The sequence below is a fragment of the Aotus nancymaae genome, unplaced genomic scaffold, assembly GCF_030222135.1.
Source record: "Aotus nancymaae isolate 86718 unplaced genomic scaffold, 86718_ANA_hifiasm-v0.15.2.pri h1tg000028l, whole genome shotgun sequence".
NCBI classification, from domain to species: Eukaryota; Metazoa; Chordata; class Mammalia; order Primates; family Aotidae; genus Aotus; species Aotus nancymaae.
This window is the reverse complement of record NW_026988441.1, coordinates 40480788-40618764: the sequence shown is the minus strand read 5'-3', so window position 1 is coordinate 40618764 and position 137977 is coordinate 40480788. Positions and strand designations below refer to the sequence as shown.

Below are 137977 nucleotides of genomic sequence, written 5' to 3'. Positions count from 1 at the left end.
TCTCTTCCGGGTTCTTTCTCCCAGCTAGGCCCCGCCCCTAGCCCAGCCCATACAGCATTAGGCCCCGCCCATGCCCCTCTGAGCCCCGCCCCAGGCCTCCAGGCCCCCTTCCCAACGACGCAGCCCGGTTCTGCAGCCGGTGAAGAAACGCGGCTGGCCCAAGGGTAAGAAGCGGAAGAAGATTCTGCCGAATGGGCCCAAGGCACCGGTCACGGGCTACGTGCGCTTCCTGAACGAGCGGCGCGAGCAGATCCGCACGCGCCACCCGGACCTGCCCTTTCCTGAGATCACCAAGATGCTGGGCGCCGAGTGGAGCAAGCTGCAGCCAACAGAGAAGCAGGTGGGGGGGGCGAGTCCCTGAACAGTGCCGACGGGTCCACGGACCACCCCTCAGTAGCCCTGACCCCCAAAGGATTCCACATGCAGAGTTTTTCCTTCTGGCCGGAGAAATGTCCACCCATGACCAGTTTTTTTTGGTGGGTTTTCTTTGTTGTTTTTTGAGATGGAGTCTCGCTCTGTTGCCCAGGCTGGAGTGCAGTGGTGAGATACTTGTTCACTGCAATCTCCGACTCCCAGGTTTAAGCAATTGTCCTGTCTCAGCCTCCCAAGTAGCGGGGATTACAGGCAACCGCCACCATGCCCGGCTAATTTTTGTATTTTTAGTAGAAACAGGGTTTCTCCATGTTGGCCAAGCTGGTCTCGAACTTCTGACCTCCAATGATCCAACAGCCTCCGCCTCCCAGAGTGCTGGGATTACAGGCGTGAGCCACCATGCCCGGCCGGCAACCAGCTTTTGAGGGTGGGGCTAGCAAAAGGCCAGACAGATTGAAAACTGGAGGACCAACAAGGATATGTCTAAGAAGTCGGGTGTGGCCTGGAGTTTTTGTGATACCTGATTTTCATATCCTGTTAGTTTAAAAATTGCAAAAACATTAAGAAAATGTACCAAAGCCACCACCGATATGCATGCACCCTTGTAAGTGAGATTTCAAAAAGAGAAACGGGTGTAGGAGGTAGTCCAGGCATTCGCATATCCTGGAGGTGGGTGCCTGCCCATGACTGGCATCTGGGAGTGGCTTATCACAGCCTGACAAGTCAGGGGCATGGGAAATGATGTGGGAGCTCGGGGGTCCTTGAGCAACAGGCTGAGGAGCTGGTTGTCTGTCTGAAGGGAATAGGGAGCTATCGAAGGTTCAGGAGAGGGGAGGGTGCAGTGAAAGCTGAGTGATGGAGACTGGGTCCTACTTTGGAGGCATCCCTGCCTCTGGGTGGGTTAAGTCTTCTGGTGCTGCCCTCCAGCGGTACCTGGACGAGGCGGAGAGAGAGAAGCAGCAGTACATGAAGGAACTGCGGGCATACCAGCAGTCCGAAGCCTACAAGATGTGCACGGAGAAGATGCAGGAGAAGAAGATCAAGAAAGGTGGGAGGGGCCAGGCGCAGCGGCTCACGCCTGTAATCCCAGCACTTTGGGAGGTCGAGGCAGGTGGATCACCTGAGGTCAAGAGATCGAGACGAGTCTCGCCAACATGGTGAAACCGCCGCTCTACTAAAAATACGAAAATTAGCTGGGCATGGTGGCATGTGCCTGTAGTCCCAGCTACTCGGGAGGCTGAGGCAGGAGAATCGCTTTAACCCAGGAGGCGGAGGTTGCGGTTAGCCAAGATTGCACCACTGCACTCCAGCGTGGGTGACAGGGCGAGACTCGGTCTCAAAAAAAAAAAAAAAAGAAAGAAAAATGGTGGGAGGGGCCAGCGGGAGCAGTTGGGGTCCTGTTCTGTGGGGTGCGACCGCAGCCCAGGTAAGGCCTCCACTACATGAGGTACAGTCCAATGGGGTGGGCAGGGGAGAGATACATGGCCGGACAGAAGTGAAGGGAGCTCACTCAGTACAGTAGGGGATTCCCGGACGCGGAGGGACGCAGGTGCGTTGTTGCGGCCCATGAGCAGGGCTGACCTTGGGTGCAGGGCGTGGTCCCTGGAGACCTGGGAGGCTGACCCTTCCCTTCCCCTCCCCCACCAGAAGACTCGGGCCCGGGGCTCATGAACACCCTCCTGAATGGACACAAGGTAAGCGACCCTCCTCCTAGCAAAGCACCTGAGGTAGAAAGGTCTGGAGTTTTCTAAAACCGGCGCTTAAGCCATCGCCTTTCGCCCAGATGTATGCAAGCGGGGGTGGTGCCACCGCACTGGGGGGACGCTGTTGATTGCACTCGCACCCAGGGTGCCCCAGGAGACCCTCCTAGGTTTGGGCACACCCAGGAGGAACGTGGCTGCCCACTACCACCAGCAAATTTCCACCTTGTCCCTTCGTCTTAGGGTGGGGACTGCGACGGCTTCTCCACCTTCGATGTTCCTATCTTCACTGAAGAGTTCTTGGACCAAAACAAAGGTGACTGTCAACTGCGGTCCTGATGCGAACTCCGTGGAAGTGGGTGGTGGAAGGGAGCGTGGGCCAGGAGGGCCCCAAGGCGGGAGGGGGCGGATCGGGAGGTTCCCTCTGAGCGCCCAGGAACTGATGTGGAGCGGGAGGCAGAGGGCGCAGTGACGGAAACCCGGGCAGGGACACGTCCCGGGCTAAAGCCGAGCGATGGGGGGAGTAGGGCGGCGCGGGCTCTGACCCTGCTCACCCCGGCCCAGCCCGCGAGGCAGAGCTGCGGCGCTTGCGGAAGATGAACGTGGCCTTCGAGGAGCAGAACGCGGTGCTGCAGAGGCACACGCAGAGCATGAGCAGCGCGCGCGAGCGTCTGGAGCAGGAGCTGGCGCTGGAGGAGCGGCGGACGCTGGCGTTGCAGCAGCAGCTGCAGGCTGTGCGTCAGGCGCTCACGGCCAGCTTCGCCTCGCTGCCGGTGCCGGGTGCGGACCCCGCCCATGGCCCCGCCCCGGTCACCCGGCCCCGCCCATCGCCCCGGTCACCCGGACCCACCTCCCGTCCCCTTCCCCAGTCACCCGGCCCTGCCTGTCGTCCTGCCTTCCCCACACACCGCCGAGCTCCGCCCCCTCCCGAACCCCACATCCCCACCCCAATGCTCCGCACCGCGCCCCATTGCTCGCCTCCGTCCCTGGCCTCGCCCCCACGGACCGCGCTTTCCGGCCACGACTTCTCCCGCCTGGTCCCCGCTCACCCCTCTTCCTCCCGCGAGCCCCTTCGTGCCCCCACCTCGGACGCTCCAGGCACTGCTCCCTACAGGCCCCACCCTCGCTGGCCTCTCCCTCGCCAGCCCCCGACCGGTCTTGAGCACTGACCCCACCTCCCCACGCCCCGTCACCCACTCCTCTCCCCGCCCTGCCCCTCCAGTCACACCCCACCCGACCCCAGCTCCCCGATGTCATCCCGCCGCCTCCCCGACCCCGCTCCCTCGGTCTGTGACGGTCCTCAGCTGACCCAGGACCCCCGCCGCTCCAGACCTGCGGTCCCCACCCCGCCCCGTCCTCGCCAGCCGCCTCCTGCCTCGGCTGACGCTAACCCACCGTGCGCCCCGAGCGCCCGGGGAACCCCACCGACTCCCGTCCCTGCGCCCTCCGCGAGACCCGCCCTGACAGTACACCCCCCACCTCTGCCCCTTGCCCTGGAACCCTCGCCTGACTCACCTTACGTGTCCCCCAGGCACGGGCGAGACGCCCACGCTAGGCACCCTGGACTTCTACATGGCCAGGCTGCACGGCGCCATCGAGCGCGACCCCGCACAGCACGAGAAGCTCATCATCCGCATCAAGGAAATCCTGGCCCAGGTCGCCAGGTGTGTGCCCGGCGGGGCAGGGGGCGGGGCGGGGCCGGGCTCACTCGGCGGGGAGCGCCAGGAGTTCCTCCAAGCTTCTCAGGGCGGATCCCGGTGCCTGGATTAGGTGGGATCCACGCCGGCCCCCCATCCCTGGCATCTGTCGGAGTAGCTGATGCATGGCCTCTGGGGTTCCTCTGGGTCTGGTGGGGGCCAGAGATGATGCGGTCCTCATCCCGGGCCCTCCTGTCTCTTGTTTCAGCGAGCACCTGTGAGGAGTGGGCGGGCCCACGATGCGGAGGAGAAGCTGCGGGCGCGGCCCTGCCCCACCCTGCCCCGTGGACGAGAGGCTGAGGCTCCACCCTTTGGGGCCTGGTCCCATCCTGCACCTTGGGGGCTCCAGCCCCCCTAAAATTAAATTTCTGCAGCATCCCTTTAGCTTTCAATCACCCCAGCTCCCTGAACCCAGAAGAAACACTCGCTGCCACCGCACAACCGCGGGTACCCTCCTCGGAGGACAGCCATGCACCGCGCGGCTCTCCCCGTTATCCCCGGGACCAGGACAGGCAGCCACCCCCAGCACACGGCAGGATCCCCCAGATTACCCAGGTGTGTGCCCTGGCCCACACAGGCAGCTGCCCTGTGGGGACTTACCTGGGATGGGTCCCCAAATGCCTGCCCCCAGATGTGGGGGTGGTCTTGCCCATCCTGCTGTCCTCCAGCCGAGGGACCCTCCTGGGTGCGGCCCCTTCCCACTGCTGGATCCGGACTTTTTAAATAAATAGAAACGGAATTTGTGTTTTCAGCTGGTGAGTGTGTAAGTTGTTTGGGGTGGTGTGGAGGGCTCAGGAGGTGGAGCCATGGCCCCCCATGACATCCCTGGTGGGGGTGCCAGGCCTGCTCTCTTACCTCCAGCAGCGCCTCAGAGTTTCTGAGGGAGGCTGGGGCCCAAACTTGCCGGGGCTCACAGAGCCAGCCAGCGGCAGGGCAGGCGTCTCCATCCTGCCTTCTACCTGAACTTGTGTGTTGTGGGCTCAGCACACGTGGGGGGCTTGGGGCTTGGGACAGTCACGGCTGCTCAGTTCATCCTTCAACTTGGGTGCACATAGGGGTTCAAGTCCTTCCCCAGCAGACTGACTTTGGTTTTGTTTATTGTGTGAAATCGGCAGCATAAAGCTTGCCATGCCAGCCATTTTGTGTACGAGAGACCAGGGCTCAGTCTGCCACCCAGGCCGCAGTGCAGTGGCCCAGTCATAGCTCACTGCAGCCTTGAACTTCTGGGCTCGAGACCCTCCTGCCTCAGCCTCCCAAAGCCCCGGGATTGCAGGCATGAGCCACCTCGCCTGGCCATTTCAGCCATTTCAAAATGCACAATTCAGTGGCACTTAGTTTATTCACAGTGGTATGCGAACATCACCTCTATCTAATCTCTGCTCATTCTGATCGCCCCCATCAACAGTCACTCTCATCCCCTCCCCAGCTCCTGGCACCCACAAATCCCCTTCCTGCCTCTGTGGCTTGGCCTGTCCCAGATATTTCATAGAAATGGGATCACACGTTGTGTGGCCTTTTTGGGACGGGAGTCTTGTTCTGTCACCAGGCTGGAGTGCAGTGGTGCAGTCTCAGCTCACTGCAATCTCCGCCTCTCGGGTTCAAGCAATTCTCCTGCCTCAGCCTCCCAAGTAGCTGGGACTACAGGCGTGTGCCACCATATCCAGCTAATTTTTGTATTTTTAGTAGAGATTGGGTTTTGCCATGTTGGCCAGGCTGGTCTCGAACTCCCGACCTCAGGTGATCCTCCTCCCTCAGCCTCCCAAAGTGCTGGGATTACAGGCGTGAGCCACCATGCCCGGCTTGTGTGTCCTTTTGCGTCTGGCTTCTCTCACTGAGCGTGATGTCCTCCAGGTTCATCCACGCTGTGGCCTGTATCAGAGCCCTGTTCCTTTTAGTGGCTGAGTCCAGCTGTGGTGTGGATGAACCCGCTCTGTACTGACCCATCTATCTGTCCAAGGACACTTAGCTGTTTCTAACATTTACTTGTGAGTAATGCTGCTGTGCACATTCATGTACACGATTTTGTTAGAGTGCCCATTTTCCATTAGATTACTCGGAGCTCTGTGTTTTGCTGTGTGTGTGTGTGTGTGTGTGCGCGCGCGTGTGTGTGTGTATGCTGCTTACTGATAAGCCTTCCCAGAGACTTCTGCATTGAATGGCATAGACAAGACATCCTAAAAAATTCAGCAAATCATCTGAACCCCAGAACCTCTGAATGTGACCGTATTTGGAAATAGGGTCGTTGCAGATATAATTAGTTAAGATGAAGTCATCCTGAAGTAGGGTGAGCCTTAAATCCAATGACTGCTTTCCTTATAAGAAGATAAAATCTGGACACAGACACAGGGAAGAGACAGCCAAGTGACAACAGAGGCCAAGATTGGAGTGATGTGTCTACAAGCCAAGGGACGTCAAGGAAGGCCACCCACAGCCGGAAACTGTGCACGCCAGGAACGGTTCCACCCAGGGGCTCTGAGGAAGTCAGGCTCTGCCCGCACCTTGTGGAATTCTGGCCTTTGGAGCTGTGAAAGAATCCATTTCTGTCACTTTTTAATTAAAAAAAAAATTTTTTTTTAAAGACGGGGTTTCTCCATGTTGGTCAGGGTGGTTTCGAAGTCCCAACCTCATGTGATCCGCCCACCTCAGCCTCCCAAAGTGCTGGGATTACAGGCGTGAGCCACCGCGCCCAGCTGTTTTTTATTTTTTAGAGGTTCAAGCAATTCACCTGGTTCCCTATGCTGCCCAAGCTGGTCTTCAACTCCTGGGCTCAAGAGTCCTCGTGTCTTGACCTCCCAAAGTGCTGGGATTACAGGTGTGAGTCATTGTGCCTACCCCCATCCCATGCTTTTTTTTTTTAAACAGTTTCGCTCTTGTTGCCCAGGCTGGAGTGCAATGGAGTGACCCCGACTCACTGCAACCTCCGCCATCCAGCCTCAAGCGATTCTCCTGCCTCAGCCTTCCGAGTAGCTGGGATTACAGGTGCCCGCCACCACGCCTGGCTAATTTTTTGTATTTTTAGTAGCAATGGGATTTTGCCATGTTGACTAGGATGGTCTCGAACTCCTGATCTCAGGTGATCCACTCCCTTCAGCCTCCCAAAGTGCTGGGATTCCAGGTGTGAGTCACCACGCTCGGTCACTTTGTTTTTGAGACAGGGTCTCGGTATGTTGCCCAGGCTGCAATGCAGTGTTACAATCATAGCTCACTGAAGCCTTGACCTCCCTGGGCTCAGGTGATCCTCCTACCTGGTTCCCGTGAGTAGCTGAGACCACAAGTGCCTGCCATCACTACTGACTTTTTTTTTTTTTTTTTTTTTTTTTGAGACAAACTCTCCCTCTGTTGCCCAGGCTGGAGTGCAGCGGTGCAATCTCAGCTCATTGCAACCTCTACCTCCCAGGTTCAAGTGATTCTCCCACCTCAGCCTCTCAAGTAGGTAGGATTACAGGCACCTGCCATCACACCCAGCTAATGTTCGTATTTTGAGTACAGACCGGGTTTTACCATGTTGGCCAGGCTAGTCTCGAACTCCTGACCTTAGGTGATCCACCTGCCTCAGCCTCCCAAAGTGCTGGGATTTCAGGCATGAGCCACCGTGCCTGGCCAATTTGCTTGTATTTTTTTTAGAGATGGGGTCTCACTATGTTGCCCAGACTGGTCTTTAACTACTAGATTCAAGTGATCCGTCCGGTCAGCCTCTCAAAGTGCTAAGATTACAGGCATAAGTCACTGTGCCCAGCTGTATCTTTGCAGTTGTGACAGGATCTTGCTCTGTCGCCCAGGCTGGAGTTCAGAGACGGGAACACAGCTCACTGCAGCCTGCACCTCCTGGGCTCAACCCATCTTCCCACCACAGCGTCCCAAGTAGCTGGGACTACAGGTGGGTGCCACCACGCCCAGCTAATTTTGTATTTTTTGTACAGATGGGGGTGTCACCTTGTTCCCCAGGCTGGTCTCAAACTTCTGGGCTCAAATGATCCTCCCGCCTCAGCCTCCCAAAGTGCTGGGATCACAGGCGAGAGCCACCTCACCCCACCCGCTTTGTGGTGCTTTGTTACGGCTGCCCTGGGATCAAACAAACTGATACTGCCAACCCCCAACCCCGCCAGACCGTTTCACCCTTTCCTGGCACAGAAGATGTGCCAGGAAATTTAGAGCTTCTCATTTCTAGGCAGGCCTGGAAAATACCATTTTGTAGTAGATTTTTTACTTTAAAAAAATTCCAGGGCCGGGCGCGGTGACTCAAGCCTGTAATCCCAGCACTTTGGGAGGCCGAGGCGGGTGGATCACGAGGTCAAGAGATCGAGACCATCCTGGTCAACATGGTGAAACCCCGTCTCTACTAAAAAATACAAAAATGAGCTGGGCATGGTGGCGCGTGCCTGTAATCCCAGCTACTCAGGAGGCTGAGGCAGGAGAATTGCCTGAACCCAGAAGGCGGAGGTTGCAGTGAGCCGAGATCGTGCCATTGCACTCCAGCCTGGGTAACAAGAGCGAAACTCTGTCTCAAAAAAAAAAAAATTCCAGTATACAATTCGGTACGATTTACTACATTCAAAAAGCTGTGTGGGCTGGGCAGGGTGGCTCACGCCTGTAATTCCAGCACTTAAGGAAGCCAAGGCAGGCGGATGACTTGAGACCAAGAGATCGAGACCATCCTGGCCAACACGGTGAAACCCCGTCTCTGCTAAAAATACAAAAATAGCTGGGCGTGATGGCTCCTCCTGGGCGGAGGCTGTGTCTGGCTCTGCTGTAGGGCTCACCCCTGCAGGCAGGACGGCTGTTTACTGAGCCAACATTCCTGGGTAGGAATCTGATGGATGCATAGGTGTTTCTGGCATTGCATTCCAGCGGAGTTTTACCAGTGCCTCCCGGTGTCTGGGGTCTCCTTCTCCACCTATGACCTGGACATCCATTCATTCCTCACCAAAGATCACTGAGCACCCACTGTGTGCCAGGCACTGGGCACTGGGCATGGGGACACATCAGGGGAACCACCCCCGGAGCTCCTCCTAGAGCTGACATTCCTCCGGTCCTGGAGACAAACAGGACACAAAATGCAATAAAGTGTCAGCCGGGCACAGTGGCTCACACCTGTAATCCCAGCGTTTGGGAGGCTGAGGCGGGAGGATCCCTTGAGGTCAGGAGTTCGAGACCACCCTGGCCAACATGGTGAAACCCCCGTGTCTACTAAAAATACAAAAATTAGCTGGGGGTGGTGGCAGGTGCCTGTAATCCCAGCTAATTGGGAGGCCAAGGAAGGAGAATGGCTTGAACCAGGAAGGCAGAGGTTGCAGTGAGCCGAGATCGTGCCACTGCACTCCAGCCTGGGTGGGAGAGAGAGACCCCATCTCAAAAAAGAAAATATCTCATACATCAGACGATAGCTTTAAATGCTGGGGAGAGGCTGGGCACAGTGGTTCACATCTCTAATCCTCACACTTTGGGAGGCCAAGGCTGGAGGATGGCTTGAGCCTTCCGGTTTTGAGTTTGAGACCAGCTTGGGCAACATAGTGATATCCCAGCTGTACAAAAAATTAATCATGTTTCTTATTTATTTATGTAGAGACAGAGTGTTGCTCTGTGGTCCAGGCTGGAGTGCAGTGGCGCCATCTCGGCTCACTTTAACCTCTGCCTCCCAGCTACAGGCAATTCTCCTGCCTCAGCCTCCTGATTAGCTGGGATTACAGGCGCCCGCCACCACGCCCAGCTAAATCTTGTATTTTTTAGTAGAGACCGGGTTTCACCATGTTGTCCAGGCTGGTCTCGAACTCCTGACCTCAGGTGATCCACCCGCCCCGACCTCCCAAAGTGCTGGGATTACAGGCCTGAGCCACCACGCCGGCCTGTCCGTGTCCTTATTTGAGGTCCCTGTTCTTCCAGGGTCCTAAGCTGAGGCGCGCCCCCACCCCACCCCCACCGCCAGACTGCCGGTATCCCCGGGGAGGGCGCAGCTGGCCCTGGCAGGGCCCGGACACCTGGGGCCCGACTCACCCCTGTGCACCCGGCGGTGTCTCCTTCCCGGGCGGCTCGGGTTCCCGGATCCCCTTACCAGGGCGTCTCGGCTGTCGCGCCCTGGGCCGGGGGAGGGGAGGCTGCAGGAAGCCGCGGATCCGGCGGCGGCGGCGAGGGCCCGGTGGGTGGCCGAGCTTCTCCCGCAATGGAGAGCGCAGCGGCCCGCGAGGCCCGGGGGGCCGAGACCCCGCGCGCGCCCGCGCCCCCGCCCTCGCCCTCGGAGCCCCCGGCCGCGCCCCGCGCCCGCCCGCGCCTGGTCTTCCGCACGCAGCTGGCGCACGGGAGCCCCACGGGCAAGATCGAGGGCTTCACCAACGTCCGCGAGCTGTACGCCAAGATCGCCGAGGCCTTCGGGATCGCGCCCACCGAGGTAAGGCTCCCGGACACCTGCTCCAGAGGCCACCCGCGTGATGGGTGAGGGGTGGGGAGAGCTTGGACCCTGGACGGGAGACCCAGATCCCACACGTCGGGGTGGCCGCCTAATCGCCGGATCTCAGAGACACAGCCCTCAGGTCCCGGGGTGCCACACCCCCAGGGCCCCCTATGCACGCTCTGCGCAAAAGATGGGCAGGTCTTCGGGCTAGGGGACCCCTAGATATTCCAGAAAATCCGCTGCGCAGACCTGGCTTGGAGCGGATCCCAGCAGCCCACGGAAAAGCGCCTCTGTGCTTCCTGGACATAGCTGGGGTCTGGGGTTCCAGGTGCCCCCCCTTTAAGGTGGGAAGTCTGAGGCCGCGGTGGGGTCGGGGTTGGAGGGGTCCTGGGCGTTTTTCCAATCCAGGTTCGTTGGGTTTGCAGCCCCCAGGGGGCGCTAGCAGATTAAACCTGGAGATCTGGGGGCTGGAGGGCCGGGGGTCTGGACAGGGGTCTCGACCTGCCCGAAGCCTCTTTCCATTCTGGAGATCCCATGCCCTGCCCTTTCCCATGGGCTGGGCTCCTGGTTGCTGGAGGCAGGGAGGGGCCTGTGTAGACAGGGCACTGCGTGGGGGACGTGTGTCCTAACTCCAGGCTCCCTCTCCCCCGGGAAAGATCTTATTCTGCACCCTCAACAGCCACAAAGTAGACATGCAGAAGCTGCTAGGGGGTCAGATAGGCCTGGAGGACTTCATCTTCGCCCACGTGCGAGGCGAGACCAAGGAGGTGGAGGTCACTAAAACAGAGGATGCTCTGGGGCTGACCATCACGGACAACGGGGCCGGCTACGCCTTCATCAAGGTGCCCGGGGGAGGCGGTGGATGGGTGGCTTCCTGGGGTCCAGCCACTGCCCCTCCTCTCCCCTCTGGGTCTACGTGGGTTCTGGGGATCCGAGGCGGGTGGCTGGGGTTGCCCCGCCAGTAGCTCTGGGTCCCCGCAGAGAATCAAGGAGGGCAGTATCGTCCACCGGATCGAGGCGGTGTGCGTGGGAGACAGCATCGAAGCCATCAACGACCACTCCATCGTGGGCTGCCGCCACTACGAGGTGGCCAAGATGCTCCGGGAGCTTCCCAAGGCCCAGCCCTTCACCCTGAGGCTGGTGCAGCCCAAGAGGGCCTTCGGTGAGGCGGGCGGGAGCTCTTCCCAGACGGGTTCTATGGGTGCGTGGGGTGGAGGTGGGTCAGGGATGGGACGCGCTGGAAGGTTCTAGGTGCATCCGGTGCATGCCGAGGAGTTCTGGCAGGGCATCAGAGACAGCAGGTCATTTCTATTAATAGACTGTCATGGAGTCAGTCTGTGGGGGAGGGGAGAAGACTGGGTAAAGAGATTCCCCAGCCTGGGAGGAGGGGGCGTCCAGAACCACTTTGCAGCCCGGCTGGGAGCTTTTAAAGTAGCACTTCGAGGTCATGCTGCGTTCTAGAGAATGAGAATATGGGAATGGTTTCCTTTCTTTTCTTTTCTTTCTTTCTTTCTTTTTTTTTTTTTTTTTTGAGATGCAGTCTTGCTCTGTTACCCAGGCTGGAGTGCAGTGGTGTGATCTCAGCTCACCACAAACTCTGCCTCCCGGGTTCAAGCGGTTCTTTTGCCTCAGCCTCCCGAGTAGCTGGGATTACAGGCGCGCACCACCACTCCTGGCTAATTTTTGTATTTTTTGTAGAGGGTCTCACTGTGTTGCCCAGGTTGGTCTCAAACTCCTGGGCTCAAGCGGTCCCTTTGCCTAGGTCTCCCAAGTGGAGTGGAGGCTGGAGTGCAGTGGTGCGATCTCGGATCACTCCAACTTCTGCTTCCTGGGCTCAAGCAATTCTCCTGCCTCAGCCTCCCGAGTAGCTGGGATTACAGGCGCCTGCCACCACTCCCAGCTAAGTTTTATATTTTTAGTAGAGACAGGGTTTCACCATGTTGGCCAGGCTGGTCTTGAACTCCTGACTTCAGGCGATCCACCCGTCTCAGCCTCCCACAGTGCTGGGATCACAGGCGTGAGCCGCCGAGCCTGGCCTGGGGTCAGTTCTACACCTGCTCCGTTACAACAGCTCATCCTGGACTTGTGGTTCAGTTTGCTGGGGATGGGAAGAGACGAATCTCGAATGGGTCTCTGGAGATTCGCCGCACAGACGTAAAGAGGACTTTGAAGGGGAGGAAGATTCTAGAAAGGCTCGACCGGTGGCCTCCCAGGGTTTACAAAGATGTGGATCCACCCAGAACTCATGGCCATCCGCTCACTGTTTCCTCAAGATATGATTGGCCAGAGAAGTCGGTCCAGCAAATGTCCCGTAGAGGTGAAAGTGACCAGCGGGAGGGAGACCCTGCGGCTTCGTTCTGGGGGGGCTGCCACGGTGGAGGAAGCGGTGAGTGAGGGGGGGGTTCTTCCAAGGCTTCTGCCCCCACAGCTCTGCCGCCGAGTCAGTGCGGCCTTAGACAAGACCTTGGAGCCTCGGTTTCTCTGCCTGCAAAATGGGTCCTCGTTGAAAGACGGGGCAGTGATGTTGGTACCAGCACCACTGACTCGTGTGAGGGTCCAGTCCGCTCTTCCCTCAGGGGTGGGGGTCGGGAGGGGGCTGGGCTGGGGGGATCCAAGGGTTTTCACCCTGACTTCCCTCCCTGGTGCCTCCAGCCCAGTGAGTTTGAGGAGGAGGCGTCTCGGAAGGTTGATGACCTGCTGGAAAGCTACATGGGCATTCGGGACCCCGAGCTGGGTAAGGGGCCAGGGTAAGCCAGGGGGCCCTGGGGGGAGGGCGGTCCATGGGAGGAGGCAGGGTCACAGCGGGAAGCGCCCTCGCTGACCACCCTTCCGGCACGGCCCGCAGCGTCCACCATGGTGGAGACGTCCAAGAACACAGAGAGTGCCCAGGAGTTTGCACGCTGTTTGGACTCCGTCTTGGGCGAGTTCGCCTTCCCCGACGAGTTCGTGGTGGAGGTGTGGGCCGCCATTGGAGAGGCCAGGGAGGCCTGCGGCTAGTCTGCCCCGGGGGGGCCCCGCACAGCCCCAGCCTGGAGCCCAGCCCCCTGCCCCGGCCCTGCTCCAGAACCCCGCCCAGCTCGGAGGCCAAGTTCCTCTCTAGAACCCAATCCAGGTCGGAGCCCCACCCCAGCTCCAGAACCCTGCCCTTCTCTAGAATCCAGCCTAGATCTGAGGCCAAGCTATGTGCTAGCGCCCAGGCCAGCTCTGAGACGCAGCCCAGCATCGAGACCAAGCCCTATTCTAGAGCCCAGGCCACCCCTGAGACAAAGATCAGCTCTAGAACCCAGACGAGTTCTGAGACCAAGCCCTGTTCTAAAACTCAGTTCACCTCTGAGACCAAGCCCAGCACTGACACCAACCCCTGTTCTAGAACCCAGATGAGCTCTGAGATCACACCCAGCTCTAGAACCCAGATGAGCTCTGAGATCACACCCAGCTCCAGAACCCAGATGAGCTCTGAGGTCACACCCAGCTCCAGAACCCAGATGAGCTCTGAGGCCCAGCCCAGCTCCAGAACCCAGATGAGCTCTGAGGTCACACCCAGCTCTAGAACCCAGATGAGCTCTGAGGTCACACCCAGCTCTAGAACCCAGATGAGCTCTGAGATCACACCCAGCTCTAGAACCCAGATGAGCTCTGAGATCACACCCAGCTCCAGAACCCAGATGAGCTCTGAGGTCACACCCAGCTCCAGAACCCAGATGAGCTCTGAGGCCCAGCCCAGCTCCAGAACCCAGATGAGCTCTGAGGTCACACCCAGCTCTAGAACCCAGATGAGCTCTGAGGTCACACCCAGCTCTAGAACCCAGATGAGCTCTGAGGTCACACCCAGTTCTAGAACCCAGATGAGCTCTGAGGTCACACCCAGCTCCAGAACCCAGATGAGCTCTGAGGTCACACCCAGCTCTAGAACCCAGATGAGCTCTGAGGTCACACCCAGCTCTAGAACCCAGATGAGCTCTGAGGTCACACCCAGCTCTAGAACCCAGATGAGCTCTGAGGTCACACCCAGCTCCAGAACCCAGATGAGCTCTGAGGTCACACCCAGCTCTAGAACCCAGATGAGCTCTGAGGTCACACCCAGCTCTAGAACCCAGATGAGCTCTGAGGTCACACCCAGCTCTAGAACCCAGATGAGCTCTGAGGTCACACCCAGCTCCAGAACCCAGATGAGCTCTGAGGCCCAGCCCAGCTCCAGAACCCAGATGAGCTCTGAGGTCACACCCAGCTCTAGAACCCAGATGAGCTCTGAGGTCACACCCAGCTCTAGAACCCAGATGAGCTCTGAGGTCACACCCAGTTCTAGAACCCAGATGAGCTCTGAGGTCACACCCAGCTCCAGAACCCAGATGAGCTCTGAGGTCACACCCAGCTCTAGAACCCAGATGAGCTCTGAGGTCACACCCAGTTCTAGAACCCAGATGAGCTCTGAGGTCACACCCAGCTCTAGAACCCAGATGAGCTCTGAGGTCACACCCAGCTCCAGAACCCAGATGAGCTCTGAGGTCACACCCAGCTCTAGAACCCAGATGAACTCTGAGGTCACACCCAGCTCTAGAACCCAGATGAGCTCTGAGGTCACACCCCGTTCTAGAACCCAGATGAGCTCTGAGGTCATACCCAGCTCTAGAATTCAGATGAGCTCTGAGACCCAGCCCAGTTCTAGAATCCAGATGAGCTCTGAGACCACACCCAGCTCTAGAACTCAGAGGAGCTCTAAGACCAAGCCCAGCATTGAGACCAAGCCCTGTTCTAGAACTCAGGCCACCTCTGAGGCCAAGCTCAGCTCTAGAACTCAGGCCAGCCCTGAGACCAAGCCCAGTTCTAGAACCCAGAAGAACTCTGAGACCAAGCCCAGCTCTGAGATCAAGCCCTGTTCTAGAACTCAGACCGATTCCGAGACCAAGCCCAGCTCCAAGACGAAGCTAAGCTCTGAAACCAAACCCAGCTCCGAGCACAAGCCCAGAACCCAGGCCCGCTCTGAGATGAAGCTCATCTCTAGAATCCAGCTGAGCCCTGACATCAAGCCTGGCTCTGGAATGCAGACAAATTTTAAGACCCAGGCCAGCTTGGAGACGAATCCCGGTTCCAGAATCCAGGCTAGCTCGGAGGCCAAGGCCTGCTGGAACACTGGAGCGGACTCTGGAACTCTGGACTCTCGGTCTAGCTCCAGAACCCCAGTTAATTTTGGAACCCATGTGAGATTCATGAAGCAGCCCAGCTCTGGAACCCCAGCCAGTTCAGGATTCAGAGACATCTCCCAAATCGAACCGTATTCAAGAATTTATACCAGCTCAGAAACCCAGACCCATGCAGCTGCCCAGTCCAGATTCCAACCCCAGCCTTGCCCTAAACCCCAGCTGCATGCAAGTACCCATCCCTATCCTGCAGCCCGGTCCAGCTCCAGTGATGATTCCAGCTCTGAGACTGAGCCCAGCTCTAGAACCTCACCTAGTGCTACAGCCAGGTCCAACTCCAGGATTCAGACCAGCTCTGGAACGCTGTCCATCTCGGAAGCAGGGCCCAGCTCCAGCACACAGCCTGGTCCTGAGCCCCACTCTCCCGGCAGAACGCAGATCAGCTCTAGAATGCAGTTTGCTGCCGGGACGCAGACTAATTTCAAGGCCTGGCCAAGCTCCAGAGCTCAACCCAGCCCAGGCACAGCAGCCAACTCTAGAACTCACCTCAGTTCTGAAATCCCAGCCAGCTCCAAAACACAGACAGTGGCTGAGACCCAACCAACTTCCAGAATCCAGCTAAACTCTGGAGTCCAATCTAGTCCTGGGACCCAGGTCATTGCAGCGACCGAGTTAAGCTCCGCGGCCCCGTCTAGTTCCGACAGCAGGCCTGGCTCCAGGATCCAGCGCTGCCCAGGAGCTCAACCAACCTCCGGGACTCAGCTCACCCCTAGAACCCCGCCAGGTTCTAGATACCAGCTCCAGACCACAACCCCAGACAGCTCTGGTACTCAACTGAACTTTAGGAAGCAGACCAGCTCTCGAACTCAGCCCAGCTCTGGGACCCAGTTCAGTTCAAGAATTCAAGCCAGCTCTGGAACCCACGTCAGTCCTGGGACTCAGTTCAGCTCTGAAACCCAGACCAGCTCGAGAATGCAGCCCGATCCTGGAGCCCATCTTAGCTCCAGAACCCAGTCCAGTGCTGAGGCCCGGCTCAGCTCAGGAACCCAGACCAGCTCCAGAATTCAGCCCAGGCCTGGAGCTCACCTTAGCTCCGGAACCCAGTCCAGCCCCAGCACTCATACCAGTTCAAGAATCTGGCTGAGCCCTAGAAATGGGCTCTGCTCACAGACCCCTGGCCTTGACCCTAGAATTCAGCTTGAGGCCCCTGCCCCAGCCCGACCTCAGCCCCCAGGCCCACCCCCCAGAGCCCCCACCACAACCCCTAGCAGAGACCCCCTGCCTCTGCCTCAGCCCCATGATCAGGTCCATGGCACCCAGGTCAGCCCTGGCCCCGTTCCAGGCTCACCCCCAGCCTGCTACCTGGCCCCTCAGCCACAGGCCTCCTCAACCCCCCAGAAGCCAGCCCTCCCCCCAAAGCCTGAGCTGGGACCCCAGAAGTCCACCCCACCCACCATATCTGTCTCTCTTAGCCCCACCCCCAGGGCAGCCCTCCTGAGTTCTCACCCTTCTGAGTCCCCAGCTCTGGCTCCTGCCCCTTCCCCGACTCTGGGGGAACCAGGACCCCTCCATTACTGCAGAGGGCTGTAGACTGAGGGTGACTTAGCCCTGGTTCCTGTGGTTCCCATCCTCTCCTGTCCCTCTCAGCTGGTTCCCCCAGAAGCAGCAAGTGATCTTATATCCCCAGCAGGTAGCGGCGGGGTGGGGGCGGGGTACGCTGGTAGAATCAGGGGCTTCGGTTTCACCGGGCCTGGCTCACATCCAGGTCCTGGGAGGGAAAAGGAGGGCAGGAGGCAGTCCGCACCACATGTACCCCAAGGCTCGTGGTGAATAAAGGCGCCTCCCATCTCTGCAGCCTGGTGTGTCACTTTGCGGGGAATTAGGGGGAATGCGGGGCTGTGGGGCTGGGGCTGCTGGCTGAAACTACGCTCAGCACCTCCTGACCACGTACTATGTACCAAGCACTTCATTAAGCACCACGCAGGCATGAGCTTTCGTGCCTGCACACGACGGGTGCTCCATGAAGACCTAGACGTTGGTCCTTTCTTTTTCCGAGACGGACTCTCACTCCATCTCCCAGGCTGGAGCGCAGTGGCACAGTCTCAGCTCACTGCAACCTCCACCTCCCGGGTTCAAGCGATTCTCCAGTCTAGGCCTCCCAAGTAGCTGGGACTACAGGCGTCCACCACCACGCTTGGCTAATTTTTTTATTCTTAGTAGAGGTGGGGTTTTACCATGTTGGCCAGACTGGTCTCAATCTCTTGACCTCGTGATCCACCTGCCTCGGCCTCCCAAAGTGCTGGGATTACAGGCATGAGCTTTCACACCCGGCCCACTTATACTCACTTTTCTTTTTAAGCAGAGTCTTGCTCTGTCACCCAGGCTGGAGTGCGTGGCAAGATCTCGGCTCACTGCAACCTCCACCTCCCAGGTTCATGCCATTCTCCTGCCTCAGCCTCCCGAGTAGCTGAGACTACAGGCATCCACCAATACGCCCGGCTAATTTTTAGTAGAGACGGGGTTTCATCATGTTGGCCAGGCTGGTCTCGATCTCTTGACCTTGTGATCCGCTGGCCTTGGCCTCCCAACTTGCTGGGATTACAGGTGTGCATCACTGCGCCCGGCCCACCCACTTTTAATAACATGTAGATTCCTGGCCGGGCGCAGTGGCTTACGCCTGTAATCCCAGCACTTTGGGAGGCCAAGGCGGGCGGATCACGAGGTCGGGAGATCGAGACCATTCTGGCCAACATGATGAAGCCCCCATCTCTACTAAAAACACAAAAATTAGCCAGACCTGTAGTCCCAGCTACTTGGGAGGCTGAGGCAGGAGAATCGCTTGAACCGGGGAGGTGGCAGTTGCAGTGAGCCGAGATTGCGCCACTGCACTCCAGCCTGGAGACAGAGCAAGACTCTGTCTCAAACTAACTAACTAAATAAAATATGTAGTTTCAAGGGTGGTTTGAATGCAGATTCCAGGACTAACCTGTAGCTCTCCCGCTACAGGATCCTGGGAGAATTCCAGGCAGTGCCGCCCGTCCGGTGATTAGGGAACACGCAATCTACAAGGGGAGGAGCAGCCACTTCCCCTCTGTCCCTCCGCAGCCTCCCCAGCCCCGCCCTCCTCTGCCCCGGGGGAGGTCCAGTGCACAAAACCCCAGAGACCGATGGCTTTTGGACCCAAAGGAAAATAAAACCAAAGACAGAGATATATTTTGGCGAGAGAAGGGGGGTGCCCCGTTCACATGCAATCCTTTCTGGATACAGGCTTCCCGGTGGGGGGTTCAAATTCAGGGTCACAGAGCAACGCGAGGCCGGGTGCGGTGGCGCACACCTGTGGTCCCAGCTGCTCGGGAGGCTGAGGCACAAGAATCGCTTGAACCCAGGAGGCGGAGGTTGCAGTGAGTTGAGATCGTGCCACTGCACTCCAGCCTGGGCCACAGAGCGAGAGTCTATCTCCTAAAGGAAAAAAAAAAAGGCTGGGTGCGACGGCTCACGCCTGTAATCCCAGCACTTTGGGAGGCCGAAGTCAGAGGATCACTTGAGGTCAGGAGATCGAGACCAGCCTGGCCAACACGGTGAAACCCCGTCTCTACTAAAAATACAAAAATTAGCCCACTGTGGTGGCAGGTGCCTGTAATCCCAGGTACTCGGGAGGCTGAGGAAGGAGAATTGCCTGAACCCAGGAGGCGGAGGTTGCGGTGAGCCGAGATCGCGCCATTGCACTCCAGCCTGGGTAACAAGAGCGAAACTCCGTCTCAAAAAAAAAAAAAAAAAAAAAAAGGATCAGGGAGGAGGAGTTGCGGGTCCCCAGTTTGGACTGGGGTCAGCCTCAAACCCTGCTGCTGATGCCCACTGTCCATCCAGCACCCCCAGCTCTGAGACCCTCAGAACAGGCAGATGGGTCGTCGGAGGAGACCCAGGGCTCCTCGGGGACGCGCGGGAGGGGCGCTCCTTCCCGTTCCTACTGCAGCCCGGAGCCCTGCGTCAGCTGGGGCTGGAGGGATAGCGACCTGGGCCGGGTGCTGAGGCGAGGCTGGAGGCGCCGGATCACGGCGCGGCGGAACAGGATGTACACCCAGGGGTCCAGGATCTGGTTCCAGGTGGCCACTCGCAGGTAGATGAGCAGCTCCCGCTCTGCGGCGCGGGACAGCTGCCCCGCAGGGCTCATGGCAGGCGGGCTCCGCAGCACCGTCTGGGCGATGAAGACCTGCAGAGGGCAAAGCTGTCAGTCACGACCCAGCCTGCAGCCACGCTGGCCCCGTTCCTGCCCAGCACCTTCTATCCCCTGAGTTCCAAGGTGCACTCCGTTTTTTATTTTATTTTTTATTTTTATTTTTTGTTTTTTTTTGTTTGTTTGTTTGTTTCTTTTTCTTCTTTTTCTACACTCCGTTTTTTAATTTAATTTTTTTTCTTTTTTTTTTTTAAGACGGTGTTTCACCATGTTGGTCGGGCTGGTCTTGAACTCCTGACCTCAGGTGATCCACCCGCCTTGGCCTCCAAAGTGCTTGGATTACAGGTGTAAGCCACCACACTCAGCCTTTTTAATTTAATTTAATTTAATTTAATTTTTAGACAGAGTCTGGCTCTGTCGCCCCGGCTGGAGTGCAGTGGTGTGATCTCAGCTCACTGTAACCTCTGCCTCCCAGGTTCAAGCGATTCTCCTGCCTCAGCCTCCTGAGTAGCTGGGATGACAGTGCTTGCCAGCACACCTGGCTCATGTTTGTATTTTTAGTAGAGACTGGGTTTCACCACGTTGGCCAGGCTGGTCTTGAACTCCTGACCTCAAGTGATCTGCCCACCTCGGCCTTCCAGAGCGCTGGGATTACAAGCATGAGCCACCGTGCCTGACCGGTGTGTACTCTGTTACTGTATTGCTGGGTGACCTCAGGCAAGTTGCCTAACCTCTCTGAGCTCCTTTTGATGGGATCATAAATTAGCACACTCTCAGCCAGGCAGTGGGTCGAAGCTGGTCAATGCAGGTCAATGAGGAGGATCACTCGAGCCCAGGAGTTCAAGACCAGCTTGGGCAATATAGATCCCATGCCTACAAAAGGTAGAAATAAATAAAAAAGTTACCCAGGAATGGTGACACTCCAGCCTGGGTGACAGAGAAAGATCCTGTCTCAAAATAAATAAATAACATTTTCATTTTTATTTTATTTATTTATTTATTTTTGAGATGGAGTCTCGCTCTGTCGCCCAGGCTGAACTGCAGTGGCACAATCTCGGCTCACTGCAACCTCCACCTCCCGGGTTCAAGCGATTCTCCTGCCTCAGCCTCCCGAGTAGCTGGGATGACAGGTACCCGCCACCATGCCCAGATAATTTTTTTTGTATTTTTAGTAGAGATGGGGTTTCTCTATGTTGGCCAGGCTGGTCTCAAACTCCCAACCTCAGGTGATCTGCCCACCTTGGCCTCCCAGAGTGCTGAGATTACAGCTGTGAGCCACTGCACCCAGCCTCAAATTTTTAAATGACAAAAATTATATTTACGTATAGGTCAGGATCGATGGGAAAATTTTTTAAGTTATATTTTAAAATAAATATTAAATATTAAATATTTAAAATAAGAATGCCATTTACAAATTAGTATACAATATATAAAATTATTGTTCATAATTATGTTGCCTGTTATGGATATATATATCATACAATTATATAATTAACATTTACATTATATTAAAATAATTTGTTCAAGACCAGCCTGACCAACATGGTGAAACACCATGTCTACTAAAACATACAAACATTAGCTGGGTGTGGTGGCAGGCGCCTGTAATCCTAGCTACTTGGGAGGCTGAGGCAAAATACATCTCAGAATAAAATAACACAAAATAAATTCATACATACACATTTTTTTTTTAAGATGGAGTCTAGCTCTGTCACCCAGGCTGCAGTGCAGTGGTGTGATCTCAGCTGACTGCAACCTCTGCCTCCCAGGTTCAAGTGATCCTCCCACCTGAGTCTCCCAAGTAGCTGGGATTACAGGTGCCCACCACCACACCCAGCTAATTTTTTGCATTTTTAATAGAGACAGGGTTTCACCATTTTGGCCAAGCTGGTCTCGAACTCCTGGCCTCAAGTGATCCACCTGCCTCTGCCTCCCAAAGTGTTGGGATTACAGGAGTGAGCCACCACACCCAGCCAAAATAATTTATATTACATTGGAATGCATTACTACATTAAAATCATTTCCTGGGCCAGGCCTGGTGGCTCACACCTGTAATCCCAACACTTTGGGATTACAGGACAATCACTTGAACCTGGGAGGCGAGGTTTCAGTGAGCCAAGATGGCGCCACTTCATTTCAGCCCGGGCCACAGTCTGACACGGTCTCAAAAAAAAAAAAAAAAAAAAATAGGGCTGGTCACTGTGGCTCACCCCTGTAATCCCAGCACTTTGGGAGGCCAAGGCAGGCAGATCACGAGGTCAGGAGTTTGAGACCAGCGTGGACAACATGCTAAAACCCCGTCTCTACTAAAAATACAAAAATTCCCTGGGCGTGGTGGTGCTCACCTGTAGTCCCAGCTACTCGGGAGGCTGAGGCAGGAGAATCGCTTGAACCCGGGAGGTGGAGGTTGCGGTGGGCTGAGATCGCGCCACTGCACTCCAGCCTGGGGAACAAGAGTGAAACTCCGTCTCAAAAAGATGAAATAAATTAAATAAATAAATAAAATCATTTCCTGAGCACCTACTGTATGCTGCGTGAAGCGGAGGACAGAGCAGTGGCGAAGAGAGTCCCAGGACACACCCTCATAGGCTCACAGTCCGGTCAGGAGATGGACACCCGGCCCAGGGGTTACAGCACGGGGTGGGCAAAGCTGTGACGGGACAGCGGCGTCAGAGCCCCGAGGAGGTTCCTGACCCGGCCCGTGGAAGTCACTGAAGGGCAAATCGGAGCGGGCCAGGTTTGTCTGCAGGAAGTGCCTGTGAGAACGTTCTTCATAGGGCAATAGGGAGCCATGGGCGGGTTTAGAGGAAGGGTTGACCCATGGGCCAAATCCAGCCTGACACTTGCTTTGGGTTTTTGCTTTTCTTGTTTTGTTTTGTTTTTTCTTTTTCTTTCTTTCTTTTTTCTTTTTTCTGAGATGGAGTCTTGCTCTCGCCTGGGCTGGAGTGCAGTGGCACAATCTCAGCCCGCCGCAACCTCCACGTCCTGGGCTCAAGCAATTCTCCTGCCTCAGTCTCCCCAGTAGCTGGGACTACAGGCGCCCGCCACCACACCCACAAAAGAAAAGATACAAAATTTTTGTATTTTTTTACCATGCTGGCCAGGCTGGTCTTGAACTCCTGACCTCAGGTGATCTGCCTGCCTCAGCCTCTCAAAGTGCTGGGATTACAAGTGTGAGCCACTGTCCCTGGCCTGTTTTGTTTTTTCTAAGAATGTCTTTCCATGTTTAAATGTTTAGAGGGAAAAAAAATAGAGGCAAAAATTGAGTGACATAAAAACGACATGAAATTCAAATGTCAGCATCCAATCAGTAAAGTGTAATCAGCTGCAGCCACGCCCACTCATTACGTGTTTCCTGTGGCGGCTTTCAATTGTGTGTGTGTGTGTGTGTGTGTGTGTGTGTGTGTGTGTGACAGTTTTGCTCTTGTTGTCCAGGCTGGAGTGCAATGGCACAGTCTCAGCTCACTGCAACCTCTGCCTCCCAGGTTCAAGTGATTCTCCTGTCTCAGCCTCCTGAGTAGCTGGAATAAAGGTGGCCACCACACCCGGCTAATTTTTGTATTTTTAGTAGAGACGGGGTTTCACCATGTTGGCCAGGCTGGTCTCGAACTCCTGACCTCAGGTGATCCACCCGCCTCAGCCTCCCACAGTGCTGGGAATACAGGCTTGAGCCACCATGCCCAGCTATTTTTTTTTTCTTTTGAGACAGGGTCTCACTCTGTCGCCTGGGCTGGAATACAGTGGTGAGATCACAGCTCACTGCAGCCTCGACCTCCAGACTCCAGCGATCCTCCTGCCTTGACCTCTCAAGGTGCTGGGATTACAGGCACCTGCCACCGTGTCTGGCTAATTTTTGTCTTTTTAGTAGAAGACGGGGTTTCACCACGTTGGCCAGGCTGGTCTCAGACTCCTGGCGTCAAGCGATCCTCCCTCCTCGGCCTCCCAAAGTGCTGGGATGACAGGCGTGAGCCACCGCGCCCGGCCCATCGCCAGGATTTGTGTCCACCCTGGGTGACCGGAGGCCCGGTCAGGAGGGTAGCAGGACCCCACAGAGCCCCGCCACTCACCAGCAGGGGCAGCCAGCACACGCTGGCCACCACCATGATCCCCAGGAGCTGGGCCATCATCTCCACCTCGCTGTCCCGGGGGCGCTGCTGGGCCGCCTCCTGCCCGTGGTAGACGTGGCACAGGGTGGCCACGCTGACCGTGTTCAACACGAAAGACAGTCCGACCGAGAGGCCGCCCAGCATGGCGAAGAGCAGCCCGAACGCCACGTCCCCGGGCTCGGCGCCCAGCGTCAGGAAGCACCAAGAGCCCGGGTACTGCACGGTGTAGCGGCCTACGCCCAGCAGGGGCAGCAGGCCCAGCGCCAGCGCGGCCGCCCACACCAGCCCCACGGTGGCCCAGGCGCGGCGCTGCGAGGTGACCGCCGGGCGCGAGAAGGGCCGGGTGATGCCCAGGTAGCGCTCCGAGGCCATGGTGGCCCCCAGCAGCAGCGGGCACAGGCCGAAGAAGACCATGACGACGCCCATGAAGCGGCAGAGGCGGCAGCTGGGGTCCACGGCGTGCCACTCCAGGAGGGCGGCGTGCTGGGACACCACAATGATGCCTGTCACCAGCAGCCCCAGGAAGTCGGTGAGGACCAGGCCGCAGAGGAAGGTGAGGAAGGAGGAGCGCGGGTGTGAGCCCCCCTGCCGGGCACCCGCCAGCACGCTCAGGGCCAGCAGGTTGGAGGCCAGGCCCACCACGCAGAAGGAGGCGGCGAACCAGGGCGAGGCGATCAGCCGCCGCTCCTCCAGGGTGATGTTTGTGGGCCGGAAACAGGGCCCCAGGGAACTGCCATTGGGCCACATGGCTCCGGAGCCCTGCGGGATCAGTCACCACCCCATCAGGCCAAGGCTGCAGACGGGGCTAGCTGGCACCGGTTCAGGCACGCCACACCTGAGAGGCAAGAGAAAGATTTGCTTGTAATTCTGCATTTCAGTGTAAGTAGCGCTGGTGAACTCCTATACAACCTTCAATGCCCCAACTCAAATATCCCTTCCTTGTTTTTTGTTTTGTTTTGTTTTTGAGACAGAGTCTTGCTCTGTCACCCAGGCTGGAGTGCCATGGTGCCATCAAGGCTCACCGTAGCCTCAACCTCTGGACCCACATGATCCTTCCATCTCAGCCTCCCAAACAGCTGGGACTGCAGGCATGTACCACTCTACCTGGCTGATTTCTTATTTTCATTTTTTGGTAGAAACGGAGCGGGGTGGTGTCTCCCTGTGTTGCCCAGGCTGGTCTTGAACTCCTGAGCTCAAGCGATCCTCCTGCCTCGACCTCCCAAAGTGCTGGGATTACAGGTGGGCTGCACCACCATGCTTAGCTAAATTTTTATTTTTAGTTTTTGTAAAAACAGGGTCTCACTATGTTGCCCAGGCTGGCCTTGAACTCCTGGCCCCAGATATTGCCTCCTTGAGGAAGCCTTTCCCGACTTAGCTCCGTCTCCACCCAGAGGGTATTCCCACTGTTCCTGCGATGAGGTCCAGCCTTGCGCTCTTACTACCTCTGGACTTGTCAAGGGTAAAGACTTGTCAAGGGTAAAGACCAAGGCCATGTTTTCCGGGGTCCCTGGAGGACACCAGGAAGTATTTGTGGGTCCCAGAGATGGACTGAGGAGCCCTAGATTTGAACTCTAGCCCTGGTGCTCATTATGTGACCTCAGGCAAGTGATTGCTACTCTCTGTGCCTCAGTTTCCCCATTGGTCACCTATCCAAGCCCTGGGCAGATCACAGACACCAGAACACATTTCAGCCATTGTGAAACAGAAATTCTGACACTGGCTGGGTGTGGTGGCTCAGCCCTGTATCCCCAGCACTTTGGGAGGCTAAGGCAGGAGGATCGCCTGAGCCTAGGAGTTCAAGACCAGCCTGGGCAATGTAGCAAGACCCCGTCTCTACAAATAATACAAAAATTAGACTGGCGTGGTGTGTGTCTGTAGTCCTAGCTATTCGGGAGGCTGAGGTGGGAGGATCACTTGAGCCCGGGAGGTTGAGGCTGCAGTGAGCCGTGATCGCGCCACTGCACTCCAGCCTGGGAGATAGAGCGAGACCCTGTCCAGTGTCAGGAGGGACGGTGGGGGGCCAGCAGCTGGCCAAGAGTCTCTGGTTCTCACCCGGGCTCTGAGGTCAACTTTGAGTCACAATGTGTTGTGAATGTGAGGTGTGAGTGGCCCAAGCTTGTTGGTATTTTAGGGGGAACCAGGGGATCTTGTGTCCCCACACGTGAGAATTGTGTGCATTCCTTTTTCTCCATTTTTTTTTTTTTTTTTTTTTTTTTTTAGACAGAGTCTTGCTCTGTCGCCAGGTGCCAGACTGGGGTGCAATGGCGCGATCTCGGCTCACTGCAACCTCCGCCTCCCGGGTTCAAGCAATTCTCCTGCCTCAGCCTCCCGAGTAGCTGGGACTACAGGTGTGCGCCACCACACCCGGCTAATTTTTGTATTTTTTTAGTAGAGACGGGGTTTCACCATGTTGGCCAGGATGGTCTCGATCTCTTGACCTCGTGATCCGCCCACCTCAGCCTCCCAAAGTGCTGGGATTCCAGGCGTGAGCCACCGCGCCCGGCTCTTTTTTTTTTTTAATTTGAGACAGAGTGTCGCTCTTGTTGCCCAGGCTGGAGTGCAGTGGTTCGCTCTCGGTTCACTGCAACCTCCATCTCCTGGGTTCAAGCAATTCTCCTGCCTCAGCCTCCTGAGTAGCTGGGATTACAGGCAGGCACCACCACACCTGGCTAATTTTTGTATTTTTTTTCTTTTTTTTTTTAAGATGGGGTTTCACCGTGATAGCCAGGCTGGTCTTGAACTCCCAACCTCAGGTGATCCACCGGCCTTGGCCTCCCAAAGTGCTGGGATTACAGGCATGAGCTATCTATCACACGTAGCCTTTTTTTCTCCATTTTTGTGGTATCGCTTTTATAATAAGAAATAGACCCTGAAATCCAGTTCTATTTTGGGAACAAAAAACACAGCTTCTTTGGAGTGAGGTTCCCAGGGACAGGCTGTAGACAGCGGTGGGAGGAGACCCGTTCCCCCGTGTGGGGCTAACGCCCAGCCACCCACACAACAAAATCAAACCCAATCCTGGTGCGGTGGCTCACGCTCTCATCCCGGCACTTTGGGAGGCCAAAGTGGGCAGATCACTTGAGGTGAGGAGTTTGAGACCAGCCTGGCCAACACAGTGAGATCCTATCTCTAAAAAAAAAAATATCTGGCTGTAGTGGCATTTGCCTGTAATCCCAGGTACTTGGGAGGCTGAGGTTGGAGGATCGCTTGAGCCCCGATGTCAAGGCCGTGGTGAGCTATGATTGTGCCACTGCACTCCTGTCTCAGAAAAAAAAAAAAAAACCCAAAAAACAAAAAATGGGGCCAGATGTGATGAGTAAAGTAAAAATAAAATAAGATGTTCCAAATCCAGCTCCAGCCAAGTGCAGCGGCTCACACCTGTAATCCCAGCACTTTGGGAGGTCAAGGTGGGAGGATCATCTGAGGTCAGGCGTTCGAAACCAGTCGGGGCAACATGCTGAAACCTCATCTTTTTTTTTTTTTTTTTTTTTTTTTGAGGCGGAGTTTCGCTCTTGTTACCCAGGCTGGAGTGCAATGGCGCGATCTCGGCTCACCGCAACCTCCGCCTCCTGGGTTCAGGCAATTCTCCTGCCTCAGCCTCCTGAGTAGATGGGATTACAGGCACGCGCCACCACGCCCAGCTAATTTTTTGTATTTTTAGTAGAGACGGGGTTTCACCATGTTGACCAGGATGGTCTCGATCTCTTGACCTCGTGATCCACCCACCTCAGCCTCCCAAAGTGCTGGGATTACAGGCGTGAGCCACCGCGCCCGGCTTGAAACCTCATCTTGACTAAAAATACAAAAAGTAGCTGGGCATGATGGCGGGTGCCTGTAATCCCAGCATTTTGGGAGGCCAAGGAGGGTGGATCACCTGAGGTCAGGAGTTCGAGACCAGCCTGGCTAATAGGGTGAAACGCCATCTCTACTAAAAATACAAAAAATTAGCTGAGTGTGGTGACAGGCACCTGTAATCCCAGCTACTCGGGAGACTGAGGCAGGAAAATCGCTTGAACCCAGGAGGCAGAGGTTGCAGTGAGCCAAGATTGCGCCACTGCACTCCAGCCTGGTCAACAAGAGTGAAACTCCATCTAAAAAATAAAAATAAAAATAAAAAACAGGGCCGGGCGCGGTGTCTCACACCTGTAATCCCAGCACTTTGGGAGGCTGAGGTGGGTGGATCACCTGAGGTCGGGGGTTTGAGATCAGCCTGACCAACATGGAGAAACCCCGTTTCTACTAAAAATACAAAATTAGCTGGATGTGGTGGTGTACGCCTGTAATCTCAGCTACTCGGGAGGCTGATGCAGGAGAATTGTTTGAACCCGGAGGCTGAGGCAGAATTGCTTGAACCTGGGAGGCAGAGGTTGTGGTGAGCTGTGATTTCGCCACCGCACTCCAGATTGGGTGACGAGAGCCAAACTCAAAAACAACAAAGAAAAGAGTACTGGTGATGGGACTGAAGTGACCCACTCGAAGTGCTCAGCACCCACAGTCATGCTCAGTGCACGCTGGCCCGGAGGCCCCCGGCTTGTGCGGCCGCACGGTTCACGCGTCCGGAGCGGCCAGATGGGTGTCTGCGGCCCAGATGCTGGGCTTGGCTATGCTTTATCCAGACTCATAAATTATCCAGCTTCTGACAGCGGCACTGAGCTCCCTTCCGGGGTGGACAGCTAAGGCCACTGCCGCCTTGGTGGTGGGAGGCGGGGCTTCCAGAGGGGAAACTGAGGCCTGGAGCGCCGATGAGGCGGTCGGCGGGGTGGTGCTCCTCGAGGCCTCTGGCGATCATCGCCCTCCACCCCGTGCTGCTTTGCTGCCTGGGATTTGGATTCCTGCGCTTGGATTTCCCCTGGACAGGCGCTCCTCCCTTGAGAGCTGGTACGTGTTTCTGAACATTCCTGGGACGTCGGCTGTCCCTGCGGCCACCGCCCCGGCCGCAGCCTCTGCCTGGAGTAGCCTCCAGTCCCTGCTGGGTCTCATGGCCTCCTTGACCACACTGCACTCTACTCACCAGGGGTCACACACCTCCCTCTGCTGGGAGCAAAGGCTCTTGGCCCCGGGGAGTCTGGAAACCGGCACTGAGTCCTTCTGGCCAGAGATGGCGGTTTCCAGTCCCCCCGCCTCCACTCTCCACGCTGGGTTCAGGTGAGAGCAACCGTCTCAGGTTCTCCAGGCAAGGAGGCCAATAGGGGACCTGGCAGGGCCTCCCTTCCCTCCCACATTGGCCAGGAGGGGTGGCAGGGCCCCCACGCAGCTGGGAACTACAGCAGCACTGTGGGACTTTTGGGAAAATGACTGTCCCTGTGTCTGCGGGGAGGAGTCTGGGGGGAGGTAAGTCCAGAATTTTGCAGCCTGAGAACTGAGGTTTGCCCTTAGCGGGTCCAGGGTTCTGGACTTCTAACGAGCTTCCAGTCCTGGAATCCAGGAGGCCTCACTATTCTAGAATCCCAAGAGGCTGATGTTCTGTAACTCTTATGGGAGTTTGGCTGAGTCCCGGGTTCCAGAAATGTCTGCTCTAGCTCCTGGCTGCTTTCTGGAGGGTGGACGGTGAGTTCTCTGTCCCCGGATGCCGCCCCTGCCAGGGGACCCGCCGTGCCTGCGGGGAGTGGAACGGGGAGGGCTCTATCTGCCACTGCTTCCCGAGGCCTGGGTGCTGGGCTGGGCATGGGCACCCGGCCTGGCTCACCCATGCGTGACTGCCAGTGGAATGTGAGCCTGGGTTCCCAAGTAGCAGCCTGTCCTCCATCCACGCAGCCCCGCCCTCCTCCTCCCCGCTGGAGCCCGTCACCTCCCCATCCATCCATTTCTCAGCAAGTCCCCTCTCCTCACCCCCTACCCTGCCGGCGGGTGCTGCCTACCTGTCCCATGGCCTGGCCCGTTCCAACCCCCACTACACAAGCTTGGAGGCTCTAGTCCCCGATCTGCCACTGCCAGGCTGGGGCTCCACCTTGCCGGGCCTCAGTTTCCCCGCTCTGTGCAATGGGGGTGAGATTCTGATCTCCACGCCGAGAGTGCTTAGCCCAGGCCTCCCTGGCTCTCACCTCTACAGGGCGCCTGCACTGAACTCACAGCTCAGCTCCCTGCAGGGTACCCAGGCAGCCAGATGGGAGCCCTGAGGCTACCTGTCACCAGGTAGGCCTCGGACCTTGGATCCACAGCGTTCTTCTGGGCCTGAAACGTCAGAGACCAGGCCAGACCCTCCCAGGCCTGCTGTGGATGTGAAGGCCCGTGCCCGTGGACCCCGCACCGACGCCGAGGCAGACACACTCCACACCCTGCGGGGCCCACTGCCCTTCACCACAGAGCTCCGTTTCCGGGAACATTTCCTGTTTGTGACACCAACAGGGTCCCCAACCCAGAGGGTGCAGGGCGGGGGCTTCCCAGCCAGCCAGGCTACCCTGTGAGCCTCAGTTTCCCCATCTCTCCAGTGGGCACACCCCCAGGGAGCATGCAGGAAGCCTCCTTCACACAGGGGCCTGCAGGGGGCTGGAGGTGGGACCCAGGCCGGGCAGCTGGTGGATGGTGGACCATGGGTTACAGTGATTCCAATGACATGAACCTCAGGCTGCACATAGACAGCCAGACGCGCACACACACAGACACACACATTCACAGACAGCCACACACAGACACACACACACACAGACACACAGACACACACACACTCACACTCACACAGAGACACACCAGCCAGACACACACACACACACAGACACACACTCACACTCACACTCACACAGAGACACAGACAGACACACAGAGACACACAGCCAGACACACACACAGACACACACAGACACAGACACACACACAGCCAAACACACAGCCAGACACACACAGACACACAGAAACATAACGGACACACACACAGGCAGAAATGTGACAGACACACAGAAACACAGCAGACAGATGCACAGACATGCACAGAAAGACACACAGGAGCACGGCAGATACACGGACACACGCAGACACACATATTCAGACACAGGCAGAAATGACACACAGGCAGAAACAACAGATGCACAGACACACACACACAGAAAGACACACAGATGAACACACAATGGTAAACAGTCACAGACTCTCAGAAACAAAGGAACACACGGTCACACACACACAACCACCAGACACGCAGACACAGACACACAACCAGAGCTACGCATGGTTCCCTCCCCAAAACAAGATGCAGCTGCACAGACGCACTCACTCCCTGCCACACCCAGGGCCTGGCCCCCTCCCCGGCTGCAGGCCCCCCACTCATTCACAGCCAAGTGGCCCCACAGAGACCAGAGAGCCCCCTCTCTCAGGCACCATGCCACCCGCTGGGCCACACAGGGGACACCTGGCACCTGGCCGCTGTCACGGCGGGCTTTCGGACACACCCACAGCGGGGCAGGGCCAGCGCCGGATGCGCCCAGCAGCCCGGCTCACACCAGAGCAGTGCGTCCCGTCCTGAGCCGCGGGGCCACCTCACCTGTGGAGACTCCTCTGCTCTGCGGGGCCCCCACCTGGCTGGATCTTGCGCGCAGGGGGTCCCGGCGCCGTCCGGAGCTGAGCGGGCAGATCTGCGGGCGCCCAGGCTGGGGCCAGGGCTGGGGGTGGGCGGAAGGAGGGGAAGGCCAGGCTCCGGTGGGGACTTCCGGGGAAACTGAGTCACGGCCAGGGGTGGGCCCAGCAGAGGACCCTGGCGCTGGCGCGTCGCCGCGGGACACAGATGGAGGGCGTGGTGGCACAGGACGCCCCGGGGCGCAGCCTGGAGGGGTCCGCGGGGGCTAAGCCGAGCCGGGGCGGGTGGGGGCCGCTGGCAGCCCGCAGCTCTCTCTCTCCGTCCTGTCTCTCTGCGTCCTGTGTCTCTCATCAGCCCCGCCCACCCCACTCTGGCCACGCCCCTCGGGCCCAGGCCTGGCTGACTTGAGGTCAGTGGGTGCCCCCAGCACGCCAGGACACCCCGCGGCCTCCTGGGGAAGGCAGCACCCGTTGGGACCCCTCCAGGCCGCAGGTGGCAGGGATGTGGTGGCCCAAGTCGGGGTGGCAGGGGCACCTCCTTGGGAGCCTCAGCCCGTCCAGCCGCCCAACCGCCCTGCCAGGCCTCTTCCCGGCACTCCCGCTGCCAGACCCGCATTATTCACCATCTGGGCAGCACCCAAGGCCTGAAGGGGGCGGGGCGGGGCAGGTCCAGACGGATGGGCTCCCTGGGGCGCCCAGACCCCAGGACTGCAAGCCAGTTCACTGGGTGTGCTGGAGGCCGGCACAGTGTAGGTGCTTAATACATGCAGGGAATATTTGAGGCCCCTTCCAGGGGTGCAGTGGGAGGACAGAGGGATGAGGGGTGCACCCGACTCCACAGGCAGAATGAGAAAGGGGGTCTCAGAGCAGGTCAGCCAGGAGGGCTGCGGTGATGGCATTTCATGGGAGGGTCTTTGGAGGAGGAAGCGGGGAGGTGGCTTTGGAGCCAGAGGAGGAGGGGTCTGGAGCCAGGAGGCTGCAGTGGGGGATGAGCACTCTTTCCTGCCTGCCCCCCAGCGTGGGCTGGGGAAGGAGGGATGGAGCCCCATAGGAATGGCTGAGAAGGCGCCGGATGCAGGGCCTGGGACCGTGTGTTTGCGGAGGGGGGATCTTGGGCCTCAAGACGGGAACCTGAGTCAGGGCCTGGAGTGGGACTGGACAGCCCGGCCTGGCCCTGACTCCACCCCACCCCATCCCCTGGGCCAGGCTGTGAGTGAAGGGGATGGATTCCGGCCCTGGCCCGGCCCTGACCTGAGCAGAGTCCGGAAGCCCCTTCCCCGGCGACCCCGCCCACCATCCTTCCTCCTCCTGGCCTTTGGCCACACCCAGCCTCCCTCCCTAGGGTCTGTCCCATTGACTCACCAGCCGGTTCACACAGCTTCTCTCTTCCCTGGCCCTTGCCAACTCCTATATATCTGGCAAAACCCTGGCTCCAAGACCACTCCTCCATGAAGCCAACCTGATCTCCAAGTCTTACTCTCTTCAGCCCCTCTCTGTGTCCCAGCTTACACAGTGGGACAGTTCTGAGCTCCAAGTGAGACTGAAACCAGGACAGCCCTTCGGGATGCCCTAGGCTGGAGAAAGAACTGGATACAGCCTGTTCCAGCCCCCCTGGGGTCAGGGCTGGGCCAGAGGAAGTGACAGGGCCTAGGAGAGCCCAGAGGTGAGCTAGAGAGGCATCTCGTGAGGAGAGGGCATACGAAGTGGGGTTTTGTGGGATGAATAGGAGCTCCCCAGGTCTGGGATATGTGGCAGTGACAGGAATTGCATGTATAAAGCCTTGGAGGCAAAAGAGTGTGAGGTCTTTGCTATACTAACTGCAAGGAGGGCAGATGTGGGCGGGGGGAGGAGGATGTGGGGCTGGGGCTCCAGAAGAGGGGGCAGTGAGAGGTGGAGGAAGGCTGTTCTGTCCCCATTTCCTTTGTCCCCGGTCCGGAGATAACAAGGGCAATGTCTCTTCGGGGAAACAGCCTGGTCGGGGTTCAGAGGACACTCGTTACTTAGCTTAAGTCTCACCACATCTCTACAAATCCGGGTAAAGATGCTCATTTTAGAGATGGGGAAACTGAGGCCGAAAGGGGGAATGATGCCTCGCCGTGCGGGATTCAGACATGAGCGCTGGGCTTCCCTGTGGTCTGAGGCTGGTGGCCGGAGGTCTCTGTCTTGGTCCGCCCCTGCCGGCACCTCAGGTTCAGTGGGAGCACAGGAGGCTCTGGTGGGAGGAGTTGGGGGCAGATAGTGGGAACGGAGGCCAGGCTCAGGATGTGCCCCCCACGGCTGTGGTTTCCGGCAGGGGCCGGGCAGCGAGTGTCTATTCTTAGCTCTGGACACGGCCCAAGTCAGGAAGCTGGGGTGGGGGCGGGGGAAGCTTCCAGGACACCGGGTGGACCTGGGGCCAGGATGGGGAGTCCTGGGGTAGCTGTGGGGGTGGTGCGTGCAGAGCGTACCTCTGGCCTCTAGTCTCCCTGCAGGGTGACCCTGACACCCAGCTCGGAGGCCCTCCCCAGCTCAAGTGCCCTCCGTGCCTCCCTGGTGCCCCGCTCCCCCAGGACCCGGATCCTTAGCTTGGCCTGAGCCCTGTGTGCCCCTACCCTGGGACACCTGCTGCCCTGTCCTCTGCAAGGCAGCCATCGCCCTCCTTGGCCAGCAGCTCGTCTTCTCAGGCCTAGTGCCTATGACCCTTCGGGGGTCCCAGGGCCCCAGCTCTGCTCCCTCCAGTTGGGGGACAGCCATCTCCCTTGGGGTCCAAAAGGCATGACAGGAGGGGGAACCAGGATGCTGGGGGTGGGGGGACCTCTGCAGGGGCAGGTGGGGAAACTGAGGCTGGGACGGCATGGTGGTCTGGAAGTGGGATTCTCCAAGGTAGAGAAACCCAGCTTCTGATACTGGCTCTGCCACTTTCTGGGCTGGAAAACGTGGGCTTCTGTGAGCCTGTGTCCCGAGCAGCCAAATGGAAGTAAATGCTGTCACAGAGCTGGTGTGGGGTCCGAGGGGGGTGGGGGGGCTGCGGCAGCCACACAGCACGACCTGGCCCGTGACTACAGAACCGGGCCTTTCCCAAACACCACTCTAGGCTCAGAGGTGCCTTCTGGCGTTGAGGATATGGAAAACCGTGATCACGCCCTGCACTCCACCCTGGGCGAGTGAAACCTCGTCTCAAAAATACAAGAAGTGCCTCCCAGGTCCACCCGGACTCAGCGCTGCCCACAGTGGCTTGTCTTGTACCGATCGGCGGTGAACTGGCCAGGGACCCACGCGAGAGGCTGCCCAGTGGATTCTAAGACGGCTCTGGCCATCTGCTGTCTACTTGTGATGTCTGGTAAAGGCTGGGCCGGGGATGGCGGTGCTGGGTGCTGCACTGCGATTGGGCATTCTGGAGCAGGCTGGTCAGGGTGGGCCCGGATTTGCAATACGGAGAGGGGACTCCTTGATCAGATGCGCCTAGCTGGCCAGCCCCAAACCTGTGCCAGACTCCTGGGATCTTGTTTGAGGTCAGGGCTGGGAGGTGAGCAGTGTCCCCAGGGGGAGTTCAGGACCTGCCTCCCACTCTGCCTGCTGCGGTGAGGACATGTGGGGGGCTCACCCTGCACACTGCTGCACACTGGGTGGCATTCCTGGCCTCCATCCACTCCATGCCAGCAGCAGTTCCAGGCGGGACCACTGAGATTGTCCCCAGGCGTGGCCAAGCACTGTCCTGAGAGCCTGGGCCCAGGCCAGCAGCTGAGTCCACCCTCGTACCCTCCCTCCCGCCGTCTGGGGAACAATGGACCATTGCCCCCGCTGTGGGAGACAAGGCAGAGGGGTGGGGGGCGAAGATGGAGACTCGGCACTGACACAGCTCCCCGAGGGACTGCTGGGCCCCAGCTGGGTGCCGTGTTGTTTCCCAGGCTCTTTCCTTGTGACAAATGTGTCGAGTCACAAATGCCGCCAGCAACTAGGGCAGCGGGTGTGGGGCGCCAGAGACGCTGCGCTCTCCGCACTTCCACAAACCTGAGATTATTCTAAAATAAAACGTTTATTTAAAAAACATGCAATCTTGCCACCAGGCCAATTCCATGAGAATAAAAGATTTTTTCCCCACCTACAAAAGTCTAAAAGAACAAATGAAACTATTTCCAGATGGGGCAGGGCGTCTGGGCGGGGCTGCGGGTGGTCTGGGGCTGGCGGCTGGAGAGGTTGGGTGTGGCCCTCGGGGGGGTCTGGGAGGCACATTCCACTTTGCTTCAGTCGGAGATGCTCCCCGTCAGATGCTGAAGGAACGAACCTGCCTGCTGGGCCACTCCAGGCAGGGCTGTGGCACCCATGCGGCCTCAGCCCTCCTTGACTTAGAAAGGGGAGCAAGGAGCCACTGTTCCGACATGGGCAGGAATCCTGGGTCACTGGTCTCGTGCCCCGAGGCCCTGTGACCAGGCCAGATGGGGGCACCCCCGGGGGAAGCCCCTCACGAACCTCTAACCGGCTGGGTTTTGGGGAGCCTGTCCCCCAGGCCCTGTGCTCCCAGGCAGGGAAGGCCGGCTCAGTGAGCCTTGGTTCCCATAACCTTGAAGGAGATGGGGACCCCAACTCGTCCTCCTTCTCTGCTGCGGGCAAACGGGCCCCACAGCCAGCACAGGGGAGTCGGGGGCCAGTCCCCGCAGAAAGCACGTGTCCACTGACGGTCTCTTCCACAGCGGCGGATTGGGCGCCAGCAGGGTCCCAGCCTCAGTGCCGTCGATGAGGGTGAGGGGGGCCTGTGGGCAGGGGTGGAGCTGCCCCACGCCTCGGGCTCTGCCTTAGGCCTGACGGGCACCCCATGATGTGTTGGGGCTGGCCTCGAGTTTCCTGCCTCTCACAAGCGAGGCACCGCCACGCCCGGGACCCTGTGGCCCATCCCCACGGCACCCCGTGTGGTCTCGACTGGGGCAGACCCTGTGGGCCCCACACCCAGCCTGGCTGAGGTGGCAGAGCGTGTCCGCCTGGACGTCGAGGTCAGCTGGCTCTGAAGACGCCCCCAGTACCCCTCTGATGCATCAGGACCCTGGGCCAGCCTGTCCCTGCGTCCCCTCAGCTCTCCGAGGCAGGCTTGATGGTGACCCCCCTTTTGTATAGGGGGAAACTGAGGCCTGGTGAGGGGAAGATGCAGCCTGAGGTGGGATGTGACCCCGCGGCCCTTCAGCGCAATGACTGCTAGCTTCACAGAGCCCCTTTATTGCGGCCCAGGGAGCCCCGCCGTCCCCGGGCCATCAGCGCCGGTAGCGGTAGCGCTTGAAGTGGAACCACAGCTGGAAGATGCCGTTGGCGAACTGGCAGCGGAAGCCGTGGCGGTGCGAGTACTCCCACTCGCGGTTGACGATCTTGAAGGCGATGTCCTCGTAGGGCGGCCCCGCGTGGAAGCGCAGGATGGCGAAGTCCTTGTTGTCGGAGCAGGCCTCCAGGAAGTACTCGGGCGTGGAGCGCTTGTCGATGAGGTCGGGGTAGAAGATGTTGAACTTGTAGCCCTGCACGATCTTGGGCGGCGGGTTGTCGAAGTCGTAGTGCGTCTGGTTGTACTTGTTCCACTCGAAGCCCGTGTGCACGCGGTTGAAGAAGCGCGGCTTCCGCGGCCGGTACTTGTCGGCCCACAGGTAGGCCTTGCCCGTGAGCGGCATTTCCACGCTGAACTGCGCCTCGTCCTGGCCCATGCCCTCCTTGGCCCGCCGGAAGAAGATGTCCTCGGCGCTCTCGCTGGCGTCTCCTGCGGGCGGGACGTGTTAACGCGGGCCTAGGCCTCACCCTGGGTCCTAGTCTTCCTTCAGCCTCTCCCGCAAGGGCAGCCGTTGGTGCCTCCCGAGAAGGGAAACCGAGGCTGGGGCACACACGAGTGAAGACACACAGCGGGGACAGGGCTGGGGGACCCTGAGACCCACACCACCTGCCCTGGGCCCCGGACCTTGGTCCTCATATCTATCGTACTCCTGGGTAGGGACAGAGTGCGAGCGCCTGGTGGTTAGGGCCTGGCTGCGGGACCCAGCCTCGCGCAAGAACCCCTAGGGGATCCCGGCCTAGGGATTTTCTGAGGCCTGTTTCCTCCTCTGTCCTGGGACCATGGTCTCCAGACGGCTGACAGTGGCCGGTAAAAGCTCCGACCACCCATGTCCCCAGCGGGCCAGCAAGCCCAGGATGAGCGAGTCAATGCCCCAGTGCGCGCAGTTGACTCAATGTACACCCAGAGACCCGGGGGAGAAGAAACAAGCAACTCCCCACCGGCCTCCGCCTGGAAATGAGGCTGGAGCAAGCCCCGCCTCCACCAGGCACCGCCCCATGCACCTGGCCCCACCCCTGGGCCTCAGCCACGCCCAAGCCAGCCTCACAAACCCCGCCCCCAGCTCACACCACTGGCCCCGCCCCCCACCCCTCCAGCCCCGCCCTTACCCGTGACCTGGAGCTGCTGGCGCGAGAGCTGCAGGCGCTGCAGGTCCTCATCCGGCTCCAGCACGTGCGCGTCCAGTGGCAGCTCGTGCGCCGTGAGCAGCCGCGGACTGTACCTGCCGGCGTCATAGTCATCCAGACTCTGCTGGATCAGGTCCTCCTCCATGAGCACTGCCTCGCCCTCGCCGTCACCGTCGCCGTCGCCGTCGCCGTCGCCGTCGCCGTCGCCGTCGCCCTCTGTAGGGGCTGAGCCGTCCACCTCGGCCTCCGTGGGGCCGCCCTCTGAGGAAGGCCCGGGCGGGGTAGGGGCCGCGTCCTCAGACTCCAGGCTGGGGAGGAGAGAGCGAGCGTTGGAGGGCGAAGGCGCGGAGACTGTCCGCGGCTCCTCCATCCTGCCCAGGGTGCGCGCTGGGCCTACCTGCGGCCGGGGGACTGGGGCTCCTGCTTGAGGATGGGGAACAGCGGCTCGCTCTCCACGCCCTGCTCCTGCTTCAGCTTGTACAGCTTCTGCCGCAGCACGTCCTGGTGGCGCTCGCGCAGCCTGGGACACAGGGCCGGGGTTACCCACGTGGAGGGGAAGGGGCTCCGAGCCCCACCCCGCCGACATTCTCACATCCCCTTTTGCTGCAAGGACCCTGAGAAGGTGGCGAGCAGCCAAGGCTCCGGCTGGGACCTTTGCCCAGGCCTTGCCAGTTAAGGGTCAAGGCTTATGGCAGCGAGGACGAGGGGACCCAGGGACCCCAGAGAACTGTTCTGTGGCAGGGAGGGGCGGGTCTCTGTCTCACGTTGGAGTCTCAGTGTCTTGTGGCTGCGGCTGGCCAGGAGAAAGGGCCCAGCAGGACACCAGCCAACGAGCATGATAAATTTAGAGACATTTACAAATTAGCAGAGGAGACACTATTTACACAGCGGTGCCAAACACTCCAGGAATCTGTACACAGCCAGAGGAGGCAGCAGCACAGGGAGGGTGCCGGCCTGGGCAGAAGGCAGCGTGGACAGGCCGCCTCCGGGCTTCCTGTGATGCCAAGGCTGCTGGAGCCAGCCAGGTACTCACTAAAGGGCGGAAGCTGCTGGGGAGTCCTGAGAGGCCCCGCCTGACTACAGGGCTCACAACTCCGGGCGGGGTCCCTGGAGCCTCCTGGGGCCTTCCCACTAGCAGCACGGCCAGCCCTGCCCAGTCAGCACTTCTCCTGCCCGCCCCCTATAAGGTCGAAGGAGGGGGCGAGAGTCACCACACCCCTCCGACAACGACCCCCCGCAAGGTCCCAAGCAGGGGCGAGAGCCACCCCACCCGAACAGCACCGACCCTAGTGCCCGTGCCCAGCGCTCACCGGGCCCGAGCCATGTGGGCGCGCAGCTGCTGCAGGAGGCTCTCCCAGTAGCCCATGTCCAGGTTGGGGCCGCCGGTGCGGATCTTGCCCTCGATGCCCTGGAAGATGACCTGCAGCTGGGTGTAGGTCTTCCCCTTGAACACCGACTGCACGTCGGAGCTGACGGAGGCGTTGACGCCCTCGCGGCGCTCACCTGCAGGGGGTAGGGGCATGGGGAGGCAGTTCCAGATTTCCCAGGCGCTCCTCCGCCCCATCAGTGCCTCTGCCCCCGCCACAGGGGGGTCCCCGACTCTCCCCTCCCTACACAGGGTTCCCATCTGGTCCCCTCCACTCCCCTCCCCAGGGTCCCACCTCCTCCCTGGTCTCAGGTCACCCCCACCCTGGCTAGAGCCAGGAAGGGCTGGGAGCCATGTTAAATGCAGATGCCAAGGCCTTGCCCTGGAGGCTCAGGCCCCCAGGCTGGGGGAGGCTGGGGCTGGCATTCTCAGCCCCTCCCTGGTGAGTCTGAGAACCTTGGTCATGTGCCAGGCCCACCAACCTCGCCCAACTCTGCCCTGACCTTGGGCAGGCCATGGAGGGGGTGGGGGGTGTGCTCGGTAGGCAAGCTCCCTGGAATTCAGATCTGCTTTGCCAGCCCAGGCTGTGTGACCGTGGGTAAGCGGCCTGCCCCGTTGCTGGGCCTTGGTTCCCCTCTGTGAAGTCCAATGAGGGGCTCTGCCCAGGCAAAGGCCACCCTGTGGGCCCTGGGGCTGCCCCAGGACAAATGCCCCGCTGCCCACCCATCCCACATGGAGTCCGTGTGCCATCTATCACTGGCCCTGGGTCCCAAGGCTCAAGTCCCTCCTCGCTAGACGGGGAGGCTGCTGAGGGCAGAAGTGAGATGCCAGGAGGCAGGAGCCCCAGCCCGACCCCACTCAGGGCAGATGCCATGGCATGCTGGCAGCCTAAGGGGGCCACTGCCATCCACCCTGCTGGGTCTGGCCCTGCCCCACGAGCCTGCCCCCTTGCCACTCATGCCTGCCCCCTGCCACCTCTGGGCCTTTTTGCACGTGCTGTGCTTCCTCCCAGCCACCTATCCTTCTCTGTCCCGTTCGCCTCCTGAATTCCTCTCATCCTCCATGCTCAGGGAGAATATCCCTTCCATCAGGAAGTCCTCCCTGACCGTCCAGCGACGGCAGCTTCCCGAGGCAGGCACTGGGGCTCAACTGCTGCTGTTCCCCAAGCCATGCTGGGCCCACAGAGAGCTCCGTGCAGAGCTGCTGGGGACATACCTGGCAGGGGTGACCAGCATGTGTGCCCTGCTGGAAACCTGCCTTCTCCTGCCCCCGGTGGTGGGCAGAGGGTCAAGAGGCCCACACCCAGACCACAGGGAACTGGAGAGTCTAGAGGGACCCAAGCCCCCTCCAGCCAGTCGCCTGGGACCGTGGATTTGGCCCAGAGCTGCAGCCCCTTTGCGGGGCCCTAAGTGGCCCTGGAATCCGTGGCAGCCCCAGCCAAGCAGAGTGCGGCTCTGCTCAGACAGGCGGGGCTGCCACAAACACTGAAACCCAAGCAGAAGAGGCCAGCGGCAGGGCCTGGAAGCCAAGCGCTGAGGCAGCGTTTATAAGAAGCCGGGTCTGGACGCTGCTGCGCGTCTGGACGCCTCCCTAATGTCCACAAGCAGGCCGAGGGGTTGAGTGGGGGCCCCAGCAGCTGCTAGAGGTGGGGGCTGCAGGCCAAGGGCTCCAGGCTTCGTGGGGGAGGCCAGGCCCTATACAGGGTGGGAGCTAACGAGGCTGAGCTGGGATGAGACCCACTTCTTCCTGCACACCCTATGGAAGGGTTAGAATTTCCTAGAGAAAGCTAGGTGATGGGTGCACCAAAGTCTCACAGATCACCACTGAAGAACTCATTCACGCAACCAAACACCACCCGTTCCCCAATAACCCACAGAAATAAAAAAACTTACATAATTTTGTCAAAAAAGAAAAAGCCTGCAGTGGCTCACCCCTTTAATCCTAGCCCTTTTAGAAGAGAGGCAGGAGGACTGCTTGAGGCCAGGAGTTCCAGACTAGCCTGGGCAACACAGCGAGACCCCATCTCTACAAGAAATAAAAAAATAAAAAATTGGCCAGGCATGGGGGCTCTCGCCTGTAATCCCAGCACTGTGGGAGGCTGAGGCGGGTGGATCAGGTGAGGTCAAGGGATTGAGACCAGCCTGGCCAACATGGTGAAACCCCATGTCTAATAAAAATACAAAAATCAGCAGGGCATGGTGGTGCGCCCTCTGTAGTCCCAGCTCCTCGGGAGGCTGAGGCAGGAGAATCGCTTGAACCCAGGAGGCGGAGGTAGCAGTGAGCCGAGATTGCACCACTGCACTCTAGTCTGGCGACAGAGCAACACTCCACCTCAAAAATAAAAATTACAAACCAATTAGCGGGGCGTGGTAGTGAGTGCCTGTAATCCCAACTACTCGAGAGGCTGAGGCCAGAGGATCACCTGAGCCCAGGAAGTTGAGGCTACAGTGAGCCATGGTTGTGCCACTGAACTCTAGCCTGGACGACAGAGCGAGACCTCGTCTGCGAAAAATGACAAGTAAAAGAAAAAGTCTGGTTTAACTGACGGAGACCGAGGCAGGGCTCTGTGGGTCTCTGGGGAGACAGCGAAGTCCAGACCCCAAGGTTCGCTGCTCCTGGAAATCATGCTGAAAGGAGAATCAGAAGAAACTCCCTCAGAGGCCACGGAAGCCACCAGGGGTTCCCAGCTGTAACACATGAGCGGCGGAGGGAGAAGGCCGCAGGAGACTGGGCTGGGGAGTGGCGGGAGAGGCCCAGGGCCCAGGGCAATGGGGCCTGCTGGAAAAGTGTCCCAGGCTTCCTGCTGCCGGTGGGTGGGCTCTGGGGCTTCAGCAGGAAAATAGCCCGCCCCCAGAAGCCTTCCCCCGGCCCTGCTGCTGCCGTCAGCAGGAACACACAAAGACCCCTCTAATGCCTCTCTCTGAGGTTACGGGAGGATCCACCCAGCCGAGGGGACCACGTGAGGGGCGGGATGACTGAGTGACCTCTGGAGAAGACAGCTCCACTGAAAAAGAGGAAAGCCACGGGCTCTTTCCTATGGGGACGGCTCTGCTGCAGACCACGCCGAGGGCTGCAGATGACACGGACCCAGCCTCCCCACAATCCTCAGCCACCATGGGCTGCTGGCAGCCAGGGCCTGAGAGAGACAGCCGGGAGGGGAAGGACCAGGTCTACTGACAGGGATGAGGCCCACGAGAGGCAGGTGCTGTTACAGCCGCCGTGGGGAGTGGGTCTTGGGGAACAGGGGCCAGAGCTGCTGTGGTTGGCTTTTAGACCAGGGGCGTGTCACCTAGGGCGATTCTTTCCAGGGGGTCTCATCTAGGGCAGCTCTGCCCCGAGGGGACCCTGAGCGATGTCTGGGGATGTTTATGGTTGTCGGGACTAGGAGTGGGTGGAGGCCAGGGATGTTGCTCAGCACGCTGCAGTGCCCAGGATGTCCCCGCACTAGGGAACGGCCCAGCCCGAAGGTCCACAGTGCTGGGGGAGACGCCGCAGAGCATTCCCGGTGACCGCGTGTGTGCAACTGCACGTAGGGGAGGGAAACGTGATTTTAGAAGCCCGTCAGGCTGCAGGGGCGTGAACTGACCGATGGGAGGGGGAACCAGGGTTGCAAGGTCAAGAGCCGCCGAGAGCACTGAAACCTGCTGAGTCAGCGTTAACGGGACGACGCTAGGTCTGGCCGCTGCTGGCCCTGCACCCCAGACAGGGCGCCACCCCCTGCAACCCTCCCAGGGCCTGCTGCCCGCTGCTGCCCCCTGGTGGCTTGGCCTGGAGAGCCCAGCTGGGGAAACAGGTCTGCAGAGAGCACTGGGCCCCACAGCAAGTCTGAGGCTTCCGGGTGAACCTCACAGCCCCTGGCAGCTCCCCCGAGCCCAGGCGCCTGGCCACGGTTACCTGGCCCCTTGCCCGAGGCCTCCAGCTTGCGGAGCTTGGAGATCTCATCCTCGGTGATGGTAGTCATGTCGCGCCAAAAGTCAGCATTCTTGCCCTGCTCCAGCTCCATGTAGACCTGGGGGCGGGGGATGGGGGCGGGGTCAGGGCCCGGGCACAGCTGGGCAGCCCGCAGGCCGGCGGAGCCTTGGATGTCCAGTACCTGGATGTCCTCCAGCAGGTCCTCCATGTCTGCCACGGTGAGGCCGTTGAGGAACGTGTAGGGTTCGTGCATCTCCACGGCCAGGTCGTCGTCCTCGGCGCTGATGTATTTGGCCAGCAGGTCGATGGGCTTGGCCCGCCCGTCGCGGATGCGAATCTTGGAGCTGTGGGGGGCAGGGGAGGCGGCATCAGAGCCCCGGCTGTACTCTCCCTGCTGAAGACCCTGCCCTTGGATTGACTGCACCAATGGGAGCTGGGGAGGAGCCTGACTGCTGGGTGGTGGTCAGGGAAGGCTTCCCAGAGGACGACGCATAAGGTAGAGTGAGCTGGGTCAGCCAGAGGACACAGGTCAGTAGGGCAGACAAAGTGCACATGGCGTGGACCTGGAGGCTGTGCCATGTGGGCGGGGCTTCCCAGAGGCCTCTGGGATGGTGCCTGGGAGGGCGGCTTCTCCATGAGCTGTGATGGGGAAGAGTGGAGGAGCTGAAGCAGAGGCAGGTGGGGGGCCAAAGCAGTCACTGCCTTGCAACCACCACCTCCCCCAGGCAGGCCACTGGGGCGGGGAGCCGGGGCTTCTGCTGTTTGCCTGCAGGGGGGTACATGACAGGCGGGCCCTGGGCCAACCCAAGGGAGCCCATCACCAGGCAGGCCCAAGGTGGTTATGTCACCCAGTGTCAAAGCCCCTTGCCGGGCCCGGTGCAGGCTGCCGGGCAAGGCAGGGGCCAGGGCTGGGCTGGGGAGCAGGCACACTTGGGCCTGGGCTCGGATACCCACCATGGGACCCAAAGCAACTCGGAGCCTCAGCTTTCCTGTCTGTAACCCGGGTGGATGGGGGTGCCACCCTCGTGGGCTAAGTGTGGAAGGGACAACCGCAGTTGGTGCAGACCCGGCATCCCGCACACACAGTGGCATGGGATGTGTTCACCTGGGTCCGACTCCTGTGCACCCAGCCCAGTGGGCGAGAGCAGGAGGCAGAAGCCCGGCTGCCTGGGAAGGGATCAGAGCCTCCCCAGGAGGTGGCTTGCGGGACCCTGAAGGGTGGGAGAGTAGTGGCTTCCAGACAGTGACAGCCAGTGCCCGGCCTCGGGCAGGTGCGAGCCTGCCGCGTCTGGGTCGGAGGGAGGTGGGGAAGGCCGCCGCTCACCGCAGCTTGGCCTGCTGGAGGTGGAAGTTGTCCTCCTGCTCCTCCCACGTCTTGAAGTGCTCCGCCTCCTTCTCCCGCTGCAGCATCTCCAGCTCCTGCTCGCGCATGGCCTTCTCCCGCTCCCGCTCCAGCCGAAGCTGCTTCACCTGCGGGCACGGGAGGCTGAGGGTGGCCGCGCCCAACTGTCCTGGGCACAGGGGTTGGTCCGGGGATACCTGGGCTGGGCACGGCCCCGGGAGGGGCACCCACCTTCTGCAGCTCCAGCCGGTTGTCCTCCTGGATCCTCTTGTTCCGCTCCTTCAGCTCCTTCTCCTCCAGATGGCTGATCCCCTTCTTCTCCAGCGCCTGGAAGCACCAGGCACACCTGCCCTGAGCACAGACCACCACCCACACCGCTGCCGCCGATCAGCTCCGCCCCAGCCTGGACACCCTCAAAGCTGGCTTCTTCTGGCAGCTGTCTGCGAGCCTGATGCGGAGCGCCCACTTCCCCACCGCCTTCCCCAAGCTCCCAGCACCCCGTCCCATGAGGGGCTTCCAAGACCCCTCCTGCCTGGAAGAACCTGCCTCCAGGGACACAGGCTGCCTGGCTGGGGACCACCCCCAATGCCCGGGCCACTCTGTGGTCTCTCCAGCCCAGCCTGGGGCCGCTGCCACACACATTAATGGTGACCACACATTCCACGTCCACGGCTGCCCGCACAGGGCCCACGGCCGTGCCCAGCACATTGTGGTAATGAAGGGCCAGGCAGCAGTGGGTGCCTCAATAAGGAGCCCTGGGGGGCCCGGGGAGCACGGGGCCAGGAAGGGGTCTCTCAAGAGGAGACGTCAGCTGAGGCCTGACGGAAGAGGACAGCCGGGGAAGGGGCACAACATGTCTAGGTAGGGCCAGGGCGGTTTGAGAGTCCTGAGCCGGAAGGACCTCGATGTGTTCCCAACACTGAGCAGAAGCCATCTGGGGACCCCACGGCTCCCAAATGCGCAACTAGGGAGCAGGTGGAGTCGGCCCAGCCCACACGCTGCCTGCTTCACCCCCTCCACCAGTGGGCGCCGCTTCGGATGAACTGTGTCCCCCACAGGCACACCCCCATCCGAATCCCTGCAGCTGTAGCTGTGACCCTATTTGAAATGAGGTATTGGCTGGGCACGGTTGCTCACGCCTGTAATCCCAGCACTTTGGGAGGTTGAGGCGGGAGGATCGTGAGGCCAAGAGTTGGAGACCATCCTGGTTACTGTGGCGAAACCCCATCTCTACTAAAAATACAAAAATTATCCGGGCATGGTGGCACAGGCATGTAATCCCAGCTACTCGGGAGGCTGAGGCAGGAGAATCGCTTGAACCCGGGAGGCGGAGGTTGCAGTGAGTCCACATCACACCACTGCACTCCAGCCTGGGTGACAGAGAGAGACTCCGTCTCAGAAAACAGAAATGAGGTCTTGTAAACAGAGGTAAGATGAGGTCATCCTGGAGGTGGCGGGCCGTCATCCAATGCTTGGTGTCCTCATGAGAAGAGGAACACTTAGACACAGGCACATGGAGGAGAACGCCACGTGGAGACAAACACGGGGGAAGAGCCAGCCGTGAAAAACAGGAGGCAGCCGGGCACTGCGGCCGCAAGCCAGGGAGGGCCAAGGAGTGGTCAGCCACGACTCGGAGCTGGGAGACGCAGGAGCGGCCTCCCCTGGGCCCCTGACGGGACTGCGGCCCTGCCCACACCCGCCCACACCTTGATTTTGGACTTCTGCCCTCCAGAAAGAAGAGACGGTAAATTCTCTTGTTTTATGCCACACGCAGCCGATGACTAAATGGCTGGCACAGAACGAACCAACCAGCTCAGAGGACAGCACGCCCGGCACTGTGGAACCCTGTCCTGGGTACGGGACGCCAACAGCTTCTCTCTAGACAGGTTTCAGGTTGGCTGGTGCCTGGGGAAAGAATGACCAAGGCCGTACACTGCAAGAGACAGCTAATGGCAAGAAAGTGACAGTGGGCCGGGCCCAGTGGCGCATGCCTGTAATCCCAGAACTTTGGGAGGCCAAGGTGGGAAAATCACTTGAGTTCGAGACCAGCCTGGCCAACACAGTGAGACCCCATCTCTACAAAAAAATACAAAATGAGCTGGGCGTGGTGGCAGCGCCTCTGGTCCCAGCAAGTGAAAAGGCTGAGGTGGGGGATCACTTGAGGCCGGGAGGTCAAGGCTGCAGCGAGCTACGATCACACCACTGCACTCCAGCCTGGGGGACAGAGCAGGACGCCGTGCCAAAGAAAAAAAAAGCTGACGGTGGCAGAAGCTGGCTTATGCATGCGTGTGTAAGACTAACTCTTTCACGACCGCGCGCAGGCTGGGAGGGGCTCCGGGAACAGCGGAAACGCTGCGGGGACGGAGGCACCCGGCGGGGCCCACCTTGTTCCAGATGAAGGTGCCCAGCAGGTTGTTGTCGCCGAAGGGGTTGTCGGTGTTGGTGTAGCCCATGTACTCCTCACCCCAGCCCATCTTCTCCCGCTTCTTGCGCTCCTTGGCCTCCTTCTTCGCCAGCCGCCGCGCGCGCTTCTCCTCGGGCGTCTCGAAGGCCTTCATCAGCTCCTCCTGCTGCTTCCGTTCCTCTCGCAGCCGGAGGCGCTCCTGCAGGCTTTGCTGCTGGCTCAGCGCGGCCGCGGCTGCCCGGGGGCTCTGGGATCGCCCAGGAGATGCGGAGCTGGACGCCGAGGAGCCCGGGGACCAGGAGCGCGCTCGCCGCCGCCGTCGCCGAGACCACTGGTCCCGTGACGGTTCCTCTCCCGAGTCCGACTGAGAGGACCCATCCCTTGAGCGCCATCGGGACTTTGAGGGGCTCTGGCTTCGCATCCCTGAGCGCTGCCACCGCTCTTCCTCTGAATCTGACCTGCGGAGAGGACCCACAGATGCCTGCTCAGTGCCCGCTGCTGTCATCTGCTCCACACATGCTCACGGGGTGCCCTCGGGGGGCCAGGCCCTGTTCTAGGTTCTGGAGACACACCAGTGACCCAAATATTGATGGCTTCTGCCTTCCTGGGCTCACCCTCTGGTGGGCCCCGACAAGGAAGACATCAACACGTAAACACACTGTGCAACCCTGGGCAGAGGCAGAGGCCCCGGAGAGGAACGACGGTGAGCACAGGGCCTGGGGCTGCAGGGCAGAGGTCAGAGAGGGGCGCTCTCAGGAGCTGACACTGAGCCAAGGCCTGGAGGGAGTGGGGAGGCAGCGATGGGAGGACCTGCAGGGAGAGTGCTCAAGGCAGAGCAGGAGCAAGAGCGACGGCCTAGAGGCCGGCCTTGACCTGGCACGCTACGAACAACGACGGGCTGTGTGGCTGAGACGGTGCACAGGAGAGGGAGGAGGCACGGGCAGGGAGGGCGCTGCGGCTGGTGGCGCAGGAGTTATGAGTATGAGCCAGGGGACCCGACGGCATCTAGGTTGTCAACAGAGAGCTTCTCAGGTGGAAGCGGTATTTGAACTGGTCCCACAGGATGGACAGGAGTTAACAGAGCGAAGGGAATGGAATATGCAAAACTCTAGGGGTGGCTCAACGGCCTTTATTATTATTATTATTATTATTATTATTATTATTTCATTTTATTTTTTTGAGACAGAGTCTCCCTCTGTCGCCCAGGCTGGAGTGCAATGGTGTGATCTCAGCTCACTGCAACCTCCGCCTCTGGGTTCAGGCGATTCTTCTGCCTCAGCCTCCCGAGTAGCTGTGACCACAGGCGCGTGCCACCACGCCCGGCTAATTTTTGTGTGTGTTTTTAGTACAGACGGGGTTTCACCATCTTGGCCAGGTCTTGAACTCTTGACCTCGTGATCTGCCCGCCTCGGCCTTCCAAAGTGCTGGGATTACAGGCGTGAGCCACCGTGCCCAGCTGTTTATTTTTATTTATTATTAGAGACAAAGTCTATATTTTCATTTATTATAGACAGGGTCTCTCTCTGTCACCCAGGCTGGAATGCAGTGGCATGATCAGAGCTCACTGGAGCCTTGACCTCCTGGGCTCAAGCCATCCACTTACCTCAGCTTCCTGAGTAGCTAGGCCTACAGGTGCACACCCCCACACCCAGCTAACTTTTCACATATTTTCGTACAGAGGGAGTCTTGCTATGTTGCCCAGGGTGGTCCTGAACTCAGGGGCTCAGGCAATCCTCCTGTCTCAGCCTCCCCAAGTCTTGGGATTACAGATGTGAGCCACTGCACCCAGCTATGTTTACAGGTCTTTATACACAGAGAACTGCCAAATGTTTTGTTAAATGCTCCATCCACTAAGCTTATGTCAAAAAACCTAAACCATGCTGGCCACGGTGGCTCATGCCTGTAATCTCAGCACTTTGGGAGGCCCACGCAGATGGATCACGACTTCAGGAGTTCAAGACCAGCCTGCCCAAAATGATGAAACCCTGTCTCTATTAAAAAAACAAAAAAATTAGCAGGGCATGGTGGTGGATGCCTGTAATCCCAGCTATGCGGGAGGCTGAGGCAGAGAATTGCTTGAATCCGGGAGGCAGAGGTTGCAGTGAGCTGAAATCACGCCAATGCACTCCAGCCTGGGCGAGAGTGAGGGTCTCAAAAAAAAAAAAAAACCCAAACAATGAAAACCAACTATTTCAGAGCCCTTAAATAGCCACAAATTTGACTGACTTTTCATAAACATTAATTCTAATTACATATCTATTGTGGCAAATTATTGTGAATAATTCCAATACCAGAAAATGGCAGATGAAAAAACACAAAGATGACATTAGCAAGACTTACAACCGAGCGCGGTGGCTCAGGCCTGTAATCCCAGCACTTCGGGAGGCCCAGGTAGGCGGCTCACTTGAGGACAGGGGTTCAATACCTTCCTGGCCAAGATGAAGAAACCCATCTCTACTAAAAATACAAAAATTAGCCGGATGTGGCGACACCCGCCTGTAATCCCAGCTACTCGGGACACTGAGGCTGAAGAATCTCTTGATCTCAGGAGGCAAAGGCTGCAGTGAGCTGAGTTTGTGCCACTGCACCCTAGCCTGACAACAGAGCAACACTTCACCTTAAAAAACGAAAAAGAACCAGGCGCAGCGGCTCACGCCTGTAATCCTAGCACTTCGGGAGGCCGACGTGGGTGGATCACCTGAGGTCAGGAGTTCAAGACCAGCCTGGCCATCATGGTGAAACCCCATCTTGTAAAAAAAAAAAAAAAAAAAAAAAATTAAAAAAAAAAAAGAGAAAAGAAAGAACGAACGAACGAACAGATGAGTGAACTTGGCCCAGTGTGGGGCAAGACTGGCTTGAGTGTCACAGCCACGAAGGGGCTGGGCCAGGACTGGGGCTCTGGTCTGGGAATCAGTCCCTGTCACCATGCTGGTTTCTCTGTACTGGAGCCGGCTCAAAGCAAATCCCAAGTGCTCCATCTCCAGAGCAAAAGGACCGTGGGCCGTGGGAAAGCTGAGATTCAGGTACTAGGAGTCAGCTGTGACTCCTGACACCTGACTCCGAGTCTTCTTCCTTCCCACAGCCCACCTCCATAGCAAATGTCTCCTCTACTTCCAGAATCCCTCTGAAATCTACGCACTTTCTCTGCTGTGGGTGCCTACAGCCTCGCTCTCATCGAGGTTGCCATCATCAACTGTCCGGACAGCTGTGCCGCCCTCCTCTCCTGCCGCTCCTGCCTACCCCTTTCCACCCCTTCTCCACCTCAAAGCCAGAAAGTTTGCAGAGAAGTCAGTCCGCGTCACTCCCCTGCCCAAATTCCTCTCAGGCCTCCCCACTTTCCTCCGACTAATGACCAACATCCAATGTGCCGAGCACGCAGGAGTCGGTATGATCTGGTCTCTCGTTACCTCCCCGCCGCCTCGCTCACCCGGCTTCGGGCTGTCCCTCGAACCACCCGGTCCCCCGTATGAAACGCCTCTCGCCTTCCTTCTGCTGCCTGGTTAATTCCGACTCGCGCTCAGCTGTTCCCTTCTCCAGGAAGCCCTCCCCGAGTACGTCGGAGGCCTCTCAGCTCTCCGGGATCTCCAACCCTCGGCATCTCCAACTCCTCGGTGAAGTAGGAGCCGGATCCCCAGTGCTGCTCCCGCAGCGACCTTACCTGCGCTCCCGGCTCCGCCGCCTCCGTCTGTGCCGTCCCTCGTCCTCCCGGCGCCGCCGGTTTCGCCGCCCATGGCTCCTGCTCCGACTTCGGCTCCCGCTCTGGCTCCGCTGCCTCTGGCCTCGGCGACCCGCGGACCGGGAACGGGAGCGCGTATCCCGACCCATCGGCTGGGCCGGTAGCCGCGGCGCCGACACCAATAGCCTGGGACTGCGTCGGGGGCCTTCCTTGCTCGCGGCGCGTCCCGGGCTGCCCCATCCGTGCCTGAGCCAGGAGACAGGAACTCATCCAGCCGTCCAAGGCCCCTAGGACTCCGACCCCCCAGATTCTCCCCTCTGTCTGCAAATGTGGATCGCGTGATGCACTCCGGTGGGATTGTCACCTCCAGGGTGGGGGAGTCTCCCTTCAGGCAGTTCTGGAGGCAGCCTCAGGCAGGTCCTCGCGCCTCAGGGGGACGGAGGGACTGTGGGCGGGGCAAGAACAAATTAGAAAATTTGTGAGGGGCGGGGCCTGCGGAGGCGGGACCTATAAGAAGGGGGTCTAGGATGGAAGTGGCGTTTCATGGGCGTGGCCAAGGAGAGGCGTGTCCGGGAAGCAAGGTTTCCGAAAAGCAGGAACCAGGAGTGTCTTAGGGTCCAGGCAGCTCCAAAAGAGAGGGGGTGGGCGCAGGGACGGAAACAAAGCCTTCCTATGAGAGTCATCGTTATGCTCCACCACTTGTCAATGAACACCTGTGATTTTGGGGAGTTAAGTTTTTTTTTTTTTTAAGATGTAGTCTTGCTCTGTTGCCCAGGCTTGTGTGCAGTGGCACGATCTCGACTCACTGCAGCCTCCGCCTCCTGAGTTCAAGCAATTCTCCTGCCTCAGCCTCCTGAGTAGCTGGGATTACAGGCGCGCGCCACCACGCTTCACTAACTTTTTGTATTTTTGGTAGAGACGGGGTTTCATCATGTTGGCCATGCTGGTATTGAACTCCTGATCTCAGGTGATCCACCCGCTTTGGCCTCCCAAAGTTCAGGGATTACAGGCGTGAGCCATCGCGCCTGGCCGGGAGTTAAAATTAAAAAAACAAAAAAACAAAAAACTTGGATAAATCCCTGTATTCCCCCATCAACCCATTTTAGAAATGGGGAAGCTGAGGCTCAGAGAAGGAAAGTCACTTTTGACACCTGCCTTCTCAACCCAGGCTACCCAGCTTTGCGGTGTGGGTGCTAGGGACCTGTGGGAGGGTTTTGAGCAGGGTTTGGGGGACTTGCTGCTCAAATACGTTTGGCATGGGGAACAAAGACTTCAGGGGCAAGGCTGGAGGCCAGCGTCCTGGAAGACGCTGATGTCCGGTTCTGAGCTTCTCCAGCCCATGGTTGATGCTACCACCACCCCTTGCAGTTTTAACCGCTCGGGGCTGGGAGGACCTGTTTTTGGGGGATGAAAAAAATTTAAGCTAACCTTTACAATGTTTATCTTGGCCATAGTGGCTCACGCCTGTAATCCCAGCATTTTGGGAGGCTGAGGTGGGCGGATCACGAGGTCAGGAGATCAAGACCAGCCTGGCCAACATGGTGAAACCCTGTCTCTGTTAAAAATACAAAAATTAGCTGGGCATGGTGGCGCATGTCTGTAATCCCAGCTACTTGAGAGGCTGAGGCAGGAGAATCCCTTGACTCTGGGAGGCAGAGGTTGCATTAATTCCAGATACTCGGGAGACTGAGGCAGAAGAATCGGGAGGCGGAGGTTGCAACTGTGAGCCATCGCACCAATGCACTCCAGCCTGAGCGAAACAGCAAGCCTCTCTCTCAAAAAAAAAAAAAATAAATAGGCGAGGTGTTGTGGCTCACACCTGTAATCCCAGCACTTTCGGAGGCCAAGCTGGGTGGATCACCTAAGGTCAGGAGTTCGAGACCAGCCTGGTCAACATGGCAAAACCTCATCTCTACTAAAAATATAAAATTCAGCCAGGTCTTAGTGGTGGGCACCTGTAATCCCAGCTACTCAGAGGCTGAGGCGGGAGAACTGCTTGAACCTGGGAGGCAGAGGTTGCAGTGAGCTGAGATCATACCATTGCATTCCAGCCTGGGCGACAGAGTGAGACTCTCAAAAACAAAACAAAAACACCCCAAAAAATTAGATCACCTCTATGTTCAGTTTATAAAACAGCTGTGCTGAAAACGGTGTTATTCCCAAGGGCTCCCTTACAGATAGGATCTTACTTTTTCTTTTTCTTTTTTTTGAGACAGTCTTGCTCTATTGCCCAGGCTGGAGTGCAGTGGCACGATCTCGGCTCACTGCAGACTCTGCCTCCCAGGTTCAAGCAATTCTCCGGCCTTAGCCTCCTGAGCAGCTGGGATTACGGGCGTGAGCCAGCACGCCTGGCCAGGATCTTACTTTCCATGTAGTTTCTCAATGTGGGAGTCCAAGAGAAATGTTTTCAAGGGGTCCAAACGTGGCTGAATTTGAACCGCTCTAGCAGAGCAAATACAAACTTTGGGGGGCTGCAGTGACGGTGGAAGCGTAAAATGTTTTCTGAGCTGAGCTGGGACCTGAAGGAGGTTCACAGCCGTGAAGGGGTTTGGGTCCTATTACTGGTATTAGCATCAATCTCACAAAGGTTGCTTTCCTCAGATTCAAAGTCAGTCTTCAGGCTGGGTGCGGTGGCTCACGCCTGTAATCCCAGCAGCTGGGAGGCTGAGTTGGGCAGATCCTTTGAGGTCAGGAGTTTGAGACAACATAGTGAAACTCTGTCTCTACTAAAAATACCAAAAACTTAGCCGGGTCCGGTGGCGGGTGCCTGTAATCCCAGCTACTGGGGAGGCTGAGGCAGGAAAATGGCTTGAACTTGGGAGACAGAGGTTGCAGTCAGCTGAGATCTCACCACTACACTCCAGCCTGGGCGACAGAATGAAACTCCATCTGAAAAAAAAAAAAAAAAAAAACCCAGAAAACAAAAAACAACAAACAAAATCAGTCCTCAGACTCCCAACCAGACCTCCAGAACCCACAGAGAGGCAGACAAGTGAGCGGATGCTTATTACCCGATTTATTAGAGAGATCTCTTTGACATAAAAAGAGGGGGTGTGGCAGGGATGGGTGGGCGGGGGACCTGGGCTGCATACCAGTGTTGTCTGGGGCCAGGAGTGGCTGTATGGTTTCAGAGGCGCCCACGGCTCTGGGTTTGAGGGACACAGCACCCTCGTCTCTGCCATGAGGCGCAGCGCTTCAGATTGTCACGCACCAGACCACGGGGTGGAGCAATGGAGTGGAACCCCGGGGCAGTTAAGACACACGAGGTTTGCAGTTTCATTTTGTTTCGGAATCAGTTCGGCCATAAAAATGGGACTGGGGTGGGGACAGGCGGAGCGACTGAGCCGCCAGAGGAGAGGAGGAGGTGGCGGGCGCCTGTCCTGGGGTGGGGACTGAGGGGCTGTGGAGACAGTACCATGGTGAAGGACCCCACGGCCATGGGAGTATTGCACTGAGCCAGGTGTCAGGGGAACGGGGACATGTTGGGATGGCTGAGGGGGATGGAGCCTGGCAGGGGACACGTGGAAGTTTCCACCTTTTAGTCTTTACAGTACAGGAATTCGGACACTGTCCACATTCTCAGTGGACAGCAGCCATTAGAGGTGAGCCAGGAGGGGAAGTGGGCATTGGTCACCAAGATATTTACAGACTTCCATCGTGGGGGGCAGCGGGGTGGGTCCAGGGCCTCCTTCGTGGGGTCTGAGGGAGGCCGAGTTCACTAAATATTATAAATAGGTCTTGCCGTCCTCCCGCCCCGCCCCTCGGCACAGTCAGTGGAGCATGTCAGCCTCGGTTTACAGTTCTCTGGGAAGGAACCAAAAAACGCAACCAACACGAAGTCAATCTCCAAAGGGGTCTTGGAGACAACACGAAAATAGAAATGTCAAGATATCCACAGAGGTTTGCAAATTTCTCCTGCAAGTAAGCGTCGGCCGGGCACTGGTGTCACGTGACTCACTCAGCAGAGGGAGGCCACCCTGGACACAGTGTTGCCTGCCCGGGACCACACCTGCCGCTCGAGTCACCCCCACAGGCTCCTAACATCTCTGGTGCCAGGGCTCTGGGCAGGGGGACTTGAGGACTCCCTGGGAGGCTCAGTGTGGCCTCTGGGGGTGCGGGCCTTTGAGATGATGATGCCCCTGTCCCTCTTGGTCATCCAGGTCCCAGACACCCCTTCTGACCTATGCACCCACCTCCCTAGGGTGCCCACCGGGTGTCCTTTGGAGGCATAAGACGGGGGCTGATTGGTGGGTGGCTGGTACCAGCAGATGGGCACCAGGCTGTGAACTGGGGCCGAGGTCACTTCCCAGGGCTGGACAGACCCTCTGAGCAAGCAGGGAGGACCCCACATGGGCTTGTCCTGATGGGTGCTGGGAGCCACGCGGGTAGCTGGTTCCCGTGAGACTCGAGGGGTGGCTTGCATGGAGTGTGCTCTCACTGGGGGCCTTAGGGAGGGGCCGGCTTCTCTGCAGGTGCAGTGCGTAGGCTGCGAGGGAGGCCGATGGGACGTGAACAGCAGGTGGCACCGTGTCGTACGGAGCTTGCCACAGACAAAACACAGACACCTGCCTGGGAGGTTCTCCGGCCACCTCAGACCCCACACCCGGCTCTGCCGGGGCGGGAGAAGCATTCTTCCTGAAGGTGCAGCTTCTGCTCTGGGCCACCCCAGCTCCTCCCATCCTGGGCATGTCTCAGCAGTGGGGAATTCCCACGCCCATCACCAACAAGCCCCTCTCAAGGGTCCTGGAGAAGGGCAGGGTGGGTGACTGCCCAGCTCTCGGCTCTGACCGGCACCTCTAAGCGCCGTGGGCCCAGGAAGCTGCCCAGAGTTGTCTGGGCTCGGTCCCAACGCTGGGATCGCTGCCCTGCTGGAGAGTGACAAGCCAGAAACAGTCTTCTCTCCTCTCCTCAGAGACATCACATCACTCAAACAAGAAAGGCGAGGGACACCAGCCCGTCCTGAAGGAGACACCTGCGCCGCTAGGCCACGCCTCCAGGTGGAGGGGCCGGGAGCCTGACCTTCTGCCCTGAGCTGGTGTCCTGTGGCCCAAGGCCCGGCCTCCCACTCTGTCCAGCCTGGAAGAAAGTGTCTCTGTCGCCGGACCCTCCATTGCAGTTGCTCAGTAGCCGCCATCAGAAGGGAAGGACAAGTCCCGAGCCCTAAGCTCCGCCAGAGCGGGTGGCGGCTGGGGGGAGAGGAGGCCTGGCCCTCCAGGTGCGGTGCTCTGGATTGGAGGTGCCGGAGGTTTTTGCTCAAGGGGCACCTGGGAGGTGGGCGCCAGGGCCGCACTGTGGCGGGAACACAGATGCTGAGCGGCCACAGTGCTCGGCAGGGTGAGTGCTGTCCCCACAGCTGACGCTCAGGTCAGATGTCCTGCACTGAGGCCCCCAAACCCGAGCTGAGGGTGGGAGGGTCCACTTCCCAGGTGGATGGAGGCGGAATGGCTTGGGACCCCAGCCATACCCTCGGCAGGCCGATGGGGTCCCCGGGGCTCAGGTCCCCAGAGGCCACTGGGAACAGCCTGGCTCCCTCCTCAGGACACATGCAGGCCCAGCAAACAACCAAGGAGTGCAGTGGGTGGGGGTTCTTCTTTGTTTTTTTTATGTGTGTCTTTTTTGTTCTTTTTCTAAAAGCGAACACACGCGCTTCCATCTCTGTGCAGAGTAAGGACTCAAACGCGATTTGCCGCTCGGGAGGGTCGGTCTCACAGGGGCAGGCCGCCGACGGGGGGAGGACGAGGTCCGGTGGGGCGGCGAGGCGGGTGTCTCCCGAGCTCTGGGCCTCAGCAGGGTGGGCAGCGCCTCTGGGGGCGGCCGGAGCGAAAGCGGCGCTCGGCTCTGGGTCGGGGACTGCATAGAAATTACTGCAAGAGCAAGAGGGCGGGTGAGGGTGGGAGGTGGGTGGCTCAAGGACCCCCCGCTACCCGCCAGGCCCCCTGCCAGGGACTGGCTTCCTTGGGCCAACACAGGCCCCGAGACACTGACCCCACGGCCACCCCAGCGCCAGAAAGCACAGGGCAGAGCTCTGGGCGGCCTGTGCCCTCCCGCCCCGGGCCTCAGTCCCTGTCTGTCCCGGAGGCTGGGGACCGCGCTCAGTAGAACCTCGGACCCCGCAGGGCCAGCGGGCGCACGTGGGCCGCACTTACTGTGTCGCTCTCGCCGTCGGAGGCCGGGGGGGCCTGGGTGCTATAGTGGAGCGGGGAGTACACCCAGCTCCTCTCATCGGTGGGCTGGCGGGTGGGCGCGTGCAGGAGGGCGCAGAAGAGCAGGGTGCGAGGAGGCGCAAGAGAGGCAGAGGGAGAAGGAAGAGACAGGAGAACATAAAAGAGGCGAATCCCCCACGGAGGACGAGGGTGGCTCAGCCCGGCTGCCCCTTTGACCTGGTGGACCTGCTCCCAACCTGGATGGGCCTGGGGCCTCGGTTCAGTTTGGTGGGGCGGGGCGGGGTGGGGCGGGCGGCAGAAAGCAGTTAGTTCAGTCGAGGGAGGGCCTGAGACAGCGGGTGACAGAGCCGGTGGAAGCGGGGCGGGGTCGCGACCTGGAACACCGAGTGTTTCCCCTCCTCCTCCTCCTCCAAAGCCCATCCCCACCGCAGCCCTCACTCCTGCCTGCGCCACGGGCACCAGCGCAAGGGCTCCTGGGGGCTCTCTACGGGGGTCCTGGGAGGTCGGGGTGCTGGAGCTACTTCCTGACACAGAAGCCTTTGGGGACTTTGAACACACGGCTGCTCGTGCGTGGGCAGGGCCAGGCCCCTCTGCCGGCACAGGTGTGCTCAGGAGAGACTGAGGCTCGGGCCACTCGCCCTGTAAGAGCCCAGAAGGACACAGGGACAGGCAGATCCAGGGCGAGGGACAGGCAAAACTGTTCCCAGCTGTGCCCGAGGGAGGGGTCCCAAGTCTGGGTGAGATCTGGGTGGGAGGGAAGGTGCATTTCTCCAACACCCCGGCCCTGCCCCCTGGGTCTGCACCCCCTGAGGAGCCCCCGGCCCCTCCAGCTCCTCCTGCTCCGCCTGCCCCAGGCTGCTTCCTCAGGACTCCAGCCTGGCCTCCCTGTCCTGCTCCTTACATCCTCCCCTCTCTCAGTCTCCTGTCACCATCACCGCCCTAGTCCTCAACGGCCCTCCCGGCACAGAAGACCTGTGAATTTCCACCGGGCCCGGCCTCGGCCTCCGTGTGCCAGGCCTGAATACACACCTGCCTGGCCACGTCCACCTGGTGTCCCTCAGCCCCTACACTCGTCACAGCCACAACCCCACAACCCCATCACCCCAGGAGCCACTGCTCGTCCTTCCAATCAGGACAGCGTTTTATCCACCTGCTGCCCAGGCCAACCCACACTGCTTCATCAGACATGTGCCCTGCCTGTGCCAGTTCCCGGCTGCCCAAGCCTCACCTGGGGGGGCACCCCCCTCCTGCCTCGAGCCCCACCTCCACGCTCCCTTCACAGGGCCCAGCTCTGCGCTCACGCCACCCTGCCCGATCCTGCAGCTCCCAGCAGACCCCTGTTCCCGGCCCTTGGGCACCGAGCTCTCACCCCACGAAGCCGCATTGCGGAGGACTGACTCCCGCACCAAGGGGCCGGGACCCAAGCAGAGGCCTCGCCTGTTCCTCCAGGAGGGTTACGTATGCGGCATGGAATCCCTGATGTGAAAATGGCGGGTCCAGCCCACCCCCCATGTCACTCGAGGGCCTGTCATGGGGAGCCGGTGTGGGTGCTTGGTACTGATTTGGTGGCTGACTGACGGCTCCCATGGGGACTTGAAACCATGGGGCCAAAACAGGGTCCCCACCGGAGCCTGAAAGAGCTGGCCCACGGGGAGGAGAGTGACAGCAGCTGCCTCAGAGCTGCTCTCTGGGGTCAGGGGGTGGGGGCATCCTAGGCGGCACTGTGCACGTAGCACCTGGGCAGAGACAATAGTATCCTTCTGTTACTGCGTTACAAATGGGGACACAGGCCAGGTGCAGGGGCTCATGCCTAGAATCCCAGCGCTTTGGGAGGTCGAGGCAAGTGGATCACTTGAAGTCAGGAGTTTGAGACCAGCCTGGCCAACACGGTGAAGCTCTGTCTACTAAAAATACAAAAATTAGCCAGGCGTGGTGGCAGGTGCCTGTAACCCCAGCTACTCAGGAGGCTGAGGCAGGAGAATCCCTTGAATCCAGAAGGCGGAGGTTGCAGTGAGCTGAGATCATGCCATTGCACTCCAGCCTGGGGCACAAGAGAGACTCCGTCTCAAAAAAAGAAAAGGGCAGGACAGCTGACTTCCCTGTCCTGCAGGAGTTGAGGGGACAGAAAGGGACCCCCTCAGCCACCAGCTGGGCAGGCAGGGGAAGTGGGGGGCAGTGGCAGCTGGGACCCAGAACCAGGTGAGCCCAGGAAGACCAGAACCAAGGGCAGAGCCTCCCCAGCACTCAGGCCTTGCGGTGTTCTGAACGGCCGCCCTGCCTCCCCTCCGGCCCCCACACTTCTGCTTCTGCTGTGCCTGCTGCTGAGACCAATGCCAACTTCTGCCCCTTCAAACCTGGTGTTTTTCAAAGTCCAGGCAGCCCGCTCCACTGGCAGCCTGTGCAAACTGCTCCCTGCCTACGGTGGGGTGGCCGGCAGGGCAGTGGCTCTCTCCAGGGCTCCACCCTCCCAGCAGGCCCGATGGGCAGCTCCTTGTCTATCTCTGGGGCATGGCTTTGAGGGTGGCTGGCTTCCTGTTGGCCCCGTGGGATGGAGCTGCCTGGTGTAGCCAGGGAGGTGGCATCCACCTCTGGGGTCACTCCAGAGTGCCTGGCACACGGCGGTGCTCAGAGGTGTTTGCTGATGGGCGGGGAGCTGGGGCGGCCTCCAAGGGGGCTTTGTCTCCAGGAGACGCTCCTGCTTCGGGTCTGCACCCCATGCTGGCTGTGCAGCGCTGGGCAGGTTTCTGGGCCTCTCTGGTCCCTGGCTTTTTGGTCATAATGACAACAGCAGGCCCCGAGGATCCTACAGCTAGCTATGTGGGGCCCATGTGGTGTCCCGGGGGGACTCCTGGAGGGCTCAGGGACCTGGATTTTGACTAAACCATGTGGTCTCCCAGGCTGGAGCCCAGCCCTGTGGCCACTCTGCTGACCTGTGCGACCTCCCCCACGCAGCCAGCAGATGCCGCTTGGGGGCCAGGGCAGCCAGGTCTGTACAAATGAGAAGTGTCCACTCAAGACACCCGGACACGGGAGGGCTGGGTCCAGGGGCAGGCCCTGGGCCTCAGCTGTGCACCTGGCAATGGTGCCGCGCTATGGAGCGCCCAGTTCGACACGAGACCGAGTGACATTCCCGGTGATGCACACAGCTCAGTGCCCGCCCGGACCCGGCGTGGTTGACCTCAACCGCAGCCGTGATTTCCCCAAAGCCCTTCTGGAAAACAGCGGACGCTGGATCCTGTGCTTCCGGCTGGGGACCTGCGGCTCCCTCTGCCCGAGGGGCACCGCCCCTTCTCCCCGGGGTGGCCGGCTGCGGTCACTTACAGTCCCCGAGGCGCTCAGCGTCACGGCCCGCAGTCGGCGATGGCGGGGAGAGTAAATCCAGTACCTCCCATCCGTGAACTGGACGGGGCGGGCCGGGCGGGCGGGAGGAGGAAGGAAAACAGACAGCGGATGAGGCGGCGACCCCGCGGTCGGAAGGGAGAGGTGGTGGGAGCGGGTGGGGAGAGCTGACTGCCAAGCGGAGGTGGGGGTGCAGGGCAGGGGTGGGACTGAGGCCTCCCTTCTCCTTTCTTTGCTGCCTACCCAGCAGGGCGTCAGGACACAGACACACAGCAGGATGTGGCCCCGGGCCCCGTACCATCCGGAGACCAAGACACGCACAAACCAGCCCTGGGGAGAGGGGTGGCGACATGGGGTGGGTGGGGGCAAAGGCACGCAGCCTGCCCCTCCCTTCTCCAGGGCCAGGTCGGGGCATGGGGACCCCACAGGCGCCCCTGGAGACAGCACGGGAGTTAGTTAGGAAGCAGCCAGTGGATGCCCCCAAAACAGGTCCTGAGGCCTGGTGCCCGCACCCCACCCACCGTCCCAGGGGGTGCAGGATGAGGACAGGCCGTGCCGTCTGAGAGTCGGGATGCAGCCTCCAGACCTCCCTGTGACCTGGGGCTGCCTGACCCCTGAGTGGGGCCACTGAGGAGTGCAGATGCTGCCTGAACATCCCAGATCTCGCTGGCTACCCAGCGGCCACCTCATCCAGACCCTGGCAAAGGGCAGGCGGGATCCCAGGTCCCCAGGGCAGGGCAGACCCAACCCCGCCCAGGAGCAGCCCTGGGTCCCCAGCGCGCGGCGTGGGAGCAGGGAGCCCTCCTGTCACTGCCTGTCCCCCGGCCCTCCTCAAGGACAAGCCCACCTGGCCATGCCCACAGCGACAGGAAAAAGGTCCTGTTGCCACAGCCCTGCCTGGACATCTAGGCTGTCAAGGGCGCTGGGCCTTGGCCTATGCCAGGGGCCTCCCAAAGGACGGAGAGTCTGAGGATTCTGGACGACTCCCACGGAGATGGGTGGCACGGAAGGTGCCGTGGGCACGAGGCTGGGGAGCGGACAGGGGCAGCTCTGGGGCCTGGGAAAGGCCTGGTCTGGAGGCGCCTCCCACCTCGTGGAGTTAGACCAGGAAGAGGACGTGGGTGTGAACGTGGCGTGAGAGTGCCGGCTGGTGTGAAAGAGCATGTAGGAGATCAAGAGAGCACTCCTTCATGCCTGTGTGCGGGTGTGCATACAGTGATCTCACGTGCCTGTGTGCGGGTGTGTACACAGTGTTCTCACGTGGCTGTGTGGGTGTGTGCATTCACAGCGTTCTCACATGCCTGTGTGGGTGTGTGCATTCACAGCGTTCTCACGTGCCTGTGTGAGGGTGTGTGTGTACACAGTGTTCTCACATGCCTGTGTGAGGGTGTGTACACAGTGTTCTCACGTGCCTGTGTGGGTGTGTGCATACACAGCATTCTCACATGCCTGTGTGGGTGTGTGCATTCACAGCGTTCTAACGTGCCTGTGTGAGGGTGTGTGTGTACACAGTGTTCTCACGTGCCTGTGTGAGGGTGTGTACACAGTGTTCTCACGTGCCTGTGTGGGTGTGTGCATACACAGCGTTCTCACATGCCTGTGTGGGTGTGTGCATTCACAGCGTTCTCACGTGCCTGTGTGAGGGTGTGTACAGTGTTCTCACGTGCCTGTGTGAGGGTGTGTACACAGTGTTCTCACGTGCCTGTGTGAGGGTGTGTACACAGCGTTCTCACGTGCCTGTGTGAGGGTGTGTACAGTGTTCTCACGTGCCTGTGTGAGGGTGTGTACACAGCGTTCTCACGTGCCTGTGTGAGGGTGTGTACAGTGTTCTCACGTGCCTGTGTGAGGGTGTGTACAGTGTTCTCACGTGCCTGTGTGAGGGTGTGTACACAGTGTTCTCACGTGCCTGTGTGAGGGTGTGTACAGTGTTCTCACGTGCCTGTGTGAGGGTGTGTACAGTGTTCTCACATGCCTGTGTGCGAGTGTGTGTGTACACAGTGTTCTCACGTGCCTGTGTGAGGGTGTGTACAGTGTTCTCACGTGCCTGTGTGCGGGTGTGTGTGTACACAGTGTTCTCACGTGGCTGTGTGGGTGTGTGCATACGCAGCGTTCTCACGTGCCTGTGTGTGGGTGTTTGTGTACACAGTGTTCTCACGTGCCTGTGTGCGGGTGTGTGTGTACACAGTGTTCTCACGTGGCTGTGTGGGTGTGTGCATACGCAGCGTTCTCACGTGCCTGTGTGGGTGTGTGCATTCGCAGCATTCTCACGTGCCTGTGTGAGGGTGTGTGCAGTGTTCTCACGTGCCTGTGTGCGAGTGTGTGTGTACACAGTGTTCTCACGTGCCTGTGTGCGGGTGTGTGTACAGTGTTCTCACGTGCCTGTGTGTGGGTGTGTGCGTACACAGCGTTCTCACGTGCCTGTGTGTGGGTGTGTGTGTACATAGCGTTCTCATGTGGCTGTGTGGGTGTGTGCATACGCAGCGTTCTCACGTGCCTGTGTGGGTGTGTGCATTCACAGCATTCTCACGTGCCTGTGTGCGGGTGTGTGTACAGTGTTCTCACGTGCCTGTGTGTGGGTGTGTGCGTACACAGCGTTCTCACGTGCCTGTGTGCGGGTGTGTGCGTACACAGCGTTCTCACGTGCCTGTGTGAGGGTGTGTGCGTACACAGCGTTCTCACGTGCCTGTGTGCGGGTGTGTGCGTACACAGCGTTCTCACGTGCCTGTGTGAGGGTGTGTGCGTACACAGCGTTCTCACGTGCCTGTGTGTGGGTGTGTGCGTACACAGCGTTCTCACGTGCCTGTGTGAGGGTGTGTGCGTACACAGTGTTCTCACGTGCCTGTGTGAGGGTGTGTGCGTACACAGCGTTCTCACGTGCCTGTGTGTGGGTGTGTGCGTACACAGCGTTCTCACGTGCCTGTGTGAGGGTGTGTGCGTACACAGCGTTCTCACGTGCCTGTGTGCGGGTGTGCGTACACAGCGTTCTCACGTGCCTGTGTGCGAGTGTGTGTACACAGCGTTCTCACGTGCCTGTGTGCGGGTGTGTGCGTACACAGCGTTCTCACGTGCCTGTGTGAGGGTGTGTGCGTACACAGTGTTCTCACGTGCCTGTGTGAGGGTGTGTGTGTACACAGTGTTGTCACGTGCCTGTGTGAGGGTGTGTACACAGTGTTCTCACGTGCCTGTGTGCGGGTGTGTGTACAGTGTTCTCACGTGCCTGTGTGTGGGTGTGTGTGTACACAGCGTTCTCACGTGCCTGTGTGCGGGTGTGTGTACACAGTTTTCTCATGTGCCTGTGTGAGGGTGTCTGTGTACACAGCGTTCTCACGTGCCTGTGTGCGGGTGTGTACACAGTGTTGTCACGTGCCTGCGTGAGGGTGTGTACACAGTGTTCTCACATGCCTGTGTGCGGGTGTGTGCACAGTGTTCTCACGTGCCTGTGTGTGGGTGTGTGCGTACACAGCATTCTCATGTGCCTGTGTGCGGGTATGTGTGTACACAGTGTTCTCACGTGCCTGTGTGCGGGTGTGTGTGTACACAGTGTTCTCACGTGGCTGTGTGGGTGTGTGCATACGCAGCGTTCTCACGTGCCTGTGTGTGGGTGTGTGTGTACACAGTGTTCTCACGTGCCTGTGTGCGGGTGTGTGTGTACACAGTGTTCTCACGTGGCTGTGTGGGTGTGTGCATACGCAGCGTTCTCACGTGCCTGTGTGGGTGTGTGCATTCGCAGCATTCTCACGTGCCTGTGTGAGGGTGTGTGCAGTGTTCTCACGTGCCTGTGTGCGAGTGTGTGTGTACACAGTGTTCTCACGTGCCTGTGTGCGGGTGTGTGTACAGTGTTCTCACGTGCCTGTGTGTGGGTGTGTGCGTACACAGCGTTCTCACGTGCCTGTGTGTGGGTGTGTGTGTACACAGTGTTCTCATGTGCCTGTGTGAGGGTGTGTGTGTACACAGCGTTCTCACAGGCCTGTGTGCGGGTGTGTGTACAGTGTTCTCACGTGCCTGTGTGTGGGTGTGTGCGTACACAGCGTTCTCACGTGCCTGTGTGAGGGTGTGTGTGTACACAGCGTTCTCACGTGCCTGTGTGCGGGTGTGTACACAGTGTTGTCACGTGCCTGTGTGAGGGTGTGTACACAGTGTTCTCACATGCCTGTGTGCAGGTGTGTGTACAGTGTTCTCACGTGCCTGTGTGTGGGTGTGTGCGTACACAGCATTCTCACGTGCCTGTGTGCGGGTGTGTGCGTACACAGTGTTCTCACGTGGCTGTGTGGGTGTGTGCGTACGCAGCGTTCTCACGTGCCTGTGTGGGTGTGTGCATTCGCAGCATTCTCACGTGCCTGTGTGAGGGTGTGTACAGTGTTCTCATGTGCCTGTGTGTGAGTGTGTGTGTACACAGCGTTCTCATGTGGCTGTGTGGGTGTGTGCATACGCAGCGTTCTCACGTGCCTGTGTGGGTGTGTGCATTCACAGCATTCTCACGTGCCTGTGTGCGGGTGTGTGTACAGTGTTCTCACGTGCCTGTGTGTGGATGTGTGCGTACACAGCGTTCTCACGTGCCTGTGTGCGGGTGTGTGCGTACACAGCGTTCTCACGTGCCTGTGTGCGGGTGTGTGCGTACACAGCGTTCTCACGTGCCTGTGTGAGGGTGTGTGCGTACACAGCGTTCTCACGTGCCTGTGTGTGGGTGTGTGCGTACACAGCGTTCTCACGTGCCTGTGTGAGGGTGTGTGCGTACACAGCGTTCTCACGTGCCTGTGTGCGGGTGTGCGTACACAGCGTTCTCACGTGCCTGTGTGCGAGTGTGTGTACACAGCGTTCTCACGTGCCTGTGTGCGGGTGTGTGCGTACACAGCGTTCTCACGTGCCTGTGTGCGGGTGTGTGCGTACACAGTGTTCTCACGTGCCTGTGTGAGGGTGTGCACAGTGTTCTCACGTGCCTGTGTGAGGGTGTGTGCGTACACAGTGTTCTCACGTGCCTGTGTGCGGGTGTGTGCGTACACAGTGTTCTCACGTGCCTGTGTGCGGGTGTGTGCACAGTGTTCTCACGTGCCTGTGTGAGGGTGTGTGCGTACACAGTGTTCTCATGTGCCTGTGTGAGGGTGTGTGCATACAGTGTTCTCACGTGCCTGTGTGCGGGTGTGTGCACAGTGTTCTCACGTGCCTGTGTGCGGGTGTGTGCCTACACAGTGTTCTCACGTGCCTGTGTGCGAGTGTGTGCGTACATAGTGTTCTCACATGCCTTTGTGCGGGTGTGTGCACAGTGTTCTCACGTGCCTGTGTGCGGGTGTGTGCGTACACAGTGTTCTCACGTGCCTGTGTGTGGGTGTGTGCACAGTGTTCTCACGTGCCTGTGTGAGGGTGTGTGCGTACAGTGTTCTCACGTGCCTGTGTGCGGGTGTGTGCGTACACAGTGTTCTCACGTGCCTGTGTGCGGGTGTGTGCACAGTGTTCTCACGTGCCTGTGTGAGGGTGTGCGTACACAGTGTTCTCACGTGCCTGTGTGCGGGTGTGTGCAGTGTTCTCACGTGCCTGTGAGGGTGTGTGCGTACACAGTGTTCTCACGTGCCTGTGTGCGGGTGTGTGCGTACAGTGTTCTCACGTGCCTGTGTGTGGGTGTGTGCGTACACAGTGTTCTCACGTGCCTGTGTGCGAGTGTGTGCGTACACAGTGTTCTCACGTGCCTGTGTGCGGGTGTGTGCACAGTGTTCTCATGTGCCTGTGTGTGGGTGTGTGCGTACACAGCGTTCTCACGTGTCTGTGTGCGGGTGTGTGCACAGTGTTCTCACGTGCCTGTGTGTGGGTGTGTGCGTACACAGCGTTCTCACGTGCCTGTGTGCGGGTGTGTGCAGTGTTCTCACGTGCCTGTGTGAGGGTGTGTGCGTACACAGTGTTCTCACGTGCCTGTGTGCGGGTGTGTGCGTACAGTGTTCTCACGTGCCTGTGTGTGGGTGTGTGCGTACACAGTGTTCTCACGTGCCTGTGTGCGAGTGTGTGCGTACACAGTGTTCTCACGTGCCTGTGTGCGGGTGTGTGCACAGTGTTCTCACGTGCCTGTGTGTGGGTGTGTGCGTACACAGCGTTCTCACGTGCCTGTGTGCGGGTGTGTGTGTACACAGTGTTCTCACGTGCCTGTGTGTGGGTGTGTGTACACAGTGTTCTCATGTGCCTGTGTGCGGGTGTGTGCGTACACAGTGTTCTCACATGCCTGTGTGAGGGTGTGTGCATACATAGTGTTCTCACGTGCCTATGTGTGGGTGTGTGTGCGTGTGCACATGGTGCTCTCACGTGCCTGTGTGGGGGCAGGTGTGCACATGGGGTTTTCAGTTGCCTGTACGTGGGTGTGCACACAGTGCTCTCATGTGCCTCTGTGAGGGTGCGTGTGTGCACACATGGTGCTCACGTGCCTGTGTGTGGGTGCGTGCGTGTGCACACGGTGTTCTCACGTGCTTGTGTGAGGAGTGTGCGTACACAGTGTTCTCAAGTGGCTGTGCCAGTGTGTGCGTACAGTGTTCTCACGTGCCTGTGTGCGGGTGCGTGCGTGTGTACATAGTGTTCTCACATGCCTGTGTGTCAGTGCGTGCGTGTGCACACGGTGTTCTCACGTGCCTGTGTGCAGGAGTGGGCGTACACAGTGTTCTCACGTGGCTATGCGGGTGTGTGCGTACAGTGTTCTCAGTGCCTGTGTGCAGGTGTGTGCATTTGCACACGGTGTTCTCACGTGCCTGTGTGCAGCTGTGTGCATGTGCACAGGGTGTGCACACGGTGGAGCATGTGAGAGAGAGAGAGTTTGGTTGATGAGCTGGAGCCAGGAGGAGCCCAGGGCACTTACAAAGTAGATGTCAGTAGCAGGCGCGTCCTCCTCGTCCGAGGCCTGGCTGGCGGGCGCGCCCTCCTCGTCCGAGGCCTGGCTGGCAGTTTCTGCTTCCACAGCAGCAGAGGCACCGGCCGGGGAAGCCTCCACCCTGGGGACGGAGCAGACAGGGAGACTTGACCCTCAATCCCCACCCAGAGCCTCCCCACTGCCCGGCTCAGGATCCAGGCAGGGGCTTCCCACAGTCATGACTGATATAGAAACCCAGGCAGCTGACCACAGGCTACGCGCTCCTGCTATTTAACGCAAATCAGAACAAACCCCCCAAGAAGCCCCCAAATGCTGACCCCAGGAGTGACCTGCCAGCCCACTGACAGCTTGGCCCTGCCTCCCACACACACACCTGTGGACAGGTGCTGGCTTCACCCTCCCCAGCTGTGCCACCCTGTGAGGGCCTGTTCCTCCTCAGCCTCAGTCGCCTCATCTGTCAAGTGGGGAGAGACGGCACCACTTCACTGGGATCACAGCTTCTTTCTTCTTTTATTGCTTTATTTTTTTGAGATAGGCTCTCATTCCATCAGCCACGCTGGCGTGCAGCGGTGTCACCACGGCTCACTACAGCCTCCACCTCCCAGACTCAAGCGATCCTCCCGTCTTGGCCTCCCAAGTAGCTGAGACTACAGGTGTGCACTGCTATGCCCAACTAATTCTGTGTGTGTGTGGAGACAGGGTCTCACTATGTTGCCCAGGCTGGTCTCCAACTCGTGAGGTCAAGCAATCCTCCCGCCTCAGCCTCCTTTAGGAGGGATCACAGACGGGAGTCCACAAGCCCAGCCTCTCCGTCCTTTTCACTGAGCACTTCCTACAGGCCAAGACCGGCTCCTGTGATTAATTCACTGAGTCTATCATGAAGGATGGAGACAGTACGGCTACCATCCCTGTGTCACTTTTGCAAAAACGGAGGCACAGAGAGGAGGTGAGGAACGGCCTCGGTCTTGGCTATGTAGTTGGTGCAGTGTTTATCCCAGGAGTGCGGTTACACACGCCCTCCCGCTACGTCGGAGGTTCAGTTCTTTTTAGCCAAGCCTGAAATTTTATGGTTCGAGGTTTGGCAACGGCCAGGAGCTGACAGTAGCAGGAATGCCGGGTGGAAGATAAACCCCAGAGCTTTATTTTCGGGTCTATGCTGCTGTGAGCGCTAAAAAAGGTCACTTGGAACAAAAATAAAAAAGCGTCTCAAGCCAAAATCATTAGAAAGGCAGGAAGAATTTGGTAATGACACAAGCACGGGATTACACACATCAGACAGATGACAGAAAGGACAGAGAGAAAGGGGCCGGCGCAGGGCTCGTGCCTGTCATCCTAGCACTGCGGGAGGCCAAAGCGGGAGGAGCACCTGAGCTCAGGAGTTCGAGGCCAGCCTGGCTAACATGGTGAAACCCCGTCTCTACTAAAATCACAAATGCTAGCTGGGTGTGCTGGAGCGCACCTGTAGTCCCAGCTACTTGGGAGGCTGAGGCAGGAGAATCACTTGAACCCAGGAGGTGGAGGCTGCAGTGAGCTGAGATTCACACCACAGCACTCCAGCCTGGGTGACAGAGTGAGACTGTCTCAGAAAACAACAACAAAAAAGAAATAAAGGAACTGAATGACAGTAAAAAGATTCAATATGTTTACACTGTTGGTGGGAGTGTAAATTAGTTCAACCATTGTGGAAGACAGTGTGGCAATTCCTCAAGGACCTAGAAATAGAAATTCCATTTGACCCAGCAATCCCATTACTGGGTATATATATCCAAAGGATTATAAATCGTTCTATTATAAGGACACATGCACACGAATGTTCATTGCAGCACTGTTTACAATAGCAAAGACCTGGAACCAACCCAAATGCCCATCGATGATAGACTGGACAGGGAAAATGTGGCACATATACACCATGGAATAATATGCAGCCATAAAAAATGATGAGTTCATGTCCTTTGTAGGGACATGGAGGAACCTGGAAACCATCATTCTCAACAAACTGACACAAGAACAGAAAATCAAACACCGCATGTTCTCACTCATAGGCGGGTGTTGAACAATGAGAACACATGGACACAGGGAGGGGAGCAACACACATTGGGGTCCGTGGTGGGGAAATAAGCGAGGGACAGCATCGGGTGGGGAGTTAGGGAGAGATAGCAAGGGGAGAAATGCCACATATAGGCGATGGGGAGGAAGACAGCAAACCACACTGCCATGTGTGTACCTATGCAACAATCTTACATGTTCTTCACATGTACCCCAAAACCTAAAATGCAATTAAAAAAAAAAGATTGGACATCACAGGGCTCACAGAGAACGTCCCGTCCCGCAGCACAGACGCTCCTTCTTTCCATGTGGTTGTGTGTGTTCCCACCGAATCTCATGTGGAAATGTGGGCCCGGGGCTGAGGCGGGGCCTGGTGGGAGGGTTTTCAGTCATGGCAGTGGACCCCGCACGGCCTGGTGCTGTCCTTACCCTTGGGAGCAAATTCTCACCAAATCTGCTAGTCTAGAAGTGTGTGGCACTGATGCGGGGCGCAGTGGCTCACGTTTGTAATCCCAACACTTTGGGAAGTCGAGGCAGTTGGGTCACCTGAGGTCAGGAGTTCGAGACCAGCCTGGCCAACATGGTGAAACCACATCTCTAGTAAAAATACAAAAATTAGCCATGCATGGTGGCGGGCGCCTGTAATCCCAGCTATCTGGGAGGCTGAGGCAGAAAAAGAGCTTGAACCTGGGTGGCGAAGGTTGCGGTGAGCCAAGATTGCTCCATTGCACTCCAGCCTGGGTAACAAGAGCTAAACTGTCTCAAAAAAAATAAGTAAATAAAATAAACAATAAAAATAAAATAAGTAAATACTAAAAAGGCAAAAAAAAAAAACCTTGTGACTTGGAAGTTCAGAGATGTTTTTACACAACTTTCCACCCAGGTCTCTTGCCCTTGGCCCTGTGGACACTGGAACCAGGTCCTTTTCCGAGGCGGGGCTGTCCTGGGCACGGCAGGCTGATGTTGAGCGACGTTCCTGGCCTCCACCCACTCCATGCCATGTTGATACAGGCTGGTAAGAAGGAGCGGCTTCATTCTGAAACCTTGGGTGCTTTTGGCTCCTCTGGGCCTGCAGCGTGTGGGCGTCCTGACCTCCCACCAAGGCCACACTCACCCTGAGTCCTCCTCTTTGGGGACCACGATCTCCACGCTGCACGTGGGCTCCACCTGCACCGTAATCTGCTGCAGGCCGTCTTCCGCGGGTGGCTCTTCCTGCGGCCTGCAGGCAATGGGAGGCTGTGCCTCAGTTTCCCTCCTCTCGTCCCCCCATCCTATCCCCAGGAGTGCCCAGTGAACTCCAGGGCCAGTCTCAGAGGGGCGTTGGGAGCCTCCTGCTCGGGCCTGGTCTTTCTGGCTGTCACTCCCAGCCTAGGGACTGTCCACCTGGGTCCCTTGGTGACTGTGGTGCCGGCAGGCTCTCGGGGCCTATGAGTGAATGGTGGCCCCGACTGGCTTAGGTGTCACAGATCCTGCCCACCCCCACGAGAGTTCCTGCACCTGGCAACCGAGGGCCTGACAGGCAAGTCAGCGTCCCGGCAGCATGGCCTGGGCATGCGCTCTCTCCAAATGGCATGCTGGACAGAGGGGAGGGTCACATCCCATCCAGCACACCCTGGGCACCACGGCACACCGAGGGGTTTCTTTCATTAGGCAGCAGTGATTAAAACACAGTTAAGGAAAGCAACACCTCGCCACTGCCCCAGCGTTCACCAGAGTGAGACCCGGGGACCTCGCAAATGTCCGTGAGGTCTGGGCACTTGAAGCCGGGTGCAGCCCATGGGATCGAAGGCCAGCATGCAGGCACAACAGGGAACGGCGCACCCACCCGTGAGACCCCCTTCAGTCGCGTGACAACAGCAAGGGGCGGACGGCATGCATGGGCGTGTCCATTTGTGTCAAAATAAAAGGGAACCATAGCCGGGCGTTGTGGCTCACGCCTATAATCCCAGCACTTTGGAAGGCTGAGGCAGATGGACTGCCTGAGGTCAGGAGTTCATGACTAGCCTGGACAACATAGTGAAACCCCATCTCTACTAAAAATACAAAAAATGAGCTGTGTGTGGTGGTGGGCGCCTATAATCCCAGCTACTAGGGAAGCTGAGGCAGGAGAATCGCTAGAACCCAGGAGGTGGAGGTTGCAGTGAGCCAAGATAGCACCAATGCACTCTAGCCTGGACAACAAGAGTGAAACTCCGCCTCAAAAAATAAATAAGTAAAGGAACCACAAGCCTGGTGCACATTTGCTGTGTCCCCACAAAGTATCTCTGCAGAGACAAAACCCACAGTCCCAGTGGTTGCTCCTGGGGAGGGATGGGCTGTGGCAGGAGGGGGCATTTCATGATGTTCCCTCTTGTGCTTTCTTTTAAGTTAAAGAAAACTTAATAGAAGAAGAAATAACGAAGGATCCACAGGCCAGAGCTGCCCCAGGGCATGAGAAAAACAAAGGGACTAGAAAATTCTGTGTGGTTCTAGGGCTAAGTTCTGGAACCTTACATCTGTCCCCAGGAGAGAATGAGCAGAGAGCAGAGGGGCTGAGGGGCCGGAACAGGAGCTGTGAGCTGTGCAGGATGAGCCGGTGAGAGACCCAGGGAGGGAAGGGGGCTGGGTCTCACCTGCCATCCTGTCCAGAGGACTGTGTGCGCCGCCTGTAGAGAGAAGGCAAACAGGTGACACGGGGAAGAGCCATGGCCCGCCCACCTCAGCAACCCTGCCCACCTGTACATCTGATGCCCTGCCCACATCCACAGCAACGCCCGGCCCTTCTGCACATCAGATGCCTCACTCACATGCACAGCAGATGCCCCGCCCTCCTGCACAGTGGACTCCCCGTCCACCTGTACGGTGGATGCCCCACTCACCTGTACCGGGGCTGCTCCGACGTCTCCGAGGGGGACCGCTCAGGAATGGAAAGGGATGTGGATGACAGAGTCGTGGCAATGGAGGCTGTAGTGGCTTCTTCAAAAGAAGGTGGAGTGCAGGGCAGGAGGTCAGGCCGGCCTACCGGGAGAGGACTGTGGGCACCTTGCGGAGCCTCTGGGCCCCAAACGCCACAGAGGGTTCTCCCTGAGGCTGGGCTCACCCAGGAGCCCACAGCCCAGCGCCTGCAGCCTCCCGGACACGCCATCTCCCGACAAGGCAGAGAAGGGTGACGTTCCGCCTTGCATGAAGACTTCTGACCGCTCTCAAAACAGAATCCAGACCCCTACACAGCCCAGAGGGCCCTGTGAGACCTGGCCTGCCCCACCCCACTCCCTCCTCCCTCTCTTCCCCTCCCCACTGCTCAGTCACCACCAAGATCCTCCTTGCCGTTCCCCCAGCAGGTGCGGTCCTGCCCCACGGTCTGTACATGGCAACGTCCCTTCCTTCATTCCATCCCCCCCGACTCCCTGACATCAGGCCCAGCCTGGGGGCTACATGCCTTCTATGTCATCTCAGTGCACCTCGGGTGACAGTGACTGTGACAGAAGGTGGGAGCTGTCACCACCCCCCACTGTCCAGTGGAGGCTTCTACACTCGGCTCTCTCTGGAACTCTTCCCTGGGGCCGGGCCGGCTCTGCAGATCCCAGAGGTGGCAACTGAGTGATTAGCACTCAGGATGACGCCTGTGGCGTGCCCATTGGGCTGCTGCTGGCACCCTGTGGCCCCCACAGGCACACTCCCACCCTCTGCCCCTCACCTTCGTCCTCCAGCGTGGGGTAGCTGCGGGCCCCCCGCAGATCATACTGGGCCTCCTCCCGCTCACTGGGGATCTGGCTGGCCGAGAAGGCAGCTGTGGGCCCCAGGGGTTTGACGGCCAGCAAGGCTCCGCCACGCCCCTTCTTGGAGGGTGAGGACTTCAGGGCTGCAGGGGAGGGAGGGTGGGTGTCAGCGCCTGGGGCTGCTGGAGGCTCGCAACAAAGCCCAGACAGGACCACTGCCCGCATGTGCCCCTGCCGTCCCTGAGGCCAGGAAGCAGCAAAGCCTCTGTGGAAAACCAGGCTGGCTGTGGGAGGTACTGGGGGTCCTAGTTACCTGTCCTGCCCACCCGACCGTCTCTGAGACACACAGGGCTTGGCACAGTGCCTGCCCTCCCGGGGCCCTGCAGACCTGTGGCTCCTATCTATCAAGCTGGCCAGGGCCCCCAGTTTCAGACGGACACGAAAGCCTTGGGGAGCACCAGGCGGTGTCGTTGGAGAAGTCAGTGGCTCAGCACACAGGGTCCAGATCCAGGCTCGCCCGCTGGCTGTGTGGCTTGGTGTCTCTGGGCCCCAGTGGCTGACCTTAGCAATCGGGTTGGGCGGGGCAGGTGATGCCCGCAGCGCCCCGCAAGGGACTGGGCCGGTCCTCAGAGCTGTTTGAGCTCTGCCTCCTCACCAAGCTCTTGTGACCTCTGGCCCCAGAATGGCCCACACAGTTCCTGGTAAACAGTAGGCGCTCAGTTTGCCTTGTGCAGCTTCCTACAGTCGCCAAAGGCTGGCAAACACCCCAGGATGACTGGGAATGACCCCATGGCAATGGTCCCAGAGAGTGGCGTGTGGGGACAGGCTGCACAGCCAGCTCTCCAGAGACAGTTCCTAACACGTGATGTCTGCCAATTCCCACGGTGTCAATTGGAGGGGGTCCCTGACCTTGGAGCCGGGAAGAGCGGCCCCACTGTGAGCGCAGGGCATTGGTGTGCCTGTCCCTGCTGCTCCCGGGAGTGGCCCCCGTGGGTGTGTACCCATGGACCATTCATGCCCCCGACACTTCCCAAGCACCTGTGTGCTAGGCCTGTGCAGGATGCTGGGGCGCCCGGGAGCCTTCCAGTGGGGAGGGCCCTGAGCAACAGACCTGGGAGGAACCCATCTGGCAGCAGGTGGGCCACGGGCTGAGGTATGCACTGGGGCCTGGGACCCTGAGCCTGCGACCAGAGGTTACACTGGTACGAGGGGAAGCTGAGCCCTGAGAGAGATGGGGACCTCCCCCGGGCACCCTGGGTGAACCCTGAGTCCCCACCTTCCCCTCCCACGCTCTGCTGGGCTGGCCTCCTGGGTTCTCCTGGCTGGGATGGGTTTCCTTGGTGAAGGTGATGCTGTGGGCAGCCCCACACACCGTGAGCTACCTGCTGGGCCAGGCCCACCCATCCCATATATAAACACTGTACCCTCACCATGCTGTGCAGATGGGAAAACAGGTACACAGGGAGGCCAGGCTAGGATTCAGGATTCAGGCTGTGGACCCACGCTCTATCCCTTATCCCTGTGCAGGCAAATGTCTCGACTACCCTACCTCCGGGTGAGGCCTGGTCTGAGGGAGGGCACAGGGGTTCTGGGTTTACCGTCCCTGCCCACTGGGTTCTCAGCCTCCCTAGAGTCCCTCCCGCCCCACAGGGCTCAGGTGGCTTACAGGAGTTCTTCCGAAAGACCGTGTTGCTCATGAACTTGAAAAAGCGCTCGGCATAGAAGCTGGGGCGGTGGACAGACACAGTGTCCTGGAAGAGAGTGGTGGGGGTGCCCGGGGGGCAGAGGGCGCATCAACCAACAGCTGGGGACAGCCCCAGACAGACACGGGGTGTGGGGTGAGGTCAGGAGGCACCTTCTGTGTGAAAAGGCTGGAGATGTGTCCATGGCACCGTGGCTTGCTGGGAGGGGCTCCCGGAGCAGGGAACGGGGGCTCCCTCTGGGGAGGGAGACGGTGACAGGGAAGGGGCGGGAAATTTTCCACTAGAGACCTGTTAGCATGTTTGACTTTTTTTTTTTTTTTTGAGACGGAGTCTCGCTTTGTGGTCCAAGTTGGAGTGCGGCAGCATGATCCTGGCTCACTGCAACCTCTGCCTTCCGGGTTTGAGCAATTCTCCTGCCTCAGCCTCCCCCAAGTAGCTGGGATTACAGGCATCCGCCACTACACCCAGCTAATTTTTGTATTTTTAGTAGAGACAGGGCTGGCCAGGATGGTCTTGATCTCCTGACCTTGTGATCTGCCTGCCTTGGCCTCCCAAAGTGCTGGGATTACAGGCGTGAGCCACTGTGCCTGGCCAGCATCTTTGACTTTTTAAACCAGGTCAATCAAGTATTCTAGCCAGGTGCAGTGGTCCACACGAACTTGCAGGGGAGGTTGAGGCAGGATGGCCTGGCTGGGGCCCTGCTGGGATGTGACCCTTGGCCTCCCAGAATGCAACCTCCTTTCCCAGTCTTCTTGGTGGGGAGTGGCCACATGCCAGGACCGTGAACGACTCCACCCTCACAGGCTGCAGTGGGAGGCGGTGCCCGTCCACTGTGGGCTAGGGGACAAGGACAACCCCAGGGAAGTGGGGCAGCAGCACAGGACACCCTGGCCGGCCTCATCAGAGTGAGAGGGATCCTATCTGCTCTGGGCAGCGGGTTCTGGGCCTTGGTGAGTTTTAAGACATCCCCAGAAGCCTCTGCCGGCCGCCACCCTGACCTGCTCCATGCTTATCCTGGAAGCTACTGCCTGGACCTTCTAAACGCTCTTGAAAAATGGGGGTGGCTGTTGGGATCTTGGATTCTACAGGCTGTGGCCACACAGACGTTAGTCCTCAGCACCTGGCCCTAGGAGGTGGTCTGTGTTTGTGGAGCGATGGATGGGGGGGAGGCTGGGACGACAGGTGGGAGGACAGAAGGGAGGAAAGTCGGGAGGAGGGGTGCAGGCGCTCACCCCATCATGGACGAGGGCCTTCCAGGTGTGCTCCAGCTTCTTGATGAACCTGTGGAGAGAGTGCCCGGAGTGGCAGCTGACATCCAGGCCCATGCTGGGCAGCCTCACTCAGGGGGCACTGTCCACCCCCCAAGACACTGGGCCATGGCCTCGGGCAATCGTGGCTATCAAAACTCAGGGTGGCAGGTGCTCCTGGCAAAACAGTGGGTGGAGGCTCACTGCTCAGCGTCCTGCAATGCCCAGGACGGCCCCACCTCAGAGAACCACCTGGTCTCAATGTCCACAGCACCGGGTGGGTGACCCTGTATTTACGCTAGAGCTCCAGGCGGGCACAGTGACTCACGCCTGTGATCCCAGCACTTTGGAAGGCTGAGGCGGGTGCATCACTTTAGGCCAGGAGTTCAGGACCAGCCTGACCAACATGGTGAAATCTCACCTCTACTAAAAATACAAAAATTAGCTGGGCGTGGAGGTAGGTGCCTGTAGTCCCAGCTACTCAGGAGGCTGAGGCAGGAGAATCACTTTGATTCAGAAGGTGGAGGTTGCACCGAGCCAAAATCGCGCCACTGCACTTCAGCCTGAGGGACACAGTGAGACTGTCTCAAAACAAACAAACAAAAAAACAAAAAACAAATATTCGAGCCCCAAAGTGAGACCTCAAACTCACTCCTTGGATTTTGTCTTTGAGACAGGGTCTTGCTCACCCAGCCTGGAGTGCGGTGCTGCGATCATAGCTCACTGCTACAGCCTTGGGCTCAAGGGATCCTCCTCCTCAAGGGATCCTCAAGGCCTCCAGAGCAGCTGGGAATGCAGGAGCATCACCATGCTCTGCTAAATTTTTTATTTTTTTCTAGACACGGGGTCTCGCTATGTTGTCTAGGCTGGTCTCAAACTCCTGGGCTCCAGTGATCCTCCCACCTTGGCCTCCCACAGTGCTGGATTACAGGTGTGAGCCACTGTACAAAACTCACTCTGTGGAATTTCAAGGTGACCAGACACCTTCCTTTAGGGCTCAAGAGGGAGCAGCCCAGCAAGAGCCTTCCAGAAGACTGAGGAGCCCAAGAGCTGCTGGTGCTGCTGTTTCCACAGGCAAGCGCCTCTGTACATGGGTGTCCATGGGGCGCCCACTGGTGGGACTGCAGACCCTGGGTGCTCACCTGAGACTGCAGACCTGGGGTATCCACCTGTGGGACTGCAGACCCGGCACCCCCCGCCGTGTGGCTGCAGACCCGGCACCCCCCCGCCGTGTGGCTGCAGACCCGGCACCCCCTGTGTGACTGAACACCCGGCATCCCCCTGCCCCCGTGTGGCTGCAGACCCGGCACCCCCCCCGTGTGGCTGCAGACCCGGCAACCCCCGCCCCCCGTGTGGCTGCAGACCCGGCACCCCCCCCCGCCGTGTGGCTGCAGACCCGGCACCCCCTGTGTGACTGAACACCCGGCATCCCCCTGCCCCCGTGTGGCTGCAGACCCGGCAACCCCCGCCCCCCGTGTGGCTGCAGACCCGGCACCCCCCCCCCCCCGTGTGGCTGCAGACCCGGCACCCCTCCCCGTGTGGCTGCAGACCCGGCACCCCCCCGTGTGACTGAACACCCGGCACCCCCGCCGTGTGGCTGCAGACCCGGCACCGCGGCCCCCCCCGTGTGGCTGCAGACCCGGCACCCCCTGTGTGACTGAACACCCGGCACCCACCTGTATGACTGCAGGATGTCGATGATGCCGATGTGCAGCAGTAGCCGCTCCCCGCGGCCATTCACAGCAGGGATCCCGCCCATCCTGGGGAGAGAGGCCAAGGGCACCGTCAGCATCCCTCGGAGCTGAGACTCGGGGCAGGCAGGGCTGGGGAATCCACCTGCTCCCGTGGAGCCCTCGGAGTGGGGCCTGACACCAGGGAACCTCGGTCCTGACGTCCCTCCATCACCCCTAGCCTGAAACCCGGGCCCAGGCGCTGCCGAGGAGTCCCAGCTAGGAGGCCCGGGCACACAGCCCCCACGCACACACACGTGCACAGACACACATGCACGCACACCTACATGCACACACCGCACGCTGCATGCCCAGGTAGGGCCACAGGGTCTCAGGTACAGCCTGGGTAGTTAACTGTCACCCAGCATCACACCACACATCCCCTGCCCAGCGCGGTTAGTGAGGCCACATGTGCAGCAGCCATCCTGAAGCCACCAGGACCAGACCCGCTGGGCCCGGGCCCTGCACGCTCTGCTCACGCCACAGGCTGCTGTGCTCACCTGCTCCCCCGCCGGGCCCTCGAAGACCCTACGAACACCAGGACGGTCTGAGTGGGAGCTGTGCCCCGCCTTGGCTCCCGCACCAACCGCAGCTACACCCTGGTTGGGGCCCCAGCTCCCCCTCTGTCGTCCATGGAACAGGCCACCACTGTTGAAAACGAAGGCTCAGCCAGTGGCCTAGTGTGAGCCAGCACTGCCCCGGGGGCCAGGCCAGTCAAACTTGGCTCCACACCCGGCGGCTGCACCGGGGAGGGCTGCCCCCACCGGGGAGCCTTTATTTCCTCCACTGGAAACGGGGGAAGCCCACCTGCCTCCTCCAAGGCCGCTGTGAGGACTGAACACGGTAACCAAGGGGAAGGCCAGTCCTGTCCCCACAGTCAGGGAGCCGCTGTGACCAGGACACACACTGTCTCAGCACTGAGTACAGTGAAGGTCCGTCCTGCCCCCATAGTCAGGAAGCCGCTGTGACCAGGACACCGTCTCAGCACTGAGTACAGTGAAGGCCCATCCTGTCCTGATAGTCAGGGAGCCGTTGTGACCAGGGCACAGTCTCAGCACTGCTGTAAGACACCTGTCCATCCCATCCCCTGGGCTGTGTCTGAGGACGTCTGTGGTTGTCATGACTGGGGGTGCTCCTGGCCCGGAGTGGGTGGAGGCCCCGGATGCTGCTCAGCACCCTACAGTGCCTGGGACAGCCCCACCCCAGAGAACAACCCCACCCCAACATCCATACTATCCCAGGAGGGCTATGTGAGCGTCTTCCCAACCAAACCCCGAGCTGTGAGGGCCTGCCTGGCCCCTCTGCCCCTGGCATCCAGCAGACTTGACTGTAGGCCACTGAGGTATGGCCTCCTCTCTCCACCACCATTCCCATCTTCTGTGGCAGCCACTTTTTTTTTTTTTTTTTGAAAAGGAGTCTTGCTCTGTCGCCAGGCTGGAGTGCAGTGGCGCAATCTCGGCTCACTGCAACCTCTGCCTCCTGGGTTCAAGCAGTTCTTTTGCCTCAGCCTCCTGAGTAGCTGGGACCACAGGCGCATGACACCAATGCCCAGCTAATTTTTCTATTTTTAGTAGAGACAGGGTTTCACCATGTTGGCCAGGATGGTCTGGATCTCTTGACCTCGTGATCCACCCACCTTGGCCTCCCAAAGTGCTGGGATTACAGGCGTGAGCCACCGTGGCGGGCCAGCAGCCACTTTTTTTTTTTCTTAACAGAGTTTAGTTCTTTTTGCCCAGGCTGGAGTACAATGGCTCAATCTCGGCTCATTACAAGCTCCACCTCCTGAGTTCAAGTGATTCTCCTGCCTCAGTCCCCAAGTAGCTAGGATTACAGGCACACACCACCACACTCCGCTAATATTTTGCATGTAGTAGAGACGGGGTTTCTCCATGTTGGCCAGGCTGGTCTGGAACTCCTGACCTCAGGTGATCCACCTGTCTTGGCCTCCCAAAGTGCTGGGATTGCAGGCATGAGCCACCACACCTGAACTTTTTTTTTAATTTCGTTTTTTTATTTTTATTTTTTTGAGACGGAGTTTCGCTCTTGTTACCCAGGTTGGAGTGCAATGGCGTGATCTCGGCTCACTGCAAACTCCACCTCCTGGGTTCAGGCAATTCTCCTGTCTCAGCCTCCCGAGTAGCTGGGATTACAGGCACGTGCCACAGTGCCCAGCTAATTTTTTGTATTTTTAATAGAGACAGGGTTTCACCATGTTAACCAGGATGGTCTTGATCTCTTGACCTCGTGATCCACCCGCCTCGGCCTCCCAAAGTGCTGGGATTACAGGCGTGAGCCACTGTGCCCAGCTTTTTTTTTTTTTTTTTTTTGAGATGGAGTCTCACTCTGTTACCCAGGCTGGAGTGCAGTGACAATCTCAGCTCACTGTAGCCTCTACCTGCCACACTCACAGGACCCTTCAGGCTCCTGAGTAGCTGGGACTACAGCCTCACGTGCAGCTAAGTTTTATATTTTTTGTAGATATGCGGTCTCGGTATGTTGCCCAGGCTGGTACTGAACTCCTGGGCTGAAGCAATCTTCCCACCTTGGCAAGTGCTGAAATGACAGGTGTGAAACTGCGCCCGGCCAGCAGCCGCTTTGATCTGGGTGGAATCAAAGTTTGCAGCCCCTCCGCTTCGTGGGCTGTGTCCTGCTGAGGGTGCCGCCTCGCCCGGTGCCTCGGGCCTCCCATGCATCCTCCACACCTTTGAGGCTCTGCTCTACACAGGCGGCACGTGGACCCCTCTCAGGGCCACGGGGAAATGCCATCTCAGTCTCATTCCTGTGGATGGCCAGTGGCCTCGGCCCAGTCATGGGCAAATGGAAGTGCCACTCTGCCATTTCCAGACCAGGCCCCGAACCCTGCGCTCAGCCTGTGGCAGGCACCACAGCCTGGCTTCGCTCCGGGGCACCGACGCCAGGCTCCCAGACTCTCAGTCCATCTGTCACCCATGACACCCTCGCCAACCCTCCCTGCCTGCTTCCACACTTGGGATGGGGAAGGGGGCGGGGGTCTGAGGGGCTGGAGCCCGCAGGGAAGGGAAGCGGGAGGGGTCCGGAGGCCCCCCCGCCCACCTACGTGTCGTCCGACTCAATGGCCTCCCCGCGCGCGGCGCCGCCCTGGATGGACTCCATGGCCGTGGAGTAGAGCGCCTTCTGGCCCACGGGCCGCTTCTCGTCCGAGGTGCTCTGCGCGCCCTGCGCCTGCCGCTCGCGCTCGTGCTGGTCGATGTTGTGCACACCCAGCAGCAGGCTGTAGTCCATGATCTTAAAACTTTCCAGCACCTGAAGGGTGGGGCACAAACATGCAGTCAGCTGGCTCCACCCCCCACAATGGCCCTGAGGGCCATGGTCACACAGCGGCCTCAAAGCGGGCCAGAGTGAGGGCTTCCGGCCTCCTAGCAGGTTTCCTCGGGTGCTGGGACGGGGACTTTCCTTCCTGGCTTTGCTCCTTCCTGAGAGACAGGGGGCCGGGCCTATGCCTGACCAGGGCCCATGGGCGAGGATGTGCCTGGCCCAACAGCTGACACCCAGGTGTGTGGATGCCCAGGGTAGCCTTGAGGCCCGAGTGGTCTGGGCAGTTTTCCAGGGGTGTGGGTTAAGTTCTCTTTTTTTAATTTAAACTTTTAAAAAAATTTAAGCAAGCAAGTTATCAAAGGGGTCAGGCAGCTGGGGGTGGTCAGCAGGGGGTCTGGGTGGAGTGCAGGAGCTGGGAGGTTCCAGGCTCTGCTCCCGACAGGCTGGCTGCATGCCTTAGCTGCGAGGGTAGGGCAGGGACAACAGAGCTCACACAGGCAGAGGAAGAGCCGCTGCGGGCTCCACGGGGACAGGAGCCAGACTCCCTACCGGACAGACAGGTGCCCTCACCGCAGCCTGCAGGGCAGGCGGTCCTCCCATTGCATAGGCGAGGAAACTAAGGCACAGCAAGTTTTCATGGCTGGCCAGGAAGCTCTGGGCTTGTGGCCACAGCATCCGAAGGCTGGGTTCTCTTCTCTGGGGGTTCAGGGGGACTCTGTACCACTGTCACCATGTCATCTCCAGAGGAACCACTTCTTAGCAGTGCAGTCACTCCCGACCCCCAAGGGCTGGGTCTGGAGAGGTGTTTTGTTTTGTGTTTTCTTTGGGAGATGGGGTCTCACAATCTTGCCCATGCTGGTCTTGAACCCCTGGGCTCAAGCCATCTGCCCACCTCGCAAAGTGCTGGGATCCCAGGCAGGGGCCCCTGTGTCCAACCACATCTTAGGCTAAGGCCATAAAGCTTGAGCTGCTTCCGGATCCCACGTTGGTGTGGGGCCTACCCTGGACTTCGGGGCAGGCGGGCCTCAGCCCGGCACCCTCCCCAGGCAGTCCCGCACTCCCGTGCTCCCATGCCCGCCCGGGCCACAGCCTCACCAGGCAGTCCCGCTGCAGCGTCTTCACCAGGGCGCTGAAGGTGTCAGCGTCCAGCAGGAGCCCCTCGGGCATGTCCTGCATGAAGTCCAGGTCCTTGTAGGTGGGGAAGCTCTTCTCCTTCTCCTTCCTGCTGGCGCGCCGCTTATAGGTGGAGCCCTTGAGGTCGAACTTGAGGTGCATCTTGACCACGCGCGGCAGGATGTTATTCATGACTACCACGCGGATGTTCTTGCCCCCCGACTGCACGCAGTACAGCCCATAGAACTTGGGCAGCAGCGTCCGCGGGTTCTGGTTGAGGTTCTGCGGGAGGAGAGGGCAAGTCTCGGGGGCAGCCGGGCCACAGACTCTCGGGATGGGCGGAGCTGGCCTCTGCCTCAGGGGACTCGTGGATGCCCCTGGCCAGCCCCCTCTCTCCTCAGAAGTCCTCAGGGACCCCCTCCTCCCTCTGCAGGTACCCACCTGGCCTTCCCACAGCGCCCTACTCTCATGGGTCTCGGGATCTCCCCATCCAACTGTGAGCTCCAGGAGGGTCTGTTTCTACAGAGCCAGGCCCCGAGGCGCTTCTGATCCACCAGAGGCTTCCACACTCCCTGCCTGCCCACAGGATGTCGCCCTGGCTGGGCTCGCCTGCTGAGAGGCCTGGAGGCCAGAAAAGTGATGCTCTGTCTATTCTAAAATATGTGCGCGCGCACACACACGTACACACACCACGCACGCACACACACACATACATATACACATACACCACATATACACATATACACGTACACACACCGCACGCACCCACATACATATACACGCACATACACACACACCACACACATATACACGTACACACACCACGCGCGTACACACACCACGTGAGCACACACACATATACACACCTACACAACACACATACACACACAACACACATATACCACACATACAGAACACACATACACACATATACACCACACACATACACACACCACACACCACACACACACACATACACACAACCATACACATACACATACACACACACACATTTTCTTGAGACAGGGTGGAGCTCTGTCATCCAGTCTGGTGTGCATGGTGCGATCACAGTTCACTGCAGCCTCGAGCTCCAGGACTCAAGCCATCCCCCCACCTCAGCCTCCCGAAGTGCCAGGACCACAGGCGTGCGCCCAGTCTCTATGCTCTGCCTGTTTTGGACTGATCAGCTTGGACTTTCACTCCACATCCGGGTCTGCAGGCACAGGCAGGGTCTGGGGCCCACGCCGCCCTGTAGACCCCAAGCTGGCACTGGGTGACACAGGGTTGTCCAGGTGAGGCCACAGCTCCCCTGCCCAGAGCCTCTCTATGACGAACCTAGGGGGATGCTGCCCGGGTGTCAGGGCCGGGTCAGACCCACAGGGACAGGAGTCGGGGGCGAGGCCTCAGGCACCAGCCTGGGGAGGTTCTGCGAACTCCAGCCCCCGGCGGAACCCAGCTGCCACCTATTTTTGTGGGGCTGTGAGCTGAGAATCATTTTTTCAGTTTTAAAAAGTGGAAAGGCCAGGCGCGGTGGCTCACACCCGTAATCCCAGCACTTTGGGAGGCCAAGGCAGGTGGATCACGAGGTCAGGAGATCAAGACCATCCTGGCTAACACAGTGAAACTCCGTCTCTACTAAAAATACAAAAAATTAGCCGGGCGTGGTGGCATGCGCCTGTGGTCCCAGCTACTCAGGAGGCTGAGGCAGGAGAATTGCTTGAACCCGGGAGGCAGAGGTTACAGTGAGCTGAGATCACACCACTGCACTCCAGCCTGGCAATAGAGCAAGACTCCGTTTCAAAAATATAAAAATAAAAATAATAAAATAAAATAAATAAATAAAAAGTGGAGAAATAAAAATAGTCTGCAACATGTGAAAGTGATACGGAATTCGCACTTCTTGGTCCATGAATAACGCTCATGAGCACAGGGCTGCGCCCGTCCATTCTCGTGTGGTCACGGTGGCTCGGTGCCACCCAGGCAGAGCTGAGCCCTGGAGTCACAGACCACTGCCTCGCAGAGCCAAAAAAACTCACTTTCTGGGCCTTGACAGACTGAGTTTGCTGAGCCTGATCTAGGGAGCCTGGGCCCCACTGTAAGCATCACACAGAGTGATGGAGGAGGCCTCAAAGGGGAAACTGAGTCACAGGCTATGCTGCCCAGAGGGGCCTGGCAGCAGCTGTGACCTGGCCACATGGGAGGCACCCACCCTGTCTGGGCAAGTACCCAAGTCCCAGGCCCAGGAACACACAGTGGCCGCCACCGGCTCCTGCTCCCCATCCCAGGGCCTGATGCGCCCTTTCTGTGAGTCACGCGGGATGAGGAATGGGCCAGATGGAGCTGTCTCACGTCCACCTGAGCAGCTGGTCTTTTGTGGGGCACCAGCTGGCGGCCCGTCCCCTCCTCTGCAACCCTCTGAGTCACCCTTGGGCCACTTGGGCCTCCATGGCATCTGAGAGACGCGGCCCACGGGCTGCCCTAACCCTAACCCACAGCTCATAGGGGGTGTTGGCAAGGTGGGGGTGGGGAGCCAGGCAGGGGCCAGTGCCCACCCAGCCCTGCCCAGGGACGGCCCTGGGGGCATGTGGCCACAGGAGAAAGACAAGGCGGCTCCTGAACACTGGTGCTGGAGGAGCCTGACGGGGGACCCCGAGGGTGAGTCCCCAGGTGCCTCTTGCTGTGCCCCAAGGATGCCTGCTCGCCCTAGCCTTGCTGCTCCTGCCAGCCGGGAGAAGGGGGCGGGGGCAGTTGGGGGCGGGCGCGCACCATGTAGTATCCGGGGAGCAGCTTCTGCAGGAACTCGGCCTCCTTGTGCATGACGGTCTTGATGATGAACTCGTCATCGCTGGTGACGTAGAAGAGGGAGCCGCTGGCGCCCGGGTTGGACAGCTCGATCAGCGGCTCGTTGCACAGGGAGTACTGGAAGCAGGGGAGGTCGGTCAGTGACCCGAGGCTGCCGGACACACAGAGGCACTGCTCCCGGTCTGCCGACAGCCCCTGGACCTGACTTGTCCCTGCATTTTACAGATGAGGAAACAGACGTTCGGAGAGGGGTCGTGACTTGCCTGAGGCCAGCCAGCAAGGTATGGTGCCTGAGCCGAGCCAACTCTGCAGCCCGAGGGCCGGCCCGCTAGGGCACTTCCCCAGGCTGCCTCTCGCTCTCCTTAGGAGCAAACACCTGATCATATGGGGGTGCCAACGGGTGTGGCTAAGACGTGCTCCCAGCACCCCTGCAGCTTGGTGTGGCCACAACGCCAGCTCTGCCCCATGAAGCGTATGCAGAAGCTATGGGGTGGGACTCAGGTAAGGCTCCCCAGAAGGGCGACAGGCAGCTGGTGCACCTGCGTATTTGCCCTTCTCTTCTTCCCACCGATTTCCCTCCTGAGATGCTGTGATGGCGGGAACCCCAGCAGCCACACTGGTCCAAGAAGTAACCTCTGGGATGGGAGCTGCATCTCTGATGGGCAGTCCTCACTCTGGCCCCTGGCAGTTCAAGCCCTTCCTCCCCATCTCTCTGCCCCTTGTTCTCAGCCCCTGCTGTTTGTTTCACGATGTGCTCACTGCCTCTCTTCCCCCAGCCCTCTGCCAGCCATTAGGCAGTAGGTCTGTGGAGGCGGAGGGTTTTGTATGTCACTGACACATGGCAGGTGCTCTATTTGTTAAGGACGAGAGTGAAGATGAGGCCCATGGGCGCTACCCTGTGTCTTTCAGGTACAGAACCAACAAAATGCTCTTGGGGCTAAGGCCATCTGGGTCACGTCCTGTAAAATCCTAAGTGGCCGCCATTGGTCTACACGGATAAGGTGACAGCGAGCTCCCCATCAGCGAAGCAAGCCAGGTCCACCCAGGGTCAATGCTGGGGCCGGATCTGCCGAATGACGGAAGGGTGGTCTCTGAGTGCTGAGTGCTGCCGGCCCCACTGGGAAGAACGCTGCTGTGCTAAGCAGGTCGGGGGTGTTCCCCAGAGTTAGGGATGGTGGCGAGCGGAAGCCAGGGGAGGCCAGGCACGGTGGTTCACCCAGCACTTTGTAATCCCAGTACCTTGGGAGGCTGAGGTGGGAGGATTGCTGGAGCCCAGGAGGTTGAGGCTGCTGTGAGCTGTGATAGTGCCACTGCCCTTCAGCCTGGGCAACAGCACAAGACTGTTTCAAAAGGAGCCCCAGCAAGTGAGGGGCACCACCTTTGGAAAAGGCTTGGGCGCGAGCTGGGTCTCCAGCTCCACACATACTCTGACATGTGGATATGCTTGGGGGCCAGAGGAGCCAGGAAACATGAGGTTACTTTAGGCCCAGGGCCTGGGAACGCTCCCATCTCTCCTGGGGCTCGAGTCACCGCCCCATCGCCACTCCACTGTGCAGGGTGGTCTTGGGCCAGGGAATGGCGTCATCAGTTATTACACGCCGGTCAATACAGGCTGGATTCTGCAGAGTCACCAACAGCCCTGTCCCCCTCGGTGGCTCAGAACAGCCACTGACGCTGCTTCTGCCATGCCTGGCTGGGAGTGACAGCGCAGGGTGTGAGCCATGGGGGGCTCTGAGGCTGCAGGGAGAGTTGTCTAGGCCACTGCTGTCACTCAGCCGGCCATCTGTCTGCCTTTCGCCGCCCACAGCCACGAGCCACAAATATCCACAGGAAACACAGGGCCCACGTGGCTCCTCCACCCTCCCTGCCACGGCAGGATGCCCTCCAGCCTCCCCGACACAGGCGTGGTGGCATGGGGCAAGGGCAGGTCTCTCCTGGGGCTGGGAGGCCAGGGGACACCGCCGAGCCCTGGGTGACATGGAGCGGGGAAGCCCCCAGCAGCCAGAGTACACCCCCGAGGCACAAATCCCTGCTGCTTCTCCGCAGTGGCAGGAGGGAGAGGCTGATCTCATCTGCAGAGCGGAAAACGCTGTGGAATGGGCACGCTGAGCTTTGCACAAAGAACACCAATGACAGGGAAATTCCGGAGCCACACGCTAATGGCAGTTGCCCTTGGGTGCAGGCTGGTGGGGCTGCAGCCTTCATGGGCCTCAGCTGCCGGGGAGACACAGCCCCAGGCATGGGTTTCGGAGCCAGGCAGGGCCAGGACAAGCCCCCACAGGCTCCTAGGTCGGGCCGGGGCTCTCTGCAGCCACGCTGCTGACCTCGTCCTCCTCTCCACCCCTGGCCGACCGCTGGGCAGGCCTGAGCCCCACCTTGCGTCCCACCTCCACCTTCTCCTTCCTGGCTGTCCTGAGCTGAGGGCCTTGCTGGGGCCACCACCACTAACCAGAGGGAACAGTGACCTCAGCTTTCTCATCAGAGAAGCACTGGCAAGCCCACATTCCCCCAGCCTCACCTGTCCCCACTCAGGTTCAGGGGCCCTGGGGACGGCCACACGCACACCAGCCCGTCCTCCCACCGCCGGCGCACGGCCACTCACACCACAGCCTGGACAGACGCCAGGGCTGTCGCCTGCTTAGCACTGGGGCCCAGGAGAATTCTCATGCCCTGAGATGAGCAGAAGGATCAGGGGTCACCAACACCAGGCTGGTCCCCTGATGCCATGGGTGCACACCCAGCTGAGGCCCCAGAACTCGGTCTTACTGGATTCTAGGTGAGCCCCAGATGGCCCCAGTTCAGCTTTTATCCATCCGCTCCCGCTAATGGACACTGGCGCCATCTCTGCTAAGAGCCCGGCTGCCGCCTTCCGCTCCCGGCAGCCTCACAGGCCAGGAGTGTAGCATCCAGGTCGCCTGAGGGCCATTTCTACGCACAAACCTTGGGCTGTTCTCACTCCCCACTGTCCCGCCCAGCTCAGGCAAGCCGCTGGGACACTGAAGGGAGGCTGGGCCTTGGTGACACGACCCAGGGGCATGGTGACTCCCGGGCACCTGAACAGGGCTGGGGTTCCCGAGGATCACACACATCCCTGGCTGGAGCAGAGGCTGGTTCTCCTGGAAGAGCGCAGTCTCGGGTGAGGACCCAGGCTTCCCACAGACTGAGACAAACCAAACACGCGCAGTCGCCAACCAACCCCCAAAGGCACAAGGAACCGGCTGCGCAGGTGAGGGTAGGATCGGAGAGCCACGGGCCCCCAGCCCCCGTCACCGAGACGTTGCGACAACCAGAAAGCAAACTGCACTTGGCTACAGAGCTCACGTTTTCCCTGATACGAAGTTCTCCAAGTGACCGGGCAGGCTTGGGAAACGCCACCCAGAGCCTTCAGAAGTGGTGCCGGTGCCCACGAGCTCCAAAGCCGCCGCGGTGAGCGCCGCCCTCCACACGCGTGGTTTAGGAGCCCTGGTAATGGGCTGCTAGGTCAAAGGGGTTGGCCTAGATTTTGACTTTTCTGACTCGAAAACATCAAGCCACAGCTAGAGCTTGGGAGGTCCAACGAAGCTGGTCCCCAGGGGCGCCCAGGTCCCAGGGACTTGTTCTAACCATAAGCTTGGGTCGGTCACTCTGGCGCCAGGCTGCAGAAGACTGTACCATCTGTTTGGGGAGTGCATGCCCTCGCTTGCTTGACAGTGAGGCCCACGTGGCGAGGAATGGAGGCTCCCAGCCCACGGCAGCCAGGACGGAGTCCTGCTGCCGCCAGTGATGCGAGCTTGGAGGCTGATCCTTCCCCCTTTCCCAGGTGAGTCTCTAGGAGACCCCGGTTCTGAACCCGACTGTAACCCTACGCAAGGAACCCAGGGAGGCTGCCCCCCAACGCCTGACCCACAGGCCCTCCGAGACCCCAAGCACGTTCTGTTGGAAGACAGGAAGCCCGCGGCAGTGAATACGCTTACCAAGTAATCGTCCGGCCGGATCCCGAAGAGCTCCCGGAAGTAGCGGAAGGCGACGGGCGCGTAGGTCTTGAAGCGGAAGTCCTGGAAGTGGTGGGCAGGGGTGAGGTTGCTGCCTTCACTGTGGAGGAAAAACGGGAGGAAGTCTGTGGGGAGGGGTTGGGCACCTCTCCCCGACTCCCACCACGGCCCCTCCTACTGCCTCTAGCAGCTTGGCTCCAGGGCTTCCGTGAAACGGCCCAATCCCACAAGCAACATGGGGTTCCTGATGGGACCGTCCCCCAGTAGCCACCCTCCCTGCTCTCATTAACGACAGGGCCCACAGTGTTGGCCAGGCACATGGCCGCCAAGAGTGAGACCACGCCGCCCAGCCTCTCCTGCAGCTAGGTGTGGTCATGTGACTGCACTCAGCCGACGAGACATGAGTGGAGCAGGAACACTGTGGTTATGTCCTAAAGGGAAGGGCTATGTTGTTCTCCTCCTCCTCATTCCTCCTGTGGCTGGAATGAAGCCGTGATGGCAGGAGCCTGGGCAGCCACCTGGGACCACTGGTCACAGAGCTGTATACTGAGAATGCTGGTGTCAGGTGACCAGAAGGAACCCAGGATCCCAACACCAAGGTGCCTCCTGACCAGCCCTGCACTGCCTACCGGCATCTGAGGATTGCAGAAGAGCTAACCTCGATCTTTTCTTTTTCCTGCTCTTAAAGTGCCTTTACATCAGGTCTCTGATTGAGCAGCAAATGAACATCCTGAAGGACAGAGGGCCAGAGCTCAAGGGCAAGGAGGCGCCAGGAGGGGCCGGGAGCTGTTTCCAGTGCAGAAGGGCACTCAGGACAGGCCGCTCTACCTCAGAGCCGCGCATGTGCCAGGCGAGCCCTGAGGCTCTGGGGCCCAGCCTACCTGGGGAAGAAGATGCTCTCCACCACATAGAAGTCCTGCATGAGCACGTCCCGCTCGGGCTTGGAGCTCAGGTGGCCCACGGTGTAGCCGATGCCCAACTGGATGGCGCCCTTCAGGGTGGAGGAGGTGGTCTGCGGGGAGACCAGAGCGTCACCCCCGGCCGCTCCCCGCCTCGCCCTGTACCCACTTTGTGCACACCAGGGGGTGGAGACTGTGTTCAGCTGCAGCTTGGGACCCGTCACCTGCCAACATCCCACCAGTGGCCCCCGGAACATCTGTCCTATAGCTGCTGAGCTGTGGACACTGGGCCGGAAGGTGGAGTCACCCTCCCTCGGGCCACACAGCCAGTACAGGGCTCGGCCATGACTTCCACCCCGTTTCACTCAGCCCTACAGTCCTGTTGGCTAGCTAGGTTCTAGAAGGTTCTCACAGTATGAAATAGCTCCAACTTAGCAAGGGTCGATTCACTGTCAGGGTTTCTTTTTAGGGGGTATCGTTCACAACGTGATGCCAGATCACTTTCATGTCTGCAGACACGGGTTCCTGCTAGCTGCTTTCTATGTAATACATGTGGTCACACTGGGCAACCCACACGGCTGCTCGGTGCCTCAGGTTCCCTGCCTGTGGACAGGGATGGGCACAATGGTTCTGGCCCTCTGGGGGATGTGGTGTCAGCAGCTGTTATAATTATTTTTACTTAATTTTTTATATTTTTGAGGCAGAGTCTTGCTCTGTCACCCAGGCTGGAGTGCAGTGGTGCGATCTCGGCTCACTGCAACCTCCGCCACCCGGGTTCAAGCGATTCTCCTGCCTCAGCCTCCCGAGTAGCTGGGACTACAAGCACATACCACCACACCTGAATAATGTTTGTATTTTTTTTTTTTTTTTTTTTTTTTGAGACGGAGTTTCGCTCTTGTTACCCAGGCTGGAGTGCAATGGCGCGATCTCGGCTCACTGCAACCTCCGCCTCCTGGGTTCAGGCAATTCTCCGGCCTCAGCCTCCTGAGTAGCTGGGATTACAGGCACGCGCCACTGTGCCCAGCTAATTTCTCCTGGGTTCAGGCAATTCTCCTGCCTCAGCCTCCTGAGTAGCTGGGATTACAGGCACGCGCCACCGTGCCCAGCTAATTTTTTGTATTTTTAGTAGAGACGGGGTTTCGCCTTGTTGACCAGGATGGTCTCGATCTCTTGACCTCGTGATCCACCCGCCTCGGCCTCCCAAAGTGCTGGGATTACAGGCGTGAGCCACCGCGCCCGGCCTAATGTTTGTATTTTTAGTAGAGATGGGGTTTCACCACGTTGGCCAGGCTGGTCTTGAACTCCTGACCTCAGCTGATCCCCCCGCCTTGGCCTCCCACAGTGCTGGGACTCCAGGCATGAGCCACCGAGCCCAGCCAGCTGCTGCTACTTTATCATCTGCATCATTGGCATTATTCTCGCTGTGTGCTCTTGTCAGCCCTGGGAAGCCACCTCAGCCCTCCAGTCTCTGATCCAGGTCTCCCGAGCCCCCGTCGCGGGTGCGAGGCGGTAGGGAGGATGGTGGGCAGTTGGTTTCTGCCACTGCCCAGGCTCAGCCAGCCTCCTTCCTAAGTCACACTCCAGGTGTGGCCTGCACGGTCACCTTCTCAAGATGCCACAGACACAACAGACGTGTGCCCAGAAATGACATACAAACGGCCGAGCCTGCAAAGACGCTCACTGTCACCGGGCACCAAGGAAAGCAAATGAAACCACAGACGGGCCGTGCGCCGTGGCTCCCGGAGGCCGGGCCGTGTGCCGTGGCTCCCGCAGGCCGGGCTGGAAGGATCGTCTGAGCCTGGGAGTTTGAGACCAGCCTGGGCAACATAGCGAAACCCTGTTTCTACAAACAAACCAAAACATGAACACCATGAAGAGACGCCACCTCACACCCACGAGGACACCAGAATCAGAGAACAACCCCAAGTGCTGGCGAGGACGTGGGGACGCCGGGACCTCGGGCAGCGCTGCTGGGACTGGAAATCGGAACAGCTGCTGTGGAAACCGTCTGGGAGGTTCTCAAAGGGAGACATGGAGTTACAGGTGCCTTGGCAATTCCACTCCTGGGTGTCTGCCCAAGACCGACCAACACACGTATCCACACAGACGCACACACGTGTCCTCAGCAGCACAGTGCACAACAGCCAGGCGTGTGAACCACCCCAGCGTCCAAGACGCAGCGAAGGGCAGGCGCAGCACGGGCTCCCAGGCGCCTGAACACGACTCGGCCGTGAACAGGAGTGAGGCTCTGACGTGGGCCCCAGAACCACTGAACCCTGAGGACGCCATGCTCAGTGAGACGCCAGACGCAGAAAGCCACACAGCGTGTGATTCCGATTCTACGAAAGGTCCGGGACAGGCCCATCCACAGAGGCGGGAGAGGGATGCGCGCGTGCCGGGGCTGGGAGTCGGGATGGGGAATGACTGCTAATGGGGACAGGGCTGCTATTTGAGCTGATGGAATGTTCTGGAATTAGAGGTGACGGCTGCGCAACTCTGCGAATGTACTAAAAGTCATGTACTGAACACTTTAAAGGGCGAATTTTACAGTATGTGAATCACATCTCAGTAAAGCAGGTATTTTTTTAAACAGACAGGACCTAGGCATGGATGGGAACAGAGTGGGGGTCAGGCTTCCTGCCAACACGGTGTGAGCCAGGCCACCCCCGAGCGTCCCATCCACCAGCTGAGGCGGTGGTGGGACCCGTAACCCCTCTCCCTCACCAGGGCTGAGAGCCTAGGCACTGCCAAGGTTTCTGACACTCAGAGCCAGGTAGGGGTTGCAGCCAGGCCGAGTCACAGAGCATGCTGCCCGGCCGCCAGGCAAGGACAGCAAACACTGGGGCCTCACCCAGGTCTGAGGACTCCAGAGCCTGTCCCTGTGCAGACCCTGATGTGTGTCGGGGTGATGGACCCCATCCGTGGTACCCGTGGGAACCCCCTCCCCTCTGCTCCCTCCCGCTTCCCCCAGCCAGCTAAGGGGAGCCGAGGAACCTTCTTGTAGGTGGTTTCGCCGGATGCGTCCACACCTCGATGGCCCAACTTCTTCCCGTGGCCAGGGCCCGGCTGTGCCGTCATGGACAGGGCCTGGGCAGAGGAAGCAGGAAGCGTTAACTTCATGAGGAGCACCCCCACCTGAGCAGGGCACACTCTGAAACCCTGGGAAGAAAGGGTTTAGTTGCTGGGCCCAGCAGGGGCGCGCAGGGCAGGGGCAGGTCCGGGCAACTCCGAGGTGCAGCAGGAGAAACCTCACTTGCAGGCACCTAACGGGCTGGCTGGGGCCCCTCAGTGTCCCTGCTGGACACTCAGAAGCGCTCACTCCGAGGGGCAGACCTCTGGCTCCTCCAGAAGGGCAGGAGGACTGGACGGCCCCAGCCCCTAACTTCAGGGTCTCCCCCAGGTGCTGTGGACACTGGGGCCGGACTGCTCTCTGGGGTGGAGCTGCCCTGGCACTGCAGGGTGCTGAGCAGCATCCCTGGCCTCCACCTGCTCCATGCTGGAAGCACCCCCCAGCTGTGACAACCACAGATGTCCCACCGCCCAGTGTCCCCAGGGGACAGGACAGCCTAGTGAGCTCCCTAGGCTGGAAGACCGAGAAGAGCATCTGGCCCCTGAGGGAGATGGTCAGGGTCAGGCCAGCTCCTGCAGGCTGCCAGGCAGCACAGGCATCTCAGCAGCTGCCCTCAAGGGAGGATGTGAGGAGGGGCCATGGGAGTCTGAAGGGACACAGAGGCCAGCCAGGGAGAATGGCCCTGCCAGGCACCGACACTTAAGGAGCGCCACTATGTTTCTTCGGAGATCCCAGGGGCCCTACATCGGCCAGCACCCCCACTGCTCCCCTCAGCCAGACCCCATCCCACAGCCATCGGCCCCAGTGACGCTCCAGCAGCCCTGACACCTGCCCTGCCCGCCCCTGGCAGCTGATGCTGCTGTCGTGTTCTGTGCATTCTCCCGGGCAGCCGCCAGGGGGCAGGCTCTCCCCAGGAAGGCATCCAGCCACCTGTGCCGCCCTCCCTGATGCCCCCGGGCAGTGGGTACTCCGAGGAAGGATTCCAGGGTCCCAGGCTAGGTAGACAAAGTCTGAACGGCTCAGGATATGGACGCAGGGCCCAAGGGCAGCCCAGGTGGGACAAGTGCCCTGGGGACCGTTCCTGGGAACGGGACTCGTGAACAGGTACCCTGCGGGCTGCATGTGGGGAGACGGGGAGACGCAGCAGCTAGCGTGCCCTCGGGGAATGGCCCACACCACCTGCGCACACAGGTGCTGGGAAGAAGGCCACTCCATGCCACGGGGCTGGCAGAAGCTGCTAAGGCAGGTCCACTGTGCAGAGAGCTCTCCGGAGGAGACAGCAGCAATGACATGACAGGGAAGGGACTGTGCGAACGCCGCCGTGTGACTCAGACGCTGAGGGTGTGGGTGGAGCTGGTAGCCTTGGGCATTGCCCTCTGGGCAGCGTCTGACCCTCCGGCCTGCTCCTCCATTCCTGCCCCCAGTCCCCCTGCGTGAGCTGCTCTCTCCTCCCCCACCCAGCCCCCAGAGTCCTGGCCCCACGTGGCCGGGAACCCAGACGAGCCCTTCCCACCCCTGCGGCCCTGACCAGCACCCCCGCCACTGGGGGTGCGGCCCCTCAGATGCAGAGCCCTCTTCCATCGCAGAATTTCACCCTGACTACTCAAGACATGGTTGGCGTGGACCCCGTGTCCCTCCTCCTGTGGACACTGGATGGCGTCCGGGGCCTGAGAGATGCAGGGAGCCCCCCAGGCCACACAGCTTCTCTGCGTGTAGGGAGGAAGCGGGTCAGGGTGGGGACCCCAGGCCCTTCGTCTCCTTCAGACACTCACCTCTGTCGGGGCTGCCTTCTTCTGAGCCAAACCTGCAGGAGAGACAAGCGAGATATCAGACCAGGCCTGGTGACCCCTGGGAGCCCCGGGCCCAGCCCCCCGCCCACCTCCTGGACCCTAGGCCTGGTGTGTGTAACTCTGCGTGGGGCCTGTCTCAAGGGTACACAGTCAGAGAAGACGCAGACTGAGTGTGCTGGGAGGGATGTGATGAGGCTGGGGGCCGCTGGGACCTGCCACGGTCACCCCGGTCAGGGCCACTGGGGCTTAGAGCAGGGGAGAGAATTTGCAGCCTCAGGGAGGTGAGCAGCTGGCGAGGCCCAGGCTCGGCACCCAGCAGAGGGCCTGGGGCTTGGACCTGGCTGGAGGAGGAGAGGGGAGGTGGGGAGGAAACCTCCCCTGCTCTGACCCCTTCACGCCCACACATCAGGTTCTGAGCAGTCACTAACCGAGCAGCTCTGAACTATCAAGCCCCACTTCCCCGGAGGCAGGCGACAGGAAAGGCTCGGTCACGGGGAAATCAGGTGCCAGCTCGGGAGAGGGGGCGAGAGCAGGCTGGAGTTGGGGAGGGCCCAGACCCCGAGCGGCTGCAGTCAGTGGGAGCTGGCTAGGGGTCCCCAGGGCTGGCGCCCAACCTACCCGTCTCCAGGGAGAGATTTGTGGAAGGATAAGGGAGCCTGTGAGGAGCGCCCAGCCCTGCCCTGGCTCCTGGGCCCACAGCCTCCAGTCAGTGCCTGCAGCGGGGTGCAGGACAAAGCTCCAGAGAGGTCAGGGGCCTGCTGGGTTGAGCCAACGCCTGGGCCCTGGCTGAGCCGCGAGCGCCTCCCTCCACGCCAGGAGGCTGGGATGAGGGACAGGCGAGACTAGGCACCTGGGACCCAGGACCATGTTCCTAACCCCGGCTCCTGGCAGTGGGGCCCCGGGGTCCTTGTCTGGACAGTGGGCTTCCATGGAGGGTCTTCTGCTCAGAGTTGTTGTGGGCAGAACACGCGCCCCCAGGACTCGCCTGCCTTGATCGTGAAACAGACTCTACAGCTGTGATAAGGGCCCTGAGACCGGAGGGCGGTGCGGAGTGATCCTGGGGGACCCGGGCCCCCGATGTCCTCACGGGGTCCTCACGAGAGAAGCGGGGAGAGTCAGAGACTGGAAGAGGCTGTGAGGTGGCTGTGAAGGGGGAGGAAGGGCCCCGGGCCAACGGACAGACTGGAGCAGGCGCCCCTAGGCGCTGGGAGAGGCGGAAATGGAAATTCTCCCCTGCAGTCTCTGGTGGGCCCAGCCCTATCCCACAGCTTGACTTTAGCTTGGTGAGGTCCCATTCTGAGGTCGGATGCCCGCCCCAGAGCCCTGAGGTAGGAGTCGATCTCGGTGACTGCAGGGAACGCACACGCTGGTGTCCACCATGTGGGACCAGGCCAGACCCGGTTTCACCCTCAAGGGGCTCACAGTCAGTAGAGGTGGGTGCAGGGCCAGGTGCTTGATGTGGGGTGACAGGTGGGGTGTGGATCAGCAAGGGAGGCTTCCTGGACAGGTCGTGTCTGGGCTCATTGCAGAACAAAGACGCAGTGGGGAGCGGGAGGGAGTTCCAGGCCCAGGGAACGGCACAAAGGTCACGAGGGGGCTGAGGCGGCGGCGCTGCTGCACGGGTTACACAGCATCCTCCAGGCTCACCTGAAGGCAGCCGGCGAAGGGAAGCGACTCCCTGTGAGATTCCGATGCTGGCACCACCCGGGGCCCAGGGCATGGACATGAATTCTTTTCAGTAACACAGTGATGGGGTGCCCAGCGCTGCCAGCCTCTTCTCACTCCATTCTCCCTTCCTAGAGGAGGCTGAGGGTCGGGAGGTGAGGCTGACGGAAGTCTTCCAGCTGGGGTAGGGGGGCAGCCCCTCACATGGGCTTATTAGAAGCTGGCGTGCCCTGCTCCCGGGGCATGACCCTCTGGCCGGCTCCCTGCTCTGGGCTGGGCAGCAGTGAGCTGGAACTGGTGGGGCCCTGGCTTCCAGGCCAGCCGAGGTGTGCAGGGGAGCCCAGGACCCGTGAGGGGCCAACCAGGTGAGGCTCAGGGAGGTGCAGACAGGTGAGGAGGTGGGTGCAGAGTCCGAAAGGGTGTAAGCCCGGCTGGGTGTGGACTTGGGAGAGGGGACGGGAGAATTTCCCCGAGAGACATCAAGTCTTTCCAAGCCAAGACCTTAGAGTCAGCAGAGAGTGCAGAGAGGGAGGGAGTCCCTGTTTTAAGACTCGGAAGGTGATGCACAGAGGGAGGGGCTGACCCACCCCAGGTCACACAGAAGCAGAGGCAAAGTCAAACCCCAGCCTGGGTCGCCGATGCCCTGCCCTCTCAGCCCTGCCAGCACCCTGGCCCCCACGGGCACCGCGCTGCTCTCGGTGGGTGCGCGGGAGACCCACGTGTGCGTCCCCTGGTGACTGCCCTGCTGTCTGAAACACGTCCCCGCGGGCACTGAAGGCAACTGAACACAGCTGGGTGGGGCCACAGCTTTGCTCTGCAGCTGGGTCAGAACCGCCAGACACAGTGAAGGCACAGGGTGGCGAACTCTGCGGGGTCAGGCCTGGGGGCAGGCGCAGGCCGGGGAGGGAGCTGCAACCGAGAGGCTGGTAAGGCCTGTGGCCACGGTCAGTCCCCATGCCTGCCTGGGGGCTCCGGATTGGACAGCGTGCCCCCACATTCACGTCCCTCCAAGAATCTCAGCAGGCAACCTTATTTAGAGATTGCTGACGTCATTGGGTAAGATGAGGTCGTGCTGGAGTAGGGCGGGGCCTAGATCCGTGGTGGCTGCTGTCCTTATAAGAAGCCCCACGGAGAGGCCAAGACGCTTGGGGATGGAGGCGGGGCGGGAACCGCTCCTCCAGGCCCAGAAACACCAAGGATGCCCCGAGGCACCAGGAGCAGAGGAGGCGTAGGGAGAACTTCTTCCCAGTTGGAGGGCGCAGCCCTGCCCACACCGGGAGCTGGGCTCCGGGCCTCCAGAGCAGGGCTAGAATAAACGCCTGTTCACAGCCTGCTGCTCTGCGCCCCCCAGTCCCTGGGACTCAGGGGTGGGCCTCACAGGAAGGCAGCCCAGGCCCTCCCCCGCCTCTCCAGTGAGGATCCAGCCCTGGGTGGGAGGGATGTAACAGCGGAAGGGTCCCCCCCTCGGGCCACCTGGAAGCCCTGCAGGGCTGGGCGGGCGCAGAGGGGGTGGGGGGCCTGGAGGGGTCAGCGGACCAACCTGCTCACCGCAGGGGCCGGAGGAGGGGGCGGGCCGGGGGTGGAGCGAGTGAGGTGACTCAGGGAGCTGCCTCTCTGTCCTTCCGAGGACAGGGCCGGTCGCCCCCAGGTCTCTGACAGGCCACGAGGGCCACTCCGGGCTGGGGGCGGAAGGGGCTGGAGGCTGACGTGACGTTTGGGTTGGCGGCCCCGCAGAACAATTCAGGTTTTGCGTCTAGGGTGTGGGGGAAGGAAAGGAGAGGGCAGGAAGCCAGCGGCGGGCAGGGCGGCCATTCCAGGCCTCTTCGGGCCGCCACAGTCCTGACTCTACTCCCGAAACCGCCCCACTGAGCCCCCCATGCCCACTGGAGTGACTCAGCTGTTTTCCTTGGTGGCTGGGGTGCTGGGCAGTCAAGGTGCTTGGGTGGAGGAAGGTGCCCTGGGTCCGCCCTGCCCAGCCTGTCCCAGCCTCCCTACTAGCCTGGGACCAAGAGGAGGTAGTCAGGCCTTCCCGACCCGGCTCTGCCGACCTTACCAGGAACCTCACAGTCACCTGTGTTGTGTCTGGGCCCCCTGCCTCAGTTTCCCTCCTTGGCTCCATGTCTTCATCTGCCCGACTCACCTGAGCCGGCTGACAATGGGGAGAGGAGAGGGGTGGCCGGCTCGAGCCCTGCTGGGAGCATCTGTGCACTGGGGGCCTGAGGGGCTACTGAAGCCCCAGGCAGGGGCAGGGGCAGGGCAGGAGGGGGAGGGGGAGGCACTGGGTTAGGGGACCTGGGGAAAATGTGGTGCTTCCAGGGCAGACAGGAGGGGCTGGCAAGGAGAGGCCAGAGCCGGGTATCCCGTGGAGGAGAGGGAACTGGGGAGGAGGCAGTCTTGGAGCCACCACCCGGCCCGGGCGTGCGCAGCTGGGCACCATCTTCGCTCCATCCCTGCTTCCTGTGAGGCCCACCCCGGGTACGGAGCCTGCCGTGACCCCCATCAGGGGCCACCATGAGCCGAGCGCTGCTCAGCCTGAGACGTGACTAATTATCTGCTGCATGAGCCACCCCGTTTTCGAGGAAATTAGGTTTTAAAAATAGTCGGAGGAGGAAAGGCGAGCTGTGCGGTGGAGCCGGGAGGTGGGCCCCTCAGTCCATGGCTGCCAGCGGGGACGGGCGGGCAGGGGCACCTCGGGCATGTTGGCCAGGGTGGGGGGGCAGCCAGGGTTTCATCTCTCCTGCTCCCCACTCTCGAGGGGCAGCAACGCCCCTGGGCCTCTACGCCAGCCTCTGCTGCAGCCGCCCACTGTGTGGCCTCAGATGAGTCCTGCACGTCTCTGAGCGGTTTGCTCCGCCCGGGCTGAAGGCCCCCTCTCCCAGCCCCGTCACAGGACCCGGCAGCGACCCAGGCCTGCAGCACACGGTGCTGAGTGCTTGCTGCACGGGGATCTCATCGGCCACCTGCATGCCGGGCCTTCTCTCTCAGCCTCGGTCTCTTTGCCTGCAAAGTGCGGCTAAAGCCAGCACGAGCCCTTGAGGCACTGCCACTCTCCATAAGGCCACAAGCCACCTCTGCACCCGACACACAGCCACACGGCCACAGGCCAGTGGCCTCTGCACCCGACACATGGCCACAAGGCCACCTCTGCACCCAGCACGGGGCCACAAGACCACCTCTGCACCCGACACACGGCCACTTCTGCACCCAACATACAGCCACAAGGCCACCTCTGCACCCGAACATGGCCACTTCTGCACCCGACATACGGCCACAAGGCCACCTCTGCACCTGGCTACAGTCACCTCTGCACCTGGCATGGGACCACACAACCACCTCTGCACCCAGCACGGGCCACATGGCCACCTTGGCACCCAGCTGTTCACTGCTCTGCGCCCCTGGATGGGGCTGCTGCCCAGAGGGCCACTGCTAGGCGCCACAGGACAGGTGCAGGCTCACCGTGACACAGCAACTCAGTGCGTGAGGACACCGAGGCACGGGGTCCTGCAGTCCCGCAAGCAGGAAGCAACCCCGGGCCAGAGCTCACGCTCAGTCCTCATTTGCTAGAACAACAGGTCCTCTGTCCTCCCGCTGCGCAGGCCTCTAACCATGGGGACCACAGGCCCTTGGGGGACCTGCCAGGAAGGCCAGGCTGGGCAGCAGCACTCCACGGCACAGGCTGAGTTGGAGAACCAGAGTGGGCAGGGCCAATCCTCAGCTCCGGTGAGGCTCAGCCCAGGACCAGGTGGCCGAGGCGGTCCATGCGACAATCTTCTCTCAGGAAACTGCAGAAAGCGCTTCTGTGGCTGGCCACAGACGGCTGCGATGCTTGGCAGTGGTGTGACTCGCTCTGACCAACAGAATGGGATGGAAGGGATGACGGGCGTGAGGAAGGCTGGCACTTCTGACTGCGTCTCTGGGAACCTGGGCCTTTGAATGCTCAGAGGCCGGCTCCCTGCAGAGAGCCCAGGTGGCCCCAGCTGCCCCAGCCATCCCAGCTGAGGGCTGACAGGCAAGTGCAGGACTAGCTTGAGTCTCCTGCCACTGCTGACCACAGCCGTGGGATTAACCCCAGGTACGACCTGCAGAAGAACCACCCAGCTGAACCCAACCCAAATAACAGAATCGCCAGCAAATACACAGTTGCTTGAAGCCTCTGTCTTGGGATGGTTTGTTACACAGCAACGGCTAACTGAAACAGGCATCACGTTTCCGTGCTGACAGCGTCTCTCAAAGAAATACCTCAACTGCTATCTGTGGACTTCTTTGGAACAGAAGGAGTTACAGTTTTAAATTCCTTTGTCTTACTTGCATTTCTTACATCCAAAGGGGCGTTAATAATCTGTATGATGGATTGTTCAGCCAAGAAAAGGAAGGAGGCTCCGACACAGGCCACAGCACGGGTGCACCTTGAGGACGTCATACTCAGTGAGAGACGCCAGACACCAAAGGCCACACAGTGTGTGACCCCATTTCTATGAAATGTCCAGGACAAGCTGACCCAGAGAGATAGGGAGGGGATGCGTGGGCGCCGGGGCTGGGGAGGGATGGAGAGTGACAGCTGATGCGCACAGGGCCTGCTTTCAGGATGATAGCAATGTGCTAGAATTCACAACCCTGTGAATATGCCGAAGAGAATTTACTCAATTGCAACCATTTCAAAGGGGGAGTTTTGTGGCAGGTGAATTATGTCCCAGAAAAGCAAAATGAAGCAGCAGATCCCTTTAGCTGCGAAAGCATTGCCCAGTGACAGACACCAGCTGGAGCCCTCTCCAAACTCTGCCATCCTGCAGGGCCTCAGTTTGCTGGTCTCTAAAGAAGGTCAGGGGACTAGGTCAACGCTGGACCAGAAGGACAGCAGTCCGGCACCTGGAGCTTCTCAAACCGTCTGTGCTGAAGGACTGAGCTCACCCTTTCTTTTCTCTCTGTCATGGACCAAGACTTCGGTAAAACGCGGTAAACATCAACTACCAAGGTCTGAAAGGCTGGCTCGGCATCCACAGAACCACGCAGTTGGTCACTGGCGCTGACCCTCAGCCTCTGTTCCTCCCTGGCATGGACCAGGATGGACAGTCCTGTCCCTGGTCACACTGAACGATCCTGTCTCAGGCCTCTTCTCTTCTCCCGCTCCCGCCGAGATGCACTCTCACTCTGTCACCAGGCTGGAGTGCAACAGCACAATCTCGGCTCACTGCAACCTCCACCTCTGAGGTTCAAGTGATTCTCCTGCCTCAGCCTCCCGAGGAGCTGGGATTACAGGCGAGTGCCACCACACCCAGCTAATTTTTGTATTTTTAGTAGAGATGAGGTTTCACCATTTGGCCAGGCTGTTCTCAAACTCCTGACCTCATGATCTACCCACCTCGGCCTCCCAAAGTGCTGGGATTACAGGCATGAGCCACCGCACCTGGCCAGACCTCTTCTCTCTTGATATGACCGTACCAACAGGAAAACAGTTTGGGGGCCTCTAGGCACCCCCAAAGCCCATGCAAACCAGGATCTCCGCCTCAGCACTGTGGACGTTAGGACTGGATCCTTCTCTGGGTTGGGGCCGTCCTAGGCACTGCAGGGTGCTGAGCGGCGTCCCTGGCCTCCACCCTCTTCATGTCAGGGGCACCCCCAGTTCTAACAACCATAGATGTCGCCAGACATGGCCCAGAGTCCCCAGGGGGAGGGGCAGGATGACCCCAGGTGATGACCCGCTGCACCAGCCCCTGAGGTTAAGCCCTTGGGTGAGGTGTTACGCACGGCTGCAACAGCAAACATCTGCACCAGGTGCCGACCGAGCTCTCCCCACGCAGAATCCCACCAGCCTGACAAGGCAGCCACGCCCGACAGCTGCATCTGACACACGGGAAACCGAGGCCGGGAGAGGTGGAAGGATTCTGACACCGCTGAAGAGAACATGCATGGCCAGGCCTCCCACCCGCTTGTCTCTAACCTCATACAGTCCTGGCGAGATAGGCACTGGCGACCCTCTTTAGGAACAGGCAGCACCCGGCTGACAGTCCCCACTGGGAAGCGATGAGAGCCGTGAACTCAGGCACCTGAGCCCCAAGCCCGGAGAGTCACCATGTCGCACAGCATATGCGTGGCCCCTGGCACCCACCGCTCCCAGCACACCCCGGGGAGTGGCCCGCATGGGCTTGGTTCTGAGCCCTGCAGTGTGTGGCTTTGGTCAACTTTAGGAATCAGAAAGTTTTGGAGAAACACCTGGGTTTCTTGAAAAATAGGCAGATCTAGAAATAAAAGGCCGCATCGTCACTTGCCATCACCCCTGGCCCAGCACACTCGCCTCCGCCTTCATCCCTCATGGCCCAGTCCCCACGCGTGGCCAGAAGGCGCCCGTGAGCACCCACCTGTTCCAGCTGCCGCCTAACTCATGATCGTTGTTTTACAGGCGGGGAAACGGATTTGGAGAAACTTAGGAAGTTATCCAAAGTCAATGGCGCAAATCTCTGCAATCCCATCTCCGAATCCAGAAAAACCTTCAGCAAAATTCAACGTGAATTTCGTGTCCCCCCAAAATACTGCCAACAAAGACAAAAAGGAGAGGAGGAGAGACCGCTTTTACTTTACAAAGAAATGTAAGACCAGGCGTGGTGGCTCCTGCCTATAATCCCAGCACTCTGGGAGGCTGAGGCAGGAGGACTGCTTGAGCCTAGGAGTTTGAGACCAGCCTGGGCAATATAGTGAGACCCCATTTCTAAAAAAAAAAAAATTAAAATTAGCCAGGAGACCCCATTTCTACAAAAAAAAAAATTAAAATTAGCCAGGAGCTGGGCGCAGTGGCTCACGTCTGTAATCTCAGCACTTTGGGAGGCCAAGGTGGGAGGATCACGAGCTCAGGAGTTTGAGACCATCCTGACCAACATGGTGAAACCCCATCTCTACTAAAGATACAAAAATTAGCTGGGTGTGGTGGCACATGCCTGTAATCCCAGCTCCTCGGGAGGCTGAGGCAGGAAAATTGCTTGAACCTGGGAAGCGGAGGTTACAGTGAGCTGAGATCGCGCCACTGCACTCCAGCCTGGGTGACAAAGCGAGACTCTGTCTCAAAAAAAAAAAATAGCCAGGCGTGGGGGTGCACACCTGTATTTCCGGCTACTCAGGAGGCTGAGGTGGGAGGATCACTTGAAGCCTGGAGTTGAAGACCAGCCTGGGCAATAAAGCATTATCCTACCTCTACAAAAGATGAAGTTAGCTGGGCATGGTGGTGCATGCCTGTGGTCCCACCTACTCCAGAGGCTGAGACGATAGGACACTTGAGCCCAGGAGTTGAAGGCTGCAGTGAGCTATGACTGCACCAGCGCACTCCAGTCTGGGCAACAGTGAGATCCTGGGTCAAGAAAAAAATACAAAACAGAACTTTGGTGTTAAAGACAGGAAACATTCTCGAGTTAATCGCCGATTGCAGTAGTTACCATTCCCAAAAGCACCTTGAGAAACCAGTCTAGTTCAAGATGCCGAATCGCATCAAGTGTTGACAGGTGGCGGTGCTGAGGTTTGCAACTTTGAAATGCTTCCAAAACACAAGCTGGCTAAGAGGGATGGAGGGATGGCGGGATGCAGGGATGGAGGGATGGCGGGATGGAGGGATGGCGGGATGGAGGGATGGCAGGATGCAGGGATGGAGGGATGGAGGGATGGCGGGATGGCGGGATGGAGGGATGGAGGGATGGCGGGATGACGGGATGGAGGGTTGGCGGGATGGAGGGATGGCAGGATGGAGGGATGGCGGGATGGAGGGATGGCGGGATGGAGGGATGGCGGGATGGAGGGTTGGCGGGATGGAGGGATGGCGGGATGGAGGGTTGGCGGGATGGAGGGATGGCGGGATGGAGGGTTGGCGGGATGGAGGGATGGCGGGATGGCGGGATGGCGGGATGGCGGGATGGCGGGATGGAGGGATGGCGGGATGGAGGGATGGTGGGATGCAGGATGGCGGGATGGACGGCGGGATGGAGGGTTGGCGGGATGGAGGGATGGCGGGATGGCGGGATGGGATGGAGCGATGGTGGGATGCAGGATGGAGGGATGGCGGGATGGAGGGACAGAGGTATGGCGGGATGGCGGGAGGTGGGATGGCGGGATGGAGATTTGGAGGGATGGCGGGATGGTGGGACAGAGGTATGGTGGGATGGCGGGAGGCGGGATGGCAGGATGGAGGGATGGAGGTTTGGAGGGATGGCGGGATGGAGGGATGGTGGGATTGGGGGATGGTGGGATGCAGGATGGAGGGATGGCGGGAGGCGGGATGGCAGGATGGAGGGATGGCGGGATGGAGGGATGGTGGGATGCAGGATGGAGGGATGGAGGGATGGCGGGATGGAGGGACGGAGGTATGGCCGGATGGCGGGAGGCAGGATGGCGGGATGGCGGGATGGAGGGATAGAGGTTTGGAGGGATGGCGGGATGGAGGGATGGTGGGATTGGGGGATGGTGGGATGCAGGATGGAGGGATGGAGGGATGGCGGGATGGAGGGACGGCGGGATCGCGGGAGGCGGGATGGAGGGACAGCGGGATGGCGGGAGGCGGGATGGCAGGATGGCGGGATGGAGGGATGGGGGTTTGGAGGGATGGCGGGATGGAGGGATGGTGGGATTGGGGGATGGAGGGATGCGGGATGGAGGGATGGTGGGATTGGGGGATGGCGGGGTAGTGAGACGGCAGGACGGCGGGACAGCGGGATGGAGGGATGGCGGGACGGAGGGACAGAAGGATGGCGGTACAGCGGGATGGCAGGATGGCCAGATGGCGGGATGGCAGGATGGCCAGATGGCAGGATGGCGGGATCAGGGAATGGAGGGATGGAGTGAACAGAGCCAACTGTCAATCGCAGGACCCACGTGGTAAATCGTGGCTCTACTGCCCAATTCTTTCAACTATTCATCACTTTTTGAAATTTTTCTTAATAAAATCCCCGTATGCCAAGTGAAAGGTGAGTCTTGACCTTGGACACAGGTGTTTTCAAGCTTTGGGGAAACACGGTTTTTGAGAGGACTCTGCTTGAGGAACCCGAGTCGGCACACGGCTCACAGAGGATGCCCCCGAGCTCTAGCAGCTGGGCCTCGTGCCCAGGCTCCCTGTCTGGCACCGAACCTTAGAGGGGCATGTTCCTGCCTTGGGGACACTGCCCGGCTACCCCTATGTCCCTGCGTGGGCGGCTCCTGTCCTCCCGTTTGGGTCTCAGCCTGACTCTCGCCTCCCCAGAGACTGTCCTCACAGCCGCCTTCCTACCCGCCCTGAATCTCGTTCTGTTTCCCCACAGTGCACGTCACGGTGGGGAGTGACCTTGCTCCTTCTGGTGAGAGCAGAGACCCGGTGTCTTGTTCACGGCTGCTCTCCCAGACCTACCCGTTGCCCAGCACACAGCAGGGGCACAGCAGCGCCGGTGAATGGAGCTGCGGCAGGGGAGCTGGGCTGGATCTGGGCGATCCAGAGGGGTCCTCAGCTGTGGAGGGGGAGCACTGGGGAGGACATGACCTGGGACCCGGGCTCAGGTGCACAGTGAATCTGCCACCAAGATGAGGCATCAGGAAGAGGCACAGGCTTGGGTCAGATGTGCTGAGAGCAGTCGGGACCTCCAGGGTTGGAGGGGCCCCAGGGATGCCCTGGATGTGGTTCGACATGGCTGGGCTGGGCACACATGGGAGACAGCGTGGCAGAGCAGTCAACTGGAGCCTAGAACGTGCCCGGGACATAGTAGGTGCTCAAGAAACTTTCTGCAGCAAATGAAGAGGCGAATGCCATGGGAGATGCTGCCCGGGCTATGACAGGGCTTGGGGGATCCCACTCCTGCCCTCTGGTCAGGTGAGAACACCCTGGCTACAGCCAAGCCCCTCGGGCTGCTGGGGCCTCATCCTTGGGGGACATGGCAATGGCCTGGAGTCCCACAATCAAGCCTGGAAAAACAGCCCTGAGGTGACTACAGGCCATGTGTCACCCTGGATTCACACTCTTTTCTGATCCTGAGACGCCTGGTGGGGTGAATGGTGTCGTGTGATATTCTGTCCGCTGGGTTGTTCATTCATTCCATTCATTCATTCATTCATCCAAACCCAAATCAGCAAGCATCTCCTGGGTCTGGAGGATGAGACACCACTGAGGCAGCTGGCTCTCTGTCTAAATACAATTGTCCTTTTTTTTTCTTTTGAGATTCTCGTGTCCTGCTCTGTTGCCCAGGCTGGAGTGCAATGTCACCAACCAGGCTCACTGCAACCTCCACTTTCCAGGTTCAAAAGATTCTCCTGTCTCAGCTTCCCAAGTAGTTGGGATTCAAGGCACCCACCACTATTCTCGGCTAATTTTTGTATTTTTAGTAGAGACAAGGTTTCACCATGTCGGCCAGGCTGGTCCTGAACTCCTGACCTCAGGTGATCCACCTGCCTCTGCCTCCCAAAGTGCTGGGATTGCAGGCATCAGTCACTGCACCTGACCCGTCTAAATATAATGTCTAATAAGAAAAGGTTTTAAGCACCTAGAAAAGCACACAATCACATAAAAGACACCCGTATGTTACTACATAAGTCAAAAAAAACCTTTTCTGCTTATCCCTCAGTCAGGAGTCAGCAAGCTTTTGTAAAGGGTCAGGGGAGATCAGGCGGAGGCCAGGACATGTCTGGGATGGGCTTTGGGCGTGGCCCTGAAGGCGGAGGCAGTGACCTAAATGGGGGTCTCACCAGGGGAGACTCCGCCCTCCAGGGTACACAGGGTGATGTCTGGGGCCATCTGTGGTTGTCATGACTACGGGTGCTCCTGGCACTTTAGTTGGTGGAGGCCAGACCGCTCGGCGCCCTGCAGTGCCCAAGGCCACCCCACCCCAGAAAAGGATCAGGACCCACAGGTCAGCAGTGCTGAGGGACAGAGACCTTGCTCTAGAGACTGGGTGGTAGAAGCCCCCCCACCGCCCATACACGAGAACCCGGAGTGAATACAGTATGGAGGTGTGTGGGATGGGTGTGGCGGTGGACGAGGCGTTCCTGATACGATTCTCCAGGTGAGTACAATGTTTCAGGAAAAGAACATGTGTGCCTCTGCCATCCCTTCCGTTTTGTATTTTTTTTTTTTTTGACACTTGGTCTGTCACCCAGGCTGGAGTGCAGTGGCGCGATCTCAGCTCACCGCAACCTCTGTGAAGTTCCCTGTGGTTAAAGCTGCACACGTACACACATCCCCGACGAGGGCTGGTGCTCTGCAAGCCATGTCTCCAGCCCTCTCAACCCCCCCGAGGGGACTGTCACTGGACCTATTCCACAGCTGTGTGAGCTGAGGCTCAGAGGTCTGGTCTGGGCAAGTCAAAGACAGCGAAAGTCACTCTAGCCTGGACTTGAAGGGCAAATGGCAGCCCCAGGGCAGCTTCTGGAGGAGAAGCCGAGCTTAGGCACGTTTTTCAGATAAACTCCAGGGGAAGCAGCTACACAGAGGCCACTCAGCCAAACGAGGCTGGATCCTGGGTTTGGTCCTCTGGCTCCTCAGCCCACCGGGATACAATGCGAGTCCCTTCCCCGTCAGTCTGGCTTGTGCGAACACGCTTCCACGAACCCAGCCGCAGGGCCTGTCGTACGCTGCATGCTGCTCTGACCCCGTCCCCTCCGCCGCCCAAATAGCACAGAGGGGAACAAACAGAAGGTGACTAAAACTTCTTAGAAAAGGCATTGTGGGCCGGGCGAGGTGGCTCACACCTGTAATCCCAACACTTGGGGGGCTGAGGTGAGTGAATCACCTGACTGTCAGGAGTTCGAGACCAGTGTGGCCAATATGGTGAAACCCCATTTCTACTAAAAATACAAAAATTGGCCAGGCATGATGGTGCACACCTGTAATCCCAGCTACTAAGGAGGCTGAGGCAGGAGAATTGCTTGAATGCAGGAGGCGGGGGTTGCAGTGAGCCAAGATCATGCCACTGTACTCCAGCCTGGGCAACAGGGCAAGACTCCATCTCACAAAAAAAAAAAGGCACTGTGGGCTGGATGCAGTGGCTCATGCCTGTCAACCCAGCACACTGGGAGGCTGAGGTGGGAGGACGGCTTGAGCCTAGGAATACCAGACCAGCCCAAGCAACACAGCAAGACCCCATCTCTTAAAAAATAAAAAAACTAGCTGGCGTGGTGATGTGCACCTGTAGTCCCAGCTACTCGGAAGGCTGAGGTGGGAGGACGGCTTGAGCTTCAGAGTTGGAGGCTGCAATGAGCTATGACGGTGCCACTGCATTTCAGCCTGTGTGATGGAGTAAGACTGTTTCTGTTAAAAAAAAAAAAAAAAAAAAGAGAGAGAGAACAGAAAAGGAGAAGCATCATACTATCATGCTAGTCCAAGTCACCAGGAAGCACGAGAGGCACAGGGGCCCAGCACCAGCAATGACACCTCCTTACTCACTGCTAAGCTGTCACTAATCCTGTTTCCCTCTTTCCTCTTGCCGCTAGGAAGCCCCATGTCCTTAGAGATGGGATAGTGCCAGTTCTTGAAGAGACACACGGGAGCTCTTTTTCTGGCCTGGCTGCCCACAAGCACCCTAACGTGGCCAAGCCTCAGCCTCTCTGGACCTCAGTTTCCCCAACTGTCACATAGAGTTGGAATGGTACTGACCTCCCGCGTGACACAAGGACTCTGAGCTCATTTCCACGAGGCACACGGAATGGGGCCAATGAGAGTGAAGCCGCCTCCACCAGTGACCCGGGGCCCTCCCGTGCCATGTGAGCTGCAGGGGGTCCTGGAGACCCCTCACACCCCGGGCTCCTGTGGACTGATGGAGCTGCTGAGGCTGACTCTCAGGGTCGCCCCAGCCAGCCCACGCCTGCCTTTCTGACTCCTGCAACCAGGAGATTGGTTGAAAATCACTTCCAGAGATTTTCTGACCCCCCAATGGAGCCAGGCCCCCCCGGCTGTGCTCCCAGGTACCGCCATCAGGTACTGCAGACACCTGGACATCTGTCCCCACCTCAGCCTGGGTTCCTAACGGACAGAGCTGCTGGCACGGACCCAGCTGATGTCATGCTGCTGGGCGGGCGCTCCGCTCTGCCCTGGCCCCTGGCCTGCCCGCACACTTTCTCCCTGGGCCCTCGATAGGCGGGCAGTGGGCGTCCTGCCTCTGTGTCAGGACACGGACACAGGAACCCGCAGTTCAGCTCCCAGCTGGGCCCAGCTCACCATCCCCACACGCTGGCCCTGGCAGCCATCAGGCCACTCACATGGCAAGCGCTTTCCCCCATGGGACGCCTGCCCTCGATGCTCAGATGCTGCAGGTAGGTCAGCCTCCACTCAGTCCCAAACAGCCGCTCACCTCGCAGGTGCCACGGGGCCTTTTCCAGGCTGGAGCCATTACATCCTCAGCTAGCTGCAAAGCTCTCAGGGCTCTCAGTGCTCCTGGGGTCAACCTGGCTCTGCCTGGCCTCACCCCTGCCCCTGGGCCATAGCCCTCAACTGTAGTCCGGCCTAATGGCCTCACCACCCCCTCAGAGGGTCCCTGACTGCTCAGGCTTCCTCAAACCCTTGGGCCTTGGGACCTGCTGTGGCTGCTGCCTGTACCTCCCACCTCCTCTCTGCTTGGTGAGCGCCTGCCCAGGGTATGGCCCTCCCAGGAACGTTTGCCCACGCCTGTCCCCAGACCTAGGTGGTCCTAGTCCTGCCCCCTCCCTCCAGCACACCGTGCTGTGCTCCTGCCTGTGGTGGGCAGGGGGTTAATATGGTTCTCCCTGGCTCCACAGGGCAAGGCCGCCTCTCCCTGGTTCTCCAAGAGCCCTGTGCCAGCCCAATGCTGGGCATGGAGCATCTGTGGAACAAGAAAGCCTGGAGGGCTGCATGGATGAGGCTGCATGGTTAAACGCCAGGAGCCTCAGGAGAAGGAGGCCTGGGAACAGAGCTCACAGCTTCTCCTCACACACACCCTGGCATCTGCCTGAGCTGAACCTCAGGGCAGGGTCCGAATGCCCAGCAAGTCCTCAAGGCCACGGCCCTTCTGGCCCAACCTGCCCTGAGCAATGCCCATCTTATGTCCCTTCTGCAGAGAGGGAAACTGAAGCTCACACAGGAAGTACTAGGATGCTTTCGTAGAGACAGAATCCCAACTCACACTGCTTTCAGAAAAGCAGAAAGGTGCGTGTGGGGAGGGCTTTTGCTAACGGACCTCAGGCTGGTTTTCAGAAACAAAGTTTGACTGGCTCAGGCCACGCCCCTTCATTTGCATACCGCCCGCTGCTGCTTTCCAGGCAGAGGTAGGATGGAACAGCTGCACCAGGGACCGTGCTGTGGCCGGGAAGGCGGAAGGACCTACCACCGCACCCTTCCGAGGAAAAGTCGGTCCCTCAGACAGAACGGGAGAGGCCGGGGTGGTGGGCTTCGAGCCCAGCTGGACCCTGGGGCCTACAGGCCTCCGTCTCTCACCTCTCCGTTGCTCTCCCTGGCGACCCTGACCCCATGACTTGCCTCCAGCCCCGGCAGGTGCCCGGGTCATGGGAGCCGCCAACACCCCTCTGACCAACTGTTCAGACCAAGACCCAGGCAGGGTCTGCTCGGACCACACGCCCGTTCCTGTTCGAATCCCCAGGAGAGCTGAGACTGCCAGCCTGGCTCCTCACCCTCTCCACCCAGAGCACTCTGCCTGAGTGGGGGGTACAGGGGCCCCCGACAGAAACCGGGTCACCAACACCAGTCAGAATAAGGGCAGTGGCAGCCACAGACCTCCTCCTGGAAGCCACCAGCAGACTGGAGTCAAACCTGAGGACAAGGTCGCTGAGACTGCCCTGCTCAGGTTCCGTGTGCCAGGCCTCCTGCCCAGCTTCCCTTCTACGCACGGTTTTACCCTCCAGCACTGCCCTTGGGCTCTGAAGGCTGACAGCCCCCGGAGTGCGTGTTACCCTCAGCACTAGAGTAAGAGTCTAGACCTCATTTCCAGACGCGCGCAGGCTCCCCAGACAGGCAGGGCGGGGTCCGGACGCCTCCCCTTGGAGGCTGGCAGAGCTGGCTCTGTTTTGCACCAAGACTGAGACCAGGGACCTGCCCCGGCCCCACAGGGAGTTGGTGGCTGGGCCAGGCTGGACCCGAGGTCCCCAGCACTCCAGGCTCCTGGATGTGATCTAGGAGCGCCCACGTGCCGGCAGCCCCCGAGCCAGGTGTATGCTGAATGGTAACCCTCGTTCATGCCTCACTTCTGCCCCGATGAGGAGAGGGGATCTTCGTGAGTGATGGGCTTCTGACAGCCATCGGCCTCCTGACGTCCAGGCCCTGGTGGGCTCCCCCATGTATTGGCGCTGGCCGGTGTGATCCACAGAATCCGGCTGAAGCGACCGCATGCGACTTCCGTGGCTGGGTCACAACAGACGCTGCCCTCGGATCACTCACTGTTGGGGAAGCCAGACGCCATGCTGTGAGGTCACCCAAGCAGCCAGTGCAGCTGAGGCATCGCCAACAGCCAGGCGAGGGTGCCGCTTGGGAAGTGGCTCCTCCAGCCCCAGTTGAGCCTTCAGAGAAGGTAGCCCTGGCTGACAGCTTTGCCGCAGCCTCATGAAAGACCCCTAGCCGGGACCAACCAGCTACGCCGCTCCCAGACTCCTGACTCAGAAACTATGTGAGGTCACAGATGCTGCCTTGATGAACATTTGTTGGACAGAGGCTCAGATGGAGAACACCTCCCTTCCCTCTGCTCCTTCCCTCCCTCCCTCTCCCTCTCTCTCCTCTGGCCACACCAGGCTTGGTCCTGCCCTAGGGCCTCTGCCTGGAACTCTCCCACCTCACCATTCGGGGCTGAATCAAAGCTCGCCTCCCGAGAGGAGCCCTCCCTAAGCACGCTGCCCCTGCCTGGTTTACTTCCCCCTACTCCTTCGATCCTCCGCATCTGCTCCCTCTGAGGCCATGAGCCTGGCCACGGCAGCGACCTCATCTTTCCTCCCCTCGACAGTGCAGGGAGCACGAGCCTGGAGGTCTGGGTCGGGGCAGAGGGCTCAGCTCAGGAGGGAAACAGGGTTCGACAGGGTCAAGAGCCTGGGGGCGCAGGCTGCTTCCTGTCTCTAACCTGGAACAGCTGGAGTGAGGGAGGAACTGGACAGGGAGGAGACAGCCCACATTCGCCAGGTGTGTGTGGCGGGGCCCACACCGTAGGAGAACCCCAAGACTTAGTCACGCAATCCTCCCAGCAACCCTGTGACACAGGCACCATTACTGCTCCCGTTTCCGAGAGGCGGAAACAGGCTCAGAGAGGCCAGATCGCTTGCCTGAGACCACACAGCAAACATATGGGGCTGGACGTGCCTGATTCCAGGAAGTCAAGCCCCAGGCTCCATCACCACCGCATGGATGACAGGAGAGTGAGGAGGAGCCAGGTGGGGGAAGGGCAGAGGGGCCTCCCGGACAGAGGCAAGGCCAGTGCAGAGGCCCCAGGGTAAGACCATGTCTGGAGAGCAGGGATCCACCTAGACACAGCCAGAGCTCCCCCTTCCCCTCCTGGGCAGTCCCACACCTCCCCACGTTGGAGACCCCTGCCACCCTGGACGGTGCTGACTCTGTCTCTGCAGCAGGCCCCGCCCCCAGCACAGGAGAGGCAGAGCAAATGCTTCAATGCCTGGGAATGGCCTCTCCCACCACCAGACCTCAGGATTCCTCAAAACGAAGACAGGACGATGAGAAGAGCCTCCCCTCGCAGCACTGTGGCAGCCACCACACCAGTCACATATGAGCACTTCTTTGCCTTATAATTAGACGCATCCAGATAAGCTCACTGCCGCCCCCTCACCCCATACACATCACCAGCACACTATCAGAGACTCACGCACAGATGGGGACACCTGCTGCCTGCCAGGGTCCCTTCCCTCCTGGGGGTGGGGCCAACATCCCTACCCTTGAATGTGGGCGGGCCTCAGGCTCTGCTTTGGCCAACCACATGAGGCAGAAGAGACACCACAGGAGTTCTCCCATCATCCTCTGCTCTCTTGGGATCCCACCAGGATGATGCTGGGGCCAGGCTGGATGGCAGCAGCGACGTGGACAGAGGCCTGGGACAGGAGGCCACGGGGCATGCCAGCACCAGTCAGATGCCACTGCTTAGGGGACCCAGGCCGACCGCAGTGATAGGGAAGAACCGACTTGCTGAGCCCAGCCAAGTCCAGGAAACTGACAGCAAAAGCACTGTGGTATGAAGCCTCTCGACACAGCAGTTGTTAATCCATGACTCCCACCGCTGATGCACCCAGAGCGGGGCCACAGACCTGCTCAAGGTCACACGGCACGTAGGGCCCAGGCAGCAAAGCCCCGAGCAGCTCTCTCCCTCTGAGCACCAGGATCTAGGCCCCTGCAGCCCAGCAGGGGAACTCAAGCTCTTAGTGCCACACAGCTTCCACCACTGTAGACCCGTCATTCAGCAGTCAAAGCCAGACGCTTGAATCTTAGAAGGTTCTGAGTTATTTCTGGGTGTGGGATGGGGGAGGGTCTCCTGCTTTGCATCTTCTACTCTTTGGTAGTGTTTGAAGTACATATTTTGTCATTTTTATTTATGGAAATGAGGCTTTTCTCGAAGGATTCACACACTCAACTTGTAAAACGGGCGAAGGAAAAGAAAACAAACATCTGAGAAAGATGGCCAGGCCCCTCTAACGCTAAAAGACACGATGTGAAGCCAGCCTGGCAGCAGTGGGGCGGGGATGCAGGGGGTCCTTACACGGCCAGAGGTGAGGCCGCTGTCAGTGGGTTCATCCTCAGGAGGTAACCTGCCAACATATTTTTTTTTTTTTTTAAGACAGAGTCTTACTCCATCACCAGGCGTGAGGCTGGAGTGCAGTGGCATGACCTCGGCTCACTGCAACCTCCACCTCCTGGGTTCAGGCAATTCTCCTGCCTCAGCCTCCCGAGTAGCTGGGATTACAGGCACGCGCCACCATGCCCAGCTAATTTTTTTTGTATTTTTACTAGAAATGGGGTTTCACTATGTTGGCCAGGATGGTCTCGATCTCTTGACCTCGTGATCCACCTGCCTCGGCCTCCCAAAGTGCTGGGATTACAGGCGTGAGCCACCACGCCCGGCCCCTGCCAACATTTCTAATGTGTGTGCCCTCAGCAGCAACTTTGATTCTAGAACTTTCTCCTAGATAACTTTAACGCGGGTAAAAAAACGGGAGTCTCACTGATTACATGGAACACTTCACCACAGCCTCAAGGTCCTACGAAGGGCTGTCTAAGGCAGGGTGGCTAAGCACTGTGATTCTCCTGCCTCAGCCTCCCGAGTAGCTGGGATTACAGGCGCCACCACCAATCCCAGGGGTTGGGGAGTGACAGTGAATGAGCGATGGACACAGCTTTTGGGATGACCCTTACGGGCCAAATGCAGTTTTTTTTGTTTGTTTGTTTTTTGAGACAGAGTTTTGGTCTTGTTCCCTCAGGCTGGAGGCAGTGGCATGATCTCAGCTGACGGCAACCTCCACCCCACAGGTTCAAGAGATTCTTCTGCCTCCGCCTCCAGAGTAGCTGGGATTACAAGCGCCCACCACCACACCCAGCTAATTTTTTGTACTTTTAGTAGAGATGGGGTTTCACCATGTTGGCCAGGCTGGTCTCGAACTCTTGACCTTGGGTGATCTGCCTGCCTCGGCCTCTCAAAGTGCTGGGATTAGAGGCGTGAACCACCGCACCGGGCCTAAATAAAGTATTACTGGAACACGGCCACACCCACTTCTTCACGAATTGTCTGACTCCTTAAGTGCTACAACCGCAGCGTTGGGGAGTTGTGACAGAGACCACCTGGACCACAAAACCTAAAATTTTCATCTTGACTTTTTGTAGAGACAGGGTCTCGCACTGTCACCCAGGCCGGAGCACAGTGGTGCCATCACACCTCTCTGCCGCCTCCAACTCCTGGGCTCAAGGGATCTTCCCGCCTCAGCCTCCTGAGTAGCTGGGACTACAGACGCCACCATGCCCAGCTAATTATTTTCTTTTTCAGAGACGGGGTCTCACATTGTTGCCGAGGCCAGTCTTAAATTCCTGGGCTCAAACGATCCTCCTACCCTGGCTTCCCAAAGCACTGGGATTACAGGCCTGAGCCACCATACTCAAGCTAAAATCTAAAAAATTTACACTCAGCCCTTTACAGAAAGTTTCCTATCCAGGCATGGTGACTCATGCCTGTCATCCCGGCACTGTGGGAGGCCGAGACTGGCAGATCACCTGAGGTCAGGAGTTCAAGACCAGTCTGGACAACATGGTGAAACTCTCTCTCTACCAAAAAGCGATGGAGTGCACCTGTAATCCCAGCGACTAAGGAGGCTGAGGCAGGAGAATCACCTGAACCTGGGAGGCGGAGGTTACAGTAAGCCAAGATCGCACCACTGCACTCCAGGCTGGGTGACAGAATGAGACCGCATCTCGAAAAAATAAAAATAAAGATAATAAATAAATAAATCACAGATCTAAATGAATGTAAGAGCCAAAACTATAAAACTCTTATTAAAAAAAAATACATGAGATAATAAATCTTTGTGATCTTGGATTAAACAACAGTTTCTTTTCTTTTCTTTTTTTTTGAGATGGAGTTTCACTCTTGTTGCCCAGGCTGGAGGGCAATAGCGTGATCTCAGCTCACCGCAACCTCCGCCTCCCAAGTTTAAGTGATTCCCCTGCCTCAGCCTCCCAAGTAGTTGGGATTACAGGCATGCAGCACCACACCCAGCTAACTTTTGTATTTTTAGTAGAGATGGGGTTTCTCCATCTCAGTTAGGCTGGTCTTGAACTACCAACCTCAGGTGATCCACCCACCTCAGCCTCCCAAAGTGCTGGGATTACAGGCGTGAGCCTCCACACCCAGCCTAGGCAATAGTTTCTTAAACACCAAAAACATAAACAACCAAAGAAAAAACAGTTCAAGGCCGGGTGCGGTGGCTCACACCTGTAATCCCAGCACTTTGAGAGGCCGAGGCAGGCAGATCACCCAAGGTCAGGAGTTTGAGACCAGCCTGGCCAACATGGTGAAACCCCATCTCTACTAAAAATACAGGGCATGGTGGTGTGTACCTGTAATCCTAGTTACTCAGGAAGCTGAGGCAGGAGAATCACTTGAACCCGGGAGGCGGAGGTTGCAGTGGGCCGAGATCGTACCACTGCACTCCAGGTCAGATGACAGAGTGAGACTCCATCTCAAAAAATAAATAAATAAAATGAAACAAAATCAAAAAGAGATCAAATGAACTTCATCAAGACTTCTGTGCCTCACAGGACACCAGCAGGAAACTGGAAAGGCGACCCACAGAGTGGGAGAAAGGTCTGCCAATCATCTGTGTGGTGAGGGCTTCACATCTAAGCTACATGAAGAACTCACAACTCAATCATAAAAAGCAGGCCAGGCGAACTGACTCACATCTGTCATCTCAACACTTTGGGAGACCAAGGAGGGAGAACTGCTTGAGTCCAGGAGTTTGAGACCAGCCTGGGCAACATAGCAAGACTGTCCCTACAAAGATACAAAAATTAACTGGGAGTGGTGGCAGAGCCTGTAGTTCTGGCTACTTGGGAGGCTAAGGTGCAAGGATTGCCCCGCTGCACTCCAGCCTGGGCAACAGAGTGAGATCCTATCTCAGAAAACACACAAAAGCAGAGACAAGAAGAAGAGCTGGTGAAGACGTGGAGGGATGAAGGGGCCTGTCCCCTGCGGTGGGAATGTAAACACTGCAGCCACCGTGGGAAACAGTCAGGCAGCTCCTCAAATTGTCCCACCCTGGGTTTCTGTGACCCAGCAATTCTACCCTTCGACATCAACTCAAGAGAAGTGAAAACCTACGTGCACACGAAAACCTTACACAAATGCTCACAGCAGCAGGTGCATGAGAGCAAAAAGGGGGACGCAACGCAGGCACCCACCACCGGGTGGATGGGCCAGAACAGCCTCGTCATCCACGCACTGGGGCAGTTCTCAGTCCGGACGAGGAACGAGGCTTTGACACAGGCCACCCTGTGGACGCGCCTTGAGGACATCGCGCTCGGCGAGAGCAGACAGACACAGAAGGGTAGGCTGTGCGTGACCCCGTTTTCCCATTTCTATGAAACGCGCAGAAAGTGAGTGAGGTGTTGTTAGGGGTTGGAGGAAGGGTGAGGAGTGGCAGCTAATGAGTGACGGACAGCTTTTGGGTGATGAAAATGTTCTGCAATGAGGGGAGAGCTGCACAACTGCGAACATACTAAAACCCATGAAATGTCCATTAGAAGCGGGTAAAAATGCAGGGTCTGTGAATTTAGAAGCTGGGCACAGTGGCTCACACCCGTAATCCCAGCACTCTGGGAGGCCGAGGCGGGTGGATCACGAGGTCAGGAGATCGAGATCATCTGGCTAACGTGGTGAAACCCCATCTCTACTAAAAATACAAATAAATTAGCCGGGTGTGGTGGCAGGCGCCTGTAATCCCAGCTACATGGGAGGCAGAGGCAGGAGAATCACTTGAACCCAGGAGGCGGAGGTTGCATCGAGCCACAATCACGCCACTGCATTCCAGCCTGGCGACAGACCAAGACACGGTCTCAAAAGGAAAAAAAAAAAGAATTTAGTTAAGTCAGTCCAAGAGCTCAATAACAAGTATGTTCCAAACACAGGGCAAGAAAGGAAGCAAGAACCCACAGGGGCAGGGACACACACACACACATGTGCACATACGTGTGCACACATACATGCAGATACAAGCATACATACATGTAGGCACACACACGCACAGACATGCACACACATGCACACACACACGCCCTTGGGACACCACAGGACACTTGGGGGACACAGCAGGGAAGGGGTGGGGTGGCTGGAGGGGATGGTGCACCGTTGGAGGAACAGCCTGGAGTCAGCCCCTGAGCAGCAGGCCACCCTCCTCTTAGCCCCGTTCTCCCTGCCGGGTGCTCACACACACACTCACACTGTAACTCACATGCACTCACACTCTCAAACGCACACTAACACATGCTCACACACTCTTACACACACTAACTCAGGCACTCACAGCGTGATCACTTTCCCCCAGCGGGCGGGCAGGCGCCGGGGCAGTAAACAGGAAGCCCTGCACAGGCGGGCTGACCATCCAGAACTCGGAAGGCTGGGCCGTTTCCCAGGGCCCCAGCATCTGAGGGAGGAAGAGGCTCCGCCGTCAGCACCAAGCCCGGGGCAGGAGAATGTGGGGCGTGGTCAGCCCGCAGGTGGCAGGGCTGGATTGGCGGGGTCAGGGTCCAGAGAGGATATGCTGGCCCCTGGGGGAAGTCTGGTCCACGTGGGCTGCAGGGGCCCTGGGCTCTGGGCTGAGGCTCCCACGTCGAGGGTCTGTGCCTGGCCCCAGCCTCCTGTGCACTCCACCCCCCAGCACAGCAGAGGTGAACGCCCCTAGAAGGTGACTCCCCAGCGTCCCTGTCCTCCAGGCATCCAGTGTCCCCCGCCCCCCCGGGAGTGAAGTGGCCCTGAAGGGATTCCACCTGGGGCCTGAGGTTAGGGTGCTGTGGGAAACGGGGTGCCGCAGGGGTGGGGCAGGTGAGCCACGGAGAGGGCACCAGCCTCGCACCCCGAAGGCCTCCACAGGCCCCCAGGGGGTCATATTCCCCATGTGTGAGTGGGACGGCCCCTGGCCCCCTGTAGTGGGCAGGGAGGGGTCTGGCAGACCGGAAGACTATTTCCAGGGCAGCATCCCCCATACTTTGGGGCACACACGTCCCCAGGCAGCTCTGGTGAGGCCGCTCTGCCTGTGTTTTCTGCATTTTTGCTGGTGATTTTGCTGTTGAAATTGGTCCCCAGGCATCATCCTCAGGTGGTCCAGCGTCCCTCGAGGCTAGAGGCCGGGATGAGCCCCGTGGAGAAACCCGTGTGAGAGAATCTTTGCTCAGACGGGACCTGAGGGTGCTGTGTCTGCGAATTCCGTGTGATAAATCAACAACACGGGTGTCTTTAAAATGTCCTCAGGGTCTCACTCTGTCACCCAGGCTGGAGTGCAGTGGTGCAGTCACGGCTCACTGCAGCCTCAAACTCCTGGGCTCAAGTGATCCTCTTGCCTCGGCCTCTCAAAGTGCTGGGATTACAGGCGTGAGCCACAGTGTCCAGCCCTAAAATAAAATGCCTTGAAATAGAAACGGACATACAACAAGGTCCCGTATTAACTGATGGAAGCGCCGTCTCCAGAGGCTCACGGGGACCCCACCTTGGATCTCCCCTGGGGCCAGGCCTCGCTGTGCACCTGAAGGGTCTGCAGCAGCTTCCCCAAGAACTGCCACAAATAACAGAACCGGTTGCGCTCAGGGTTTGGGGCAGAGGCGCCATGCCCGCAACCCACACACACAAATGGGCTGGCAAAATCACACACACATGCCAACTCACACACACTAACTCACACGCACTCACTCTCAAATGCACACACACACACAAATACTAACTCATGCACTCACTCACATACTAAGTTGCACACACACATATACTAACACGCACTCACACTCAAACACACACTAACTTGCAAACACGTGCACTCACAAATACACATACTCACATACACTAATGCACTCACATTCACACTAACTTGCACACACACTAACTCACATGCACTCACACCCTCAAATACGAACACACACTAACTTGCACACACTCACAAGCACTCACACCCTCAAATACACACACATTCAAACACGTACTAACTCGTGCACACACACTCACAAGCACACTGAAACAAATATAAACACACTAACTTGCACACACAAACTCACAAGCACTTACATCCTCAAATACCGACACTCACATGCACTCACACTCAAACACGTACTAACTTGCAAACACACACAAACTCTCAAGCACTCACACTGAAATACACACTAACACACACTCAAACACACACTTGCACACACACTCCCACTCCCACACACAACGATAAAGACGTGGCAAGGCCGGGCGCGGTGGCTCACGCCTGTAATCCCAGCACTTTGGGAGGCCCAGGTGAGCAGATCACCAGGTTAAGAGACGGAGACCATCCTGGCCAACGTGGTGAAATCCTGTCTCTGGTAAAAATACAAAAATTAGCTGGGCGTGGCAGGGTGCGCCTGTAGTCACAGTTATTTGGGAGGCTGAGGCAGGAGAATCACTTGAACCTGGGATGCAGAGGTTGCAGTGAGCCAAGATTGCGCCACTGCACTCCAGCCTGGTGACAGAGTGAGACTCTGTCTCAAAAAAAAAAAAAAAAGATAGGGCAAAACGTTAGCGACTGGTGGATCTCTGCGAGGGCTGCACAGGTGCTCAGGTAGCGTTCTTGCCCCTTCTTCTACAGCCTGGAAAGCTTTCCATATAAACCATTTAAAAATAATAATAAAATCTGAGACCCAGCGTATGGGCCCAGAGAAGGTCCTGGGGTGACTGACAGTCATGATCTCCACAGAGACGGAGAGGGTAAGGTGGGAATGCTCACTTTTTATTCACTATACGTCTCGTGGCTTTTTTTTGTGAATGTGTTATCATTTGTTCAAGACAAGACACGCCTGTAACATGAAGCAAAGGCAGGGGAAGGGACAGAATGGAAAGACCAGAAACAGGCCGGGCGCAGCGGCTCACGCCTGAAACCCCGGCACTTCGGGCAGCCAAGGAAGGAGCGTCACTTGAGGCCAGGAGCTCGGCTAGCCTGGGCGACACAGCGAGACGCCGTCTCCAAACACGATTAAAAATTAGCCACTCACGGTGGCACACACCTGTAGTCCCAGCTAGCTGGGAGGCTGGTTTGAACCCAGGAGGTTGAGGCTACAGTAAGCTAAAATCGTGTCACTGAACTCTAGCCTGGGCGACACAGCGAGACCCTGTCCTTAAAAAAAAAAAAGAACTGAAGTGTGAACAAAAAAGAAGCGAAGTTATACAAGTCTTAGCAGAACTTAATCATAACCTCACAACCGAGACTCTCCCATCCATGACACTTAACTGGGAAATCAAAAAAGGAGAGTGATAAATTTGACCACACAAACCCCAAAACACCTGCCAGCGTTGACATTCATCACAGGAGAAGATGGACAAACAAGCACCTGCAATCGTGTTGCCAATAAATGAGCAGCTGCTATAACAAATAAAGAGCTTCTATGGATCAACAAGATGGTGAAAGATAACTCAACTGTAGACTGGGAAAGACACAATCACACAGGTCCCAGAAAATGAGGTCACAGCCAAACCTCACGTGTGTACTCACAAGAAAGAACTGGGCAAGGAAAATGGGCCGGGGGAGTGGAGGCCAGGGCCCCGCGGCTTACAGGAAACGAGGCGGCTCAGAGCCAGCCTCGGCAGTGACCCGGTCTCCCTGGTCGGGGACGCGCCACTTTCCAGCTCTGCTAGAAACACAGGTGACCGTCGGGAGGAGCAGGAGGGAGTTCTGTGTGACGAGTTCCTTCGCTCGAGTTGTCTCCGCTCCCTTTGTGGAAACGCAGTTCCAAGAAAACAAGAGGCAAAGCGAGAAGATCCGCAGAGGACTTTCTCTCTCATTCACAGGAGGATGAATAGAAACCGCAGTGACGCAGTGAGGGAAGCAGTCGCCTCGCGCCCACGTGGCTGGTGAGGATGGGAAAAGCGGACACGTCCTTTGCCGCGGGAACAGGAGCGCCCAGTCTGGTATAGTGCTGATGCTGCATTTTGTTTTCTGGATTTTACCACATCTTGGGGGCCTTGCAGATCTGGGGATGATGGCTCCTTCCAGGGTTAATGGATTCCTAAAAGTTGCAAACAGCCTCCTGCAAGCACACCCATGATGTGCGGACCCCCCAACCGTAAGCCCACGCCCTGATCAAACTCTCACACACCACATCAGGTTCCCTGCCCTGAATCAGCCCAGGGCAGCTCTAGACCAGGGACCACCCAACAGCCAGGAGCTGCAGCCAGCCCATCACAGGCACACCTCACCCTGCTACCCCACCTGGCCCGTTCCTTCCCACCAAAGCCTCAGCACAGGCCACGGCCCTGGCCCAACCCTCGCGCCCTCTGCCTCCTGCCTGACCCTATGTGGGTGGTGGCCTGGCTCCCTCCTCTGGGGACCTGTAACACACGAGCTTTTCAATGGCAGGCACCTCCCTCTCTCGGCCTCACCAGACCTGATTAAAACCAATCGTAGTGCATTTTAATCTAGGCACCACCTTTCTGGGTTACAGAAGCATGGAGGCTTTACCACACAGGGGGTGACAGCACCTCCGTCAGCCTGGGAGCTGAGAGATCAGAGAAGCAAACCCATCACGGCCCCCAACGCAAGCAAGAAACCTCAGGATGAGCCTCTGGGATGGCCTCGGAGAGCGGGGATGTTTGTTTTAGCAGCAGACGCCAAGCCGGGCTGACTCATACATGCCAGGGGAAATGCACCCCCAACCCCAGGAGGACAGACCAGCCAGACATGGGAGCACTGGGGCCGCAGGCACAGGCCCCAAGGCAGCGGCTTCCACCCCAGGGTCCTTCCCCCTCCAACTGGTCCTGCTGATGTCAGTGCATGCAGCGGCCTGGCCCAGCGCCTCATGGGAAGGGTGCATGGTCAGAGCTGTCCACTCACATCCCCGTCCCCATTCCCTGGGCACTCCCCATGGGCCGAGCTGGGCCGGCTCTGAGCCTCTTGTGTGCACTGACTCATCTAATCCTCAAGGGACTCTGCTTTCCAAATGAGGAAACTGAGGCACGGAGGAAAACCTGCTGGGAAAGGTACAGGCTAGGCAACCTGCTGTCAGTACCTGGTGGACCCCACTCTTCTCTGCTGTCCTCCTGCCAACAGAGCGATGGAACGGAGACCCTGTCCACTGAGCACAGCCGCCACCAGAGTCCTGGCGGCCCCGCCCAGTCCCACTGTCGGCTCCCACCACTGCCTCGACGCTCCCCACAAGGCTCCTGGGGTCTCACTCGCAGCACAGCCACCCTGGGCCCTGGTGGCCCCCATGTCACCCTTCCTGCGTTCATCTTGGCTGAGGGCGGCTCTGTCCTTCTAGGCCGTGGGCTAAAATCTCAGCACTACGCTCAACCTTTCAAAAGGTCCTGCAGGCTCTGTTTCCAAAATCCATCCCAGGTCGCCCACCACTCATGGACCCTGCCTGGCCCCGCCCCAGCATCACCCATTTTGGCCAGTGGGTCCCCCTACCCTGATTCCTCTCCCTCCAGCTCCCGCCCCCCTCGCCCCCCTCTGTCTTCCCCACAGCATCCAATAGTGGGCACCTGTGAGCCCGAGTCTGGGCTGGTCCCTCCTCTGCCTGCAGCCTTCCATGGCTCCCACCTCCCTCTGGGTCAAAGCCCAAGCCCTCCCTGCAGCCCACAGGGCCCTGCACAACCTGCCCATCCCCTCCCTGTCCTCCCCCCTCACTGTTTCTCTAAAACACCAGGCGTGGTCCTGACCCAGGGCCTCTGCACAGCGCCTCTGCCGGGGCGCTCACCCCACACTTCCACGATCCCCTCGCTTCCCTAGATCTCTGTTCAAAGTGTGGCCCCCCAAGTCCCCAGCCTTGAAGGCGCCTCCTCCGCCGCTCTCTCTCCTGTTCTGGGGGGGCTCTTCTCCCTGGCACTTGTCGGTCCAAGGCATTGCGTGTTTTGCTTTTATTTGCTGTTTGCACATCCTGGCCCCACTCCCAGAGTTCCTGCGGGGGCCTGGCCCTCTCATTCCCCCTGGCCCCAGCACCTGGCCAAGGCACACGCAGGAAAACACTGCGGAGACGATGCCTGAACCACGCCCCACTGCCCCTAAACCTTCAGCAGCAGCCCCGCCTGCAGAGTGGAGGCATGAGGCACTGGAGTGCAGGAGGGCAGCTGGGCGGGTGGTGGGGTCCTCTCCAGACTCAGCCCGAAGCCGGGTCCCCTGGCATTCCCCATGCCAGCTCAGGCACCTGGGGGCCCTCACGCTCGACCCCAACCCCTCCTAAGCTGGCCTCTGGGGTGGTGGGGAGGCAGGTGCAGGGACTGCGAGCTAATCCCTCAGGCTCTAATCCTGTGAGCACCGGCACCACTGCGGGCCCCCGTCCAGCTGGCGTCTGCGGCAAATCCTCGCAGGGTCTCCCCCGCCTGGTCCTGTGAGAATGGACACGCTGCCCAGGCCAGGCGACAGGGAGCAGGGAGCAGGGATCAGCGAGGCCTGGGCCCCACTTCTCGTTCACGGTCCCACCCTGTGTGGTCTCTCCAGCCTTCTGGAGCCTCAGTTTCCCCACCTATAAAGAAGGGCCTAGGTCGTGGAGCTTCCCAGGGGCTGGGGCCTCACCTACCCGTACTGCCAGGCACTGACGACACCCACGGTGCTCACTCCAAACGAAAAGAAGGGGCCATCGTGGGGGCGCATGCCTGTAACCCTGGCACTTTGGGAGGCGGAGGTAGGAGGGTCACCTGGGACCAAGGGCTCGAGACCCTCAGACCCTGGACAACGTGCTGAGGCCTCATCTCCACAGACAAGTTTTTAAATTTAAAACAAAGGGAAGCAACTTGCTCAGAGGCGCACGAGTCTCAGCGGTGGAGGCAGGCTCAGCCCACACCAGGCCTGCGGCCACCCCGCCCGGGCTCCCAGAGGCCACAACTGCTTTGGGGGTCCCCACTCCCTGCTCGGCCCACAGCAACACACGCCTGCCACAGAGCCTGGGTCCCCAGTCCTGCGTTGTCCTCAGTCCTGCCCGCCCTGGCCACCAGCTCCAGGGCTTGGGCCAAAGTCCTTCTGGGGCCTGCGTCTCCCTCAGCAGCCCTCACCTCCCAACGCCCCGTCGGGGCACCCTAGCCACTCGCCTGGACGCTGACCCCGACCCTGCAGGGCGCTGCTGCCCGCAGACCCTCCCCCAACAGGCGCGGGGGCTGTGCTTCGGTGCTCGCCGCCCCACTCAGATGCCAGCACCCCCCTGTCCTCAGGACCACAGCCTCCGACCCCACAAGACCCCCTCCCACCGCACGGACTCCGCTTCTGCGGCTCAAGTGGGCATGGCAAGTTCCCACCCCAGGGCCTGGGCGAGGCCGCTGCAATGCCTGCCTTGCCGAGCCGCAGCCCACCCCATCAGCTCTCGGTCACCTCCCGCCCTGAGTCCTCTGCTGCCGCAGGCCTGGCCACTCGACCTGCCGGGTGCCCTCGCCACACTCACCAGCGCCCAACGCAGCCTGACTCTGGGCTGGGCAAAAGCCTTCCGTACAGGACGGAACACCGAGTGCTTTCGGCTTTCGGGACGTGCAGTCCCCGGCGCGGCCACCCAGCTCTCAGCTCTGCCGCCGCAGCACGGCGGCTGCCGGGGCCAGCCTGGGAGCGAAGGCCGTGGCCACCGCCAATAAAACTTTGCTGAAAAGAACTGGCACGGCTGGGATTCCGACGTGGCTCACGTGGCTGCCTGTGCCCGTCCGAAGCCTGACCCTCAGCAACCTAAGGGCTCCAAGTGAACAGCGAGGAAGTTCAGTTGGCATCAAAAGACTGGGCACCCTGAGCCCCACCTGGCCCACACGAGGTGCTTGACAAAGGTCTGGGAGCCCCGTGTGAGGACCCGCAGGAGCAGACCGCACGCTTTCACAAGCCCTGACTCCCAGGGCGAACCCCAGTGCCCAGGTGAGCTTGCTTGGCACCCAGAAGCAGCACCAAGGGTGACCCGGGACACAGGGGGCATCCCAACTCTCTTGCGGGCCCGGCTGCCTGCCCCGTGCCTTCTAAGGGCTTCACCCCGCAATTCTCTATGTAACCCGGGAGAAAGGCAGACATCAGCCCACTTTACAGATAGGAACGCTGAGGCCGCATGCCCCCCGCCAGCATGCGATGGAGCTGGGTGTAAACCCGGGCGGGCCGGCTCCCAAGGCCTCTCCACTGGGACACCGAGGCTGTAGCGGTCACAGTGCCTGAGTTGCATCCTGGGAGGCAGCCAGGGCGGGACAGAACAGGGAGCTTCCGTCCCCAGCGTCCTCAGCCTCCGCCTGGACCCTGCTGACTTGCAACGAGACACCACAATCCCACTAACCCCTGTCATTTCTATCGGATCTTGCTGTCACCCAGTCTTGCAGTGGCACGATCACAGCTCACTGCAGCCTTCGCCTCCCAGGCTCAAGCGATCCTCCTGCCTCAGCCTCCTGAGTAGCTGGAAACACAGGTGCAGGCCATTACGTCTAGCAACTTGTTTTAATTTATTTTTAAGCAGAGACGGGGTCTTGCTATGTTTCGCCAAGCCGGTCTCAAACCCCTGGGGTCAAGTGATCCTCCTGCCTCAGCCTCCCAAACGCTGGGATTACAGGTGTGAGCCACCATGCGTGGCCTTCCTTTAACCCAGACCACCACGGCTATAGGGGAGGCCCTGGTGACGGCGCTGACTCCCTGCCCGGCCGCCCTGTGACCACACTATACAGTGCTCCAGGCATGCGGGGCCTCTCGGGGGCCGTGCCCTCTCCTGCCCACCACCCATAGGTCTCCCTCAGATGCCACCTTCTTGGCAAGGCCTTCCCAGCCACCCCATTCTGCCTTGCCCTTCCTCCCTGGCACCACCGCCCTCGTCCACCTTATGTTCACCAGGATCAGTCAAGTGCCGAGCTCTTCCGGGCACAGGGGACGCTGCGGGAGTGGCACAGACGGTCCTGGCCCTCACAGAGCTCTCGCTCAGGAGGAGACGGTCAGAAAACACGTCAGCAGAGCCATATGTTTCAGGTGGCGACGCAAACAGGGAAGAGGAACCTCGCGGGCAGAGGGCGGAGGAGGGAGGCCGCTGTGATGCCAGCAGGGCTGGGAGGCCTCCCGGAGAGGAGATGCTCCCCCGACACCTGGAGAGAACTAAGAGCGCAAAGGACGCAGGCAGGAGAAGGAGCACTCCAGGCAGGGGCGCAGCCGTGCAAAGGCCCGGGGGCAGGACCGCGCCCCGAGAGCAGGGTCAGCGGGCCTGCAGCAGAGTGCAGAGGGGAGGGCAGGAAGGGCCCGGGGCAGGCTGTGCAGGGCCTGATGGGCTTCACGGACCTGCTCTTTGACCCTGAGGGAGGTGGGAGCCATGGAGGGCTGCAGGCAGAGGAGTGGTGGGACTTGGGCCACCAGTTTTTAACAGGGTCCTGGGGGCGGAGGAAGAGCAGGGACGCTGGGCCTGGCTCGTGGGCAGAGGAGGACCGAGCTCGGCCAGGGGCAGGCAGAAGATGGGGAAGAAGTCAGTGAGTTCTGGGCCAATTCTGAAGGTGAAGCTGACACCATCTGCTGCCAGATCAACCGTGGGAGTGGGGCAGGGGCAGGGATGGAGCTGACCATTCCAGGACATCACAGAGACAGGACAGACTGCGAGAGGCTAAGACGCACCCAGGCCACAGCTCAGGCCAAACCCCACGACAGGCCATTGGCCCCCACAACCTTTCCAAGACCCCACAGACACGGCCCACGGAGACGCCATTCAGGCCAGGCCTCAGGAGCCAGGAGCCCAGGAAATTAGAGGAACCAGATTCGAAACCCCAGCAAGACACTACTTCCCCTCCCATCGGATGGGCCGAAATCGCCAAGGACGAAGACATCGGGAGCTGGCAGTGCCATGGGAAATGGGCAGCCTCCCTCCACCCCTTCCCGACAAGGCTCCCGCTACACTGAGCTTTCTGGAAGGTGTCAGCATCGCTTCTAACAGTGAGGGGCGACTCCAGAAACCACCGGCTTGGGCCTCAGCAGGGGCCTGGAGGCATGACAGCGGAGAGGCCCGAAGCGGGCAGCCAAATGGCATGACAGTCACCAAGCATCAGCACCAACTCACCCCAAGCTCGGCCAGCCCCGGGCAGACACAGTCATCACCCCATTTTATAGACGGGACACTGAGGCCCAGGGAGGTGACGGCCACACAGCAACTGAGGCACAGAGCTGGGAATGGGACTCCGGCGGGTCCAGCTCTGGGCTTCCCCTTTTTCTTTTCTTGCTCTGTTACCCAGGCTGGAGTGCAATGGCCCAATCTCAGCTCGCTGCAGCCTCCGCCTCCCGGTTCAAGAGATTCTCCTGCCTCAGCCTCCCGAGTAGCTGGGATTACAGGTGCTCACCACCACAGCCAGCTAATTTTTTGTACCTTTAGCAGAGACGAGGTTTCACCATGTTGGCGAGGCTGGTCTTGAACTCTGGACCTCATGATCCACCCGCCTCAGCCTCCCAAAGTGCTGGGATTGCAGGTGTGAGGCACCGAGCCCGGCTTTTGGGCTTCCCCCTAACCACTGCTCAGGGCTCGTCCTCTCCATAAACCGATATGGACACAGGGTGGGGAGAGTCCAGATGACCACAGACAAAAAGCAAGCAGTCCACGGAGTCATCACCATGTGGCATTTCTCACCAAGGCGCTCCTGCCCCCCAGGGGACACTGAACCGTGTCTGGGGTTACTTGTGGTTGTCACAACTGTGGGGTGCTCCTGGCATGGAGTGGGCAGAAGCCGGCACCCCTAAATAATTTCCTGGCTCAAAATGCCAAAGATGCCAAGGCAGAGAAACCCCAGCGAGGCATAAAACCATCTCGGTGAAGAATAAGCAGGTGCCTTTATGCACTCCTGTCTCTGTGGCCCAGCCGGGCATAACCTAAACTCACCAGCACTGACGTCAGGAGGGATGGGGCTGGAGGGGTGAGGCCACTCTGGATTTTAACATCTTAGAGGCATTACATGGCCAGCTGGGGTCAGATTTCTGTGGATTTCAGGGACAGGCAGGGAATGCTGGCCCCTGACCTTCCAGCCCTCCCAACCCCCCCGCAACCCCCACCTCACCCCCGCCACCGCCCCCGAGCACAGCCCCAGCCCGGGCTGGAGCCTGCGACTTTATCTGTTCGCAGCGCTCCCAGAGCCCCTGATAAGACCACTGGTCTTGGTGTGGTTTTCTCGTGGTCAGCGAGTCCCAGGCTACTTTCTTTCTGACCAACTCGGGTCAGAGGGCTGATGGCGGAAGTCGGGGGGCCGGAGAAAGGAACCCTGGCTGGGCCCCGCTGCCCTCCCCCGCCTGGGCTCCTCCACCACAGCTCGTCCTGGTCAGGCCAGGCCACTGACTGCCCGCAAAGAAAGGGGCGAGGCCACCGGCTCCGGAGAAGGAACCGGGTCACCTACCAAGCGGTTCCAGATGGCCGCCGGGACGGGAGCCACGAGGGTCTTTCCAGGTGGGGGTGGGGGGACTTGATGACTTCCACACACACACACTCCCTCTCGAGACATTTCCCCCAACTCCCAGGCAGCACGCATCGCCCGCCTGCCTGCCAACCAAGGAAGCTTCGGGAGGCTGGGGGGGAGAAGGAGGACGGATGCCCGTGTGGGTGTCTACAGAGACGCCGCTGCCGGCTGCCTGGGAGGAGCAGAGGATTTTGTGAATCCGGAAACTTCCGATCTGGGAGCTTGTGACCTCGACTGAGAAGGAACCGTTCCCCTCCTCTGCGCTCTGCACACCGTCCCCACAGAAGGGCAGGCCCAGCTGCCCGCACCCACCCGGCTGGAGGGCCGGGAAGCAGCCAAAGGGCGCACGAGACAGCCGGGCCCCCCGCCCAGCCCGCAGCCCCACCAGGTGTCCTGGGGGAAGGCTCGGGGAGAAGGAGAAGGGGAGACAGGGCACCCCTGTGTGCACAGCCGGGGCAATGGAGGCATCTTGAAATGTCACCCCTATCTTCCTCTCATTTTAGCAGGGAGGTAAACTGAGGCCCAGGAGGGTGAGGAAAGGTCGGCGCACCCGGACCCAGGTCTGGGATTTGCAGACAGGGAGGTGACATCAGGCGGTGGACACGCACGGCCTCTGAGACCCCCGCGTCCTCCACCCAGGCAGGCGCCACCCACAGCCGGACAGCCCCGGGGAGCGGGTCCGGACAGGGGCCGGCAGAACCGGGTCCCAACGGCGCCCAGGCCGAGCCGCCCCCGGCCCGGGAGCGGTGGGAGGTCGTCCCCCGCAGGCCTCCCGCTTCCCGGCGCGGCCCCAGCCCGTCCTCCCCGGGGTTCCAGGAGGCTGCCCCGCCCCAGGCTCCCGGAACCCGCGGCGCCCCCGCAGCCCCCGCCCCGGCCCCGCAGCCCAGCGACCCTCGGAGCTCGGACGCGCCCAGCGGGCCGCATCCCCCGGACGCCGGGCCGTTACCTGCCGCCGCCCCGCTCTCCGCCGCCCACGCCGCCTCCGAGGGCACGGCCCCCGCCTCGGCGCTCTCCGCCTCGTCCGGCACCTCCAGCTCCATGGCCGCGCGCGGACGGCGGCGGGGGCGCCCGAGGGGGACCCGAGCTGCGGCCGCCGCCGCCGAACAACAAGCGCCGCCGGCCAAGGGAGGGCGCGCCTGGCCGGCGCGGGGCGGGCGGGGCGGGGCCTGCGCGCGTGCGTGCAACGCCGCGCACCGCGCGCAGCCAATCGGGGCTCGGGGGCGGGGCTTGCGTGCCACCCGCGGTTGGGAGCGCTTCGAGTGCCCCCGCGCGCCCAGGGGCGGGAGGACAGCGCCAGGCTCACCGTTCCAGCGTGTTAGGTCAGAAAGATTGACAGACACGACACGTATCAATAACATTGCTGGGCACAACACATGTCAATAACATGGACCTACACAGCACATGCCAATAACATGGACCCGGTCAGGCGCGGTGGCTCACGCCTGTAGTCCCAGCACTTTGGGAGGCCGAGGTAGGCGGATCACCTGAGGTCAGGAGGTCGAGACTAGCACGGCCAAGATGGCGAAACCCCGTCTCTACTAAAAATACAAAAAAAATTAGCCGGGTATGGTGGCATGCGCCTGTAGTCCCAGCTACTCGGGAGGCTGAGGCAGGAGAATCGCTTGAACCCAAAGGCGGAGGTTGCAGTGAGCTGAGATCGTGCCGCTGCACTCCAGCCTTGGTGACAAGAGCAAGACTCCGTCTCAAAAATCAAAAACAAAAACAAAAAACAAAACTAACCCACATGGATCTACACAGCGCATGCCAATAACAAATCCACACAATATATGTCATTAACATGAATCTACACAATGCGTCCCAGTAACAAATCCACACGCTGTGTGGCATTAACATGAATCTACACAATGCATACAAATAGCATTGCTCTACGCAATACATGGCAATAACATTGCTATACACAATGAATGCCAATGACATTCATCCACACAATACATGTAACTAACACTGATTATTATGCAACACACATTATTAACGCTGATATACACACTACATGTCAGAACATTCACACACAAAAATCATATCAATAACAGTGATGATATACACAGCACATGCAAATAACACTGATCTACACAACACACGTTAACATTTGTCTACACAAAACATATCAATGACATTTGCAATTAACTACCTGCTTTTTGTTTTATAGCGACGGGGTTTCACTATGTTGGTCAGGCTGGTCTTGAACTCCCGACCTCAGGTGATCCGTCCGCCTTGGCCTCCAAAGTGCTTGGATTACAGGCGTTAACTACTTGTTTATTGTCATACAGCAAATAACATTTTATTCCATCATTTATTTTACATAGTACAAGTATGTTATTGTTTTCTTTATATTATTTTATGTTTAATAATGTAGTTTGATATTATAAGAAACATTCGTATAATTATATAATTACATAGTAAGTTATATGTATTTATTTAAATGTAAATAGCAGGATTTATATATATATATATATATATTTTTTTTTTTTTTTTTTTTTTTGAGACAGAGTTTCGCTCTCTTGCCCAGGCTGGAGTGCAATGGCATGATCTCAGCTCACTGCAACTTCCGCCTCCTGGGTTCAAGCAATTATCCCACCTCAGCCTCCTGAATAGCTGGGACAACAGGCACCTGCCACCACGGCTGGCTAATTTTTGTATTTTTAACAGAGACGGGGTCTCACCATGTTGGCCAGGCTGGTCTTGAACTCCTGATGTCAGGTGATCTGCCCATCTCCACCTCCCAAAGCACTGGGATTACAGGCGTGAGCCACCGCACCCGGCCATATTGATGTCCTTTCTATAAGCACATAATAAGGTTTATGGGGCCGGGCACGGTGGCTCACGCCTATAATCCCAGCACTTTGGGAGGCCGAAGTGGGTGGATCACGAGGTCAAGAGATCGAGACCATCCTGGTCAACAAGGTAAAACCCCGTTGCTACTAAAAGTACAAAAATTTAGCTGGGCATGGTGGCACGCGCCTGTAGTCTCAGCTACTCGGGAGGCTGAGGCAGGAGAATTGCTTGAACCCAGGACACGGAGGTTGCGGTGAGCCGAGATCGCGCCACTGCACTCCAGCCTGGGTAACAAGAGTGAAAACTCCATCTCAAATAATAATAATAATAATAAGGTTTATGTTGTTTATGTGAATATATATGGTAATGTTTATGTTATTTACATAAATATAAATTATAATTATTATATTATCTATGCACATAAATAATCTTTAGGCTGGGCACAGTGGCTCCCGCCTGTAATTCCAGCACTTTGGGAAGGCAAGGGAAAAGGAATGCTTGAGCTTAGGAGTTCTAGACCAGCCTGGGCAACACAGTGAGACCCCTCATCTCTACAAAAAAAAAATATTTTTTTCTGAGACAGAGTCTTGCTCTTGTTGCCCAGGCTGGAGTGCAGTGGTGTGATCTCAGCTCACCACAACCTCTACCTCCTGGGTTCAAGCGATTCTCCTGCCTCAGCCTCCCAAGTAGCTGGGATTACAGGCATGTGCCACCATGCCAGGATATTTTCGTATTTTTAATAGAGACCGGGTTTCTCCATGTTGGTCAGGCTGGTCTCGAACTCCTGACCTCAGGTGGTCTGCCCACCTCAGCCTCCCAAAGTGCTGTGATTACAGGCGTGAGCCACCGTGCTGGTTCAGATTTTTTTTTTTTTTTTTTTTTTTTTTTTACTTAGCCAGCTACTTAGGAGGCTAAGATGGGAGGATTGTTTGAGGAGCCTGAGGCTGCAGTGAGCTCTGAACGTGACATGGCACTCCAGTCTGAGCGGCAGAGCAAGACCCCATCTCTGAAGCCATAAGTAGATAAGTAAACATCGGTATTAGTAGTTTTTTTCATTCCTTTTTTTTTTTTTTTTTGAGACGGAGTCTCCCTCCGTCATCAGGCCGGAGTGCAGTGGCGCATTCTCGGCTCACTGCAACCTCCATCTCCCAGGTTCAAGTGATTCTCCTGCCTCGGCCTCCTGAGTAGCTGGGATTACAGGCACGCGCCACCACACCTGGCTAATTTTTTTGTATTTTTAGTAGAAACGAGCTTTCACCATGTTGGGCAGGATGGTCTCGATCTCCTGACCTCGTGATCCCCCCACCTCGGCCTCCCAAAGTGCTGGGATTACAGGCTCGAGCCCCTGCGCCCGGCCAGTTTTTTTCATTCCTAAGGGTTTCTGGTGGGGCACAGGTGGAGGGAATCTCGCCACCTAGCTAGCAAGGGATGGAACTGCAATACTTCACCCAGGCCGATGTGACCCCAGAGACATAGTCCTCCTATGCTGGGGTGCTGGGGAGGGTCTCACGAAGCTGACAAGAGGGAGGCCTTGTCTCAAAAAAAAAAAAAAAAAAAACAAAGAAAAGGAAAAGAAATGCAGTTTCCCAGGCCCCAACCCAGACTTCATACACCAGAAACTGGGCAGGATGTAGGTGCTCATGACTTCCCCCTTCCAGGCAATTTGGATGCCAGATGAAGCGGAGGAAGGGCTGGGGGTTAGATCATCGATGAGGTTGATGAAGAGGAAATACGGTTTTTAAAACATGCTAAAACCGGCTGAACAGTCATGACTTAGATGCGGAGATCAACATCAAAACAGGCAGTTAAAAGCAGCCTCTTTTTTTTTTTTTTTTTTTTTTTTTTTTTTTAGACGGAGTTTCGCTCTTGTTACCCAGGCTGGAGTGCAATGGCGCGATCTCGGCTCACCGCAACCTCTGCCTCCTGGGTTCAGGCAATTCTCCTGCCTCAGCCTCCTGAGTAGCTGGGATTACAGGCACGCGCCACCGTGCCCAGCTAATTTTTTGTATTAGTAGAGACGGGGTTTCACCATGTTGACCAGGATGGTCTCGATCTCTTGACCTCGTGATCCACCCGCCTCGGCCTCCCAAAGTGCTGGGATTACAGGCTTGAGCCACCGCGCCCGGCCTTTTTTCTTTTTTTTTTTTGAGATGGAGTCTTGCTCTGTCGCCCAGACTGGAGTGCAGAGTCGTGATCTCAGCTCACTGCAACCTCCGCCTCCCGGGTTCAAGTGATTCTCCTGCCTCAGCCTCTCGAGTAGCTGGAATTACAGGCACACGCCACCACACCCGGCTAATTTTTGTATTTTTAGTAGAGATGGGGTTTCACCGTGTTGACCAGGCTGGTCTTGAACTTCTGACCTCAGGTGATCCTCCCGCCTTGGCCTCCCAAAGTGCTAGGATGAGAGGCGTGAGCCACTGTGCCCAGCCGCGTGTATAACTTTAATTCAAGATAAAAACTTAAGAAAACTAGCGCCAGGATGGCGTGGCAGGAGGGGAGAGGCAAGGGACAGCGAGGAGGGGCTGCGATCCGGGAGTGGCACCGGCCTTCTGTGCCTTCCCCGCATCTCCCACGGCCCTGAGAAACGTCCCCATTTCTCAGGGTGAAAAACCGAGGCTGCCCGGATGGGGTCGGTTGTATGGTTTCTGGCGCCGCCTGGTGGCCACAGTGGCTACTACCGTCAGTGTAGGTACTACAGGTTGGAGGGACTGTAGTCCATTCATTCCAAAAACACGAATTGAGGCCGGGTGCGGTGACTCACGCCTGTAATCCCAGCAGTTTGGAAGGCCAAGGCGGGCGGATCACCAAGTGCGGAATTCGAGACCAGCCTGGTCAACATAGTGAAACCCCCCATCTCTACTAAAAATACAAAATATTAGCCGGGAGTGGTGGCAGGTGCCTGCAATCCCAGTTACTTAGGAGGCTGAGGCAGGAGACTCACTTGAATGCGGGAGGCAAAGGTTGCAGTGAGCCGAGATTGCACCACTGCACTCCAGCACGAGTGATAGTGCAAGACTCCGTCTCAAACACAGAACAATAGCAAAAAAAAAAAAAAAAAAAACATGTATTGAGCACCTACTGTGTACCAGGCACTGTGCTAGGCCGTAGGACATACCAGGGTTGACCACGACAAAATCCAGGACCCCAGGAGGTGGCATTCTAATTTATTTATTTATTTTTGAGCCAGCGTCTTGCTCTGTCACCCAGGCTGGAGTGCAATGGCACCAACTCGGCTCACTGCAACCTCTGCCTCCTGGGCTCAAGCGATTCTCCTGCCTAAGCCTCCCGACTAGCTGGGATTACAGGCACCTCCCACCACGCCCAGTTAATTTTTGTATTTTTAGTAGAGACAGGGTTTCACCATGTTGGCCAGGCTGGTCTCGAACTCCCGACCCCAAGGGATCCTCCCAATCTCCCAAAGTGCTGGGATTGCAGGTGTGAGCCACCACACCCTACCCCTCCTTGTATTTTAGATGAGGACACCCAGAAGGCAGGGTGATTTGCCCAAAGCCACAGAGTGGGGAAGTGGCAGAAGCTTCTCTGCGCAGCAATCCGGTCACTTCGCAGCAGAGAGGCTGACTTCGCTCACAGATCTGCGGCGAGGAAGGGAGTGCACTGAGTCACAACCCGACAGGTCGGCATGCCTCGCCCAGGCTGGGCAGCCCCAGATGCAAGAAGCGTGGTCCATTCATTGCTGAATGTAGCCAAAAAGGGTTTCCTGGGCACCTACTATGTATATGCGGACACCTGTGATCGATGCCATGGCCTTGGCAGTGAGGGCACAGGCAGGAGCAAGCTCACCTCTGGGCAAGCAGGGGTTAAGGCCAGCTGCTCCCACGTGAGGCCACCTTGCGACAGAGCCACACACCCAGCCCCGCCCCCTCACCCTGGTCGGTCTCCCTGTGTCTGTGGTCGCAGGTTGCACCTGGCAGGGGACTGGCCACAAGAGAGGAAAAGTTGGTCAAGCAGGTGGGGAGGGCCAGAGCGACAAGCCTTGGTTCCATCCTCACCACCCGTGCCAGGCGGGCACCCGGGCCCCTGGCACCTGCCGCTTGCCCAGAGGCCACCCAGCCTCCTAGACAGGTAAGTCCCCTCGCCAACTCTGCTTTTGACTCGGCATGCCTTGTCGGAGCTGGGCTTCCCCCTCTGAGGGTCCTGGGACCACCCCCTGCCCACCCCGAGTTGTCTCCCCGGCTGGCTCCTCAGAAAGCAGGAAGCTGACACGGCTGCGTGGGCATCTGACATAGTTTCGGAGAGATTATCTGACCGGCAGTTACTGCCCCTGGCGGCCTGCCCGGGACGCCGAGCTGGAGACTTAAAAGCGGCATTGTTGCCTGGGTGGTGCGGGGAACGGGGAGGCAGTGAAGGGGCACAGGTGGGTCTCTGATCCCCCGAGCTGAGGAGGGGGAGGGGATACCAGCCCGGACCGGGCCTGGGTTTTCCTTCTGCAGCCCGAGGCCGGCAGGTGACAGGTGTGACAGGCTGCGACCTCACCCATCCCTCAGCCTCCTGGAACTTTTTTAAAGGCTCCCAAGTTTTCAAACAACTGCATCTACCACCCCCAACCCCCTCACCCCGTTCTCACCGCTGGAACCTCTGGGAGCTTTGCAGAGAGAGGCTGGGGTGGGATTTCTTTTGCTAATTTTTTTTTTTTTTTTTTTTTTTTTGAGATGGAGTTTCGCTCTTATCACCCAGGCTTGAGTTCGGTGGCACAATCTCGGCTCACTGCAACCTCTGCCTCCTGGGTTCAAGCGATTCTCCCTTCTCTGCCTCCTGAATAGCTGGGATCACAAGCACCCGCCACCACACCCAGCTAATTTTTGTATTTTAGTAGAGACAGGGTTTCACCATGTTGACCAGGCTGGTCTCGAACTCCTGACCTTGTGATCCGCCCGCTTTGGCCTCCCAAAGTGCTGGGATTACAGGCGTGAGACAGCGTGCCCGGCCTTCTTTTGCTAATCTTTACTCTTTCTCTGAGCAAAATCTCTGTAGGGCAGGGCAGAGGGGGAGGAGGAAGGAGCTCTGGAGTCGGAGAGGGGAGTCGTCGGTGGTAAAAGTGTTTTTCTGGGTCATTTGCTCCCAAATGGGAGGACAAAGGGAGCTTCCTGGTGAGCCAAGTGTCTGATTGCATCTCAAGTCTCTTTCTCCTGAACCAAGAGGGTCCCCTGGGGCTGAAGAGGCATAGATGATTGCGTGGTGGGGGACAGAGCAGCCTGGCATTTGGGGTCACCCTGTGGCTGTGTGGCCGCAGAGCTCCCAGGGAGTGGGCTTGCTTGCATCCAGGAGTCTGTGGGGGTGGGCAACTGGGATCCCACCTTGCCTGAGTTTTGAGAGCAAACCCATGGACTCATGTCAATCTGGCTTCTACCCCTCCCTCCTCTCTGGGCCTCCGTTTCCTGCTCTGTAAAATGGGGATATTGAAGGCTGAGCACCGTGGCTCACGCCTATAATCCCAGCACTTTGGGAGGCCGAGGCTGGCAGATCATGAGGATAGGGGTTCGAGACCAGCCTGGCCAACATGGTGGAATCTTGTCTCTACTAAAAATATAAAAATGAGCCTGGCTTGGTGGCGGGTGCTACTCAGCAGGCTGAGGCAGGACAATCGCTTGAACCCGGGAGATGGAGGTTGCAGTGATCCGAGATTGCGCCACTGCACTCCAGCCTCGGCAACAAGAGTGAAACTCCATCTCAAAAATAAAAAAACGGCGGGGCGGGGGGAGTATTGAGTCACTGAGTCACAGGGCTGTTGAGCGCCAGACATGATAGACTGGGTAACAGATTCTCAGTCATTCTGGGGTCAAGATAAGCTGTCCCGTTCCAAATTGGAACTCAGAGGGCAAGGCCAGTCCTGTGGTCTCATTGGCTTTCCTGGTTTGTAGAGGGTGAACCCTGGCTCAGAGAAGGACAGCCACTTACCTGGGGCTGCACAGCCAGGTAGAAATGACAGGCAGGAAAGAATCAAGATGCAGAAGATGGGGAGCTACGGTCAGGGAGGGGGACTCTGGAGGCCGGCCCTGCCCCCAGCCAATGCCCCAGGCTCAGCATCTGGAGAAAGTCCTGACCCTGGCTTGGGGCTTCCTCCGGGCCCTGAGTCCCAGGGAAAGTCCAGGGCAGGGAGTTTCTTCCTTTAGGGCTGGCTGGGCGCCAGGGGAGCTGTGTTTACCCAGGGTGGAGCCTGACACCCTTTGGAATGGGTTGAGGTTAGCGGAAGACCAGGTTGGCGGGAGGGGTCGCCCAGGGAGGGAACTGGCATTTATGGAGCGCTTACTGTATGCACCTGTGTGGAGTCACCAGGCCTTGGACATCCAGCAGTGAGGAGGGCCGACCAAGCTTCCTGCTCTCGTGGGGCGTCCTGGGGCGTATAGTTTTGAGGGGGGCAGACAGACATAAAGCAAGAAACACAATTAGGCCAGTGGCTGCACAGATGATAACATGGTGAGAGGTGTTTGTAATTGTATTGTATTTTATTATTATTATTTTTTGAGACAGAGCGTAGCTTTGTCGCCCAGGCTGGAGTGCAGTGGTGCGATCTTGGCTCACCGCCACCTCCGCCTCCCAGGTTCAAGCAATTCTCCTGCCTCAGCACCCCAAGTAGCTGGGATTACAGGCGCGCGCCACCCTGCCTGG

At 58.9% G+C, this 137977-nt stretch overlaps 5 protein-coding genes across 12 annotated transcripts in view; 2 read left to right on the top strand and 3 right to left on the bottom strand.

The window, feature by feature from the left end:
• HMG20B (high mobility group 20B) overlaps positions 1-4371 on the top strand; it is a 7347-nt gene extending 2976 nt beyond the window's left edge. The window contains exons 4-10 of the mRNA XM_064382152.1: positions 137-340; positions 1300-1420; positions 2020-2066; positions 2316-2388; positions 2637-2852; positions 3604-3736; positions 3978-4371. Coding sequence (XP_064238222.1) covers positions 137-340; positions 1300-1420; positions 2020-2066; positions 2316-2388; positions 2637-2852; positions 3604-3736; positions 3978-3990 — 807 coding nt within the window. The 3' untranslated portion in view covers positions 3991-4371. The remainder of the gene's footprint in view (positions 1-136; positions 341-1299; positions 1421-2019; positions 2067-2315; positions 2389-2636; positions 2853-3603; positions 3737-3977) is intronic.
• A 5555-nt stretch (positions 4372-9926) lies between these two features.
• GIPC3 (GIPC PDZ domain containing family member 3) lies at positions 9927-17088 on the top strand. 2 transcript variants are annotated; one of them, XM_064380741.1, is made up of 7 exons: positions 9927-10151; positions 10811-10996; positions 11136-11316; positions 12428-12540; positions 12807-12901; positions 13000-13975; positions 14804-17088. In XM_064380741.1, the coding sequence occupies exons 1-7, from the start codon at positions 9927-9929 to the stop codon at positions 16880-16882; spliced, it is 3855 nt and encodes a 1284-aa protein (XP_064236811.1). In that variant the 3' UTR covers positions 16883-17088. The 2 variants fall into 2 exon arrangements, with proteins under 2 accessions (XP_064236811.1, XP_064236812.1); XM_064380742.1 differs by lacking the exon at positions 14804-17088 and having other exon boundaries at positions 12807-12888; positions 13000-13151.
• Positions 17089-19256: 2168 nt separating this feature from the next.
• Positions 19257-25236, bottom strand: TBXA2R (thromboxane A2 receptor). The gene is made up of 2 exons (XM_064380740.1): positions 23534-25236; positions 19257-19502 (listed from the first exon to the last, which is right to left on the bottom strand). Exons 1-2 carry the CDS (start codon positions 24317-24319, stop codon positions 19257-19259), a joined length of 1032 nt encoding a protein of 343 aa, XP_064236810.1. The 5' UTR covers positions 24320-25236.
• An 11013-nt stretch (positions 25237-36249) lies between these two features.
• CACTIN (cactin, spliceosome C complex subunit) lies at positions 36250-50363 on the bottom strand. Its single transcript, XM_012436417.2, has 10 exons — positions 50169-50363; positions 46491-46968; positions 44338-44433; positions 44089-44234; positions 42946-43108; positions 42747-42861; positions 38797-38989; positions 37884-38006; positions 37469-37794; positions 36250-36791 (listed from the first exon to the last, which is right to left on the bottom strand). The coding sequence occupies exons 1-10, from the start codon at positions 50333-50335 to the stop codon at positions 36301-36303; spliced, it is 2298 nt and encodes a 765-aa protein (XP_012291840.2). The 5' UTR covers positions 50336-50363; the 3' UTR covers positions 36250-36300.
• A 5597-nt stretch (positions 50364-55960) lies between these two features.
• Positions 55961-137632, bottom strand: PIP5K1C (phosphatidylinositol-4-phosphate 5-kinase type 1 gamma). Of its 7 annotated transcripts, none has more exons than XM_021676614.2 (19): positions 137619-137632; positions 93876-93907; positions 92028-92120; positions 89016-89146; positions 88117-88234; positions 84128-84280; positions 81344-81643; positions 80031-80236; positions 76901-76984; positions 75210-75258; positions 73941-74025; positions 72253-72417; positions 71435-71573; positions 71189-71221; positions 69691-69795; positions 66519-66651; positions 59672-59749; positions 56333-56416; positions 55963-56050 (listed from the first exon to the last, which is right to left on the bottom strand). In XM_021676614.2, exons 3-19 carry the CDS (start codon positions 92109-92111, stop codon positions 56048-56050), a joined length of 1950 nt encoding a protein of 649 aa, XP_021532289.1. In that variant the 5' UTR covers positions 92112-92120; positions 93876-93907; positions 137619-137632; the 3' UTR covers positions 55963-56047. The 7 variants fall into 7 exon arrangements, with proteins under 7 accessions (XP_064238161.1, XP_021532289.1, XP_064238160.1 ...); XM_064382090.1 differs by lacking the exon at positions 137619-137632 and adding an exon at positions 130707-130728; XM_064382087.1 differs by lacking the exon at positions 137619-137632 and adding an exon at positions 129504-129597.
• Between the last annotated feature and the right edge of the window lie 345 nt (positions 137633-137977).

Coding starts and splice junctions, on each gene's coding strand:
- GIPC3 (XM_064380741.1), top strand. CDS start 9,927: ATGGAGAGCGCAGCGGCCCGCGAGGCCCGGGGGGCCGAGACCCCGCGC. Junction 10,997..11,135: donor CCGGCTACGCCTTCATCAAG/GTGCCCGGGGGA, acceptor GGGTCCCCGCAG/AGAATCAAGGAGGGCAGTAT. Junction 11,317..12,427: donor GCAGCCCAAGAGGGCCTTCG/GTGAGGCGGGCG, acceptor TGTTTCCTCAAG/ATATGATTGGCCAGAGAAGT.
- CACTIN (XM_012436417.2), bottom strand. CDS start 50,335: ATGGGTCGGGATACGCGCTCCCGTTCCCGGTCCGCGGGTCGCCGAGGC. Junction 46,969..50,168: donor CGGCGGAGCCGGGAGCGCAG/GTAAGGTCGCTG, acceptor TCCTCTCCGCAG/GTCAGATTCAGAGGAAGAGC. Junction 38,990..42,746: donor GGCCTCGGGCAAGGGGCCAG/GTAACCGTGGCC, acceptor TACCCCCTGCAG/GTGAGCGCCGCGAGGGCGTC.
- PIP5K1C (XM_064382092.1), bottom strand. CDS start 129,597: ATGGAGCTGGAGGTGCCGGACGAGGCGGAGAGCGCCGAGGCGGGGGCC. Junction 92,121..93,875: donor AGAAGGCAGCCCCGACAGAG/GTGAGTGTCTGA, acceptor TCCTCTGCCCAG/GCCCTGTCCATGACGGCACA. Junction 72,418..73,940: donor GGTCTTTCGGAAGAACTCCT/GTAAGCCACCTG, acceptor CCTCCCCTGCAG/CCCTGAAGTCCTCACCCTCC.
- TBXA2R (XM_064380740.1), bottom strand. CDS start 24,319: ATGTGGCCCAATGGCAGTTCCCTGGGGCCCTGTTTCCGGCCCACAAAC. Junction 19,503..23,533: donor TGTGCTGGCTGCCCCTGCTG/GTGAGTGGCGGG, acceptor TGCCCTCTGCAG/GTCTTCATCGCCCAGACGGT.